Raw genomic sequence first — 144179 nt, forward strand, 5'->3', positions numbered from 1 at the left:
CAAGTTGTGAGCCATTTTTTTAATGAAGAGAGTTACTTTCAAGGTAATGTTTTGGTGCATGCAGTTGACACCAGTGGTCGAGCATATGAGGTGAAGGACGGTTGTCCAGTTGAAAAAGAAAAAATTGTGCCTAGAAATGCAGATGAGGTGTTAGCTGATGAAGTTTTAGGGAGACGTCTTAAGGCTCCGGTGTATACTTGGAATTGTAGTAGTATTTGTAGTGTGCGACAGGATTCTATTAATTTGTTTTGCAATTTCTTACGTACATATAGTAAGAAAAGTCTAAAACAAAAGTTTAAGATGTTGCAAGACTTAGATCCTTGCAGAGTGAGGGAAAAAACAGGTTTGCATGGTCATTCACTGGCTTGTCTTTCTAGAAAAGTAGGTCAGGGTACTTTTCACCATTTTAGGATGTTAGCAGTGCATCAAACTAAAGTGAGAAAAATAGTGAGAAGGTTGTATTATGCAAAAAGATTAGCACTTAAACTAAAACAGTTAAACAGTGCTCTTTTGCATGTATCTGAATTAGATGTGAAGAAGATTTGTGAAATAACTTTGGTGAAAAAGAGGACATTGCCGAAAATGATACAGTAATAGAAAGTAATGTGGAAGAGAATGTACAGATTGTAAGTACTCAAAATTTTGATCATGAAATTACAAAGTTTAAGGTCATTTCAAGTGAAAGGCCAAATTTTTCTTGTGTGTGTTGTCGACGAACTCATTATAAGAATAAGACTCGGTTAGTTGATTTATGTGTTAAAAGTGAAATGGAAAATAATAATGAATGGAAGGATTTTGCAACTTATTTGTTGGTTGAGAATTGTTTTGATTTGGGTTCTGATCTACGTATTTTTAAATATTGTTATAATAAATTAAATGAAAACAGAATGCCTGCTAGAGCTGTACATAATAATCTTGAGTTGGTAAAGATTTCGTCTGAATTGATGGGTTTAAATACCTATGAGTGTATTCTGATTCAATTAGTGCATCCTTTTCAGGCTATTGTTCGCATGGATCCTAAGACAGGGAAATTGCCTCCTTCAGATTTACCGAGAGGATTAAAGGGAAGAGTTGTTTATTTGCCTTTAGATTTAAAGAAAAATATTGACACCATTGGCGTAGAAAAAGTGGAAGAGGAACCTCTAGTTATTCTAGTTAATGGCGTTCCTACAAAGAGTAAGAAAATCTGGCAAGAATTAGTGGATGTTAGGAAAGTCAAAAAGGCAACATTGTATTTAGTAAAAACAATCAGTACTACAAAAATGTATATGTACGATAAGAGGAAGCAACTGTAGAAGAGGACAGTGATTCATCAGCTAGACAGATTGAAAAAGTAGATGTGTCTAGAAGTGAACAGATTTATGAGCATTATAGTATTCATCCTCTGCATTCCAAAGAAGTAATGGGGAATGCTATTGAGTTGTTCCAAATGAAAGAAGCCAAAGGAAGTCCCATAAGTGTATGGGAAGAAAGCTTGGAAGCTCGTTGTTTTCCTCAATTGTTTCCAACAGGTCAAGGTGGAAGATATGATGACCGACCTGTTCAAATTCCTGGGTCGGAATACCGGACTTTAAGATTATATGCAGAAGATCCAAGATTTTGTCAATGCATTCCATATTTGTTTCATCTTCTGTTTGAGAGTGACTTCTCTGGACTATCTTATGCTGTGAACCATATACTGAAATCTGGAGTACATCTTCATAATGTTTCGGCAAGAGACTTTATAGATAAAGTCCAAGTGGAAGACAGTATTTTGGAATTTCACCTAATCAATCTCATGGCATGTCAGCGTGGTACGAATGAGTATTGGTACCGTCGTCATGGGGAATTGAAATGTATGCTAAGAAACTTAGGAACTCCTACATGGTTCCTCACTCTTAGCTGTGCTGAGTATGTCTGGGAAGACTTACTTGTATTTCTTCGAGAGGCAAATGGAAACATAGAAAATATAGAATTCAAGACCCCTGGAGAACTGTGCTCTTTGGATCCAGTTTATTTTTGTAGGTATGTTAATCATTGATTTGAAACTATGATGTCTTTCATCACAAACAAAAAAAATCCTCCACTTGGAGAGGTTTGGGATTTCTTTTGGAGAAAGGAGTATCAAGCAAGAGGTGCTCCTCACATACATATGCTGCTATGGATCAAAGATGCTCCCAATTTTGGAACAGATTCGGATGACACAGTGATGAGTTTCATTGAACAATATTCCACATGTGTTGTTCAGAAAAGTACAGAAGAAGACAATTTACTACATCAAGTCTTATGCTTTCAAACCCATCGCTGTGGAAAGTACTGTCGTCGAAAGTTCAAATCCAAGGAGAAGTTCTACACAAAATGTCGTTTTGGATTTCCAAGACCAGTAATATCTAAAGGAAGAGTGAACAATTTTATATCTTCACTGCGACATACTGTGACAAGAAAATCACCGAAAAATACGTACAACTTGAAAAGAAATGAAGAGTCCAAATACATAAATGACTACAACCCAGTCATTTTGTCCATGTGGAATGCTAACATGGATATTCAATATGTTGCTGACAACTCTATTACTGTGGCTCGATATGTAACGTCTTACATCACAAAACCAGAAAAGACGGAACTGAAGGAAATGTGGGAGGATATTTCGCATGAAAAGAGCCTAAGTAAGAAATTATATAGTTACAGTCTGAAGATGTTGTCATCTTGAGAACGTTTGTCTCTATGAAGTACTGCAAAGCTATACTTTTAAGAGGAATATGACAGAAGATATCAATAAAGGAGGATATGCTATAATTGGATGTGAAGGTTGTCTGGTGAAACAAAGAAAAGGACATTTGATTAATCATCGTAAATTGAGTAGCGAATCTCCTGATAAAAGGGAATTTTACTATTTAGCTCTTTTGCAACTCTTTAAGCCATGGCGTTCAGAAGAGGAACTACTTGGAGATTTTCTCAGTTTTGAAGATTCTTTCAATGCAAATAAGGATACCATCGAATGTCCTGTTTTTTCAAATTATCTGCAAATGTTGAACGATGAAATACAGCAAGAAGCTATCATTGCAGCAGAGATTGCTAGAGTCAGTTCTCAAGACAGTCAGAGTTCTGCTTTGTTGAGTCAGGATCCACTAGGAGGACCAATTATCCAAAATGAAGCTGCCACTGCCATGGAAGAGGTGGAAAGAGCCATGGAACAAGCTCAGGAGGATGTAGTTAATTTAGAAGATTTGGAAAATCAACTAAACGTGGAGCAGAAAAAAAATATGATGAAGTCACAGAACAGATTGAGCATGGTTTTCGTCATGATAGAAAAGAGTGCTCATGTACGTCATTTGAACCTGTCCGACTGTATGTGAGTGGAGAAGCCGGAACTGGGAAAAGTTTTCTGATTAAATCAATTGCAACTTATCTGCAGAAAAGAACAGAGTCATCACTGTCTTGTGTTGTTACTGCTCCAACTGGGTTGGCAGCACATAACAGTAAAGTGATTACTTTACATCGTTTATTGATGCTGCCAGTAGAGCTTGATAATAAATTACAATACCACAAGCTATCTGGAGAAACTTGTTGTGAAGTTGGTAGAGTCCTGAAGAAAATGAAACTTCTTATCATTGATGAGATAAGCATGGTTTCAAATGTGATGCTTGCTTTTGTGCATTTAAGAATGCAACAAATTCTTAAAAGAGAGTATGATGTGTTATTTGGAGGTAAACACATCATTGTCTTTGGAGATCTACTGCAGCTAACTCCAGTGAAAGGACAACCAGTGTTTAAGATGCTTACGCATGAAGATACAAGAAAGTGCCTAGGAAGCATTGGAAATGTGAATATCTGGTTATATTTTAAATATGCAGAACTGCTTCAAAACATGCGACAGGCAAAGGATGAAGATTATAAAAATATTCTACAAGATGTAAGAATTGGAAAAGTAACTGAACATGGCAAAGAAGCTTTACAGTCACGATTAATTTCAAATTTGTTTCCAAAGGAAAATATTCTCCCAGAGATTATTTATCAGAAAATTGCTGAAAACAAAACTGTAATATGCTTGATGCCACCTCTTCGAGAATGTTCAGTCTTCAACAACAAAATGTTAGAGTTAGAACATCAAGAGATTGTGAAACTGGAACCTATTGATAAAATAGAGCACAAAGGAGTTACTATTGTTTTGTCAGAAAAGTTGAAATTAAAGTTGGATTCTTTAGAGAAGACAATTTCTAAAACTGCTGGTTTTGAAAAGACTCTATATGTATGTTTAAATTGTCGTATAATTTTACGACGGAATTTAAATGTGGAAAGAGGTTTAGTAAATGGAGCAATGGGTCATGTTGTTGATTTTGTGAATTACAGCAATAGAGATGGAATTGAAATTTTGAAAATTAAATTTGATGGAATTGAAGAAGTACAACAGTTTAGTCTTTGTTCTGTTCGATTTTTGCTTGTGAAAGATTTATATGTCCGCCGAAAACAGTTTCCTGTTTCTTTGTCATATGCAGTAACTATTCATAAATCTCAAGGTTTCAGTGTACATAGTGCTTTGATGAATATTGGAAGTTCTGTCTTCAATGAGGGTATGGCATATGTTGCTTTATCTCGAGTCAGAACTTTATCTGGATTGTACTTGATTGATTTTGATGAGACAAAGATGAGTGCAGATCTAAATTGTGTAAAGGAATATAATAGGTTAAGAAGAGAGTATGCTCCAAATTTACCTCAATATCCTCTATTTGAAAAGTGTGTGGTAGGCCGAAAAAGAAGAAATGAGAAAAATTGTAGCAAGGCTGTAGCAAAAAAAAGAAAAGTAGATGAACCAGTAATTGTAAGCAGAAACAAAGAGGATTCTGTTGAAGATATTGTTGGATTTCAGTTTGAGAACAGTTCTGGTGTCAACTGCTATGCTAATGTAGTGGTTAATGTTGTCTTTTTTCTTCAAAGTTTGCAAGAACAGATTGTTGAAAATCGGGATCAAAGTTTTTGTTGTTTGTTGAATACTGTTTTTGAGAAATGTAGCAGTGATAGAACAAATATAGAAAGTGTTTCTGATCTTCGAAATGATTTAGACATATGTTCTGGTATAACTCAATTTTCTCAGGATATTCAGCAAGATTGTCAGGAATTTTTCATGTATATGCTTGTTGTATTACAAGAGGAAGGTATAGATGTTGAAAATCTTTTTGGCCTTTCTTATAAATGGCAACATGTCTGCGATAATTGTTCCTTTTCAAGTAGTACAACAGTAGATACTGAAATATTTATATATTTGACTTTACCAGACTGCAAATCATTGTCTTTTAATAATCTAGTTAGAGCAGCTGATCAAAACATGGTTTGTACCCAATGTAACTCTGCAATGCTATCAACATTATTTATACAAAGTTATGGACAGTACATAATTTTAATGTTCCAACGATGTAGACCTGATGGAACTAAATTAACAACTTTAATTAAAAATGTTGTGGCTTCTCAATTATCAATTTCAGGAAGAACCTTTGTAACAGTAGCAATTATTTTCCATGATGGTCCTTCAACAACATCTGGACATTATACAGCTTCTTTAAAATGTCAAAACGGTTGGACTTATTGTAATGATACTGTTTTGACTTTCAAAAAACGTTTGCCTTTTGATTTAAAACAATCTTACCTAATGTTTTTACAACCTACATTTTAGGAAAAGTAATTGGCCTAGAAAGATTGGAGCAATTAATAAAAGTTAGTCATCAGGATACTATATGATGTTCAGATTCTGATAGTTTACTGGTTGTTTAAGGTTTTATGGACATGATACACATCCTTGGGTGGAGATATAAATATTGTTAGGTGTTACGAAAGACGTTGGAGCTTTTCATGCAGAAGGTCGGGAAATGGAATGTCAAGAGTATTATTAGGTATTTTCCAAACCAAGGAATTTTTACGTACTATTTGGCCATGTGGGATAGTACATCAATGAAAAATGAGTTTCTCGGGTAAATGTTGATAATATATGTTTTTACATAAGTTTGTAATGATACTCAATTGATTTTCAAACAACTTTGCCTTTTGACTTAACAAATTCTTACCTAGTGTTTTTAGAACCGAAATTTTTGTGAAAATAATTGGACAATGAAGATTGGAGCAGTTTATAAAAGTAAGTGTGTTGTTCAAAATTAGTTTGTGAGTGAAAGTGATCAAGATAATTAGTAACCTGGTAGTTGTCACAGAGGTATTATAAGTGTATCACATAGTGAGTGATATCAGTATTATAAGAAATGTTTATCAAGAATAAGTCAGAGATGCAAATATAATTATTGTTAGATGATGAAATAGATGTTGGACTTTTCATTCCGAAAGTCGGGTAAATGGAAGTTTAAAACTACTATTAAATAATTTCCAAAAAGAGGACTTTCTGTATACCATTTGGCCATGTGGAAAGGTATGTAAATGAAGAATACGTATTTCGGGTAAATGTGGTTAATATATGTTTCTATATCACTTTAGTTTGAGAGTATAATAATGAGATACTGTATCTTAGAAATTGCTGTTTGGAAGAAAACATTTAAGATATGTTTTTCTAAGTTTTATGGGTTTTTTAAACACAATAATTTTGATTGTGTTTTTTTTGCCCGCTGTGATATGATGAATAGTATTGAACTCACTGTTTTTAGTGAAAATCAATATATTCTGAGAACAGCAAAAATAAACCATATAACATGTTGTACAAGTTAATTTGCATTTTGTATTGTGAAATATATATTATAACTGATTTCTTTACTCTCTTCTACAGATATTACATTTATAAGGTAAGTACGACGAATAAAAAATACATTTTCATTACTTTTTTATTTCTGTTTCTCTCTATCCTTCCCTTACTGCCTCTCTCTTAACCTCACCGCTTTCATCCCTTCAGTTTCTCATTCCCTTTCTCTTATGTTCACTCCCTTTAACTCATCCACATTTTGTCACTGACTTTTTTTTGCTCCTTCACTCAGTCCCTTTCTCTCACTCTTTCCTTCACTTCCTCTATTTCCTCACTCTTTTACTCTTCTTGTCTCATGCTCACTCACCTTTATTCATCCTCTATCACCTCTGTTTCGTTAAACTTACTGTCATTCTTTAACCCTACGTCACCCCTGTCCCTTTATTTTGCTTCCCTTACTTATCCTTGTTCCCTATACTTCACTCCCCTTCTTCTTAGTCTTCTCACCCACTCATGTTAAGTCAGTCCCTCTGTTTCACTCCCCTTTACCTCTCTTTCCTTCCTTTGCTCACTCGCTAATTCCCCTTCTGTCACTCACCTAACTGCACTTCAAACACACCTTCATAACACTCCCTGTGTCCTCTTACTTTCTCTGTACTGTTCCATCACTCCCTCTCTCTTAGACTCACTGTTGTTAACGCACCTGCACTAATTCTCCCTTCCCTCTCCCTCATTTCCCTTCCCTAACTCCTCTTTCCTTTTTCTCCTGTTTTGCCTCTTGTATTGTGAATAATGTATTATAACTGATTTGTTTTTTCGTTTCCACAGATATTTCATTTATAAGGTAAGTACGACTGACCCCAAAAACTTTTTTATTTCTCTTTTTGTCTATCCTTCCATCGCTCCCTGTCTCTTAGCGTGACTCTCTCCATCACCTCATTCTGTCACTCCTTTTCCCTCACCTACACTACCTCATTTTCCGTTCTTTGATCCCTCACTGAGTGTCCTTCTATCACTCCTTCCTTCACTCCCTGTGTGTAGTCAATCACTCACTCCCATTGTCTCACAGTCACTCGACTTTATCCACCCTCTATCATTTGTCTTTCTTCAACTTCACTGTCCTTCTCTCACTCACCTCACCCTTGTTTCGTTAGGCTGCTTACGTCAGTACCCTTTATTCCTATCCTTCACTCCCCTTCTCCTTTCTTGTTTCCCTCACTTACCTTTTCTCAGTTCATCTGATTTACTCCCCTTCACCTCTCTTTCCTTCTTTTGCTCCCTTACTCATTAAACGTCCCTCACTCACCTTACTCCACTTCACTTGCTCCTTCTGTCACTCCCTTTGAACTTTGACATCCTCACTTCTCTTTCTTCACTGTCACTCTGTTAGCCTTACTTCCTCTGTCCCTTCACTGTCTCACTGCCCTTCCCTTACAGTCACTCTCTTTAACTCACCCACACTCCATCACTTGTCTTTCTTTGCTCCCTCACTCAGTCCCCTTCTCTCACTCTTTCCTTCACTCCCTCTGTGTTCTCACTCCCCTTGTCTCACGCTCATTCGCCATCTCTCTTTTGACTGTGCTATGTCTTCCTTTGCTTGTTCCATGTTTCTCTGTGTGTGTGCCATCTTACCCTCTGTCTGCACAATATATGCACGTGCAAGTGTCACCCTTTGCTTGCTCCATCTCACCCTTTACTTGTTCTGTTTCACTCTCTTCCTGCACCATCTTACTCTCCACCTGTGGCATGTGTCCCTCTGCATGTGCCATCTATCTTTCTTGACTCTTAATCTCCTTCCTTCTCTCTTGTATTGTGAAATATACATTGCATGCATTATAATTTATTTTTTATTTGTGTTTTACAGATATTATATTTAAAAAAAAAAAATCTTTAAGTTTTTTTATATCTTAGAAGGTAAGTATAAGAAATAAACAACTTTTATCTCATCTGTGTCTAAGTTTTCATTATTTATAAGGTAAGTATGAGATTTAAAAATAAGTTTGTTATCACTCTCTTATTGTGACATTATAACTGCCTCACTCTTTCTCAGTCCCTTGCTCCCTGTCTCTCTACATGTGTCTCCCTTACAGTTAATCTTCTTTGCTCTCTCTTTCTACCACTCCTCCTCTTTACCTCAGTCAGTAACCCTCTTTCTTTATTTTGTTAGGTTTGATTTTATTCTCCTTCCTTCACTCTGTTATCCATTTCTTACCTGGTAGTAAACCTTCATTTATTGGCACTGCACTTCCTCCAGTGCACTTCCTTCTCTCTGTTTCTCACACCTCTTCCCTTTTGTGTTCACTTTTGTTTACACTTCTTTGTTTTGAAAACAGTGCCACAGGCCCTTAAATATTCGTTAGTTACGACTGAATACTATACGGCCTCAAGGCCCATAGGAATCAATGGCAATTACCGAATTGGTAAATACAGATTCGGTAAAATGACTGTATTATACAGATTCGGTAATTTCAAAAGACAAATTACATACATGCCATTTACCTACTCTTAAATATTGAAGTGGTATGATTTGGGACGCGATGTAGGTAGGCATTTACCGGTCGGTAACGGCTGAATTTGGCCGTTACCGACCGGTAAATGCCTTTTCCTATGTAGGAGGCATTTATTTACAGATTTGGTATTTTTACCGATTCTGTATTTACCGAATCGGTAAAATTACCGAATCAGTAAATACAGACTCGGTAAAAATACCAAATCTGTAAATTCTAATGTAGGTAGCACTGTTGATAGTGCTAGAGGCATCCAAGAATTCATTATTTACCACTCAATACAATTGGGTGCTAAATAAGGAATTCCTGTGTCCATGCACATCTGTGCATGTACACCTGTGCTTTGTGGCACACATACATTCCCTAAGGGCATGTGTGTCACATTGCACACAAGCCAAAAACAGGGGTACTACAGGCTGTCAAAGTGACACCCTGTTCCCCCTGGCAGGATTCGGTATTTACCAATTCGGTAATTACCGAATCTGTATTTGCCATTGATTCCTATGGGCATCAAGGCCCATAGGAATCAATGGCAAATACAGATTCGATAATTATCGAATCGATAATTACCGAATTTTACCGAATCGGTAATTAATTCGGTAAAAATACCTACATTCCCATTGCCAGTTCTTAAATACCGAATCGGTATGATTCGGTATTTAAGAAGTGGTAATCTGGGATTACCTACATCGGGCCCTCGGTATTTATGAGTAGGTAAATCGAGATTATGTTCATCTGGCCCATTAAGTTGTAACATATTTATATACATATGTTACATTTCAGTGCTTTGGAAGTAGTACAGTATACTATAGGTAAACACCTTATAGGTTTATGCTGTACCACATTCTTATAGTTTTGCACTTTGACATTCACTATGACAAACTTTTACATACAAACACAGAAATGTAGTTCTTTCTTTAACCAGTAGAGGTAGTTCTAAAAAGAACTGTTTTTTTTACAAAATAATTGTTCAACAGGAACAAACTATGAAATTGAAAGAAAAAAATTATTTGCTGCATCTGTGGTTCCTGTACTTCTGTAAAATTACTTCAATGGACTGTTGTCCGAAGGCTACTAATTTACTGCAATCTATGCATTGCATCATTACATTTTTCAGTTCTGGCTGAATGTTCGCCACCATTGAAGATGGCAATAGTGGTACTCCGGTTCTTGCTGTAGATGTACTAGGAGAAGAGTCCTCCTCCTGAGATCTTTGCACCACAGCTCTACTCCAATTGTTGGGTTGTATATTTTTTACATGGCGTTCCATGGTGTGGGTTCCAAATGAATATTTTCTATTTGGATTTCCTCTTGATAACACTGTGTCACAGATCTTGCAGGTGACCAGTGGTGCATTTACCTTCTTCTGATGTTCTGGAAAGCTGAAAAATGTCCAGACTATGGACTCCTTCTTCTTACTTGGGCGAGGGTCCTCTTCAACAAAGTCTTCATCAGAAGAATGGTCAGCCATGATGTTCTGGATGTTCAGCCATTTGGAAGTATTTTTCTGTAGCTAGGAGCTGTAGAAAAAAGGTGTTGCTTCTCTGAAAGCCAAAGAAGAATGATGAACATGGGAGGGGTTTTTCAACAATTGGAGTAGGAAGTATTATAAACCAATTAAATCTTTTGGTTTAAGGTCACATGGTTGGACGTAAGCTTACAGAGCGCTTACGTTGCCTTTACGGGGCGCTTACTTAAGCTTACGTTGCGTTTACGCTCCATTTACGGAGCGCTAACGTCATCTTACAGTGCGTTTACGTAGTACGCACCCTCGCGAGATTTATAATTGCTTAAATAAAGTTATATATGGTCTTTAAAAGTTTAAATTAACATGTTCTTTATTATCCCAGATGATGTGTACCTTTACATTGTGCAATGAATACGTAGATATAACGATTTAAAGTTTCAAAAACTTTCGGGGGTAAGAGCTCGAAGCTTTCACGGTGCGCGGAGAGAGCTCTTAAGTTGCGTGCACGTGTGACCTACCCTCGCGAGATTTGTTACTACTTCAAAAAGTGATATACTGTTGTTATAAGTTTAAAAAACATTTTCTACATTAAAGCAGATATTGTCTACCTTTAAAATCTACGTTAAAAACGTAGTTATTATGTTTTAGAAACTTTAAAAAATTTGTCGGGGTAAGAGCTTAGAGCGCTCACGGTGTGCGGACCCTGTAATCATATAAAAAAAAACTTGAAAATAAAAATTATATATATATATTATATTAAATATATATATTCACTGAAAAAAAACATAGGTTTCAAGCCTTACATAGTTAGGTATTAGCATCTAAAAAACCTTGCAAATTTACTGAAAAAACCATAGGTTTCAGGTCATATATAGTTAGGTATTAGCATTTAAAAAAACCTTGTAAATTCACTGAATAAACCATAGGTTTCAGGTCATATATAGTTAGGAATTAATATTTAAAAAACCTTGCAAATTCACTGAAAAAAACATAGGTTTCAGGTCATATATAGTTAGGAATTAACATTAAAAAAACATTGAAATTGCTCATATATAGTTAGTTGTACTAACTATATTTCACGCACCCGCAATCCACTGCTGATGATGTCACATATTACATCATTCATAACATGGTCATTGACATCACTGATGACATCACTGATGACATCTCAAATGACATCACTGATGACATCACTGATGACATCATCCTGTGACTGTGTATTTCTGTAAAGTTTAAATATGTTTTACATATTGAAGAATGAGAGGATGTATAAGTGTGTGGATGAAAGATTTAGTAGGTACATGACTGAATGTATGAGTGAGTGATTAAATGTGTCTTACTGAATGCATGGGCTAGTGACTAAACTGTCTGAATGTGTGCATCAGTATGTCTGTTGTTGTGTAAGCTACTTCATGTGTTGATCAGTAGCTATATGATTGGCTATATGTGTTATTGATTGGTTGCCCGAGTATTTGTATGGGAGACCGAGTGTGTGTGTAGGTAGCTGGCATACATAAATGACTATACATAAGAGCCACTGATTGTGCGAGTGGCTGTATGGATCATTGTATACTTGTATCAGTAATTGTATAACAAAGTAAGTATGTGCTTGTATATGTTTGAATAAGTAAGGTGTTGTGTGCATATAACTGTATAGTTGAGGAAATGAAACTGTGATTGATTCTTTGCATGACTGACTAGATGTGTGAGTAGATCCATGGATGATGGTGGTATTGTTTGCTATGACACTGCTTACACTGTGGCCGTAGAGGTGCAAGGGGGGAGGAATTATTGAGTTTTGTTCTTAGTTTGAGTTTTGGGCTGCATTTCAAAGTACTACTTGTTAGGATACATGCCGTAATGATGGGTGCGCAGGGAAGCCTTGATTGTGATGGAAGACGCAAAATTGATGGGCACTGAAGCACATGTTAGCACCCCACTGATGACCCCGGTGTCTCCTATTACTTTACTTACTTGGAAGGTGCACGGGCTGGGGGATAAAATCAAACGGGGATTGGTACTGCAATATGTGCGCCGCACGGCCCCGGCTCTTGTATTGCTTCAGGAGACGCATCTGGAGGGGTCGACCTGTAAAGCTATGGATCGCTGGGGGTACACAATGGTAGTGCACTCAGAGTTTTCAACTGGTTCCAGGGGGGTGGGCATTCTGGTGCGCAAACGCTTCCCTCTAATTGTTCAACAGGTCTGGAAGGACAAGCAGAGTCAATTTGCTGCCGTCTCCTGTTTGTGGGAGGGGAGGAAATTTAATGTGGTATCAGTATATGTTCCGCCGGCCCTTCACGCTGTCGCGCTTCCCGCCCTTAGTGCTTTCTTACTGACACTGCCTGATAGAGAGCTCATAATAGGGGGCAATTTCAACGCAGTTTTAAGTGATGAGCTGGACTGGTACCCCTGTAGGACGCCCGGGGCGGGTAAGTCCCAGCTTGCTGGTTTCCTAGATGCACTAGGCCTCACGGATGGGTGGAGGTTAAAACATCCTGGGAGCCGCGGGTACACTTTTCACTCAGGGGTTCACAATAGTCTTTCCCGCATTGATTACTTTTTCCTTTCCGCCGACAGTCTACCCCATTTGACAGAGGCGCTGATAGGCCCGAGAGGTATTTCTGATCACTCCCTGGTTTCTATCACCTATACCTTCTACCTTAAAGCTCGGAGACGTATTTTTCCAATTCCCCCTGGCTATTTACAGAACCCGCAGCTTAGAAAAGAGTTGATTACGGTTACAAAGCACTACTTTCGCAAGAATACGAACTCGGTTCGCACACCGAAGGTTCTGTGGGAGGCGTATAAAACAGTGCTAAGGGGACAAGCGATTGCTTTGACAACGGGCACAGACGGGCAGCGAATGCCGACCTACAGGCGACTGACCTGGCCGAGCTGCAGTCGCAACACGAGGACGACCCTACTGAGGAGACTGCGCATCAACTGCGCCTCAAGCAGGCTGAGTTCACTGAATATCAGCGGGAACGGGTTAGACACCGGCTACAACGCACGCAGCACACCATTTATGAAAATGGGGATAAGGCGGGAAAGCTCTTGGCCTGGTTGTATAGGAAGGAAAGGGCCCAGAGGACGATAGCGCAACTCCGCACCCCAGAGGGTGTGGTGGTCACAACTCCAGCGGATATCGTAGATACCCTGGCTGACTATTGCATAAAAGTCTATACCCCACCTCCCACATGTCCACAGAAGAAGCGCAAACCTATATGAAGGATATAAAAATGCCTTCCTTGTCGGAAGATGAGGCCTCGCTCCTGGACTCCGACTTCACAAAGGAAGAGGCCTTTGCAGCGGTTTATTCTCTACAGTCGGGCAAAAGCCATAGGTCCAAATGGGATCCCTATAGAATTTTATAAGCGAGTATCTGACCTAACGGCTCAGCACCTTCTGAAGCTGTTTTTAGAAAGCTTAAGTAAGGGGGAATTGACGCGGGACCAGCGGACAGCTACAATCAGTGCTATTCCGAAGCCTGACAAGCCTCCGGAATCGTGCACATCTTATCATCCAATCTCCTTACTGAATGCGGGAGCAAAGATATTGGCTAAAATTTTCGCTAGTCGGCTGACCCAACATTTAGAGACGTTGATCCACCCAGACCAATCCGGGTTCATGCCGCACAGGAATACCGCTCTTAATTTGCGACGCGTCCACGCAGTGATGGCACAGATACCTATCTTATCGGAACCTGCGGTGATCCTTTCATTGGATGCCCGAATGACTTTCTATATGGTTGAATGGCCTTATATTTTTGCGGTTCTTCGGCCCTAAATTCTGTGCATGGGTGAAGATACTTTATACCAAACCCCTGGCGCATGTAGTGGCGAATGGCCATTACTCCAGAGATTTCCAACTTGTTCGGGGCACGCGTCAGGGGTGCCCTATATCGCCCCTGCTGTTTGCCCTGATCCTTGAGCCTCTGGCTGCATGGATACGGTCGGATCCCATGACTAGAGGTCTCAGCTGGACCGAGACGTGGGAGGACCGCATATCATTTTATGCTTATGATATCCTTCTCTACTTGACCCTGCCCAGAAGCTCGATTATAGTCCCCCTGAACATCTGTGAAATCTTTGGGCGGGCCTCAGGATACACTATTAACTGGTCCAAATCTGTTTTGCTCATCCTTAAGGGACCCCCACCGCGGCTTCCAACCGGCTGTCAATTAGTGATCCCTGACGGACCCTTTAAATATCTGGGGGTCTCGGTGACGCTTAACCAGGAGACCTTCTTCCAGCGTAATTTGGCGCCTCCTCTTGAGCGCTTTCGTAGTGATGTAAAACATTGGCACACCTTGCCACTGACCCTTCTGGGGAAAGCGGCGTTGTTCAAAGAGATGACTTTGCCCCGGCTGCTTTATATCCTTGAGAATACTCCATTCCTTGTGCCTCTTAAGTATTTCACGTCTATAAGTGCACTGGTTTTGGGTCTCCTGTGGGGGTACAAACCAGCGTGCATTTCCAGACAAAAACTGGTCAGGGGATGGTTTGATGGAGGCATAGCACTCCCTGATATTCAACTATATTATTGGGCGGCCCAGTTAAAGATCATAAATCAATGGCTGCACACTCCACAGACTAAAGAAAAACCAAAGGTGGTGATGGACGGAGCGTTGACAATAAAAACACTCACCCCCAGTCAACTGATCTGGGTTTAATCCATCACTGTTCTTTAGTTCACTCCGCCACCCCAGTTCAGACATGGCCATATGCAAATCAGTCTGACCCTGTGCCTCATGGGAACAGTCCAGCCCGAACTGTGAAGCCATGTCTTCCCTGGACCGGAATCAAGCTTCCCAGGACCGGTTTCTGGCATTACAGCTGTCTTCAGCCGGGCTTGCTTGACTCCAGTGGCAAAGTGAGCAAGGGACTCACGTCTGAGCATACCCTGCCAACTTAGGGTGATCAAAGAAAAACCAAAGGTGGTGATGGACGGAGCGTTGACAATACAAACACTCACCCCCAGTCAACTGATCTGGGTTTAATCCATCACTGTTCTTTAGCTCACTCCGCCACCCCAGTTCAGACATGGCCATATGCAAATCAGTCTGACCCTGTGCCTCATGGGAACAGTCCAGCCCGAACTGCCAAGCCATGTATGCTCAGACGTGAGTCCCTTGCTCACTTTGCCACTGGAGTCAAGCAAGCCCGGCTGAAGAAGGCTGTAATGCCAGAAACCGGTCCTGGGAAGCTTGATTCCTGTTCCCTCTTTCAAAAACCAAAGCAGAGTTTGCTAAGGCAGGGTGGGAGTCATGAGGCTCCAGCCCTGCCATAGCAAACTACAGTGTCACGGGTGTGGGTATCTTGGGACACTGCAGGAACCGGCCCTGGGGGTGGCGGTCCCTAGAGCCATCAAGGGCTCCAGGAGGGGGCTGTGCGGCCCCCCTCCCAACATTTACAGACCCCTGGGGGGTGGTCCCTGGGGCTTACCCCAAATTTAAATACTTGGTGCCCTGGGGATGTGGCGGTCTCCGGGGTATGTGGGGAGGCTCTAGCCCCCCACACAGGTATTAATGTTTTTTAAAAGCAAGACCCAGGGGGGGTGGCGGTCCCCGGGGCAGTGTGGGGGCCGTGTGCCCCCACAGAATAATTTCAGAAAGCCCTGGAGGAGGCGGTCCCCAGGGCTTGGGGGGCCTTTGAGGCTCCCCATACCCTTTTAAAAAGAAGCACTGGGGTGGCGGTCCCCGGGGCTGTAAGGGGGGCTCTGTGCCCCCCGCAAATATTTAAAAAATGCCCAGGGGTGGGGGTCCTAGAGGCTGTGGGGGTCCCCCTAAGCCCCTGCAAATATTTTTGGCTATGCCACCGGAACTTGGCCCACCCGGGGGCTAAATATTAACGAAGCACGGAAGCCTGCGCTTAATTTTTTTGTTATTTCGGCCGGATCATTTTTTTTGCCCTGGTGGTCCTTGTGGGAGCCCCTGAATAGGCATACGGGGTAAGGATGCTGCCCCCTTTTCATGTTTTCCTGATTTCTTGTGCCTCTGTTCTACTGAGGCACAAGATGGCTGCCAACACTTCCTGGTTTGGAGTGTTGACAGCCAATTAGCATGAAGCTCGTGATCGGGAGGGTGCGCGGATCCTCCTCAGCCATAGATATCACTATTTTTTTAATTTGATTTTCTCCGGAGCGCCCCACGAGTTTTGAAAATTTCACGAAGATTCATCGATCGGTGCCAAAGTTATTGGGGATAGAATGTTGCGTTTTTCCTAGGGTAACTAGGTCCTAACTATAACTACCTATATATATATATATATTAACATCAGGTGAAATAACAACACCAGTGGGAGGAGCGTGGCCCTCAGCAAATAAGAGGGCGACAAGATGGACACTCGCAATGCTGGAAGCTGGACAATTGCTTGGGCGCTGACGAGGCTCACCTATAGCCGAAATGCATCCGCCCTAATGGAGAATAAAAGCTGCTTCCTATATTTCCCCGTGTGGCTTCTGCTTCTTGCAAAGGAGGTTTTTGTGGCATACAATTTGCGTGTCAGCCAGAGACACGCTACAGAGGCCCCCGTTCCACAAGTGGTCCTGACGTTTCTGGTCTTTTGCCGCCTTCGGTGATTTTCGCATGTTTCCATGAAAATGGTCAGTCGGGACCCATCGAGGAGCTTTGGGGTGAAAAAGCGGTGGAGAGGTCATTAACCTCTTCCTGGGCGGTACGCACTGCCGTTACTGCCCCCGCGGGATTTATCCTTAAAGCCCCGAGATTGAAACGGTTTGGGGACTGGAGGAGGCGGCGTTTACCATCGAATCAAGCAAGTAATTGGAAAACTTTCAGTTTGCCCTGCCATCGCCCTAAGAACGTTCATTGAACAGCACCCCCCGCAAAAAAACTTACCGGACCTGACACCGTGCATCCTGGGTGTTGTGGTCCATGCATACTGAGTGCTTATTAACATCAGGTGAAATAACAACACCAGTGGGAGGAGCGTGGCCCTCAGCAAATAAGAGGGCGACAAGATGGACACTCGCAATGCTGGAAGCTGGACAATTGCTTGGGCGCTGACGAGGCTCACCTATAGCCGAAATGCATCCGCCCTAATGGAGAATAAAAGCTGCTTCCTATATTTCCCCGTGTGGCTTCTGCTTCTTGCAAAGGAGGTTTTTGTGGCATACAATTTGCGTGTCAGCCAGAGACACGCTACAGAGGCCCCCGTTCCACAAGTGGTCCTGACGTTTCTGGTCTTTTGCCGCCTTCGGTGATTTTCGCATGTTTCCATGAAAATGGTCAGTCGGGACCCATCGAGGAGCTTTGGGGTGAAAAAGCGGTGGAGAGGTTATTAACCTCTTCCTGGGCGGTACGCACTGCCGTTACTGCCCCCGCGGGATTTATCCTTAAAGCCCCGAGATTGAAACGGTTTGGGGACTGGAGGAGGCGGCGTTTACCATCGAATCAAGCAAGTAATTGGAAAACTTTCAGTTTGCCCTGCCATCGCCCTAAGAACGTTCATTGAACAGCACCCCCCGCAAAAAAACTTACCGGACCTGACACCGTGCATCCTGGGTGTTGTGGTCCATGCATACTGAGTGCTTATTAACATCAGGTGAAATAACAACACCAGTGGGAGGAGCGTGGCCCTCAGCAAATAAGAGGGCGACAAGATGGACACTCGCAATGCTGGAAGCTGGACAATTGCTTGGGCGCTGACGAGGCTCACCTATAGCCGAAATGCATCCGCCCTAATGGAGAATAAAAGCTGCTTCCTATATTTCCCCGTGTGGCTTCTGCTTCTTGCAAAGGAGGTTTTTGTGGCATATATATATATATATATATATATATATATATATATATATATATATATATATATATATAAAACCAAAAACGCCCAGAAGCTTGAGGCCGCACAGCACTGCATGCTTTGCCTATAACTTTAAATCCATTTCACTACGCAAAATTTTCAAAACGAATGGGTCAGTCACGTCAGCTGCTGTCTTGAAAATTTGGGGTGATCTGTCAAGCGGGGGTTGAGAAAAAGGGGGTCCCAAATGCTTTTTCTCCATGTTACTTTTCATAGGAAACTTTTGACGTGGCTACATCCCGAACTGCTGGACGGAATGACACTAAATTTGGCAAAACAGTAGCTCTTGGTAGGGACCCTCAGGGCCCAAAAAAAGCATTAAAAAAAGAGATGTTTGCGGCATTTACAAAGGATCGGCAAATCTGGATGGAATTTTTTTTTTTAAATGAAGCATGGGCTCCCGTGCTTTGTTTAATTAAGCCCTTGTGGGACTAGGTCCTGGGGGCGATTCCAAATAATCATGTTGACTCCTGCCTGGGCTGCTGCAACCCCGGGGACCGCCACCTACCCGGGGCTAATTGTTTGAAATATGAGGTACCATGCAACCCCCAAGCTACCCCAGGGACTGCCACCTCACCAGGGCAATATCTAAAATAATGAGTGGGGTCTCCAGACCCCCCATACAGTCCATGGGACTACCACCTCCCAGGGGCTCAACTATTTAATTGCTTGGGGGCCAAATTGGATCCCCACAGCCCTGGGGACAGCCACCTCCCCGTGGTTACATCTAAAATATTCTGTGTGGGCCAGCCCCACGGACCTCCACCTGTCCGGGGCTCAAATATTGAAATGCAGGGGGCCACATGGCCCCCCGCAGCCCCAGGGACCGCCACCTTCCCAGCTATATGTAAAAATAAAGAAAGGAGGGCTCCAGCCCGCCCACACTGCCTCGGGGACCGGCACCTCCACAGGGCACAAATGAAGTAATGATGGGGGTCCATTGTGGAACCCTGGCCCCGAGGACCACCACTTCCCTGGGGCTATGCAGATGATGGAAGGGGGCCACCCAGCCCCCCTACAGGAGATGTCCATGGCTCTGGGAACCACTATACCCCAGTGCCGGCTCCAGCAATGTCTTGGGTTGCCCACCCACAGGACATCGCAGATTGCTATGGCTTGGCAGGAGAATAATGAACCACAATGACCATGAGGCAATGGGGTAATCCGGCAGTGACATGTTCGCGGCTCTCCCTCCCCCCTTTTGAACTGTTTAAAATGGCTCCCTGAGCCAAATGCTGACGAGCACTGGGAGATGCCTGCACACCGGGAGTGGTAATTGTCCTGAGAAGATGACGGTGGCATGTCGAGCAACCTCGAAAAATATTTTCCCTACTGATGAAGGTATTAAACCAGAAACACGAGTCTAGGGATATGATTTAAGAAGAAATGGGCACTGGCCTTGAAATTTTTGAACTTTTGATGCTTTGAACCAAACGAAGAATAATGAACCACAATGACCATGAGGCAATGGGGTAATCCGGCAGTGACATGTTCGCGGCTCTCCCTCCCCCCTTTTGAACTGTTTAAAATGGCTCCCGTGAGCCAAATGCTGCCGAGCACTGGGAGATGCCTGCACACCGGGAGTGGTAATTGTCCTGAGAAGATGACGGTGGCATGTCGAGCAACCTCAAAAAATATTTTCCCTACTGATGAAGGTATAAAACCAGAAACACGTGTCTAGGGATATGATTTAAGAAGAAATGGGCACTGGCCTTGAAATTTTTGAACTTTTGATGCTTTGAACCAAACGAAGAATAATGAACCACAATGACCATGAGGCAATGGGGTAATCCGGCAGTGACATGTTCGCGGCTCTCCCTCCCCCCTTTTGAACTGTTTAAAATGGCTCCTGTGAGCCAAATGCTGACGAGCACACGGAGATGCCTGCACACCGGGAGTGGTAATTGTCCTGAGAAGATGACGGTGGCATGTCGAGCAACCTCGAAAAATATTTTCCCTACTGATGAAGGTATTAAACCAGAAACACGTGTCTAGGGATGTGATTTAAGTAGAAATGGGCACTGGCCTTGAAATCTTTGAACTTTTGATGCTTTGAACCAAACCAAGAATAATGACCCACAATGACCATGAGGCAATGGGGTAATCCGGCAGTGACATGTTCGCGACTCTCCCTCCCCCCTTTTGAACTGTTTAAAATGGCTCCCGTGAGCCAAATGCTGACGAGCACTGGGAGATGCCTGCACACCGGGAGTGGTAATTGTCCTGAGAAGATGACGGTGGCATGTCGAGCAACCTCGAAAAATATTTTCCCTACTGATGAGGGTATTAAAGCAGAAACACGTGTCTAGGGATATGATTTAAGAAGAAATGGGCACTGGCCTTGAAATTTTTGAACTTTTGATGCTTTGAACCAAACGAAGAATAGTGAACCACAATGACCATGAGGCAATGGGGTAATCCGGCAGTGACATGTTCGCGGCTCTCCCTCCCCCCTTTTGAACGGCTTGGCAGGAGCACTGCTCAGTCACAGTGAAATTGCTGAGAGATGATGTGAACAAACATTGGAATGTTAATGCTCGAACAAGCACGGACTGATTGGCAAGTATGGTTTGAACATGTGTCGCCAGTGTTTCAGGCAGTATGCAAAAGATATAGGCTTTGTAAAGTTGGACTAAACTAATAAAAATTACAGCTGCATGGACGTCGAAGGAAAGGGCGACAAAGAAAGGAAAGCTATGGATAGGCACAAAATGGACTATGCTCCCACTTTTTGCCTAGCATTTGCCATATCCTACTTAAATAGCAGTCCAGATAAGGCTGCACTGTGGAAGAGTGTTTTTGCTCTGTAAACAGCTTGGAAATAAATGGTTGCAGTCTTTCTGCACACTGGGCCCCTTTGTACTCTAATGGGGTGGCATTAGCTGCATAAGTAAATTTCTAATTAATTATCATGTAATTTAATTTATTTATTAAATCAGATTGAAATGAATGCTGATCAGCAACCCATCTACAGAACAATTTACATACTTTTTCTGAGTAAAATAGCACTGCTTATCCTTGCTGAAGGAAGTGTGATGTATTCCTATAGGTTCTGTATCGATCCCCCTATTCCTGACCCTATTCTGGTTAACAAGTTAACTAGCAGCCATCCCATGAGGCAGAAAACCCCCATGATGCAGGAACCGTTATCTGATAAAGCCACACTACGGCACAGGAACGTGTTATCTGATTAAGTCATAACGCTTGCCATCTAATTAGACAAGCGATATTCCTCCAGCCCCTGATAAGGCATACGGAGTTCTCAAAACAAATCAAACCTATGACAGACCTGGGAAAAACCCTGCGGCCATTGTTTTGATTTCACCGAGAACTTCAGCAAAAGAATGTGCTAACGACCAGGTCGTATGACATCCCTATTGACGTATCTATGTCCATCCTTACGTAAATCTCGGCACCTTAAAGGTATAAATATTACCGATATTGCCCTATGCAAACACACGCGGTGGTGACGAGATCGGAGCAGCCAGACTTGCCGAAGCCCAGAGCAGAGCAGACCCCGCTGGCGCAGCCCCGCCTTCCTGACGCGCTGAGAACGAGACGCTGCTTTCTCCTGCCGAGAAATCCAGCTCCGGCGCTTCCGGGTAGCCCTCGCAGGCAGCCTGGAATATCGAGACCAGAGACGAGAGATACCATCCCTCATTCAGGTACAGAACTGAATAACCCCTTGCAGAGAATTCTTTAGTCAGTCACTTGGCAAAACAAACTTAACTTAAACTGTAACTTTCTATTCCCGCCCACGTATTAGGCTTAGGTCAGGTACACGGGGTAGGCGTAGTTAGAAACACCAGTTGAGTACGATTAGTCAAATGTAAATGTGTATGTATTCATTTTATTCATTTTATTCATTTTATTCATTTTAAACCTTCATATGGCTTAGAAACCATATCAATGTTTTTACAGTATTATTTTATACTTCTGCTTTTATTGTATGCACTTTACTTAACCATAAGTATTGCAATAATATCGATCCATTTCTCTTGTATGAGAAAAGAGACTGATCAATAAATAACATCTTTTATTGAACACGCCCGTCTCTTCCTTGTCTCTACAATCTGGTGAGACTAAGAATGCACGTACTGACTGAGTAAAATAAGTCGTCTTTTGTTTTCACACGACTCTAGAGATACACTCTTGATTAGGGGAGAGCAAAGTTGTCATGTTCTATGGTTGTCAGAAACTAAATCCCTTCTTGTCTATCCAGGGAGGTTCAACTCCTCCTTGCCTATTCGAGAAAGTTTCTAGTGAACTCTGAGCTAGCTGGCAAAACCCAAAACTTTAAGTCTAATATCGACAGTAGTAGACCTAGTTAACGTCTGGTCTAGGCCTATACTATTGAAGGTATTATTCCAATGCGCAGAGCCTATTGGGATAATAGGAACTACACTACATGGCGCCCAACGCGTTTGGAAGGGCGATAAAACTAACGTAAGACATTTAGAGTAACTCAGTCGTGCTTTTTCACTCAGACCCCTTTTTTCCCATAATACTCCAAAGACGTCTGGAGTGGGTAAAAGGTAATATCCGCCAGACCTCGCAGGAGGAAACTCCTATGTATGGTCCTTGGTTTAGTCAACGTTGAAGGATACACTGTTCCAAAATATTGTGCATCTAATCTTTGTTTCCATAAGAAACCTGATCTGCAAACAAACTAAATAACCTTCTGGACAGTACAATGTCAGACACTGAAGAAGAAAGAGAGACAGTTAGGATAGCAACTGAACTCGCAGCAGCTGATAATGCACTGCAAGATGCTGACCCGGATATAATACTCATCCCGGTCATCAAGAGGAAATCTATAACTTTAAAACTTATAGAAAATGGACTGACACCTAGAGGTGGCACAGTCATATTCGTGATTGAGGCACACGAATATCGGCAGACAGAGGTATATTATTCATGGATACATTTTCCAGCAGCAAATGCTGTAACAAAGTACTTCCACTATTACAAAACAGAGGACCCTCCTAATGAGTACACTCCTTTCGAGGAGGTGGAAGTACCACTTAAATTTCAAGAGCATCTGCTCTTATTTAATGGCGCCCTAAAACATAATAATCACATCACCAGGCTCGGTCCATTAGGTAGACCAGGAGCAACGTGGCCGGTCCTAGCCGGATACACACCACATCCAGACATCAATGGGATGTCTCAAGCAGAGCTTTTAACACAGCTAAAACAATTAATAAAATTACATAGACAATTAGTCCAATATGTGATGCGGACTTCAACAATTCAACCAGCAATTAAAATTCCACAGCTGACCCCTCACCAGGGGAACACAAATAAAATTACACCACAGAACATACAATCCTGCCTAGGTAAAGTACCAGCTAAACGGGAACAAATACCATTCTGGTTAGCACAAAAAATCACCCAAATAGAGGCGGTGTTTCCAGACACCACCCCGTTAGAAAAACACAGGATTCTGACTATCTGTCTTCCAATGGGAATCGCACCACACGTGGAGGACTGTGACACTTGGGGTACAGTCTTTGCTTCCATCTACACAAAAACGCACGGTGTTCCATCCATTTCGGTAATACCAGATGTGCTAAAACAAATTCAAGACGAATACGGTCCAGAACCCGCTTTAACTCTTGGTATGAAATTACTGAAAGACTTCAAGCAGGTCTCGGCTATATTATTAGCCAACATAAAGGGAGAAGCAGCAAACGTGGCGATCCGCCAGAGGTTAAAGGAGACAGATATAGCAGACCAACCAGCTGAAATTGCCAGAATTATAGAAAAATCCTATGAGGAACTAGGTAGAGATAGTTTAGGTGGAATACCAGTAAAACCACAACTGATTGAAAGTCCTGAAAAAATATTTTTTAATAATAATTCAACATCACAAAAAAAGAACTGGGATTGAAACAAACAATCCAATCCTAAAGAAAAAGAAATTCCAGTCCAGAGGAAGGTCTCCTCGGCGGAGAGAAAAATCTCCGAACCAAAGACACAGGTCACCCCAAAGTGACCCCTCTAGGAAAAGATATAACCTTAGAAATAGGGATAATATAAAGAAGCCTGATAGATATCAAGACATTGATACACGTCCCTCTCAATCTTTTCAGACTTCCTCGCAGAAATCGGAAAGAAGAGGACGATCAGAACAAAGAGAAGAGCACGCCAAGTCCAAAGACAAGGAACCTGCTCATCTAAAAAAGAAATTACAATTTCCAAAAAAGAAGGTAGCCAGTATCAAGATAGTTAACAATGCCGAGAATACTGAGGACACAACTGAAAAACGGAGAATGGGCTCAGACAATGCTAGACAGCGCAACAGAAGTGAGCATAGCTCGCAAAGTCCTTATGAATCTTCTGGAGACAGTGGACACGAATGAATATCTTCAAGTGGAAACTGCAGAAACCAGAGTTAGCAAACCTCACAAAATATATGAAATAACTTTACGTATAGAAGGGGATAAGACTAGAAAAATAAGGGGACTATTTTGGGATAATCTCTCCAAGGGCTATGACATCCTTCTAGCTGAAAAAGACTGTCCACCAGAGTTTGTCAGGGAGTGCCCTCATGGGGAAGAAATAATTATGCCTGCCTTCTCAAATCATATCCCAATTCATAAAAAATATACACTTGCCAGAAAGTGGGCAGTAGCTCTAGCTCCTGCTTTATATAAAAATCATGTAGGATGGGATGAGGACTCTCCTCCTCACAAAATCCAGTTAAAATCACAACCTACTGCACAAAGACAGTACCCAATTAAGCAAGAAGCTAAAAAACAGGTAAAAGAAATCCTAGATCAATTAGAATACCAGGGGGTGATTGAAACTTGCACCTCACAAATGAACAACCCTTTGTTTCCGGTCTCCAAACCAGACAATTCATATCGTCTAGTTTTGGATTACCGACACCTTAACTCATGTTGCAAAACTTTTGCAGTGCAAAACTCGCATAGTGCTGCACTAATGAATAACATAGTGCGCAAAAAATACAAAACAACATTAGACATCTCTAATGGATTCTTTTGTCAAAACATAGCACCAGAGAGCAGATATTTGTCTGCATTCTCAATAAATGGCACTCAAAAACAATTCTGTCGGTTAGCCCAGGGGTACAAGAATAGTCCAGGGGTATTCTCAGCGAGAGTAACAGAATTACTACAAACATATGACGACGAAGCATTATCTTATGTCAACGACATATACTTAACAGATGATGACTTGGATACTCACTTGAAGAGAGTGAACACCATAATACTTGGGTTCGCAGAAGAGGGTTACAAATTCAACTTTAAAAAATCCAGAATTGCCCATCTAACAGTCCTGTTCTTAGGATACGAATTATCAAGTGAAGGCAAAAGCCTGGCTGACAATTTCCTAGAGAAATGTGCCGTACTCCAAGCACCTAGAACACTAAAAAACCTACAGTCAATTCTAGGCTTCCTAAATTTCGGAAGAACATACATCGCAAATTACGCAGAAAGGGTCAAACCCCTTTATGATCTAATAAAACCAGATTTTAAAAGAACCAATTGGACTCAAATACATACAGAAAATTTGAGATCATTACAAACAGACATGTTAATTAAAACAAAATTAGAAACACGTGATAACACACGCAATCTTGTGATTCGAGTCATCCCAGGAAGATGCGGATTCACATACCTGACCTCTAATGAGGGAGAAAAGGTACCAATTGCATTCAAATCACACTTGTACACTAAGGATGAAATGAAATTTAGCCCAACGGAAAAAATTCTTACTGCAACACAGACAGCTATAGCAAAAGAACGAGCCCTGGCACAAGGTAAACGAATAATAATCGTGACACCAATACCAGCCCTAGAGGCTGTAACAAAAGCAAGCATTCCAAATGCTAAAGCGCTCCATCCGAGATGGATACAATGGGGTAATTCTCTTGCTGCAACAGACGTGGCATACGAATTTCATCCTAACTTAAAAACACAAGAATTTCTCCAATATGAATTTGAATGTCCTCCGCCGACCGAAATTCTGCCTCTAGAACATTACGGCTGTATAATATATACAGACGGATCAGCACAACCCGCAGTAGGGGGTAAACAAGCTTACAGTGCTGCGTGCGCGATTGTTAAAGGTCGCTGGCACGAAGGAAAATTCAAACCGGCTATCACTAAGACACAATCTCTAGGAGATTGTACAGCTCAGCGAGCTGAACTACTGGCGTTTAAGATGGCGCTTGAAAATACCGATCGAGAATTCCCCACACTCATAGTGTGCGATTCGTATTACTGCGTTCAGTCTTACAATGAATACTTGCAGATCTGGCTTCAGAATGGCTTTAAGGATTCAAAAGGAGGCACAATCAAGCATAAGATGCTCTGGGAACAAGTAGTTCTTTTACAAAAAGAACTACCAAAGACTCACGTGATACATACGCTGAGTCATCAACGTGATGGCGTTCACGTTGCAGGGAATTCATTGGCTGATGAGGCCGCGAAGGCAGCTGTGCAAACGGCTTCCGTAGCTGCCATCACACGGTCAAAAACAAAAATAGACAGCGAAATATTACAGGCTGTCAGCGCTACAGAAAAGGATTCGATAGAAACACTCCCGAAAGGCTTTCCAGTAAAATACTCATACATAACTGATGCAAACAATGTTCCTTTTGCTCGAATCCCTGGAGTGGGGGATAGGGCAATTCCAAACATGGAACATAGGTTAGGACTGAGAATAGCGGCACACGAAGGGCTTGCTTCTATACATGCTGGCGTCTCAGCCACAGTATCATTATTAAAACAGAGATACTGGTGGCCACAAATGAGAAGACAAACAAGGAACTATGTTTTAGAATGTGAAATATGTCAAAGAATGAAAGTATCAACGGTGAGACGTCCAGCGCAGACGCCCCTTCTAATCTCGGATAAACCATTAGCCTGTGTTTACCTAGACCACTGTGGTCCCTTACAAAGGGATGGTAACTATAAATACATCTTGGTTGCAGTGGACTCATGCACGAGATTCATATGGATGTGGCCCCAGCGAACGGCTGACGCCAGAACTGTTATAAAAGATTTGCGAGTCTTTATCGGCACATACGCAATTGGCATGCTGCATTCGGACCATGGTCCTGCTTTTAGCTCTAGGGCTTATAAGGAGGCCATGGTCAGGATGGGCGTTACATTGCGGTACTCTTGTCCATTTCACCCTGAGGGGAACGGAATTGTTGAAAGAAAAAACCGTGACATAAAGCAATCTATAACGGCAAAGGTATTAGGTTCGGGAGCTGGGTGGGTCAAACATCTAATAAGTGTCCAACGTAGTCTAAATAACTTGCCAAGAAATTCTCTGAAGGGATGCAGTCCGTACGAATTATTATTTGGAACTAGGATGTTAGTCTTAGATCTCGACAGTCAGACTTCAGTGGTGAAGGAAAAATGCTTTGATATCAAAGATCGTTTGGCTATTTTGCAGGACTTAAACGAAACAAGAAAAGACCTGAGCAACATAAAGTTGAAACAGCAGCCAACAACCACTGAAGAACCACCACCTGTCCCAGCAAGACCTGTCTGGATTCCAAAAGTCGGGGATCTAGTCAGAGAAAAGATCGCGGTAAAGAAGGAATTTGGGCCTTCTTACAGGAAAGCAGTTCCTGTCATGTCTGTCAACGGGACAAGATCAGTTGTACTACCGCCGCTTGCTGGTAAAAAGGAGAACCGAGTTGTATCCATCGACCTGGTAAAACCACAACATGTGGCCGATAACAAATAGTAGGCCAAGTGGACTCCCGAGAAGTAGTAGAACACCAAGATTTGCTACTAACACAGAGGTTCAATCTAAGAGGCTAATCACAATCGAAACGCCTACAGAACTACAACAAGGACTATGCAACAATGCAATGGAACTTAGACCTCTGAAAACCCAAATAAAAACATTTAGCAGAGACACACCAATCTATAATGAAGTAACAAACGACTATGCAAGAAACAGTAATCCTGAAGCAATTGGAACAATTGACAGAACTGCATCCGGCTACTTCATAAACTTCGATGATTCCTCTGAAGGCATGACTGAATCAAAAACACAGCCATCAACAAAAACCTTTAAAGATAAAGTTAAAGTACTCTTGAAACAACTGAAAGAAACATATCTGATTTCTCCATGGATTGAATTTTGGGTGGGTTTTGGTGCATTTATCCTCATACTTTGGCTCATCATGATACTAACTTTGGGACGCTTCATTGAGGGAAAATATGCTAAAATGGACACAGCAAGTCAGAAAATCAACTTGATCCTCAAACCACACACATCTTCACACGTCGAGAAAAGAGAACTTTCTTCAGTCAACTTCACAGCCAATCCTATACCGGGTGGGGTAGCATGGGACAAAACTGACTACGAAATTTATGGTCCGGTTGAAATCCTGAAATATCCACACCAAATTAAGATCTCATTGAGTGACTTTGTAAAACCAAGCTCATTTGCTGATGATTGGGACTTTGAAAGTATAAATAATATGATGTCTGACTTAGTAATGTCTGCTAAATTTACCAAACATGATTATTTGCAGGGTTCGACAAATTATGATAGTATGTACTGTTATAACCACTATGGTAACCATTTTCTACATAGATCTGCACAACCTAGAAATGTTTTAAATTATAATCAATGGGAACATTGTGCAACCCCTCCAAAAGGAAGCTCAAGAACCGTTTATGACAAATATTCATACTTTTCAGGTTTTAACACAAGTGATGCTGAAACATTTTATTTCAAATTGTCAAATAAGACAGGGACAAAGACCATGATAACAAACACAAAATTGATATATTCAGACTCATTCTTTGAACAAATGAATACTTTTGGTTTTGATTATTGGGACAAAAATGTTGAAGTAAAAAGTGTTTGGGGTACAAAAGAATGGCAAGTACAGGGTATAGAACCCTTGTTTAGAGCCTGCATGATCCCAGAACAAATTATATTTTTAAATGACACTGTTCAACAAACTACCTGTCTTGGCTTAGCCAAAATCAAAGACTTAAATAAACCGTCTATTCCAAAACCAACAATGAACAGCAATAGCTCCACAGATGAAGAGATAGACGTAAATTATGTATTAAACCAAAACAGAACACATCCTGATTGGAAAAAGTGGTTGATCTGGCCCACAGATACTAATAACTGTCAAGACAGATTCCTGAACAAAACACAGGGGTTCAAAATGACCAGGCCAGACCCTAGATATTCCCAAAGACAACACCCAGGGATGATAACCACCTACAGTGTGGGCAAATTATGCCTTCAGTGGCTACAAACTTCCACACTGGCAGAAATTAAGCAACACCTAACTTTACTTACTGATGGTGCTGACTTGCGTGATTTCATTATGGGACCGCGCAAACAGCGTCAGAAACGTTTCATAGCAGCCTCTGTATATGCAGCATACAACGAGGCCTGGAAGGTGACTCAAATTGAGACAGCAGAAAGAATACGGGAAATTGACCGTATTAATTTGGAAAAATCACTTTCTGTAGTGGACAATGGGTTAATGACTCTGTCCTCCAGAATTTTTTCTCTGGACAGCATTGTGTCTTCAGCAATCGACATAATATCGCAAGACTTACTGTTGTTACAACACGGTCAGTCTCAATTGCGTTCTATTGTACAGCTTGGCTGGACATTACAAAATCTGCGTTCAGGCTATGTGCCTTGGCGTTTAATCAACACAACGTCACTATTCAATATCTTTAACCTTACTGATAAACAAATCAGTATGGCCCAGAAGGGTGCTGATTATACAATCCTGAGCATTGAGAAACTCGAGAGATTACCAGTGACAATGTCAGAACGACCTGTCAGTGAATGGATAATACATGGGATAATTAATATTCCAATATCAACCTTCAGGTTTCAATACTGCCAAAAATATATACAGGCTGGCATGTACGAAAAATTGGGAAAGGGGTACATTAAAACAACATGGAACTTGCCCTATTCACATGCATGTGTCAGTAATAAAGGCCAGAAAGTGTTTCTTAGTGGCAATAATTGTGCAATGTCACTGAGCGGTACACTTCTGTGTAATGGAATTAGTTTGCATGGAGCCTGTGAAGGGAACTCAAATAACCTTTCATGTCACCAGCTAGGTGCACCTGCAACAGAGATAGAACCATTCTTTCAAAGACTCTATAATGGGAGTTACATTCTAATTGTAGATCGCAGATGCTGTAGTCTTATGCCCGGGACTCCTTATCTCGTAACTACGACTGCGAAGGTCAAGTGCTGTGGACGCTTATTGTTCCCCAGCTCCCTTCCAGACAGGGAGGCAAGGGCATGGCCCAACTTGAAAATTACTTCTATTCGAATAGATACTTTAAGCAGAATGAAAACAGTGCTTCTTCAGACGCCGACCAGGCTCATGTCATCAAAAGAAACGTATGATCTCCTAGTCGCAAGGACGACTGCAGAGATTCACTCCTTATTATCAACTAATTCCCCCATACATTTCGCAGAAAGCCTGAATGAAATCTTAAATATTTCTGATACCAGTGGAGTCTCAAAAGTATTTAAGACAGTATTTTCGATGGCATTAATACCATTCAAAGCCATACTGGGTATTTTTCCAGATTTCGTCCATTCGATTTTTGGCGGACTTCCCCTCATTTTGGGACTAATTGCAGGAATCCTATTCTTAGTCCTCATATTTCGTTATGGCAAACCATGTCACAGACAAAACACCTGCGACAAGGGAAGAAACAATCCTAGCCATTGGATACCGGGACCGGATATCAAAAATCCTGGGACTATCCCGGCTTAGAGACCTGAACATGACTTGGTTTCTTTCATTTCGACCAATGTGGCATCGATGTGTTTTACCTGTATTAAGGTGCTTGCTATGCGGAGAAGAATGCGTGTTAGACACCTGTCTGACTCTACAATCAGATGCGCCAATGGATGCAGAAACATTGTTGAGTCCAATAAAGGCTCATACTTTGTGCTGCCCTCAACGGCTACCAATCCTGATGACGGCATTCGTGGAAGCTTCACCACTACGATTAAGGGGTAGTGAAGTTCAAGATGAAAGCAGCATTGATCAGGTACGACCTTCTGTCAGCAATACTAATCAAAACGTCAATGGAGACAATCATGCGCACGAATGCATGGTTACACCTTTTTCCGAGTTAGTGGAACTCTCCCAGGAAGCTGTTGACAACTTTTTCGAGAGTCTAAATGATATTGTCATGACTCTGAGTGAGTGTGTGTTTTTAAGGGTTGGATTTGATGGAACTACTACTCCCAGAATGCCTGGCGTTATGTGTGTCCTCTTTCTATTTCTCCCTTCACGCATTTAGGCTTTCCTTTTCCTGTGCTCCGGTGCTTGTCACCTGTTTTTCAGTGAGAGTCCTGGTCCTGGAAGGAACACTCGTGTTTTGGAGCCGAGAAGAGAAAACGCTGTTTTCCCCTGTTTGTGCGGTAGCGCATAACGCGCTGGATTGGAAACCGCGAAGATTATTATTCGTATTGCTGAGGCGCGGACTGTTTAGAGGCGCTGTGCAATTCTGGAAGCGTGAGGAAACGCTTGATTTTGTTGAAAGACTGTCGCGGGGACTTTTACAAGTCGTGCAGGATTTCAAGACGCTGTAGTTAGCTTTTTCGCGCATGCCGCGCTGGATTAGAGAGGTTCCGACTCGTGAGATTAACGAGTGTGTAGCATTTGCAACGGATACTGCTTTATGCGGACCAAGAACTACAAAGGACTCTCACTGGTCAGATAAGTAGCAAATGAAGGGTTTGAAAGCGCAGCAGGAATATTTTCTCTGTGTATAAGAGAGTGGCTATCTGCTGCCATTATTGTTTTTTCTTTATCTTTACTTTATTTTTCTCTTTTGTGCTGTTTTGAGTATTGCCATCTGCAGCAGTGATTACTGTAAGTTAGTCACACACATAGTTTTCATTGTATATTTACGTGTTGCGTGGTGTGTGGTGACGTGTGCTTTCTTCCTATGCAGGGTCCTTGATTTGGAAGAAGTGATTCTGCCATTCTGATCTATCAAGACCTGCTGATTTACACCGCTGCATTTTTATGTTTATTTATCCACTTTTCCCCTTCCCCGTGTGTGATGCCTGTGGTGGAGTTGTTTAACATCGCTCCAACGGGGTATTGCAGATAGGGGTAGTGGAATTAAGCATCACCATCGCTCCTGCTGTATCCTGCCTTGAGAGGTTAGTTCACTCATGTTTTGAAATCTGACAGAGTGACAAGCCCACGGATTGAATACGGCCTGAGCGATGGATTCTAATGTTGTGTTAACTTCAGTGTTGGAAACATTGTCTGCCCTAAGGATGGAGGTAGAGGCTTTGAGAGGAGAACACGCTGCTATGCGTTCTGAGATGGTTACAGTGCGCAGGGAAATTGCAGGTTTTTCACGGGGTGGTCCTGCTGGTGCACAGGGAGGTCATTATATTAAGGCAGGGACGTTGCCTCCTCCGGTTACGAAAGAAACATTACAAGGTCAAAGTGGGGGTGCTGGTCCCTCTACTATACAGGTCATACAGCCCCTTCAACTACCTCTTTCACCACCTGAACGATTCTTTGGGGATCCAAAGAAGTTTAACATCTTTTTGGGACAATGCCGCTTGCATTTTATGTGTAAGCCGGCTGTTTTTCCTGATGATCAGTCCAAGACAGCGTTTGTTATGTCGTATTTGGGTGGCAATGCGGCTACATGGTCTTTTCCGTTAATTGAAAGAAACGACCCTGTTCTTGTCGACTTTACTAAGTTTTGTGATGAAATGAGGAAGTTATTTGATAGGAAGGCTTATTCTCTGTCCCTGGATAGGGAACTAATCACATTAAAACAAGGCACACAGGATTTATTGCCCTATATAACCGATTTTAATAGATTAGTGGTAGAAACAGAGTGGCCTCAAGAAAAACGTATTTCATTATTCTATCAGGGGCTGCGTAGTGACTTGAAGGATGTCTTAGCCTCAGTAGTTCCCCTACCTATCACTTGTGAGGGTCTTATTGATTTAACAGTGCAGTTGGACCATCGGTTGCAGGAAAGAAAGGAGGATAGGCAACGTGGTGAATTCAAAATTCCATATATTAGGCCCAGAGTGCTGGCAGAAGGAAATTCATCAAATCTGAATGGAACTGAATCAAGACAAGTAGGGGGCCTTAGAGGGCCTATCAGTGCAGAAGAACGACAGAGGAGAAGACAGCTGAAGTTGTGTATGTACTGTGGGAAGGCGGGCCATTTCATACAAAACTGCTCCATGAGAAATAAGACCCCCTATAAAGAAAGGCAAGCTGTAAAAAAGGTACCTGTGGTGGAGTGGGCTGAAGAGCCGGCGGAAAACTGAATACCTCAAGCATGAAGGAGACGCCTTGTTTGAGGTCTGAGGAAAACGATGTCTCTTCTTTTCTGATCAATACAATCCAAAATACTGGTGCCCACATGAATGTGTGTGTCACGTTGGAGGTGGCTGTTGGAAAACAGGAATTGGTACATGCCCTGCTTGATTGTGGAGCTACAGGGAATTTTATAGATCAAACGTATGCTCATGAGTTGGGCATTCCTTGTATTCGAAAACTGAAGCCAGAACCTGTTAAGGCAGTGGATGGGACAGCATTGACTTCTGGGCCAGTGTGCTATCATACGCACCCTATTGTGATGCAAATGGGAACAACGCATTTTGAGAAAATTCAATTTGATCTTATTGACGCCCCAAATTTTAAGTTGATATTGGGAATGCCCTGGCTCACCACGCATGATCCACATGTTCAATGGGCTGCTAGAACGATCAATATGAATTCGATATTCTGCGCTGAGCATTGTACTAGAGCACATTATGCAACTGATACCTTCAAGGAGGAGAACCCGGCTGTGTTACTGGCCTCTGGGTGTGGTGTACAGTCAGTATGCCTTGTATCAACTTTACCCGAGGAATATGTGGCCTACCAGGATGTGTTCTGTGAGAAGGAAGCGAGTAGATTACCTCCCCATAGGGAGTATGATTGCGTAATAGAGTTAGAACCCGGCGCAAGCATACCGTGTAGTAGGATATATGCACTCACGGAGCCCGAAAATGCTTATTTGCAATCCTACCTGAAGAAAATGTTAGCATCTGGTTTTATTCGACCGTCTACCTCACCTGCCTCTTCGCCGCTTTTTTTTATTTCGAAAAAAGAAGGCGGTTTGCGGGCATGCATTGATTACAGGGCAATAAATCGGGTCACAAAAAAGAATAGGTATCCATTGCCTTTGATACCGGTGCTTATGGACCAGCTGAAAGGAGCCACAGTGTTCACTAAATTGGATCTCAGGGGTGCATACCATTTGGTGAGAGTGAAGCGGGGCGACGAGTGGAAGACTGCATTCCGAACGAAATACCGCCTATATGAATATTGTGTGATGCCTTTCGGCCTATGCAATGCCCCTGCCGCCTTCCAGTTTTTCATGGATGAGGTTTTAAGAGGTTTGTTGGACGTATCATGTATGGTCTATATTGACGATATTTTAATATATTCCAAGACAATCGACCTACATGTCCAGCATGTGGAGGCGGTGTTGCAACGATTGCACCAGAATACTTTATTTGTGAAACTGGAGAAATGCTTGTTCCATGCTAAAGAGGTGGAGTTTTTGGGTTATGTGATTGGCCCAGGGGGTATATTCATGGACAAAAAGAAGACTGATGCCATCATTCATTGGGAGTCCCCTACCAGTGTGAAGAGCTTGCAGAGTTTTCTGGGATTCTCTAACTTTTACAGAAGGTTTATACAAGGATTTTCTTCCATCATTCAACCAATGACATTGCTGTTGCGGAAAGGAGTTACTTTTTGTTGGACTGAGGCCGCGGAAGTTGCCTTTCAGACTTTGAAGAGATGCTTCACTAGTGCTCCTGTTTTACGACATCCAGACCCTGATCTACCATTCATGCTGGAAACAGATGCATCCTACTATGCTTTGGGGGGTGTCCTGTCTCAAAGACATCCTGAATCTGGGCAAATCCATCCAGTTGCTTTCTTTTCAAAAAAAGTTGACTCCTTCTGAAATAAATTACAGCATTACAGATAAAGAGCTGTTGGCGATAAAAAGAGCATGTGAAGAGTGGAGACACCATTTAATGGGGGCCAGGCATACGGTGGAAATATATACAGATCATCGTAATCTCCTCTTTTTGAAAAGTGCCAAGGCGTTGACACCTCGCCAACTCAGATGGTCTTTATTTTTTGCGGACTTCGATTTTATTATTAAGTATCGTCCAGGTCCACAGAATGGAAAGGCCGATGCTTTGTCTAGACCTGCAATTCCGGCAGATGTTTGTTGTCCTGATAAAAAGGAGGAGCCGCCATCCATTCTTCGTAACGCCATATATCAGGAGGGTTTGACAGCGGTTATTACATCTGCGAGTTTTCTGGACGATGTGAGGAGCCAATGTGATATACCAGATACACAGGCCTGGGTGGATTTGGATCCTGTTCATCGAGGCACGAAGGATGGGTTGCTGATGCAAGATAACAAGCTGTATGTTCCTGTGGGTCCTTTGCGTCAACAAGCTTTGCAATGGATTCATGATTCTTCTCTAGGGGGTCATTTAGGACAACAGAAAACCTTACTGAACATGTCTCGCTTTTTTTGGTGGAACTCGATCAGAAAAGACACTATAGATTATGTTTCCAGATGTTCTATCTGTGCCCAAGCTAAGTCAAGTCATCAATCTCCAAGTGGTCTGTTGCGTCCAATACCAGTGCCTCCTTCCCCGTGGCATACAGTTTCTATGGATTTTATTGTTGAAATGCCCCCTTCTCATGGAAACACTGCCATTTTGGTCATTGTCGATCATTTGTCTAAAATGGGACATTTTGTTGCCTTGCCTAAATTGCCTACATCAGGAGAATTGGCCATGACATTTTTGCAACATGTTGTGAGATTACACGGCCTTCCATCAGTCTTGATAACTGACCGGGGGACGCAATTTACATCACGATTTTGGAAGGAGTTGTGTACTAGTATGAATATCGATGCTCGTCTGTCTTCGAGTTACCATCCTCAGACAGATGGTAAAACTGAGAGGTTAAACCAAACCCTTGAACAATATCTTCGTTGTTTTACTCTCCAGCATTGTTCTGAATGGAGTACACTTCTATGGACTGCCGAATTTGCCTATAATAATGCCACTCACTCTTCATTAGGATGTTCACCTTTCTTTTGTTTGTTAGGTTGTCATCCCAATATGTTGCCTTTTACCCATCCTGTCACTTCCTCACATCCCTCAATACAACGCCATCATGCCAATTTACGATCAGTGTTGAAGGAGGCTAAGTTACATTTGGGGGAAGCGAGGGATAGGGATAAGCTTTATGCTGACAAAAAGAGACGAGAGGAGCCTTCCTATCAAATAGGGGATATGGTGTGGTTGAGCACTAGGCATTTGAAATTCAAAGGGAACACCAGATTGCAGCCAAAGTTTGTGGGGCCGTATGCTGTCCATAGTGTGATCAATCCTGTTGCTGTTAAGCTTGTCCTTCCTCTTAAGTGGCACATACATCCAGTGTTTCATGTTTCCCTTTTAAAGCCTTGTGCTCCTGGCGTTCGGCTACCCTTGAAGCCTTGTCCTTTGGATGTGGAGGGTGATTTGGAGTATGAAGTGAGGGCGATTCTTGACTCCAAGAGGGTTCGGGGCAGAGTGATGTACTTGATCGACTGGAAAGGGTATGGGCCTGAAGATCGCTCTTGGGTACCCCGGTCTAATTTGCATTGTCCAGCCCTTTTGCGGCGTTTCCATGTTCGCTTTCCTGGAAAGCCTGGTGGACCGCCGGGACGTCGGTCGTTGTGAGGGGGTTTTGTCATGACTCTGAGTGAGTGTGTGTTTTTAAGGGTTGGATTTGATGGAACTACTACTCCCAGAATGCCTGGCGTTATGTGTGTCCTCTTTCTATTTCTCCCTTCACGCATTTAGGCTTTCCTTTTCCTGTGCTCCGGTGCTTGTCACCTGTTTTTCAGTGAGAGTCCTGGTCCTGGAAGGAACACTCGTGTTTTGGAGCCGAGAAGAGAAAACGCTGTTTTCCCCTGTTTGTGCGGTAGCGCATAACGCGCTGGATTGGAAACCGCGAAGATTATTATTCGTATTGCTGAGGCGCGGACTGTTTAGAGGCGCTGTGCAATTCTGGAAGCGTGAGGAAACGCTTGATTTTGTTGAAAGACTGTCGCGGGGACTTTTACAAGTCGTGCAGGATTTCAAGACGCTGTAGTTAGCTTTTTCGCGCATGCCGCGCTGGATTAGAGAGGTTCCGACTCGTGAGATTAACGAGTGTGTAGCAGTTGCAACGGATACTGCTTTATGCGGACCAAGAACTACAAAGGACTCTCACTGGTCAGATAAGTAGCAAATGAAGGGTTTGAAAGCGCAGCAGGAATATTTTCTCTGTGTATAGGAGAGTGGCTATCTGCTGCCATTATTGTTTTTTCTTTATCTTTACTTTATTTTTCTCTTTTGTGCTGTTTTGAGTATTGCCATCTGCAGCAGTGATTACTGTAAGTTAGTCACACACATAGTTTTCATTGTATATTTACGTGTTGCGTGGTGTGTGGTGACGTGTGCTTTCTTCCTATGCAGGGTCCTTGATTTGGAAGAAGTGATTCTGCCATTCTGATCTATCAAGACCTGCTGATTTACACCGCTGCATTTTTATGTTTATTTATCCACTTTTCCCCTTCCCCGTGTGTGATGCCTGTGGTGGAGTTGTTTAACATCGCTCCAACGGGGTATTGCAGATAGGGGTAGTGGAATTAAGCATCACCATCGCTCCTGCTGTATCCTGCCTTGAGAGGTTAGTTCACTCATGTTTTGAAATCTGACAGATATGATGTTCTCACCAGAGCAGAAATAGAGACTTTTGAGCAAGCAGGCACACGGCGTTCCCTGAATTTGGCCTTCAACTAGAATAGCAAAATACCATGAACAATTTTCCCTCCAGTTCACGGACAGCAATTTTTTTCAGCAGCCCCAAAAATATTTTTTCGCATTTTTCGGGACACTTATTTTCTGCTTAAAGTAAGAACTATTCTTAGAGAACTAAGATTTCTATTTTTAGATGCTTTATAGACGTTAGCTGCCCGCTGGTATGTTCATAATTATTTTATTCTGTGATGGAATGGTCTCGAAACTTTTTTCTGTATTAAGAGCCATTTCATGTGTAAATTCTCATATACAAATTAGTGATAATGTATAGATATGCGCGATTACTTTAGCATTATTGTACAGTTTGAGTGCATATATTACATGTGACTATTTTTTCCGTATATTTGATAATTTCAAAATGCATTTATGTATTTTGGGGTGGTAAGGTATACACGATACTCTACAGTATGTTTTACTATGCATAGATTCTTAAATATGTCCATAGTTAGCGTGGAGTGGGTGTGATGTATTCCTATAGGTTCTGTATCGATCCCCCTATTCCTGACCCTATTCTGGTTAACAAGTTAACTAGCAGCCATCCCATGAGGCAGAAAACCCCCATGATGCAGGAACCGTTATCTGATAAAGCCACACTACGGCACAGGAACGTGTTATCTGATTAAGTCATAACGCTTGCCATCTAATTAGACAAGCGATATTCCTCCAGCCCCTGATAAGGCATACGGAGTTCTCAAAACAAATCAAACCTATGACAGACCTGGGAAAAACCCTGCGGCCATTGTTTTGATTTCACCGAGAACTTCAGCAAAAGAATGTGCTAACGACCAGGTCGTATGACATCCTTATTGACGTATCTATGTCCATCCTTACGTCAATCTCGGCACCTTAAAGGTATAAATATTACCGATATTGCCCTATGCAAACACACGCGGTGGTGACGAGATCGGAGCAGCCAGACTTGCCGAAGCCCAGAGCAGAGCAGACCCCGCTGGCGCAGCCCCGCCTTCCTGACGCGCTGAGAACGAGACGCTGCTTTCTCCTGCCGAGAAATCCAGCTCCGGCGCTTCTGGGTAGCCCTCGCAGGCAGCCTGGAATATCGAGACCAGAGACGAGAGATACCATCCCTCATTCATCCTAGATTCCAGGTACAGAACTGAATAACCCCTTGCAGAGAATTCTTTAGTCAGTCACTTGGCAAAACAAACTTAACTTAAACTGTAACTTTCTATTCCCGCCCACGTATTAGGCTTAGGTCAGGTACACGGGGTAGGCGTAGTTAGAAACACCAGTTGAGTACGATTAGTCAAATGTAAATGTGTATGTATTCATTTTATTCATTTTAAACCTTCATATGGCTTAGAAACCATATCAATGTTTTTACAGTATTATTTTATACTTCTGCTTTTATTGTATGCACTTTACTTAACCATAAGTATTGCAATAATATAGATCCATTTCTCTTGTATGAGAAAAGAGACTGATCAATAAATAACATCTTTTATTGAACACGCCCGTCTCTTCCTTTTCTCTACAATCTGGTGAGACTAAGAATGCACGTACTGACTGAGTAAAATAAGTCGTCTTTTGTTTTCACACGACTCTAGAGATACACTCTTGATTAGGGGAGAGCAAAGTTGTCATGTTCTATGGTTGTCAGAAACTAAATCCCTTCTTGTCTATCCAGGGAGGTTCAACTCCTCCTTGCCTATTCGAGAAAGTTTCTAGTGAACTCTGAGCTAGCTGGCAAAACCCAAAACTTTAAGTCTAATATCGACAGTAGTAGACCTAGTTAACGTCTGGTCTAGGCCTATACTATTGAAGGTATTATTCCAATGCGCAGAGCCTATTGGGATAATAGGAACTACACTACAGAAGTATGCTTAACAGGAATGTATTTGATGTGAATTATTAGAGTACGATCTTTTTCATTCAATTCATGGAGGATTTTACAGTCAATTTACATTATAATTCACAGACACTAGAAACAGTTTTCCTGCATTGCAAAATCATATTATCAGTCAGCAGGAGTCCCTATTCTGATTCAAATTTGACCATCATTTCTACAAATAGACTGCTGCAGAAATGTATTAGGCGATTTTGCACTTAAGCAGATATATTCTACACTATTTCAGTGTCAGATCTATTACCTAGAAATGTCCCATTTTCAAACCTATACCAAAGAGGTATTATTTCCATTTAGGAACAAAATATAGACACAGCATGAAACTTTACAGTACAATTAGAAAAAAAACATAACATGAATTAATATAAAAGCCGGATAAACACAATGTTATTGTGCATACAAATATGCTACAATTGCTAGTTTGTGCAGCAACTATTTTGTACAGTGTTTTTGAAAACGAATTCCTGATCTGGCAAATAATAAGATACATTGTATCTTCACTACGGGGCTTCAATAAAATAATAGAATGATAGCATTATATATCCATGACAACGGGGAGGCACTTCTGGCTGCTGTATCACTTTCACAGGAGCCAGTGCAAACTGACATACATGGGCATTGGGGAGCTATAGCAGTATTGAAACCAGATATGTTTTTAAAAAATGTGGGGGAAGTATAGGCTTTTAGTACCTTATGGTAGATTATATTTTAAAAGGCTGGTAATAGTTAAAGAGATTCCTACACGAGTCCAGCATCTCCTTTGTCCACGCGCTCTCTTGCCTAAAACCTATATAATTTTAGAAACAGTGACTTTTTAGTAGAGACAAGGCCTGATTCAGAGTTTTGCAGGTGTGTTATCCATCACAAATGCGATGGATATCCCGCTTGTCGTATTTCAAGTGTATTATATTCAGTAACACTTGTAATACGGCGGACAGGATGTCCATCACTTGTTTGATGGAGTAACCTATCCAATTATCTCTACATCAGACCCACAGTTTTTTAATCTTTCATTGAAAGTCTTTAGAGCACTTGTTGGAGGTGCAAGAAGCTGCTTGCAGGCAAATCTCATGCTCCAAAGAAATAGATTTGTGTTCCCGGGAGTAGCAAGCCCCTCCAAATGTGTTACCATTCGGGCATTTTGTCTTTCTTTTTACTTCTCTTTCATCCTTTTGCTAATAGTCGAATATCCCTTCATGACAGTCCAAGGTTTCAACAGTATTTTTATCGTGAATTAAATATAAGCAAATTATAAAAAACATTTTATAAATAGCTATTTAAAAATATTTCCTGGTCTACTTTACAAACGCCTTCATGCTAAGGCCATTAAATAAAATATATTTTAGCATAAGTGATTAAAAACAACTGCCTTCAGCTCAACAGAGAAAAAACTCAAGGCCTAATCTTCATCAAAAACCAATCCCCGTTGGATGCCTCTTGGTGGCCTCTGAGCGTGGCCCCCCACCCACCCCTGCAGACCATGAGACACTGTGAAGTCAGCAATACACTCCAAGACTGCATTCAGGCCCCAAACAAGCCCTGGAATAGCCAGCCAGCAGAGTGAGAAGGGAGCACAATGGGAAGATAACGTTTTCCAAAGGAGAACTGGAAATTCTTACTAATGGTTGCTGCAACAACCATGAACAGTTTTTTGGGTGGACCTCACAGTATTTTCCTGAGTCTGAAAAGTGTAAGTTCTTTAGGAAAATGCAGCAACAGATACATGCTATAGGAGTTGCAGATAGGTCCATAGAAGACCAAAAATAAAAGGTGGCACAACCTGCCCTCTTTTGTCAAGGAAAGGAATGTGGCATAGCTGGTGGAGTCCCAAGGGTCAGGAGCTGGATCATCTGATGCCACCTTCATCTATGGAACCACTGCAGGATCCGGGACAGGTGACAGAGGCAGCGTGTACCTCGCGCACCATCCACACCACACCTTTGCAGCCACTCCTAGGAAGTACAATATACCTTCTATTCCAATATACCTGCCAGAACCCTGCTGTCAACAGGTATGCAATACAGCTAAACCTAGACTATCCATTGTTATGCACCAAATGTCACAGCTGTTGCATTATGGGATATGTAGTCAGATACATAAACATTAGAGTAACTGTCTGACATGGGATGAATAACATGGCTCAACCACTGAGATAGTGTCTGACAAGTGCATTCATTTTGTTTTCTCATGTGCTACATAGATACACTGGTGGGAGGACAGGATACACAATGGAAAGCAGGGGAAATGCAGGACCTTGGCCTGATGGTGGAATAGCTGGATGTCCAGGCAGATTCTCAGCCAGGTTAATCTAACATTCAGGCTAACACATCCCAACAGACAGTCGCACAAACACCAACTTCTATCACCAGGGTCCAGCAGCTGTGTCCAACACAGTGCTTGCAGAGGTGGCAACAAGCAAGGCATTATGCCCACTTCCAGGCAGGCACAGGCAACCAGGATAACACCAGCTGCATTGAGCAGGCAATGTTGCAAATTCAGCTGCTGCAACAGAAACAGTTGAGAGGTATTAACACTTGTAGTGTAGTTCCTATATTCCCAATAGGCACTGCGCATTGGAATAATATAAACAGCAGTGTAGACGTAGGACTGAGGTCGACTAGGTCTCTACTGACTATATTAGACTTAATCAGTTTTGCCAGCTAGCTCAGAGGTAACTAGAAACTTTCTCGAGTAAACAAGGAGGAGTTTAACCTCCCTGGATAGACAAGAAGGGATTAGCTTCTGACAACCATAAAACATGACAACTCTGCTCCCTTAGAATAAGAGTGTATCTCTAGAGTCGTGTGAAAACAATAGACAGCTATTTTACTCAGTCAATCGTGCATACTTAGTTTCTCCAGAGTGCAGAGAATAGAGAGACGGGTGTTTTCAATAAAAGGTGTTATTTATTGAGCAGTCTTCTTACTCATGCAAGAGAAATGAATTTGCCACAATTGCAATACTTAGTATAAAGTAAAGTGCGTACAGTAAAAGGAGTTTTACAAAATAATACTGTAAAAGCATTGATATGGTTTCTTAGCCATGTGATACTTTAAAATAGATAAAATATATACATACATAAATACATTGACTAACGTACTCAACTGGTGCTTCTAAATACGCCTACCCCGGTGTACCTGACCTAAGCCTAATACGTGGGAAGGAGTGAGTAAGTAGCAGTTTAATTTAAGTTGGTTTTTGCCAAGGATCTGAATCAAGAATTCTCTGTAAGGGTTTAGTCGCCTGGGTAATAGAAAGCAGGAGGTCTGGTATCTCTTTGTCAGGACTCGATATCCCAGCAACCCGCAAAGGCAGCTGGAAACACTGGAGCTGAATTTCTCGGCTGGAGAAAAGACAGCGTCTCTCTCAGTGCGTCAAAAGGGAGGTTCGGCGTCCGTGGGCTCTCGCATCAGCTGGGCTCTCGGGCAAGTAGATAGCCGCTCTGCTACAAACCACCGTGTCTTTGCTTAAGGCAACGTTGGTATATTTATACCTGAAAGGTGCCGGGTTTGACGTAAGGTTGGACATAAGACGTCAATAAAGATGTCACTAAGAACTGGCCGTTCTTTCAGTGCTCACAGGAGTTCTAGGACATATCAAAACAGAAGCATGGGGATTTCCCAGGTTGCTGGAGGTTTGCTTTGTTTAAAGAACGCGTTGTACTCTCTAGGAGTCTGGGGAAGTAGCCTTGCTTAATTTGGACTGCATGGGCTACGACTAAATATGGATATAATTCTTATGCCTTTATAAGGATATTATTCATTATAGCCATATAAGGGCATAAATGAGGAATATTGAATTAGGGTCCTAGATAGAAATACAACACCCACTCCACGATCTAATGTCCCTCATTACTAAAACTAAGCAATAGTAATCATATAATGGTGCATGTGTTTTCTAACCCACCCCAAAATACATAATTTGCATTTGAAATGGTATATGGTAAATACACGAAAATGAGTATTGGTACTGTACGCTTTTCAAGCAGTGGTATCATTCAGTTAAAAAATGCATATATATATATCAGCTGAATGAATTGCGAAAATTACACATGAAATGGCTCTGAATACAGAAGAGAAGGTCGAGACCATTCCATCACATATTAATACAAATGCTGTACATGTGCTAGAGGCTGAGGTAAAATATTGTCTCTAGAGTTCCTAAAATAGAAGCTCTGTTCTCTAAGAACAGTTCTACTTTAAGTAGAGTACATGTGCCAAAAAAAAAAGGTAAATATTTTGGAAGTGAACAAAATAATTTTGCTTTCAGGGGAAAAATAGTTCCAAATGTTTTCAGTAACTTTTGTTTATCAAAGCTGAAGGCCGAATTCAGAGTTCAGGGAACGCTGTGTGCCTGTTGCTTAAAAAGTTATTCTTTCTGTTCAGGGGAGAACATCATTTCAGACAGACTCGCAAAAAATTGGTCTACGACATCAGGTGAAAGTTCGACCAAGTTTGAAAATGCTGTAACAGTGCATGTGTGAGAATGATTGCCATCATCGATGTCAGGATCAGCAATGCTCACTGAAGGTTGTACCTGTGTGATGCTGCTCTCATCTCGTACTCCACTGCCACATACTCGTAGCGGTGAAGTCTCAACGAATGCCGTCATCAGAATGGGTAGCCGCTGGGGACAACATGATGCATGAGCCGTTATAGGACCTAGCAAGGATCTGTATCCATTGGTACTGCTGATGGCAGTGTAAGACAGACGTCCAACATGCATTCTTCTCCGCATAGCATACATCGAAGCACAGGTAAGATGCAATTTTGCCAGATAGGTCTGAACGAAAGAAACCAGGTCATATTCAGATCTCTTAGCCGGGCTAATCGAGGACTTTAGTTATGCGGTCCCGATAGCGTAAAGCTAGTATCGTTTTTTCCATCGTTGCTGGAGTCTTGTCTGCGACTTGGCTTGCCATATAGGAGCAGAAGAATCAAAAATAAAATTCCTGCCACGAGTCCCAAAAGTAGAGGTAGGCCGCCAAAGACAGAATGGACAAAATTGGGAAAAATGCCCAGAACTGTTTCGAAAGGGTGTTAACAGTCCCTAAAAAATTGTCTTAAATACATGTGTGATGCCACTGGTATCTGACATGTTTAAAATTTGGCTTAGCATTTCTACGAAATGCACGGGGTAATTTGTTGATAAAAGGGAATGTATCTCTGCCGTTGTCCTTGCAACTTGCAGATCATACGTTTCTTTGGACGAGGTCAAAGGCACAGTTGTCTGTAAATAAATAGACGTCATTCTGCTTAAAGTATCAATTCGAATAGAAGAGATATTCAAATAAGGCCATAATGCCGCCTCCATGTCTGGAGTGCTGTTTGGATACAATACTTGCATACAGCAAATGACAATGGAACTAACGCTTAGGAGATAGGCTTTCCCTGGCACCATGCCACAACAGCTGTGGTCATTTATTAGAATATAGCTCCCGTTAGAAAGCTGTCTAAAGAATGGCTCTATTTGTGTTGCAGGAGTACCGTGCAGGTGACATGAAAGGCTATTCGAAGACCCTTCGCAGGCTCCATGCAAGTTAATACCTTGACACAGAAGTGTACCGCTTAGTGATCTTTTACAATTTTTACCACTAAGAAATACATTCTTTTTCTTTTCACTGTAACATGTGTGTGTATAAGGTAATTTCCATGTTGGCTTGATGTACCCTTTACCCAACCTTTCATGCTGGCCCGCTGGTATATACTCTTGGCAATATTTAAATTGGAAAGTTGTTATCGGGATTGTAATTATTCCGTGTATTATCCATTCAATGACCGGTCTTTCTGACATTGTCAATGGTAATCTCTCAAGTTTTTCAATGCTCAGAATCGCATAGTCTACTCCTTTTTGTGCCAAACTGATTTGTTTATCAGTAAGGTTAAAGATAAAGAATAATGACCTTGTGTTGATTAAACGCCATGGTCCGTAGCCTCAACGCAGATTTTGCAACGTCCAGCCAAGCTGAACAATAGAACGCAATTGGGACTGACCATGTTGTAACATTAGCAAGTCCTGTTCTATTATATCAATAGCAGATGATACAATACTGTCCAGTGAATATATTCTGGAGGAAAGAGTCATAAACCCATTGTCCACAACAGAAAGTGATTTTTCCAAATTAATACGATCAATTTCTCGTATTTTTTCTGCTGTTTCAATTTGCATTACTTTCCAAGCTTCGTTGTACGCAGCGTATATACCGGCTGCTATGAAACGTTTTTGACGCTGTTTGCGTGGTCCCAGAATGAAATCACGCAAGACTGCACCGTCTTTAAGTAAAGTCAAGTGTTGCTTAATTTCTGCCAGTGTGGATTTTTGTAGACATTCGAGGCATAGTTTCCCTACACTGTATGTTGTAACTATCCCTGGATGTTGTCTCTGGGAGTATCTTGGGCTGGCCTGGTCATTTTGAACCCCTGTATTTTGTTCAGGAATCTATCTTGACAGTTATTTGTGTCTGTGGGCCACATCAACCATTTTTTCCAATCAGGATGTGTTCTGTTTTGGTATAAAATATGGGATACGTCTATCTCCATATCAGTAGTGCTATTACTATCAGGTATGGGCTGTGGAATAGACGGTTTGTTTAAGTCTTTAATCTTGGCTAGGCCAAGACAGGTAGTCTGTTGAATGGTGTCATTCAAGAATATTAATTGTTCTGGGATCATGCAGGCTCTAAACAATGCTTCTAAACCTTGGACCTGCCATTCTTTTGTACCCCAGATGGTTTTTGTTTCAATGTTGTTTTTCCAGAATTCAAAACCAAATGTAATCATTTTTTCATAAAATGTTTCAGAATAGATCAATTTAGTATTTTGTCAACATTGTTTTCGTTCCTGTCTTATTTAACATTTTAAATTAAAACGTTTCTGCATCACTTGTGTTAAACCCTGAGAAGTATGGGAATTTCTCATAGAATGTTTTTGAGCTGCTTTTAGGTGGCGTTGCACAATGTTCCCATTGATTATAATTAAAAACATTTCTAGGTTGAGCAGATTTATGCAAATAGTGATGGCCAAAATAATTATAGCAGTACATTTCTTCATAATTTGATGAACCCTGTAAATAATCATGTTCTGTAAATTTTGCTGACATTACTAAATCTGACATCATATCATTAATACTTTCAAAGTCCCAATCATCAGAGAATGTACTTGGTTTTACAAAGTCACTTAATGAAACCTTAAACTGGTGTGGATATTTCAAGAGCTCAATCGGGCCAAAAATGTCATACTCAGTTCTGTCCCATGCTACCCCACCGGGTATTGGATTGGCTGTGACGTTCACTGATGATAGTTCTCTTTTCTCGATGTAAGATGACTTGTGAGGCTTTAGGACCAAGTTGATGTTCTGACTTGCTGTGTTCATTGTACTGTATTTTCCTTCAATGAATTTTCCCAAACAAAGAACCATGATGAGCCAAAGCAGGAGGAAAAGTACACCTAACACAATCCAAAATTCAATCCATGGAGAAATCAGACAGGTTTCTTTTAGTTGATGAAAGAGTTCAGTCACTTTGTCTTTGAAAGTTTTTGTTGCTGGCATTTCTTCATGTACACTTGGATCATCAGAAAAGTCATCGAAATTGATGAAGTAGCCAGATGCAGTTCTGTCAATTGTTGGAATTGCTTCCGAATTTTTTGGATTTTTCTTTGTTTCATTAGCATAGTCTGAGGCTACATCGTTGCAGAATGGTGTTTCTTGATGAACTGTTGCAATTGGGGTTCCATGGCTTTATTGCATAGTCCTTTTGTATTCACTGCAGGTTTATCGAATGTGATTAGTCTCTCAGTTTGAACCTCTTGGATTGTAGCAAATTTTGGTACTCTGCTATTTCTTGGAAGTCCACTGGGCCTACTACTTATTATTGGCCACATGATTGTGGTTTTACCAGGTCGATGGATACAACTCGGTTCTCCTTTTTACCAGCAAGGGGCGGTAGTACAGCTGATCTTGTTCCGCTGACAGCTAAGACAGGTACTGCTTTTCTGTAAGAAGGCCCAAATTCCTTCTTCACCGCGAGTTTCTCTCTGACCACATCCCCAATCTTTGGAATCCAGACAGGTCTTGCTGGGACAGGTGGTTTTCCTTCAGTGGCTGTTGGCTGTTGCTTTAACTTTATGTTGCTCAGGTTTCGTCTTGTTTCATTTAAGTCCTGTAAAACAGCCAAACGGTCTTTGATATCAAAACATTTTTCTTCTACCACTGAAGTGTGACTATTTTGTGAAATTACAGTTTCATTGGATGAAGGAATAAAGAGAAGAGTATCTGAAGAAAATTGCTTTATGATTATGGACTTTGATTGCACATTTGAGTGCTTGGTGGAACTTTGTGCATTGTAATTAGTCACCTGTTGGCTATATATTAGAGTTGTGGTAACAAACTCTTGCCCACCTCGAGCACCAGCTTTACTGACAATTGGACTTGCTTACACACGCTGTGCGCTCCTGTTTAAACTGTTACCATTTGGTTATTTGTTTCTAAAAGAAGGGTCCTGGCAATACCCCGGTCGGTTCACGACTGCGATCTCTGTTGCAGTTTGGACATCCCATTGCAAATTTGTTATGTTGCAGGCTCATTCCTGGCCACCAGTATTCTGATTGTAATTCTTTCAGAGATTCCTTGATCTCTCGGTGCCTTAGACCCAATCCCATGTGTGCGTCTGCTATTAAAAAGACTCTCCTATTCGTGTTTGGAATTACTCTATCCCCCACTCCAGGGATTCGAGCAAAAGGAACGGAGTTTGCATCAATTATGTATGTATAATTGAGTGGATAGTTCACAGGTAATGCTGCACAGTCGCCTTTCAAAGACGCTTTTACCGCCAGCATTGTTTCCCCGTCTATGTATTTTTCTGAACGCTTTTTTGTGGCTACGGAAGCCGGTTGAGCTGCTTCCGCTGTGGCTGTGTCAGCCAATGAATTCCTTGCAACGTGAACGCCATCACGTTAATGGCTCAGTGTATGTATCACGTGAGTCTTTTGTAGTTCTTTCTGCAAAAGAACTACTTGTTCCCAAAGCTTTTTATGCTTTATTGTGGCACCTGTGTCATCTTTGTAATCTTTTTGAACCCAGTTCTGCAAGTCATTATTCTAAGACCTGACGCAGTAATGTGAATCGCACACTATTAGTGTGGGGAATTCGCGATCGGCATTTTCAAGCGCCATCTTTAAAGATCTTATTTCAGCTCGCTGAGTTGAACAGTTTCTGAGTAATTCAGTTTTGGTAATTAATGGTCTGAATTTACCCAAGCGCCAGCGACCTTTAACAATCATGCACGCTGCGTTCTAGGATTTTTTCTCTACATCGTAGTGTTGTGCAAATCTGTCCATGTAGATTACACGTGTGTATTGTTCGAGAGGCAGAATTTCGATTGGCAGAGGATATTCTTCTTCATATTTTAGATCTTTTAGTTTTTTTATTTTCGGGTCAAAGTAGTACATCACCTCTTCTGCAGCAAGAGAATTTTCCCATTGTATCCATTTTGGATCTAATGCCACAGCAGTCAAATTGCATGGACTCGTTAATGCCTCAAGGGCTGATTCTGCTGTTAAAACAGTTATCCTTCTGCCTTGGGCTCTTTCTTTCGCTACAACCATTTCAACCGCTATTAGAATTTTTTCAGTAGAACTAAATTTCATTTCAGCTTGTTTGTACAAGTGTGATTTGTAAGCTATTGGTACCGTTTCTCCCTCATTAGAGGTCAGGTACGTGAATCGGCATCTTCCTGGGATGACTTGGATTACAAGGTTGCGTATGTTTTCGCGTGTTTGCAATTTTGTTTTAGCTAACATGTCTATTTGCAATGATCTTAAATTTTCTGTGTGTTTCTGAGTCCAATCGATTGGTTTGAAATCAGGTTTTATTAATTCATAGAGAGGTTTAACCCTCTCTGCATAATTTAGAATGTATGTTCTTCCAAAATTCAGAAAACCTAGTATTGATTGTAAGTTCTTCAGCATTTTTGGTACTTGGAGTACAGCGCACTTCTCTAAGAAGTTGTCTGCTAGGCTTTTGCCTTCACTTGATAATTCATATCCTAAAAACAGGACAGTTAGATGGGCAATTCATGACTTTTTAAAATTGAATTTGTAACCCTCAGCTGCGAACCCAAGTTTTATGGTGTTCACTCTTTTCAAGTGAGTATTCAGGTCATCATATGTGAGATAGATGTCATCGACATACGATAATGCTTCATCATCATATATTTGTAGTAACTCTGTTACTCTTGCAGAGAATAATCCTGGGCTATTCTTGAATCCCTGTGGGAGTCGACAGAAGTATTTTTGCGACCCCATTATTGAGAACGCGGTCAAATACCTGCTCTCGGGTGCAAAGTTTTGACAAAAGAATCCATTAGAGATGTGTAATGTCGTTTTGTATTTTTTGCGCACAATGGTATTCATTAGTGCTGCACTGTGTGAGTTTTGTACTGCAAATGTTTTGCAACATGAGTTAAGGTGTCTGTAGTCCAAAACTAGACGATATGAATCGTCTGGTTTGGAGACAGGAAACAAAGGATTGTTCATTTGTGAGGTGCATGTTTCAATCACCCCTTGGTATTCAAGTTGATGTAAGATCTCCCTGTCTTGCTTTTTAGCTTCTTGTTTAACTGGGTACTGCCTTTGTGCAGTGGGTTGACATTTCAACTGGATTTTGTGAGGAGGAGAGTCCTCATCCCATCCTACATGATTTTTATATAATGCAGGAGGTTGGGCTACTGCCCATTTTCTTGCATATGTATATTTTCTATGAATTGGAATATGATTTGAGAAGGCAGGCATAATCATTTCTTCGCCATGAGGCCACTCCCTGACAAACTCTGGTGGCCAGTCTTTCTCAGCTAAAAGGATGTCATAGCCTTTCAAAAGGTTATCCCAAAAGAGACCCCTTACTTTCCTAGTCTGATCTCCCTCTATACGTAATGTTATTTCATATATTTTATGAGGTTTGCTAACTCTGGTATCTGCAGTTTCCACCTGAATGTATTCATTCGTGTCCACTGTCTCCAGAAGATTCATCAAGATCTTGCAAGCTATTGTCACTTCTGCTGCGCTGTCTAGCATTGTCTGGGCCCACTCTCCGTTTTTCAGTTGTGTCCTCAGTATCCTCGGCATGTTTAATTATTTTAATACTGGCTACCTTCTTTTTTGGAAATTGTAACTTTTTACTTTGATGAGCAGGTTCCTTGTCTTTGTACTTGACGTGCTCTTCCCTGTGTTCTGACCGTCCTCTTCTTTCCGATTTCTGCAAGGAAGTCTGAAAAGATCGAGAGGGACGTGTATCAATATCTTGATATCTATCAGGTTTTCTCAATTTATCCCTATCTCTAAGGTTGTATCTTTTCTCAGAAGACTTGTTTCCTCGGTCTGGAGATCTTTCTCTCCGTTGAGGAGACCTTCCTCTGGACTGCAATCGTTTTTCTTTGGGAGTGGATCGTGTATTACCATCCCAACTCTTTTTTGGAGTATTTAGATTATTTTTAATGAATGTTTTTTCAGGATTTTCAAGTAGTTTGGGTTTTACTGGTTTCCCTCCCAAACTATCTTCACCTAGTTCTTCATAGGCTTTTTCTATGATTCTGGCAAGTTCAAATGGTTGTTCTGCTATATCTGTTTCTTTCAGTCTCTGGCGGATCGCCACAGATGCTGCTTCTCCTTTTATGTTGGCTAATAATACAGCCGAGACCTGCTTGAATTCTTTGAGTAGTTTCATACCCAGAGTTAAAGCAGGTTCTGGACGTATTCATTTTGAATCTGTCCTAGTACGTCTGGTATAACCGCCATGGACGGTACACCATGTGTCTTTGTGTAAATTGAAGCAAAGACTGTACCCCAAGTGTCACAGTCCTCCACATGTGGTGCGATCCCCATTGGAAGACAGATAGTCAGAATTCTGTGTTTCTCAGTAGGTGTGGTATCAGGAAATACTGCCTCTATTTGAGTGATTTTCTGAGCTAACCAGAATGGAATTTGTTCCCGTTTTTTAGGTACTTTGCCAATGGCTGATTGTATATTTTGTGTTGTGATTTTATTTGTGTTCCCCTGGTGAGGGGTGGTCTCTGGAATTTTTATTGCCGGTTGAACTGTTGAAGTCCTCATGACATATTGGACCAATTGTCTGTGTATTTTAATTAACAGTTTTAGTTGAGCTAAGAGCTCTCGGTCTGACATTTTATCAATGTCTGGATGTGGTGTGTAGCTGGCTAGAACTGGCCACGTCGCTCCTGGTCTACCTAGTGGACCGAGCCTGGTGATGTGATTTTGATGTTTTAGGGCGCCTTTAAACCAGAGCAGGTGCTCTTGGTAATTTAGTGGGATTTCAACGTCCTCGAAAGGAGTGTATTCATCCGGAGGTTCCTCTAGTTTGTAATAGAGGAATTCGTGTGTGACAGCGTTTGCTGCTGGAAAGTTTATCCATGAATAGAATACCTCTGTCTGCCGATATTCATGGGCCTCTACCACGAATATGACTGTACCACCTCGTGATGTCAGTCCATTTTCTATAAGTTTAATAGTTATAGTTCTTCTCATATTTGCCGGAATGAGTATAACATTCGGGTCATTTTCTTGGAGACTTGTGTCATCCGCTAGGAGTTGAGCTGCTATTCTAGCTGTCTCCCTTTCGTCTTCACTTTCCTTCATTTTTACTAACAGAAAGCTTTTTGTTGCAGATCAAGTTTCAAGGAAACAAAGATTAGGTGCACAATATTTTGGAACACTGTATCCTTCAACTTTGACTAAACCAAAAACTACACATAGGAATCTCTTCCTACAAAGTTCCGGCAGATTTTAACCTTTTACCCACTCCAGACGTCTTTTGGAGTTTTTACGGGAAAAAGGGTCTGTGTGAAAAAGCACAACTGAGTTACTCTAGTGTCTTGCGTTAGATTATCGCCTTACCAAACATTGGGCACCATGTAGTGTAGTTCCTATATTCCCAATAGGCTCCGCGCATTGGAATAATATAAACAGCAGTGTAGATGTAGGACTGAGGTCGACTAGGTCTCTACTGACTATATTAGACTTAATTAGTTTTGCCAGCTAGCTCAGAGGTCACTAGAAACTTTCTCGGGTAAACAAGGAGGAGTTTAACTTCCCTGGATAGACAAGAAGGGATTAGCTTCTGACAACCATAAAACATGACAACTTTGCTCCCTCAGAATAAGAGTGTATCTCTAGAGTTGTGTGAAAACAATAGACAGCAATTTTACTCAGTCAATCGTGCATACTTAGTTTCACCAGAGTGCAGAGAATAGAGAGACGGGTGTTTTCAATAAAAGGTGTTATTTATTGAGCAGTCTTCTTTCTCATGCAAGAAAAATGAATTGCCACAATTGCAATACTTAGTATAAAGTAAAGTGCGTACAGTAAAAGGAGTATTATAAAATAATACTGTAAAAGCATTGATATGGTTTCTTAGCCATATGATACTTTAAAATAGATAAAATATATACATACATAAATACATTGACTAACGTACTCAACTGGTGCTTCTAAATACGCCTACCCCGGTGTACCTGACCTAAGCCTAACTCGTGGGAAGGAGTGTGTAAGTAGCAGTTTAAGTTAAGTTGGTTTTTGCCAAGGATCTGAATCAAGAATTCTCTGTAAGGGTTTAGTCAGCTCCGTACGTGGGTAATAGAAAGCAGGAGGTCTGGTATCTCTTTCTCAGGACTCGATATCCCAGCAACCCGCAAGGGCAGCTGGAAACACCGGAGCTGGATTTCTCGGCTGGAGAAAAGACAGCATCTCTCTCAGTGCGTCAAAACGGAGGTTCGGCGTCCGTGGGCTCTCGCATCAGCTGGGCTCTCGGGCAAGTAGATAGCCGCTCTGCTACAAACCACCGTGTCTTTGCTTAAGGCAACGTTGGTATATTTATACCTGAAAGGTGCCGGGTTTGACGTAAGGTTGGACATAAGACGTCAATAAAGATGTGACTAAGAACTGTCCGTTTTCTTTCAGTGCTCACAGGAGTTCTAGGACAAATCAAAACAGAAGCATGGGGATTTCCCAGGTTGCTGGAGGTTTGCTTTGTTTAAAGAACGCGTTGTACTCTCTAGGAGTCTGGGGAAGTAGCCTTGCTTAATTTGGACTGCATGGGCTACGACTAAATATGAATATGATTCTTATGCCTTTATAAGGATATTATTTATTATAGCCATACAAGGGCATACATTAGGAATATTGAATTAGGGTCCTAGATAGAAATACAACACACTAAGCTGGCCGAGGGATTCAAAAACCTATCCCTCCTATTGGCAGACAACCAAGCCAGGCTGGATGTCATGTCTGATGCACTCACTGGGGTAATTAGGCAATTCTGCACTGAGCTGGTAGAAAAGAGAAGCCAGCAGATGTGCAACAAAAGGAGCAGGACAAGCAGGAAGGAGGCAATGAATTGGACAATTGGCAGCCTGACCCAGGCAACCACCCTCCACTCAAGATGCACACTGGCCTTGCAGGTGGAAATAGGCCTCTATATTGGAGATGTTAGCCCAGAATCACTGGACGCTGAGTGTCCCTGACGAGACTAAAACCCACTTCCCCGGCTTCAAAGTAGACTTTAGCCACAAGGCTACATCCTCTCCCCAAGAGTGAATTTACACCTATATTTGGAACCAAGGATCGTTTACTCATCTTTTCTCCACTGTCTACTGCAGAATTTGAACGCTCTTTCACCCCCCAATTCTGTTAGTGTTAAAGGGCACTTCTCTACCTTGCAGTACATCTGGAAACTAGAAACCTGTTGGGAGACGTTCTTCATTGTGGAGAATGTAAAATTTGAAGTTAGATATTTAGTTGCATATTCATGATAGTAAAGAGTGTGTCACAAATGTGAAGAAATAGCAATGATTTTGCAACACCATAATGACTCTAGCCAATAGCAGCTCCTCAAATATTGGGTGATAGGACATTTTTCCAGAACAATAATTACTTCCTTTATTTGTAAATTATGATTAATAGTCAGGTTGAAAATATTGGATTAACACAGTTTTTGTTTCTAACTAGTTAGCTGAAACCTTATTGAAATACGCATGCTTTTGTTATATTCACGCTGCTCAAAGCCCTATATTTTCTGCATCAAAGAACATGGCAGACTCTTTAAACAGGGGAACACTTTAGTCTATTTTCCACCGTTAGGGTTGTATAGAAATCCCGCATTCTCCTCACATTTCACTGGTTTAAGTGGTTTCTTTCATCTCAGTTCAACCCGCGGTGGGCCTATGAGGCATGGGGACATGAAATGCAATTTCACTTTGTTAGGGAAAACAAAGAATCAAGAGTTTTTTAAAAGAATTACAAATGCCTGAACTGAAAAGCTGCAGCAACAACGTGAAAGTAGCATCTGCGAGCGTTAGGAGACCTTTCAGTCGATCCCAATACCACTTAAAAACAATTATTTTTCTTTTGACGTCTTTCATTGAGTTTTTCCGAACACGTTTTCATCTACAGAACAGCCTTCCCTACAGGGCTCGACTGTAATTCTATCAACAGAAGCCATAGTTTCCCCTGCTACTCAAATACCTGTTTGCAAATATTGAGATCAGAAAGACATGTCCCTTCCAATAATGTCGACGTATAATTTTCCTCCTTTTTGGAAATCCGAATGCAGATTATGCAAGGCACAATAAATAAACTCATGATTTTCACTTAGAAAAAAAATACAATATTAATTTATGTCACTTGGCAGCTAGGATAGTTTACTTATGTTTTTTAAAGTATACCTCAAATCAGGATACTGGGACTTGTATTGAACTGTTTGGGAGATATTAGGCCTTTACTAGGTTGGAAAGTTGGTGAACAGGAAACATATGGCATCATAAAAAGGATACAGGAACATTTTGTATAGTAATTGTTTGACCTGACTGTCTTGGCATGGTATTCCCCCACACTGTTTGCCTTCGTACATCTGTTTTTGCTCAACTCATTTTTGTTGACATTAGGGCTCTATACACCTTACCCCTGCTAACTAGTGGTAAAATGCTTGTGCTCTCTCTCTTAAACAGGGTAAAATTGACTTACACCTGATTGGTACATTTAATTTACATAAAATGATAATAATAGTGATATTTGTAGACCACGAACAGCTACTTCCGAAGAGGTGTCCTGGCGCTATAGCAACAGGTGACGCACAAGACAAAAGCATGTGTGGGCACATGCATCAACCTATTTAGGAAATGCAAACGGTGCGAATCGGTTAATTCGGCCGTTTGCGCTTCCTAAATACGTTTTTGGGATGCATGAAGCAGAGTTTCAAAATTCGCTATTTTTTGCATTTCTTAAAAATGCGAATGCATTTAAGGAATCGCATTTGTGTGATTCCTTAAATGCAATGCATCAATTTTTTTTAAATTGCGAATTTTGAAATAGGAAGTGCAAATTAACACGAGGTTGACCCTCGTGTTAATTTGCGAAAATTTTTAAAAAGGCAAAAAAATGCATTTTTTAAACTTTCATGTTACAGACACACATGTCCTTAAAAAATACATTTCAGGGGTGCAGGTGATCCAGCAGCCTATAGGAAATATGTCATAAACTACACTAACCACCTTCACAATTATCACTATTAATCATAAATCAATCACAAGGCCCATAAACTAATCATGACATATTTTGACCAACTGAATCATGTGACCTAATTAATCTATTCACAAATTATATACATTTATATACAACCGCGGAAAATGAATTTATCATACTTTACAAAACCCTACGAATTAATTAAGCCACTGTGGCGATAAGATCTTGCTAATGGCAACCTAAACTCATGAAATAACAAGACCAGCTTGTTTTCCAAAGTAAGAATTTTATTAGCTATTTGTTTGAATTTGCATTAGAAATCTTTATTAAAGCCTTTTTATTAGAATCATTGCAAATAGTTATGACAGTTTTATGAAATTTAAAAATATTATTCAAATAGAAAATATCATTTTGGCAATATCAAGACCTAAGTCCCTAACTACACTTGCTATATTAAAGAATAAAAAGTCAAGTCTTTTGAAGGCTCTTACGTGCTCCAAGGAATGTTCATCTGCACGACACCCTTCATCAAAGGTCAGCAAGAAGCAACCTTCCTCTTCCACGGGGAAGAGTTTTTATACCTTTTACACTAAGCTAATCTAAGTAAAAGTATAACTTTCTGCTGAAATCGGAGTCCCATTGGCTGTCAAGTGACACCATCGTGTCATTCCATTTTTTTAGAACATCAGTTCCGTCGCTTTCTTAGAGTCCATTGTCTCTAATTTTCGAACAACGAGGCTTCCTCCAGTTTGCAACATTAACCGAAAGAAAATCATTGCTTCCTCGGATATGAAATTGTCGCACACTCCTCTGCCGGTTCCTGGCCTTGGCCTTGCTTGACTGAGGAACAGTTAGCTCATCACAACAAAGTGTTTCAGGCAGCAGGAATTTTTCCATCATGGACTCTCCTTTGCTCCGAGCAGAATTTAGCAAACACGAATGCACTAGGCCCAAAACCACTTTCCGAAAACTATTATATAAACAAATACAATAAAATAATTAATGTCAGAAATACAGTTTGTTCTGTTGCCACCCACCATAGCTAATGATTAACCCATTAGTCTAAATTACCTAGCTGAAGCACACAAATAAAGCAGCATTAATATCTACCATTCTTCATTTAATCCAACAGGATTCTTTATGCACCTGTAAAAAGTGACACTACATAGACAAGAAAGCAAAAATAAGCACATGCCATTATTTAAAAACAGCTGCTATTAGTCATGACATAACAATAGACAAGATTAATGTATTATTTTCCACATACATGAAAATGCAACATAATACACGTTTATGAGCACACATGTTAATAACCCTCGTGTCTTTCATGTATACAACTAATTAAAACTAGGTTGAATTAATACACACAGAACACAGATTGTTAGCATAATTAATTAAATTATGGAAGTGTGACTTCACGAGCTGAAATGAAAACATTTCTGAATCTCGCTCCATCACAGGGGGGTGTCCTCTGGACCCCCCTCTGCACCCTTGCAATGCATCAACAAATTGCGAGTGCAAAAAAAAAATGCTAAACGGCATTGATTCCTATGGGCCTCTAGGCCCATAGGAATCAATGTAATGACATTCCTTAATTGCGATTCGCAATTAAGGAATCGCAATTTCCGAAAATTAAGAAATCCTAAAAACTTTTAGGATTTCCTGATGCATAGGATTTTGCAATTCCTAAATTGCGATTCCTTAATTTTCGCAATTTAGGAAGTGCAAAATCCTACAATGATGCATGTGCCCAGTGGAGTTCAGAAAACTCCGGGAGATTAATCTTGAATAAAAAGCCATGTTTTAGCTTCTTTCCTGAATTGTGTTATAAGACCATAATAATATAAGATCATAGTAAATGGTACGATGTATACCCAGGGCCTGCAAATTAAATGCTGCTAGTGCACTGCAGCACTCATTGTGCCACCCCCTAAAGTAGCATAAATCAGGCTTGCCACATAGCCTGTAGTGCAGTTTAAAACTGCCATTTCAATCTGCCAAATAAACCTCATGCAAGCTCTAAACTTTCCTTTTCAATACTTATAAGTCACTCTTAAGTTAGGTGCTAAACACTCCTAAGTTTTACATGCTCAGACATTGAAAAAACGAATAAAGTAATTTTCACTGTTGTAAGACAATCTCTCCAACAAACTAACACTGGTTTACCTATTACACTTAATAACTTCATTTAGAGTTAGGGAATAGATAGAGAAATCCGTCTTCCACTCATTTGAACTATAATTTCCACTCATTTGAGCTGTAATTTAAAATCCTTGTTAATAGTAAAGTCAGATTTCAAGTTTCTATTCTGAAAATGCCACTTTTAGAAAGTTTAAAATAAACAAAAAAACATGATGAATGGAATTCTTGAATTCATCTCAGCCATTGGTAATTACTCGGATTGCATCCTAATTCATTGTTATTTTGCACAGCATGTCACCTCAGTTTGGACTAAACTATATGCAAATCATTCTTGACCCTGCTACAATCGGAACAGTCCGTCCCGAACTGCCAAGTCAGGTCCTCCCTGAACCTGAACACAAGCAACCCGGACTGGCCGCACCCTAGTTAATGGCTCATCAGCCGGGTACAGCTTTGTTCCAGTGACATCGTGTGCATGGGACTCATTCTGGGCATACCCATCCCACTTAGGGCAACACACTAAAGTATACAAAAAAGTGATGGTTGGAATGGTTGAATTACTCTCAGCCACTAATAGTTACTCAGGGCTGCATCTCAATCCATTGTTATTTTGCACACCATGGCACCTCAGTTTGACCCAGCTATATACTAACCAGTCTTGACCCTGCACAAACCAGAAAAGTCCAGCCTAAATTGCTAAGTCGGGTCGTCCCAGAACCAGAATACAAACAGCCCAGGACTGTTTTTTTCATAGTTATGGGTACCTTAGCCGGGTACATCCTAGGTCCATTGACACAGTGTGCATTGGACCCATGTCTGGGCATGCTTGTCCCATTTAGGGCTACATACTAAAATATACAAAAAAAGTGATGGATGGAATGCTTGAATTTTTTCTCTTCTTAGCCAGGTCCTCCCTGAACCAGAACACAAGTAAACTTGGCACGGTTTTGCCTTAGTTTGGTGTCTTCAGCCCGGACTAGCTTGGTTCCAGTAGCACACTGAGCCTTGGACCAATGTCTCAGGATACCTGACGCATTTAGGGCGTCAAATACAAAAACAACCGGGTGAAAGAAGGAATGCTTGAATTAATCTCAGCCACTAGTAACTACTTGGGGGTCGATTCCGATCCGGTAAAATGCGCTCCGAATCGTCGTACGGGGCGTTTTTTCCCCGTACGAATTGTACCTATAGACGTCCCGTACGTACGATGAAGTACGATCCGTACTAGGTGCCGAACTCCGTACGAGTCGTACAGGACTCCGTACGACTCAAATCTCTGTACGAGTCTCACTCGGAACCCGGTGTACGCGACATCACTACGGTTCGCGGTTGGTTTTTACGACCCAGCAAGTACGATTCGTATCGGGTACGCACCGTACGACCCTTTTCCTACGGGAGCTGAAAACAGTCGTAAACGCACAGTTCGCGCCGAAACAGGTACGGAACGCCCCCCCGGGTACGGCACGTACCCCCCATGATCGCAGGGGTACGCGCCGTACCCCTGCGATCATGGGGCGTACGTGCCATACACCCAGCGTACATTCGGTACGCACCGTACCCCATGTACGGTGGGTGTACGGCACGTACCCCATGTACGCTGGGTGTACGGCACGTACCACCCATGATCGCAGGGGTATGCGCCGTACCCCTGCGATCATGGGGGGTACGCGCCGTACGGTGTGTAGGTGATCGTGCGCTTTTCCGTACGAATCGACGTGGACCGTACGAATCGCGTCCGGGTCGCCCGATCAGGATCGGAATCGGCCGGTCGTACGGCGTCCGTACGAGTCGTACGGAAACGGCTCCGGATACGAATCGTACGGACCGGGATTTTACCGGATCGGAATCGACCCCTTGGTCTGCATCCTAATCGATCATTATTTTGCACACCATGTTACTGTCACGTCAGTTTGAAACCAGCTATATGCAAATCAGTCTTGACCCTGCTCCAATCGGAACAGTTCAGCCCGAATAGCCAAGCAAGGTCCACGCTGAACTGGAACACAAGAAGCCCTTGTGTTCTGGTTCAGGGAGGACCTGGTATGGCAGTCGGGCAGGACTGTTCACCTGAGCAGAAGGGTCAAAACTGATTTGCATATGGGTGGGTCCAAACTGAGGTGGCATTGTGGGCAAAAACCGATGGATTGTGATGCGGCCGTGGGATTGCCAATGGCTTCGAATAATTCAAGCATTCCATCTATCATTTTGTTGTTATTGCATTTGCTGCCCTAAGAGCACAGGGTATGCCCAGATGTGGGTCCCGGGCTGACTTGGAACTAAGCTATACCTGGCTGAAGAGCCCTAACTAGGGCAACATCAGTCCTAGATTGCTTGTGTTCCGTTTCAGGGAAGAAATGGCCTGGCAGTTTGGGTGGGAATTTTACAGGGTTAAGACTTATTGGTAGGGCAGGGTCACCCCCTTGGCTCTACGGCCAAGAAAATGCCAGAATACTAACATTTTAGCAGCTCACGTGGAGCTAGAGAGGGTCTCCCTGCCTGATTGAAATTCAATGTTCTAATTTTGCTGTGATTCATGTCTTAAATCTCCTCATGCTACCCAATCATACAATCTGTAACAAAGGGGGCCATAAGGCTGGAGGTTAATTTAGCATCTTCCATCTACTTATTGAACCAAGGGGGACTCTAATCTTGGGCAAAAGAAAGGGGGGCAATCACTTGCCTGGTGTTAGGAAGGAGCCGAAGTCTGCCAGAAGACGTGCTGAAAATTGCACCCTACAGGAAATTGACAATTTTATATTGACATTTGAGGGCATCCTCAATAAAGTGAGAAAGAAGCCTGCGGTGTAGGGACCTAAGTCTAAAATAACTAGATATTTCAAGGAGAAACTAAATGAAGATTGTCCCAGTATAAAAATTCCTCCTCATGCTGACTCACTAAACCGAGTAGGGAAAAGGGCCCCAAGTACTGTTACATCATATAGTGCACAGACATCTCCTACTTATGGTCAGCTTCATGTAGAGGTTACTGTGAATCATCAGCCGACTAATCTGTCCCTCCTAACTTACTCAAATCATTCTACTCCACTTCAAGCTGGATAGGGAAAGGAAACTTTATCTTACTTGTAAGTCTATGTCTGGGACCTCATGCTTAGATAATATAAGATGTATTGTTAGCAGTCTGAGAAATGACCTCAATGAAGTGTGAGAGAAGATGTTTCCACATTGAGTTCAAGGATAACAGACCTCTTGGAAGTTAACAATAGTTTAACCAAGAAACTCCTAACCTACCATGCCAGCAATCCCCCTGTTTGCAGAATGGAACCTCTTAGTAGTCATATGAGCACAGATGATCATGTTGGTTCATTTTCGGGAGGCCATGTTATTGGGAATAGAAACTGACAAAACTCCCTGCATTCCCTATACTCTGGAATATCACAATTTGTAATTGAACCAGGCTAGGAGGTGCCGTTGTTAAGAAGAAGATGATGTATGTTACTCTACAAGAAAGTAGCAAAGCTATTGCAGCCAATCCTTAAACCGTCAGAATAATTTCAAGTCCTTTATGTCATCATAAAGGCAGCATTATTGAACACAATAAGCAGTACACCAGTAGAGCTGGTTTGATTAAGTGGGGTAACTCATCTTTGGTGTGCTCTAATAATTTTGCTGTTCTAGCCCAAGCCACCAGGGAATCGTTAATATACATGTTTAACATCCCAAAATTAAGAGAGGGGCAAAGAGAATCCACTGCATCACCAATAAAGTCATTGCTGTTGTCTAATTCATTCAGACATTATCCATGCGCCACGCCTGACTAATCGTAACCATGACCATGATGTCATTTTGGGGACCCCCTTAAATGTAAGCCTAGTAGATAGGATACTGGCTTTGGATGCATGTACTATCCCACCTCCAGGTTCCAACATACAATTTAAATGCAGCTTAAGACCCATAACTTCTGCAACACCACCTTCTTTGAAATTATTTATGCTGGGCAATATTGATCCAGCTACAGTTTCAAATTCCCTTAGAGCTCTAGGCATGGCTGGAACAACTTCCCCATTAAAGCCATTGGATTTCATGAGGTCAGATCACAATCCTTTAGAAGAGGCTGACCGACTGCATGATAACAAAATAGGAAATACCTGCAATGGCGCTCTCAGTCACTCCACCTCACCCTTTCATTTTGTGACTCATTCCTCATCCATCACTATATTGAACTCTCCTATATTATCTCCATTGCTTTGTTTCTCTCATGACAATGGCATTAGTTTATTCACCCTTGAACATAAGCAAACCTGCACAGAAATGTCTTTGCATTCACCCCCAGAATCCTTCTCCAATTGGAAAAAGGTGCCAATCTCCAATTAAGATTTTATCTTGGAATGTAGCAGGCTTGCCAGGGAAAACCATAAATCCTGAGGTGTGAATGTTTGATGATCAATTTGACATTGTACTCATGCAGGGAACGTGGGCTTTGGAATTACCCATTTAGGACAGGTTTCTCAAACTATAGCATTTAGGTCACTCCATCTAGAAAGGGTCACCCATCCGGACGTCTAATTATATGGGTCAAAAGCTCTCTTCTAACTAACAACAAGAGAGGTGGGGGAGGGTCTAAGGGGCAATTTTTAAAGACCAGATTCACTCCATACCCCTGACTTTACCTTACTAACTACAGGAAGGGAACTGGTCTGTTTGGTGTGATAGAAAGACCACATATGTGAGAGCAGCTACAGTTCACCAATGATACATAACTCGCACAATCTCAGGCTTGAGCATGGTTTCCATCAGCCCACCCATTTGGCGGAACTTCGTCATCTGGAAAACCAGGAGAGCGGGGTCACCACTAGCCAAAGATGATACTTAGGCGTAGATACTGGGCCTCCTACTCTCAAAACAGTCACAGCCTCTTTGTTTGTTCAAGATATGTGAGGACTGATGGAGTGCAGTGCAAGTGATAAACGTGTGTGTAATAAAAATGACTAAAAGGACAAAAAATATGTTTATTAGGAATTGTCCTGAAGCCATACGTTAAAAACCGCCTGATAGTATAGAATAATTTGAACTATCTATTGGCTACAAGTGGAGTTGACATGTTTCAGCCATGAAGCTCATTGGCTCGGCTTTCTTCAGGACCTTGTATGTGAAAGTGCTACTGCAAAAACCTTAAATGCAAGAAGTATTATGTTAATACATTTTGAAAAAAGTGATGAAATCAGTGGTTTATTACCACCCTACCAGACATGTAACTCATGTGTAGGTAGTTTGAAAGCTACTTCTTCATCCTAAAAAAGGAAGGACTATTGCGAAAATAAAGCAGCTTGATGCAGTGGTGAACGGCGAAAACATGTGCTCAAAACAAATAGGTGAATCATATCACACAGTCGTTTCAACATTGTATTCGACTATCCCTTTGTCATAAAGTACTCATTTAAGGAAACAAACATAATAATAATTTGAAAAGTACTCACCCAGCTTTTTGTGGGAGTGAGCCTCACCTCACCCGGCAATTGCTCGGTGGTAGAGTCCCCGCTCTAGTAGTGAGAAAAGAACATAGGGGGGCAAAGGGTAATCACATTATCCTACTATTGTGCCCATAGTATGCTCACACTAAAAAACTTCTATCCAAAGACCTTTGGCTAGACCTTTGATCTAGCCATGTTGAAGCCCCTTCTCTTCTGGGTTAGATTGTGGACCACTACTGAGCTATAACACTATAGGGTTGCTTTATTTAAAAAAATGAAATTTGATATAGCACACACAATTCCTTGACTCCAGCAAATTACACTTTAACTATAGAGGCTTGGGAAAATGTTGAAGTAATCCTCATCAATCAATAAAAGCAGAACTAAAGCTAACGTAAAGAAGGCCTTTTTGAATTTTAAGATCTATTCCTATCAAAATAGACCCAAAATAGACAAACTCATGAATGTGTTCCTGTACAACAAATATGTCCCTTTCTTGGACCATTACATGTATGCAATGGTACCCTGCCAAACTCGAACACTGTACATCAAATTTAGCCTGGACACGTTGCTGGTCGACAAGTATGCTATCGATTGGAAGTCTAATCCTTCTAATTCTCCATATTGTATAGCTTGTAGCTACATGAGTGAGGACGATGAACAATTATTAATTTTCTGCCCAACACTTACCAGGCCAAGCAATGTATGGATTAAGCCACTTTCCATATCCATTTGTCGTGGTGAGCCTCAGCGAGGTCTACCAGTGCTAGGGGTTCACCCTTCTCTGCACACAGTCCTCAGACCAATAGAATAGAAACGGAAACTGAAATATAAAACAAAGTACTTTATTAACCTCAAAAGGTGGAACTACATTCATACAACACCCTTCGGTAGTGTTTGAGGTAGCACACTGAACAGAAGGAACACGGTCCTTTTATACCCACACAGGGGCTCAGAACAAGGTGGTACAAGTACAGAAGAGAAGGGTTTACATACATAAAAGGTCATACAGAAATGCACAGTCAACAGTAGGGCGGAGCTTATCAGTTTGCTAATTACGGTGAAAATACCCTGACAGTTACAGACTAAGACATATGTGAACAGTTACAGTGTCTTCTGCGCAAGTGCACAGTAGCAGTACCTAAATATAGTCTGTCCGTAAGCAGAGTACAAGAGTAAACGACAGCAAGGAAGGACAGAGCACATGGTGAGCACATGGCAGACAAGATGGCTGCCTAACAAAAGATGGCTTTAGCTAAATGCTAACATCGATCTCTGCCAAATTACAAACACCTTGGTGTGAGACAATATAAAATCGCCCTCTGAATTCTTTTGACAGCCCTTTCATTGTCTTTGCACTCAGCCTCTATTTATATGCAGTTGGACTTTATAGGAAGCGACTAGGCTTATTGTTCTAATCATGGTATTGATTGGGTTTATACATTTTAAACCGATTTTAACCTACCTGAAGTGATCACAGCATATATGTATATTTACATTTTATAAGCCAAATCACTACGAGCGAGTTACTATAGTACGCCTTTATCTAAAGTAGGCACTTTATTGATTTTTGATCTTTGTCACATGTTTCCAGAATCTCATGGAAATTTGCAAGCTAAAGTACTAGGACTGTAATACCACAGCTGCCAACACTCCAAACCAGAATGTGTTGGCAGCCATCTTGTGACTCTGTAACCGAGTCACAAGAAAACAGTAGAAAAAACATTAACCCCTTCAATGCTCACGATGGCCGGGAGCCATTGTACGCCACAGTGCTCGTATGCACAGGATGGCTCCCGGCCGTCCTGGCACATGGCACCAGAAATCCCTCTGGTGCAGGCACCAAAGGGATTTCTTTTTCTCCCCAAAAGCCTCGGGAGCTGGGGATGAGCTTCCCCAGCTCCCGAGGCCCTCCTGGTTTCTGTGAAATGACAATCAGCACGCACGTCGCGCTGTCATCATTTCCTTTAAGCTCTTTCAGTTTCACTTTCTATGTGCTCAGTGGGCTATCTCAGCTCCCCAAACATGTAGACAGTCGGGAGAGGTATCATTGGAAAGTGGAGAATTCCCCCTTTCCAATGGTAGCCATCCACAGTTATCTCAAGCAGATATCCACCCACCAGACACCAGGGAGGAGGAACGGACCCTTGGGCAAGGGCCTTTGCTCCCCACAAAACAATTGGCTACATTCAGTCTTTCTGCCCCCCACTCCCGCCGGAAGGGCAGAAAGCCCACTATAAACCATGGATTTTTTTGGCAAGTACAATTAGGGTTGGGGGCTTCCCAAAACGGGTATGCCAATGACCCCACCTCTACAAAAATGACAGTCTTTCTGCCCCCCCTGCGGGGCAGATGGGGGGAGTGGTCCCCAATCTGCCTCCATGGGGGGCAAAAAGCCAACTAGATGCCAGGGATTTTTTTGCCAGTTTAAATTAGGGGTTGGGGCTACCCAAAATGAGCACGCCAATGCCCCCACTCCCCACAAAAATTCCAGTCTTTCTGCCCCCCTAGGGGGCAGAAAGCACACAAGAAATCAGGGATCTTTGATGTATTCTTGAGGGGTGGGGGCTGCCCAAAATGGGCATGCTAATGCCCCCACCCACCAGAGAAATTCCAGATTTTCTGCCTCCCTGAGGGTCAGACAGAGGCAGTAGCCCCCGGTCTGACCCCGTGGGGGCGGAAAGCCCACTAGAAGCCAGGGATTTTTTCCCATTTGATTTAGGGGTGGGGGATACTCAAGATGGGGAGGCCAATGCCCCCTCCCCCCCAAAAAAATGCAACAGTTTTTCTGCCCCCAGGGGCATATGGGGGCAGTAGCCCCTGATATGCCCCCGGGTGGCAGAAAGCGCACTAGGCACCAGGATTTTTTTTTATGATGTAGGGGCAGAGGCTGCCAGGAATGGGCATGCCAATGCCCTCCAAAAGTCAATTACCACAGTCTTTCTGTCCTCCCAGGAAGCATATGGGAGCAATAGCCCTTTATGTGCGCCCTCGGGGAGGCAGAGAGCCCACTATGCATCAGTCAATATATATTTTTTCAATTCAGGGGTGAGGTCATCCCATAATGGGCATGCCAATGCCTTCACCCCCGCAAAAAAAAGCCACAGTCTTTCGGCCCCCCCAGGGAGGCAGATGGGGGCAGTGGCCGCTGATTTGCACCACCAGGGGCAGAAAACAATGGGCCTAATGCGCCATTGATTACCATGGCTTTTTGTATGTGTGGGGGCTGCCTAGAATGGGCATACCAATGCCCCACCCCCCAAAAAATAGCCACATTCTTTCTGCCCCCCCTTGGGGGCATATCGGGCAATACCCCCCCGATATCACGCCCAGGGCAGCGGAAAGCCGGCTACGCATGGACTTGTTTTTAGCAGAGGGCCTACCTGTGGATTTTGGGCCCTAGGGCAGCCGGCACAGAGGGAAGAGAGCAAACTTGTACATTTTGTAAAACTAGACACTTAGGGGAATCCAGGATGGGGTGACTGTGTGCCTCTCACCAGGTTATGTTACCCAGAATCCCTTGCAAACCTCAAACTTAGTTTTAAAAAAACACATTTTCCTCAGATTTCTGTGATGGAAAACTCTGGGATCTGCATGGATACACAATATTCCACCTACCACGCATTCCCCGAAGTCTTCAGAGAAAAATGCTACCTCACTTGTGTAGGTAGGCCTATTGCCTGTGATAGGAAACGGCCCAAAACACAATGTAGACACACCACATTTTTATAGCGAAAACTGACCCTTTTTTTGCAAAGTGCCTAGCAGTAGATTTTGAACCCTAGCTTTACTAGCACCTAGGGAAACCTAGCAAACCCATACATTTTCTAAAACTAGACACCCAGGGGACCCAGGATGGGGTGACTTGTCTGGCTCCCACCAGGTTCTGTTACCCAAAATCCCTTGCAAACCTCCAACTTTGTAAAAAAAACATTTTCCCCACATTTCTGTGATGGAAAGTTCTTAAATCTGCATAAATCTACAAAATGCCACCCAACCCGCATTCTCCAGAATCATCCAATAAAAATAGTACCTCACTTGTGTGGGTAGACCTAGTGCCCACAACAGGAAACGGCGGAAAACGCAACGTGGATACAACACATTTTTACATTGAAAACTGACCCTTTTTTAGAACAGTGTCTAGCTGTAAATGTTGAACCCTAGCGCTGCCTGCACATGGAAAACCTAGCAAATCATATACATTTTTTAAAACTAGAAACCCAGGGAAATCCAGAATGGGGTGACTTGTGTGGCTCTCACCAGTTTCTCTTATCGAGAATCCCTTGAAAACCTTTAACTTTGTCACAAAAACACATTTTCCCCACATTTCTGTGATGAAAAATTATGGAATCTGTGTGGATCCACAAAACTCAACCCACCCCGTATTCTCCAAAGTCTTCCAATAAAAATGGTACCTCACTTGTGTAGGTAGGCCTAGTGCCCGCAACAAGAAACAGCCCAGAATGTGACATGGACACACCATATTTTCACAGTGAAAACTGACCCTTTTTTTGCAAAGTGCCTAGCTGTAGATTATGAGCCCTGGCTCAGTAGGCACCTGGGGAAACCTAGCAAACCTATATATTTTTTAAAAACTAGACACCCTGGGGAATGCAGGATAGGTGACTTGTATGGCTTTCACCAGGTTCTGTTACCCAGAATCCCTTGCAAACCTAAACTTTTTTTTTTTTTAAACTAACATTTTCCTCACATTTCTGTGGTGGAAAGTTTTGGAATCTGTGTGGATCCACAAATTTCCTACCACCCAGCCTACCCCAGGTCTCTTGATAAAAAAAATACCTCACTCGTGTGGGTGGGTCAAGTATCTGTGCCAGGCAAGGGCCCAAAACTTATTGAGGAGACATCAAAATGACCTATCACAAAACAACCTGTTTTGCAAGGGGGGGTCACCTGGGTTTTTGGCCCTGGGCTTGTGGGCCATCTTGGGAAACCTACCAAACCCACACATTTCTGAAAACTAGACACCCTAGGTAGTTCAGCGAGGTATGGCTTGTGTGACCCCCCAACATTTTCCTACCCACAATCCCCTGCAAACCTCAAATTTAGCTGAAACAAAACACATTCTTCTCAAATTTCTGTGTGTGAAAGTTCTGGAATCTGAGTGGATCCACAAATTTCCTAACACCCAACATTCCCCCAGGTCTCCCGATAAAAATGGTTCCTTACTCGGGTGGATTGGTCAAGTTCTCGCGACAGGCAAGGGCCCAAAACGCACTGAGGAGACAGCAAAATGACCAATCACAAAACAACCTCAGTCATTCGTGCATGCTTCGTTTCGCCGGAGGTGCAGGGACATAGATAGACGGGCGTTTTCAATAAAAGGATTTTTTCTCAAGCATAAGAAATGAACTGCTACAATCGTGATACTGGTTGCAAAGTATAATGCGTACAGTAAAAAGAGTATTATAAAATAATACTGTAAAAGCATGGTATGGTTTCTAAGCCATAAATAAATACATACATAAATAACAGAGGCTAAAAAGTACTCAACTGGTGCTTCTAAAATACGCCTACCCCGATGTACCTAACTTAAGCTTAGTACGAGGGAAGAAGTAAGTGAGGTGTAGCATAAATGTAGTATTCTTTTTGCCAAGAATCTATCCAAGATTTCTCTTAGGGTCTAATCAGCTCCATACCTTGGTTTAGAATGAAGAAGTTCAATCTCAGAACTCGATTTCCCAACAACCCGCAAGGGTAGCTTGGAAACACCATGGAGGTCACCGTGTTTAATTACGCGGATGACCTCCAGCTAATCTTCAATCTATCCTACTCATCTTCATCTGCTTTGAACGTCCAGACAGTAATGACGTTCATTCACGATTGGATGAACTGCAACCACCTCAAGCTCAACCCAGACAAGACCGAGCTGGTTTTGACTGGAGGTGGTTGCAGTCCATGGTCCCCCTCCTTTTGGCCCCCTTCACTTGGTGTCCCCCCACTCCCCGTGCCCAAAGTGAAAACCCTGGGGATCTACCTCAACTCTCAACTCACTGTACATTCACAGGTTAGTTCCGTAGTTTCTTCTTGTTTCTTTTCCCTTAGAATCATTAGGAAAGTCTCCCGTTTCTTTTCTACCCCTGCTTTAAAAATCATCGTGCTGGCCATGGTTTTGTCCCGTATAGACTATGGTAACATAGTCTACAATGGTGCCCCGGCCTACGCAATCCACCGCCTGCAACTGGTGCAGAACCAGGCGGCTCGCCTGATCTATGGCCAGCCCACATACCATCGGGCTACCCCACTGCTTAAAACCCTGCACTGGCTTCCAATAAAAGAGCACGCCCTCTTTAAGCTTGGCTGCCTCACCTACCAGGCAAGATCAGGCACTGCCCCTGAATTCATCTGTTCGGCCATTAAGCCCTATCTTCCCGGCAGAGAACTCCGTTCCACCTATTCGGCCCTTCTTGCTATTCCCCGCTTTAAAAAACAGAAAGCGGGTGGATCTAGTTTTGCTGTCTTGGCTCCCACCTTCTGGAACTCCCTCCCTACTGCCTTGCGCACTTCTCCTTCCTACCTCCTGTTCCGGAAGAACCTTAAAACCTTCTTCTTCACACAAGCCTTCCTGACATAGACTCCTCCTGTCACCGCCGCCCACCGTCCGCCACTAGCGCCATGAAACCGCCTTGTAAACGAGCGCTGTACAAATGTTTTTAAATTCAAATTCAAATTCAAACACTGGAGCTGGATTTCTCGGCAGGAGAAAAGACAGCATCTCTCTCAGTGCTACTGCTGGAGGGTCGGCTTCCTTCGGCATTTGATGTAGCAGGATGCGTCGGGCAAGTAGATAGTCGAACTGCTCCAAACCACTGTGTGTTTGCTATGGCAAGTGTGGGCATATTTGTACCTTGAAGGTGCCGAGTTTGACGTAAAGGTGGACATAATAACATCATCAAAGAGTCTCAGTTCTTTGAGAACTCCGTGAGTTCTCGGACAACTCAGTATTCGAGCAAGGGGAAGTCCCTTGCTGCTGAAGCCGAGTTTTCCTAGAAATCGTTGGGGATTTTCGGAACTAGTGGAAGTAGCCCTGCCGTATTTGGACTGCATGAGCTATCTCTAAATATGGTTATGATTTCTATGCCTATATAAGGATATGGTGATTTATACCTATATAAGGGCATGAATCGGGAAAATTACAGTTGGGTCCTAAAATACTATACAACACCCACTCCACGTTATCATGTTCAACTAAGTTCAAGCACTAAAACATATAGCATGTGTTTACAATCCTACTCAAAAATACATATAAAATGCATTTGAAATGGCTGCACAATAAAAATGAACATTTGTACTGAACGTATTTTAAAGCAATGATTTCATTGTAAGCCTATAATATGATATTGGAAATGCTAACTGAATGAATCATGAAATTACATTCATGAAATGGCTCATAGTTACAGAAGAAAAGTCGAGACCATCCCATAGCAGAATATACAATTTTTTTTGGTTTGTGCATTAGGTCAATATTCTTTCTAGGATGTATTCAAAGAATTCTTGCTCTCTAAGAATAGTTCTACTTTAAGCAGATTACTTTGTGCCTAAGTTCATTGTGTTTGGAAAAAATTCAAATCAAATCGTAGAAAAATATCATTCCAAAGTTAGAAGCTTTTGTTTTGAAAAAAGTGAAGGTCGAATTTCGGAGTTGAAAAGAACGCTGTGGTTAACTTTAAAAGTTATTCTCGGTGTGAGGAGAAAACATTAAGTCGTCTAGGCTGGCAAAGAAAAATCGTCTACCACAGTAGATGAAAGTTGAACCACTTCATTAGGTAGAGTCAGTCACATTAGCAATGTTCGTACTAGATGGTACCTGTGTGCCTGTTGGTCCGCGTATCACACCTTCAGCTGGAGCTGTCGGTGAGATCTCAATGAATGCCGTCATCAGGATCAGTAGCCGTTGGGGGCAACACAATACATGAGCCGTTACCGGACCCAGTAAAGCGTCAACATCTGTTGGCATTGCTGATGGAAGTGTTAGACAGATATCAAACACGCATTCCTCTTCACAAAGCAGGCATCGTAGAACAGGTAAGATGCAATCTTGCCAGATTGGTCTGAATGACTGGAACCATGTGGTATTCAGATCTCTCAAACGAGCCAACCCAAATATCTGTGTTATACGGTCACAATACTGCATTGCCAGAAGAGCGTTCTCCATGGTAATCTGGGTATCGCTGGTGACCGGACTTGCCATAACGGAGCAGGAGGAATAAAAATAGTATCCCTGCTACCAGTCCCAAGACGAGAGGCAGGCCACCGAACACAGAGTGCACGAAGTTAGGAAAAATGCCTAGGACTGCTTCAAAGGGTGCTAACAGTCCCGAAAAAAATCGTCTAAAATACATGTTCAATACCACTGGTATCAGACATGTTTAAGATACAACCTAACATTTCTGCGAAATGTATGGGGCAGTTTTTTGATAATAATGCATGTATCTCTGCAGTGGCCCTTCTACTTGCAGATCATACGTTTCTCTGGACGAGGTCAGTGGCACCGTTTTTTGTAAAAGAATGGCTTTCATTCTGCTTACCAGTACCAATTCGTATAGAAGAGATGTTCAGTGTAGGCCATAGTGGCGACTCCTCGTCTGGCTTAGTTTTTGGAAACAATACTTGCATACCACAAGTGACCCTGGCTGACACACTAATGAGATAGGCTGTCCCTTGCATCATTCCACAACAGCTGTGATCATTCAGCATTATGTAGCTCCCATTGGAAAGCTGCCTAAAAATTGGATCTATCACTGCTGCCGGGGAACCCTGCAGGTGGCATGATAAGTTGTTTCAAGAACCATCGCAGGCTCCATGCAAATTTGTGTGTGTATGGTAAATCCCAGGTCGACTTTATGTATTCTTTACCCAACCTTTCATACAGGCCTGCTGGTATGTGTTTTAAGCAATATTGAAACTGGAAAATCGTCATTGGTATCGTGATGGTGCCATGTATTATCCATTCTACAGATGGTTTCTCAGAACCGGTTAATGGTAATCTCTCCAGTTTTACTATGCTCAGCAGCGTATAGTCTGCTCCCCTCTGTGCCAAAGAGATTTGATTATCTGTAATGTTAAATACAGTAAACAATGATGTGATGTAAATTAGATGCCAATGCACATAGCGGGAACGAAGGTTTTGTAACGTTCAGCCTAGCAGCATTATAGAACGCAATTGAGACTGGCCATGTTGTAACATTAGCAAGTCCTGTTCCATTATGTCTATGGCAGAGGATACAATGCTTTCCAAAGAATACATTCTTGACGACAGAGTTGTTAACCCATTGTCAACTACAGAGAGAGCTTTCTCTAAATAAATACCATCAATTTCTCGTATTTGTTCTGCAGTTTCCATTTGCGTGACTTTCCATGCTTAATTATTAGCAGCGTATATACCAGCGTACATGAAACGTTTATGAGGTCCAAGTAAAAATTCTCTCAAATCAATGTAATTTTTAAGTAAAGTTAAGTGCTGTTTTATTTCTGGGAGTATGGATTTTTGTAGCCACTCAAGGCACAGTTTTCCTACACTCTAAGTTGTTATTATCCCTGAATGTTGTCTCTGGACATATCTTGGATCTGGCCGAGTTACTGTAAACCCTTGTGTCTTGTTCAGGAATCTATTTTGACAGTACTTCACGTAGGCCAGATTAACCATTGTTTCTATTCAGGATTAGTTCTGTTTTGATGTAAAATACAATTTACGTCTACCTCCTCATCTGTAGTTCTATTACTATCAGGTGTGGGCTTAGGTATGGACTGTTTGTTTAAATCTTTTATCTTAGCCTGGCCAAGACAAGATGTCTGTTGAACAGTTTCATTTAAGTACATTATTTGTTCTGGGATGATGCAGGCACTGAATAATGCTTCTAAACCTTGTACCTGCCAGGCTTTTGTGCCCCAAACTGTTTTTGTCTCAATGTTGTCTTTCCAAAAGTCAAAGCCTAATGTGGACAATTGGGCATAAAAGGCTTCAGAATAAATTTGTTTAGTATTTGTTAACATACTTTTCATCCCTGTCTTATTAACATTTTTAAAGTAACAGGTTTCTGGATTTGTGACATTAAAACCTGTAAAGTATTGACATTTTCTATAGAATGTTTTAGAGCTACCTTTTGGAGGTATTGGACAATGTTCCCATTTATTATAAGGTAAAACATTTCTAGGGTTTGCCGATTTGTGCAAATAATGATAACCAAAATGATTAAAATGATACATTTCTTCATAATTTGATGAACCTTCTAAGAATTCATGTTTTGCAAATTATGCCAACATTTCTCAGTCTGCCATAATGTTATTAACAGTCTCAAGCTCCCAATCATCAGAAAATGTACTCGCTGAAACAAAATCACTCAAGGAAACCTTAAATTGGTGAGGAATCTTCAGCAGCTCGACAGGACCATAAATGTCATAATCAGTTCTGTCCCATGCTATATCACCAGGTAGAGGAATGGCTGTGATGTTTACTGATGACAGGTCTCTTTGTTCACGGTGAGATGATTTGTGTGGCTTCAGGAGCAAGTTGATGTTCTTACTTGCTGTGTCCATTTTACTGTATTTTCCATCTGTCAGCTTTCCAAAACTTAAAACAAGAATGAGCCATAGTTGGAGAAAAAGTACACCGAACACAATCCAAAATTCAACCCATGGTGAAACCAGATATGTATTTGCAAGCTGGTGAAATAGTTCTACTACATGTTCCTTGAAAGTCTTGTTTGTTGGCGTAGTTTCAGGTTCACTGGGATCCTCAGAAAAGGTATCAAAGTTGATGAAATTGCCAGAGGCAGTTCTGTCAATAGTTGGTATCGCATCCGGATTATTTGAAATCGCTGGAGCTGCTTGTTCCCTTGACATGTTAGTATAGTCAGATGCTACCTCATGGTAGACTTTCTTTTCTTGACGAGCTGTTATTTGGGTTTCAAGAGGCACAAGTTCCATGGCTTTGTTGCATAGTCCTTCTTTTCTCACTGCAGTTTCTTCAAAGGTGATGAGTCTTTCAGTTTGAACCTCTTGGATAGTAGCAAGATTTAGTCGTCTGCTACATCTTTGGATTCCACTGGGCCTACTACTTATTATCGGCCACATGATGTGGTTTTACCAGGTCAATTGATACAGACCGGTTTTCCTTTCTTCGGGCTGCAGTAACACTGTTCTTGATCCGTGGACTGCTAGTACAGGTCCTGGTTTTCTGTAAGAAGGCCCAAATTCCTTCTTATCCACTATTTTCTCTCTGACCAGATCCCCAATCTTTGGAATCCTGACAGGTCTTGCTGGGACAGGTGGTTTTTCTTCAGTGGTCGTTGGTTTTTGTATGGTGTTGCTTAGACTTCTTCTTGTTTCATTTAAGTCCTGTAAAACAGCCAAACGATCTTTGATATCAAAGGGTTTTTGTTCCACCTCTGAAGTATGACGATTGAGGTCTTCAACCATCATTCTAGTACCAAGAAGTATTTCATATGGAGTGATTCCACCCAGAGAATTTCTTGGCAGGTTATTAAGACTATGTTGGACACTCATTAGATGTTTTACCCACCTGTAACCTAATAACCTAGCTGTTATAGATTGCTTTATGTCACGTTTTTTTTCTTTCCACAACCGAATTTCCCTCAGGATGCAATGGACTTGAGTACCGCAATGCAACGCCCAAGCTGGCCATGGCCTCGTTGTAAGCCCGAGAGCTGAAAGCAGGACCCTGGTCAGAATGTAGCGTGCCAATTGCGAATGTGCCGATAAGGACTCCCAAATCTTTTATAACAGTTCGGTCGTCAGTCGATCGCTAAGGCCACATCCAAATGAATCTTGAACATGAATCCACTGCGACCATGATGTATTTATAGTTACCATCCCTCTGCAAGGGACTGCTGTGGTCCAGATTAACACATGCTAATGGTTTATATGAACTTAAAAGGGGCGTCTGTAGTGGGCGTTTCACTGTTGAAACTTTCATTTTCTGGTAGATTTCACATTCCAAAACATAGTTTCTGGTTTGTTTCCTCATCGTGGCACCAGTATCTCTGCTTTAATAATGACACTGGAGCAGAAACAATTGCGTGTGCAGAGGCTAGCTCTTTATGTGCTGCTAAGATTAGTCCTAACCTGTGTTCCATGTTTGGGATTACTCTATCTCCCACTCCAGGGATTCGAGCAAATGGAACATTATTTGCATCAGTTATATATGAGTAGTTGAGTGGAAAGCCTTTTGGTAATGTTTTACCACTATCTTTTATTGAAGCAGTGACACCTTGCATTATTTCGCTGTCTATTTTTGTTTTTGAACGAGTGATTGCAGCTACGAAAGCCGGTTGCATAGCTGCCTTTGCGGCTTCATCAGCCAATGAATTCCCTTCAACGTGAACGCCAGCACGCTGATGACTCAGTGTATGGATTATGTGAGTCTTTTGTAGTTCTTTCTGCAAAATAACTACTTGTTCCCAAAGCATTTTATGCTTGTTTGTGCCACCTTTTGCGTCTTTAAAACCATTTTGAACCCAGTTCTGCAGATATTCATTATAAGACTGGATGCAGTAATACCAATCGCACACTATGAGTGCGGGGAATTCGCGATCGGTATTTTCAAGAGCCATCTTGAAAGCTTGGAGTTCAGCTCGCTGAGCTGTACAGTCTCCAAGAGATTGAGTTTTTGTGACCATAGGTCGGAATTTACCATCGCGCCAGCGACCTTTAACAATCGCGCACACAGCACTATAAGCTTGTTTTCCCCCAATTGCGGGCTGTGCTGATCCGTCTGTATATATTATACATCGGTAATGTTCTAGAGGCAGAATTTCAGTGGGCAGAGGACATTCTTGTTCGTATTGGAGAAATTCTAGTGTCTTCAAGTAGGGGTCAAAAACGTATTCAACGTCTGTTGCAGCAAAGAGAATGAACCCATTGTTTCCATCTTGGATGTAAAGCTTTTGCATATGGAATGCTGGCCTTTGTCACTGCCTCTAAGGCAGGTACTGGCGTAACCACTTTTATGCCTGTTTTCCTGCGCGAGGACTCCCTCTTTTGCTACTGCAGTTTGAACCGCTGTCAGAATTTTTTCTTTTGAAGTGAATTTCATTTCAGCTTGTGTGTACAAGTGTGATTTGTAAGCTACTGGTACCTTTTCACCTTCATTAAAGGTTAGGTATGTGAATCAGCATCTCCCTGGGATGATTTGGATTACAAGGTTGCGTTCATTTATGCGTGTCTTTAAATGTGTTGTTGCTAACATGTCTGTTTGCACTGAACGCAAAATTTCTGTCTGTTTTTCAGTCCAATTAGTAGGTTTGAAATCAGGTTTGATTAGTTCGTAGAGAGGTTTAACCCTTTCTGCTTAGTTCAGAATGTAAGTTCTTCTGAAATTCAGGAATCCTAGAACTGATTGCAAGTTTTTCAGTGTTTTTGGAGGTTGGAGCAGCGCACATTTTTCTAAAAAGTTTGCTGCCAGGCTTTTGACTTCACTTGAAAGTTTGTATCCTAAGAATAGGACGTTAAGGTGGGCAATCCTTGATTTTTAAAAATTTAATTTGTACCCTTCAGAGGCGAAACCACGTATTATGGTGTTCACCCTGTTCAAGTGCCTGTCCAAGTCATCAGATGTAAGATATATGTCATTTGACAAAAGATAATGCCTCACCATCGTACGTTTGTAGTAACTCTGTTACTCTGGCTGAAAATAATCCAGGACTGTTCTTGAATCCCTGGGGGAGATGACAAAAGTGTAGTTGTGTCCCCACGATAGAGAAAGCGGTCAAATACCTGCTTTCAGGTGCAATGTTTTGACAGAAGAAACCGTTTGAAATATCAAATGTTTATTTTTATTTTTTCCACACGATGTTATTCATCAGTGCTGCACTGTGTGGATTTTGTACTTCAAAGGTTTTGCAACAGGAATTTAAATGTCTGTTGTCCAAACTAGATGATATGTATTGTCTGGTTTGGAGACAGGAAACAAAGGATTGTTCATGGACGAGGTGCATGTTTCAATCACCCGTTGGTATTCAAGTTGATCTTGAATCTCCCTGACCTGCTTTTTAGATTCTTGTTTAACTGGATACTGCTTCTGCATTCCACATGATTTTTATATAATGTTGGTGCCTGGGCCACAGCCCATTTTCTGGCATAGGTGAATTTTTTATGAATAGGACTATGATTTGAGAATGCTGGCATAATGATCTCTTCACCATGTGGGCACTCACTGACAAATTCAAGTGGGCAGTCTTTTTCAGCCAGAAGAATGTCATAACCCTTAGATAGTTTTTTCCCAAAAGAGTGCTTTTATTTTCCCAGTTATGTCCCCCTCTATTCGGAGTGTTAATTAATATAACTTATGTGGTACACTAGCCCTGGTATCTGCAGTTTCAATCTGAAAGCATTCATTCAGGCCCACTGTCTCCAGATGATCCTTCAGAATCTTTCGAGCTATGGTAACCTCTGCTGCGCTGTCCAGCATTGTCTGGGCCCACTCCCCGTTCTTGAGTTGTGTCCTCAAGATCCTCGGCATGTCTGATTTTTAGACTTGCTGCCTTCTTTTTTTGTAAATTGAGTTTTCTTATTTTTCAGAACGTGTTGATCGTCTTTAGACTTCACGCATTCTTCCTTGTGTTCTGATTGTCCTCTTCTTTCGGATTTCTGAGATGCAGTCTGAAAGGTACGAGATGAACGTGTATCAGTATCTTGATATCTATCAGGTTTTCTCAAATTATCCCTGTTTCTGAGGTTATACCTCTTTTCAGAGGGCTCCTTTTGAGGAGACCTACCTCTTGATTGAGAACGCTTCTCTTTAGGAAGTGTCTGTCTAGTATTTTCCCACTTCTTTTTAGGAGTAGTGAGAGTGTTTTTAATAAAAAACCTTTTCTGTATTTTCTGTTAGTTCGGGCTTTACTGGTTTCCCTCCCAAACTATCTCTTCCTAGTTCTTCATAGGATTTTTCTATTATTCTGGTAAGTTCATATGTTGCTCAGTTACATCAAGTTCTTTTAGTTTTTGGCGGATTGCCACTGATGCTACTTCACCTTTAATATTCGCTAATATTATAGCTGAGACTTGTTTGAAATCCTTCAGTAACTTCATACCAAGATTTAAAGCGGTTTGCTAACTCTGGTATCTGCAGTTTCCACCTGAATGTATTCATTCGTGTCCACTGTCTCCAGAAGATTCATCAAGATCTTGCGAGCAATTGTCACTTCTGCTGCGCTGTCTAGCATTGTCCGGGCCCACTCTCCGTTTTTCAGTTGTGTCCTCAGTATCCTCGGCATGTTTAATTATTTTAATACTGGCTACCTTCTTTTTTGGAAATTGTAACTTTTTACTTTGATGAGCAGGTTCCTTGTCTTTGTACTTGACGTGCTCTTCCATGTGTTCTGACCGTCCTCTTCTTTCCGATTTCTGCAATGAAGTCTGAAAAGATCGAGAGGGACGTGTATCAATATCTTGATATCTATCAGGTTTTCTCAATTTATCCCTATCTCTAAGGTTGTATCTTTTCTCAGAAGACTTGTTTCCTCGGTCTGGAGATCTTTCTCTCCGTTGAGGAGACCTTCCTCTGGACTGCAATCGTTTTTCTTTGGGAGTGGATCGTGTATTACCATCCCAACTCTTTTTTGGAGTATTTAGATTATTTTTAATGAATGTTTTTTCAGGATTTTCAAGTAGTTTGGGTTTTACTGGTTTCCCTCCCAAACTAACTTCACCTAGTTCTTCATAGGCTTTTTCTATGATTCTGGCAAGTTCAAATGGTTGTTCTGCTATATCTGTTTCTTTCAGTCTCTGGCGGATCGCCACAGATGCTGCTTCTCCTTTTATGTTGGCTAATAATATAGCCGAGACCTGCTTGAATTCTTTGAGTAGTTTCATACCCAGATTTAAAGCAGGCTCTGCCCGGTATTCATTTTCAATCTGTTTCAGGACGTCTGGTATTACCGCAATAGATGGAACACCATGTGTTTTTGTGTAGATTGCAGCAAAGACTGTACCCCAAGTGTCACAGTCCGCCAGGTTTGGTGCGATCCCCATTGGTAAACAGATTGTAAGAATCCTGTGATTCTCATGAGGTGTACTATCGGGAAATACTGCCTCAATCTGAGTAATTTTTTTAGATAACCAGAATGGAATTTGTTCCTTTTTTGTGGGTAATTTACCGATGACTGATTGAATAGTCTGCGGTGTGATTTTGTTTGTGTTCCCTTGATGAAGGGTTTGCTGTGGAATTCTTGTAGCAGGTTGGACTGTTAGAGTCCACTTGACATATTGTACCAATTGTCTATATATTTTAATTAATTGTTTCAGCTGAGTTAACAGTTCTGGACCTGTCAATTGTTCAATGGCAGGATGTAGTGTATAGCTGGCTAGTACCGGCCATGTTGCTCCTGGTCTACCTAGTGGACCGAGCCTGGTAATATGATTTTGATGTTGTAGGGCGCCTTTAAACCAGAGCTGATGCTCTTGGTAAGTTAGTGGAATTTCAATGTCTCTCGAAATATATTAGACTTAATTGTGAGTGCCAGCTAGCTCAGAGGTCACTAGAAACTTTCTCAAGTTCACAAGAAGGGATTTAGTTTCTGACAACCGCATAAACATGACAACTTTGTTTCCCCAAGATAAAACTGATCTTCAGAGTAGTGGAAACACTATACAGATATTTTACTCCGTCATTCGTGCATGCTTCGTTTCACCAGAGGTGCAGAGACATAGATAGACGGGCGTTTTTAATAAAAGGATTTATTGAACAGTCTTCTTTCTCAAGCATAAGAAATGAACTTCTACAATCGTGATACTGGTTGCAAAGTATAATGCGTACAGTAAAAAGAGTATTTTGAAATAATACTGTAAAAGCACGGTATGGTTTTTAAGCCATAAATAAAAACAAACATAAAAAACAGAGGCTAAAAAGTACTCAACTGGTGGTTCTAAATTACACCTACCCTGATGTACGTAACCTAAGCTTAGTACGAGGGAAGAAGTAAGTGAGGTGTAGCATAAATTTTGTATTTTTTTTTGCCAATAATCTATCCAAGATTTCTCTTAGGGTCTAATCAGCTCCGTACCTTGGTTTAGAATGAAGAAGGTCCATCTCAGGACTCGATTTCCCAACAACCCGCAAGGGTAGCTTGGAAACACTGGAGCTGGATTTCTCGGCAGGAGAAAGGCCAGAGTCTCTCTCAGTGCGTCTTCTGGAGGGTCGGCTTCCTTCGGCACTTGCTGTAGCAGGATGCGTTGGGTAATTAAATAGTCGAACTGCTCCAAACCACCATGTGTTTGCTATGGCAGGTGTGGGCATATTTATACATTGAAGGTGCCGAGTTTGACATAAAGGTGGACATAATAACGTCATAAAAGAGTCTCAGTTCTTTGAAAACTCTTTGAGTTCTTGGACAAGTCAGTATTCGAGCAAGGGGAAGTCCCTAGCTGCTGAAGCCGAGTTTTCCAAGAAATCCTTGTGGATTTTCGGAAGTAGTGGAAGTAGCCCTGCCGTATATGGACTGCATGAGCTATGTCTAAATATGGTTATGATTTCTATGCCTATATAAGGATATGGTGATTTATACCTATATAAGGGCATGAATCGGGAAAATTACAGTAGGGTTCTAAAATACTATACAACACCATGGTACCCAACACTAAGGCCAGGCCCCAGGGGATGGGGTCCCCAGGGCCAGAAATAGCCCTGGAGGGTGGCTACACGGCCTCCCTTCCCTGCATTTTATTTTTTTTACACGGAATGCCGGCCTTGGAGAATGGGGTTTCTGGGGCCATAAATTGGCCTCGGGAGGGGGGGCACGCGTCCCCATTCCTAAATAAAAAACAAAAAGTAAAGCATGCCCAGTCCCTGGGGTATGGGGTCCCCGGGGCCAGAAGAGGCCCAGGGAAGGGGGACCATGCGGCTCCCCTCATGAATATATATACATATATATAGTTTTGGAGCGAATATTTAGCGTGAGTTCCACCCTCACGAAACGTGGCACCCGCCTGGAGTTCAGAGAAGCCTGCATTGGTGGAGCACTGGAGCGAAAAACAGAACAGGCGTGAACCGTCCCTAAAAGATGCACCCGCCGCACCAGAGGTCGTGGATTATACAAATCCAGGGTACGCGGTAATTCTACTGACTCCTGCGGATGCATCCCGAAGAGACTTGGCGAAGGGGTAAAATTGCACGGCGGCTATGGAGGCAGTTATGAAGGTGAAAATCACAAGCACTACCATAAGAACAATGAAGGCATAACATCGCTACAATATGGCAGCCTGAAAAGGTGTATCTTCACCGGAGTCCTTCTTCGCCTACCTGCATCCAAGCACCAATGAGGAAAGACCATCCCCCTTTTGAAACTGACACGCCGCGCATTTGAGAACTTTCCCCACACTTTCTTGCACTGAAGAAAGCTACGGCTGAAACGCGTCTGCTAAATAAAGGTGTGCTACCAATATTACCCCCGTGAGTGCCTGTGCCTTCTTTGACTCTGCGAGTTTTGGAGCGAATATATATATATACACACTACATTATTTAGAAGCCGACCGCAGGCAATACCACCTTGCATGCCTCTAGTCTACACCCACAACACACCATCCAGAGCATCCCATACAGAGAAATTCTCCGACTGAAAAGGATTTGTAGCTCTAAGGTTGATTTTATGCAATGTGTAGGGGAATTAGAAGTACGACTGAGGGGACGGGGGTACTCAAAGAAAACTTTTGATCGAGCTTTGGCTAAAGCTGATCTAAGGACCCGTGAGAGCCTTTTACCTGTCACTGATGGAGAGGTAGATCTGACCCCTTCATCAGAGCACACGTCTGAACTTTGTCCTAGATTCATTACCTCTTTCAGTGACCAGGAGTGCAAAATCAGAAAGATCATCAATAGGAACTGGCCCATTGTTTTATCTGACAGCATCCTAGGGTCCTTTTTACCGCAGAAACCAACAGTAACTTTTCGCAGAGCACGCAACATGGGTGTGGTCTTGGACCAATCATGTCCAGAATTAAAAGTAAAAGCGAACTGGCTGCAATCTGCAGGTGGTTTCCGAAAATGTGCCAGTTGCCGTGCCTGTAAATTTGGGGTAAATAAAACTCACTACAACACCCCTTTCAGCGACACGGCAACTGGAATTGTTGGTCAACACACCTGCAAGACTGAATTTGCGGTATATGTCCTGACGTGCACCTGCGGCCTTAATTACATTGGCAGCACTAAGCAGCAGGTGCACGTCAGGATCCTGCAACATCTGCGTGCAATTCTGTACAGTGACCCTAGTTACCCAGTGGCACGCCACTTCGAAATCAAACACAATAAAGATATTAATTGTTTGACATATTTTGTTGTAGGGGCAGTGCCTAAACTACGAAGAGGTGGCAACAGAGAGTTGAGGCTCAGACAGATCGAATCGAACATGATTCTGGAATTCAACAGTAAGTGGCCGAATGGCCTCAACAACACTGAGGACTTACACACTTTTTTGTAGGCTGGCCCTTGAGTGGCATTTCCTGATCTTGATCTCCTGTAAATTTATATGATTTATAACACCCTTGGTAGTCAGGTTCCCTGTTACCAGGGGATTTGCTATATCAATGATCAAGGTCTTTCTTTTCGGTATATGTTTGCTGTACTAGCCCTGGCTAGTCAGGGTCCCTGTTAGTCAGGGATCATAATCTGTGCAATTATTAACCCCTCTGTGTAAATATATTTAATATTAAAAGAAAACATTTTTTTGATATAGCTAATTTTAACACTAATTTTAGACACAGGGTGTTTATATTATCACCTTTTATCACTTTTTTATGATGAACCCTGTTAATAATATGAAATGTTTCTTATCAAACTTTTATCATACAAAATGTGACTATTGTCCGTTTGTGTAGTTAGCATGGAGTAATCATTTATAAATGCAGGTAGTTTTATCAGGCATTATGCACTTTTTTCCTTCTCTTGTAAATATATTGTAGCACTTATGTGAATTTTTGCACTTTAGGACATGCACTGTTTGGCACTAATATTAAGCACTTTACACTTTATCCACTGGACTATGCCCACCCCCAAATAAGATAATGACAAACAAATAGAAATAGTCTCCGCATCCCTTATGGAATCAAGGGTGTCTGTATGTGGTAAAATTGAAATAACATGTGCAACTAACGGATTTATCCCGTAATAGTTTTAATTGCTTCCAAAATATATGACAATGATTTTATGTCTAATATAAGTATTTATACTATATTTACAGCTTGTTTGCACATGTTGCGGTAAAAAGTATTTTTACTATGTCTATGACCACATGATGTGTGGGAGGGGCGTGTACCAGTGATCACTTGGCATTATAAATGTAAAAATGTAACAAACAGTCTTGTGCATGTGAACAAGGGCTTGCAGCCCGAAACGCGTTATGCATTTCCTGAAACGAACGTTAAACCTGGATTAAAAGAATTGTTACCTAATCTGGTGGTCCGTCTCCTGCTTAACGCTTCGCTAATCTATGAGGTTGGAAGTGGCGTTTGGAGTTTTCTGTGAATTTAATTACGAAAGTAGGCTTGCTTTCGTCCACGGACCCCCTCCCCTGAAGTTGGTGTTCGTCTTCAAGCTACTACGTTACAGGATCCGTGTGGATATTAACGAACACCCCCTCGAGCAGCCGAATAGATTTTCCTAGCGTACGATAGCAGCCGGCAGTCTGCAGCGGGGTCGGAGGACTCTGTGTATGGTTGAAAGGTGCAGCGATGCGGTGAGTCCCAAAGCGGCAAGCGGCAGTGCTGAGGTGGGGAGGTCACACACCTGTGTGGGATTGATGCAAACAAACGCCACAAGAGACGGCTGAAGAGCGTTTGAGTGCTTGTGATTACAGAGTTAAAGAGTTCGGAAAACAGGGAAGCATGTCCGCCGAAGAATTCCGTGTGAGAGAGGAGGAGGCAGAGGGGTTGTTTGAGCAAATCTCTGCGTCTGGAGACGTTGCTAACAAACAGGCCCCAGTTAATACGGCAGTACGGGAGGAGACTAACATTAAAGTCCTGTACAAGAATTTGGAAAAACAAAAGGCATCTGGAAATCACCAAGTGGTGGGAGTATTACTCCCTCTCAAAGTATGTGGCTGCTGGACGTGTGCCGAGAGGTCTGCGAATTCTGCTCGCTCCGAGCTTTGAAAAACCGAACCCGCAGATGCTCAAGGAATGGGGGCAGAGCAACCTTGAGGCATCGATGAATCTGGTCCGGAGTCTGACTAAATATGCAGCAATTGATCGCGCAGAGATCCTCAAAAGCATAGACACTATCCAAGATGAAATCAGTAAAATTACCGAAACAGAAGACATAAAGAAATTGAAAGAGGATATGTTGGAAAGATTGAAAAAACATGGAGACAAAATTAAGGCAAGGAAAATAGGCAAGTTTGCACGTGATCAGGCTGACTATGCAAACGGCCAGATTTTCACCTTCTAGCGCAAGTACAACAAAGTAAAGCATCAGCAGTACAGCGCAAAGGAAAATAAAAAACAGACCCCGGATAATCCCATCAATAGAGGGGCAAGTGGCAGCAACGACGCTGATGACGCGGGAAGTGTGACTTCTGAAGAGTCTGATACCTTTTCAAGCGCTTCAAGTGGAGATTCGCTGATGAATGAGCAACCGTTAACCATCTTCAATTTGGAGGAAGAGCTGGATTTTTTAGTGGTGGAAAGACTGTCAACCTTACGCCCTCGGCAAAAGAATGCAGTAAGAAACTAAGGAACAGAAGGAGGCACGAAAGAAGAAAAAAACAAAAACAAAAACAAAAATGTGCAGAAAAAGAAACAACAAGGATGGCGGAACAAGAAGCAATAAGAAATAATGCTGTCATCAACTTCACTGATGTCACCCTCACTAAGGCGGAGGAACAGTTACTTTCGCTGGGATTGAATTTTTGCCCTGCACAATCATTTAAATATGCTCCGACAAGAGTTGATGTATTCCAGTTCATACGGAAGCTCAAATTGAAAAAGTTCTTCACTTTACAAACCTTGAAAACGGGAACCATTGCCCGCCCCACGAATGAAACTTCAGTGGTCCTGAAATCTCAGCAGTAGATGTCCCCGTACTGTTAGATATGCTAGATCTTAACGCAGCAACGGACTCACAACGGATGGGAACTGATGCAGACTTGTCCACTCAAAGAAGGCTGAGTAAAATACATATGATACCAAAAGGAGCAGGACTAACTCTGTTTAAAGGCAAGTCTGACTTTGTCCCTTTGATGGCAAAAGATGCGATTGATACTTTCCATGACTGCATCACCATGGAAATTAAAGCTCTTTACAAATCGACCAACAGCAACAAGAGGCAAATATTCCACCAACAACGTGCCAATTACTATGCCCTTATGAAGAAACTCAGCACTAACCCTAACGTTGTCATCAAGACTGCGGATAAAGGTGGGAACTTGGTGTTATGGCCTAAAGTGGAATATATCACGGAGGCGCATAGACAATTACATGACATTAAATGTTATGTTAAATCTAGCAATAAGGATTATGGCAAAGCTTGTGGAAGCTTATATAAGTTATTATCACAATGGCGCAGGGAAGGACTCATCTCAGGGGATGAGTTCAAGTTTATGCATAATGAGTTCCCGACCCTCCCTGCATTTTACTTGATACCAAAAGTGCACAAAGGTATTAGACCTATGCCTGGCAGACCTATTATATCTGCATTGAATAGTGTGGGTGAAAGGGTAGGCCAATATATAGATTTCTTCCTTCAAGACCCTGTCAAAAAGCTACCTAGCTATGTCCGTGACACTACAGACTTTTTGAAGAAAAAAGGAGACAATTGAATGGCAGGAGGACATGTTATTAATAACACTCGATGTTGAATCTTTATACACGAGTATAGCACATGAAGATGGCCTCAATGCTGTAAAATATTTCTTGAGCCAGAGGCCAGCACATTATTATCAACATAATAAGGCAATTTTAAGTCTCATAGAGTGGTGCTTGAATAACAATTACTTTTCTTTTGATAAGGCGATTTGGCGACAGGTGAGAGGCGAGAGGCGTGGCAATGGGGGCCTGCTTCTCCCCCAGCTATGCGTGCCTTCACGTTGGCTGGTGGGAGGAGTGGGTCCTCAATGAGACACATAAGGTGTGGGTCAATGAAAAGATAATCAAGTATCTGCGGTACATCGATGATGTTTTTATCGTGTGGCAAGGCGCAAAGGAGGAAGCTGTCTCCTTCATCGAGGAAATCAATAATAACTCCCTGAATTTAAAGTTTACATCGCATATTAGCGCGTGTCAGGTTGAGTTTTTAGACGTTAAAGTCTATATTGATGACGCGATGAAACTCCACACTACATTATTTAGAAAGCCGACCGCAGGCAATACCACCTTGCATGCCTCTAGTCTACACCCACAACACACCATCCAGAGCATCCCATACAGAGAAATTCTCCGACTGAAAAGGATTTGTAGCTCTGAGGTTGATTTTATGCAATGTGTAGGGGAATTAGAAGTATGACTGAGGGGACGGGGGTACTCAAAGAAAACTTTTGATCGAGCTTTGGCTAAAGCTGATCTAAGGACCCGTGAGAGCCTTTTACCTGTCACTGATGGAGAGGTAGATCTGACCCCTTCATCAGAGCACACGTCTGAACTTTGTCCTAGATTCATTACCTCTTTCAGTGACCAGGAGTGCAAAATCAGAAAGATCATCAATAGGAACTGGCCCATTGTTTTATCTGACAGCATCCTAGGGTCCTTTTTACCGCAGAAACCAACAGTAACTTTTCGCGGAGCACGCAATATGGGCGCGGTCTTGGACCAATCATGTCCAGAATTAAAAGTAAAAGTGAACTGGCTGCAGTCTGCAGGTGGTTTCCGAAAATGTGCCAGTTGCCGTGCCTGTAAATTTGGGGTAAATAAAACTCACTACAACACCCCTTTCAGCGACACGGCAACTGGAATTGTTGGTCAACACACCTGCAAGACAAAATTTGCGGTATATGTCCTGACGTGCCCCTGCGGCCTTAATTACATTGGCAGCACTAAGCAGCAGGTGCACGTCAGGATCCTGCAACATCTGCGTGCAGTTCTGCACAGTGACCCTAGTTACCCAGTGGCACGCCACTTCAAAATCAAACACAATAAAGATATTAATTGTTGGACATATTTTGTTGTAGGGGCAGTGCCTAAACTACGAAGAGGTGGCAACAGAGAGTTGAGGCTTAGACAGCTCGAATCGAACATGATTCTGGCAGTAAGTGGCCGAATGGCTTCAACAACCCTGAGGACTTACACAATTTTTTGTAGGCTGGCCCTTGAGTGGCATTTCCTGATCTTGATCTCCTGTAAATTTATATGATTTATAACACCCTTGGTAGTCAGGTTCCCTGTTACCAGGGGATTTGCAATATCAATGATCAAGGTCTTTCTTTTCGGTATATGTTTGCTGTACTAGCCCTGGCTAGTCAGGGTACCTGTTAGCCAGGGATCATAATCTGTGCAATTATCAATCCCTCTGTGTAAATATATTTAATATTAAAAGAAAACATTTTTTTGATTTATCTAATTTTAACACTAATTTTAGACACAGGGTGTTTATATTATCACCTTTTATCACTTTTTTTATGATGAACCCTGTTAATAATATGAAATGTTTCTTATCAAGCTTTTATCATACAAAATGTGACTATTGTCCGTTTGTGTAGTTAGCATGGAGTAATCATTTCTAAATGCAGGTAGTTTTATCAGGCATTATGCACTTTTTTCCTTCTCTTGTAAATATATTGTAGCACAATGTGAATTTTTGCACTTTAGGACATGCACTGTTTGGCACTAATATTAAACACTTTACACTTTATCCACTGGACTATGCCCACCCCCAAATAAGATAATGACAAACAAATAGAAATAGTCTCCGCATCCCTTATGGAATCAAGGGTGTCTGTATGTGGTAAAATTGAAATAACATGTGCAACTAACGGATTTATCCCGTAATAGTTTTAATTGCTTCCAAAATATATGACAATGATTTTATGTCTAATATAAGTATTTATACTATATTTACAGCTTGTTTGCACATGTTGCGGTAAAAAGTATGTTTACTATGTCTATGACCACATGATGCGTGGGAGGGGCGTGTACCAGTGATCACTTGGCATTATAAATGTAAAAATGTAACAAACAGTCTTGTGCATGTGAACAAGGGCTTGCAGCCCGAAACGCGTTATGCATTTCCTGAAACGAACGTTAAACCTGGATTAAAAGAATTGTTACCTAATCTGGTGGTCGCCAGTAGGTATATATAGTTAGGATTTTTTCTCTATGGGATTTTTGAAAATTCTATGTCTAATAACTTTGGCGTTTGTCGACGGAATTGGCTGAAATTTTCAGGAAAATGGCACATTTTGTTTCTGAGCAGCCCCTGAAAATTGGGGGGGGTTCGTCCGGGGGGGTCGAGAAAAAAGGGGGGTCCCAAAACGTGTTTTTAACATTGAGTTTTCCATAGGGCGGTTGGCCTCACTTTTAGCCCGAACGGCTGAATGGATTTGCACGAAACTTGGCAAAATTGTAGGGACTGGAAGCCCGATGTGCCTTTTGTAGGTCTCAATATATGTGCTACAGTGGATTTTGAGAAATTAACGTTTAAAAAAAGATATATATCTGTAACAGCGGACCGGGCAGCGCTCCAGTACGCGTACTTTTCGCGCAACGGAGCTTTGTGAAGCGAAGCTGATTGGTTCTCCGGCGTCTGTAAACATTCCAAACAGTCCGTAGCGGCCGCCATCTTGTCTCTCGGTAGGATCAAGAGGAGGCCAAAGCGAAGGGGCAAATGACCATAAGGGGGCATAGTAGATCCTCGCTGACCCCCTAGGTTTGATGTGGAGGTTTTAAAAGGGCCCCGCGGGGCAAAAAAAAAAATAATAATAATAATCGAACGGCTGAATGGATTTGCACGAAACTTGGTAAAATATTAGGGACTGGTAGCCTGATGTGCCTTTGCTAGGTCTCAATATATGTGCTCCAGTGGATTTTGAGAAATTAACGTTCAAAAAAGATATATATCTGTAACAGCGCTCCGCTTCGCGTAACGGAGGTTTGCGAAGCTGATTGGTCATTCTGTCACTGGGCTATAGTTGGGCTACATCTGGCTGATATTTGGGCTACATTTGTTTTTTTTTGTCTCTGGCGGCCATCTTTGGGCTACATTGGGCTACATTGGGCTTCATTGGGCTTCATTGGGCTTCATTGGGCTACATTTGGGCTCCAACATATATATAGGCCAATGTAGCCCAATATATATTTTTCAAAGTTAATTTTCGTAAAAACCACTGGAGCATATATCTTGAGACATAGCAAAGGCACATCGGGCTACCAGTCCCTACAATTTTGCCAAGTTTCGTGGAAATCCATTCAGCCGTTCGAGCTAAAAGTGAGTCCAACCGCCCTATGGAAATGAAGGAAATGAATGGGTAATTTGTAATTAGCAGATAGCTCATCGCAAACTAGGAATGGTAAAGAATCGCTATTTATTCCTTAAAGTTCGCTATTTAGGAAATGCAAAAAACTTTGATGATACATATGGCGGTTCATCTCTAAAAAGATAAGAAGCATAGGGATAGATTTATGATGACTGGCGCATCACCAGGGATCACCATGTCATGAATGATGTAATATGTGACATCATCAGCAGTGGATTGCGGGTGCGCGATATATAGTTAGTGCAACTAACTATATATGGAATTTCAATGGTTTTGTGTGAGTAAAATAAGGTTTTCTAAATGCTAATTCCTAACTATATATGGTCTATAACCTATGGTTTTTTCAGTGAATTTTCAAGGTTTTGTAAATGCTAATTCCTAACTATATATGGTCTATAACCTATGGTTTTTCAGTGAATATATATATATATATATATATATATATATATATTACCTACTGGCGGTCGCCAGTAGGTATATATAGTTAGGATTTTTTCTCTATGGGACTTTTGAAAATTCTATGTCTAATAACTTTGGCGTTTGTGGACGGAATTGGCTGAAATTTTCAGGAAAATGGCACATTTTGTTTCTGAGCAGGCCTTGAAAATTTGGGGGGGGTTCGTCAAGGGGGGGCCGAGAAAAAAGGGGGGTCCCAAAACGTGTTTTTAACATTGAGTTTTCCATAGGGCGGTTGGCCTCACTTTTAGCCCGAATGGCTGAATGGATTTGCACGAAACTTGGCAAAATTGTAGGGACTGGTAGCCCGATGTGCCTTTGCTAGGTCTCAATATATGTGCTCCAGTGGATTTTGAGAAATTAACGTTCAAAAAAAGATATATATCTGTAACAGCGGACCGGGCAGCGCTCCGGTTCGCGGACTTTTCGCGGTACGGAGCTTTGTGAAGCGAAGCTGATTGGTTCTCCGGCGTCTGTGAACATTCCAAACAGTCCGTAGCGGCCGCCATCTTGTCTCTCGGTAGGATCGAGAGACAAGAGGAGGCCAAAGCGAAGGGGCAAATGACCATAAGGGGGCATAGTAGATCCTCGCTGACCCCCTAGGTTTGATGTGGAGGTTTTAAAAGGGCCCCGCGGGGCAAAAAAAAAAAATAATAATAATAATCGAACGGCTGAATGGATTTGCACGAAACTTGGTAAAATATTAGGGACTGGTAGCCCGATGTGCCTTTGCTAGGTCTCAATATATGTGCTCCAGTGGATTTAGAGAAATTAACGTTCAAAAAAAAGATATATATCTGTAACAGCGCTCCGCTTCGCGTAACGGAGGTTTGCGAAGCTGATTGGTTCTCCGGCGTCTGTAAACATTGCAAACAGTCCGTAGCGGCCGCCATCTTGTCTCTCGGTAGGATCGAGAGACAAGAGGAGGCCAAAGCGAAGGGGCAAATGACCATAAGGGGGCATAGTAGATCCTCCTTGACCTCTTAGGTTTGATGTGGAGGTTTTAAAAGGGCCCCGCGGGGCAAAAAAAAAAATAATAATAATAATCGAACGGCTGAATGGATTTGCACGAAACTTGGCAAAATTTTAGGGACTGGTAGCTCGATGTGCCTTTGCTAGGTCTCAATATAAGTGCTTCAGTGGATTTTGAGAAATTAACGTTGAAAAACAAGATATATATCTGTAACAGCGTTCCGCTTCGCGGAGATAAAATTATATCTGTATTACCTAGCTGTTGCTAACACCAGTTAGCGACGGCTAGTAGGAGATAGCGACCATCTTGGGCCCCACTTTGCATGTGAGTGATATTTATCACTAATGACATGCAAAGTGGGCATGCCAAGATGTTAGCGACTGGAAACAGTCGCTAACATCGCTATCTCCTATTATCAACTTTTGGAAATATTCGCGATAAGCGCGAATATCTCCAAAAGCTAGCACCTGCCCTGAGCAGTTCTTAGCCATGTTATCCAATGGGAGGTGGATAACATGGCTAAGAGCATTAGCTCGGTAATGCATGAATATCGCTGAGTTTTCAGCGATATTCATTCATTGCGGTTGTTTTTTATCGTATTTGCGATAAACCTTGATAATAGCAAGGTTTATCTGCGATAATTTCTGACGATGCTTAGCGGTAAAAAAATCGTTGCTAAGCATCGTTAGGGATAAATATCGCTTAACTTTGGTAATATGCCCCAACGTCTGTTAACGTTCGATTCGAAGGAAATCAGGAAGTGTTGAAAAACATTGTCTGCGCCATCTTGCCTTTTTTCAAATGCCACACTTTTGTCGTGCACGGTAGTCATTTTAGATGCCTTGACCAGACCCACTCTGTGCACGCTGTCGATCCTTCGCATGGCTCCCCACCCTCGCAAGCATCTCCCCCAGGCAGTGGTCACCCCCGCTCTCTGTCTTATGCATGGGTAATAAACCACCCCCCATCTGGGCTGCTCTTCCCTGAGAATCACACCCTGTGCCCTCCCGACACCTCCCTTTCGCCCTATTCACTACCGCACCCTCTGACACTCCTTTTCCTCTGTGTCCGATTGTCCAGGCCGGTCCCAGGGTATCAGCTAGCCCTGCAGATGTAGTTTATGGCCCCAGCTGTAAAGAATCACCCCTCTTCAAAGGAGTTATAGTAGATCAAGGCCCACACTCGATGAGATCCGTCACAGCAGACGCGTTCCTATTATCTGAAAACCATCCTGTATTGTGATTGGGGAGGGGACCGAGCCTGAAGCGGAAGATTCCAGGGATGACTCTTTGTACATCAAAGTTTTTACAATCATGTGTCACATTAAAAATATATAGCACTCCAACAAAGTAGTAAGATTATAAAACTTTAATAACTTATGAATATATACAAGAAAACAAAAACAGTAATAACATATAAACATTTTTAGGGAAAAACAACAAAGTAGCGGTCGGCTGTGCGAATAGTCCCAACGCAGCACAACGTCCAGATTTCTGGCGTGGGGCGTCGCGGGGGGTGGGTCATCAGTAGCAAACTGTTGTGCGAATAGTTCCAAGGCAGCAGAACGATGGCACCAAGGTGATGTCCAGTAAGTTGCCGCACTGGTTTTGGTATCCTACAATGCTGCTCCGAATAACGGCGTGGGGCGCCCCGGGGGAGGCGGCGTGAACGGGCCTCTCCAGGTGGAGTCTTGTCTGTTGTAGTGGGGCGCCCCTTTACCGTTTCAGTTGCCATTCCGTCCGCTTTTGGTCCACTGTGTCAAAAGCCGCAATTCAGCTGAGTTGCGCCCACTCTTGCGGTGCAGCGATAGGCGGCTGTCACAGGACTCTCAAAATGGCGGCAGGCTGTTTCCTTTTTGGGCCTGGTCCACTGAAATGGCCCTGGGACACCTTGGAACTCGGACGCTTGTCTGCTAGAGATTGGGCTCCATTCTCGAAAGCGTCCCCTCCGCCTTGAGGATTCATCAAAAGTTTTGGGGGCCCCCGACTCCTGTAGGCTTCTGGTGGGGAGCGGCTGCCATGATTGCTCGCGGAATGACCACGACGGAGCTACGAGATGGTGGTGCTCTCATGCTGACGCCAGCTTCAGTCTGAAACATCCAGAAACAAGGTGGGGCTTTCATCGTTTGGGAAAAAAAAAAGTTTTCATCCAATGAAAAGTGTGGTTTTTAGGTCATATGATCAAGCCTTCCATCATTAGGAAACCAAAAGTAAAATGAACCAATGAAAAGTTTTATAAACAAGTCACATGACCTGTTATGCGGCATAGGGTATAAAATGCGGAGAAAATACGTTGGCACGTGAGGCGGCGTCAGTAGCGGACCGATGTGCGAATAGGCCGAAGGCAACACAACGCGCCAAGATCCGGATGGCACCGAGGTGGTGTCCAGCAAGTTGCAGCACTGGTGTGGCCATCCTACAATGCTGAAAGTCGGCGTGGGGCGCCCCGTTGGCCTGTGAGTTTGCGTCAGTAGCGGACCGATGTGCGAATAGGCCGAAGGCAGCACAACGCGCCAAGATCCGGATGGCACCGAGGTGGTGTCTAGTAAGTTGCCGCACTGGTGTGGCCATCCTACAATGTTGAAAGTCGGCGTGGGGCGCCCCGTTGGCCTGTGAGATGGCGTCAGTAGCGGACCGATGTGCGAATGGGGCCAAAGGCAGCGCAACAATACTTTCGGAATAGAAGACACCACAAGGCGCTGAGATGCCAAGATCCGGATGGCACCGAGGTGGTGTCTAGCAAGTTGTGGCACTGGTGTGGCCATCCTACAATGGTAAAAGTCGGTGTGGGGCGCCCTGTTGGCCTGTGAGATGGTGTCAGTAGCGGACTGATGTGCGAATGGGGCCAAAGGCAGCGCAACAATATTTTCTGACTGACACCACAAGGCGCTGAGATGCCAAGATCCGGATGGCACCGAGGTGATGTCTAGCAAGTTTCTGTACTGGTGTGGCCATCCTACAATGGTAAAAGTCGGCGTGGGGCGCCCTGTTGGCCTGTGAGATGGTGTCAGTTGTGGACCGATGTGCGAATGGGGCCAAAGGCAGCGCAACAATATTTTCTGTATGGAAGATACCACTAGGCGTTGAGATGCCAAGATCCGGATGGCACCGAGGTGATGTCTAGCAAGTTGCTGTACTGGTGTGGTCATCCTACAATGCTGAAACTCGGCGTGGGGCGCCCCATTAGCCTGTGAGATGGCGTCAGTAGCGGACCGATGTGTGAATAGGCCGGAACCAGCACAAGGCGCCAAGATCCGGATGTCACCGTGGTGGTTTCATAGTTGAGAGGCACTTCATCTGCAGTGGGGCGCCGAGATCCGGATGGCACCGAGGTGATGTCTAGCAAGTTGCTGTACTGGTGTGGTCATCCTAAAATGCTGAAAATCGGCGTGGGGTGCCCCATTAGCCTGTGAGATGGCGTCAGTAGCGGACCGATGTGTGAATGGGGCAAAGGTAGCGCAAGAATATTTTCTGAATAGAAGACACCACAAGGCGCTGAGATGCCAAGATCCGGATGGCACCGAGGTGGTGTCTAGCAAGTTGTGGCACTGGTGTGGCCATCCTACAATGGTAAAAGTCGGCGTGGGGCGCCCTGTTGGCCTGTGAGATGGTGTCAGTAGCGGACCGATGTGCGAATGGGGCCAAAGGCAGCGCAACAATATTTTCTGACTAGAAGACACCACAAGGCGCTGAGATGCCAAGATCCGGATGGCACCGAGGTGATGTCTAGCAAGTTGCTGTACTGGTGTGGCCATCCTACAATGCTGAAACTCGGCGTGGGGCGCTCCATTAGCCTGTGAGATGGCGTCAGTAGCGGACCGATGTGCGAATGGGGCCAAAGGCAGCGCAACAATATTTTCTGAATAGAAGACACCACAAGGTGCTGAGATTCCAAGATCCGGATGGCACCGAGGTGGTGTCTAGTAAGGTGCACTGGTGTGGCCATCCTACAATGCTGAAAGTCGGCGTGGGGCGCCCCGTTGGCCTGTGAGATGGCGGCAGTAGCGGACCGATGTGCGAATGGGGCCAAAGGCAGCGCAACAATATTTTTGGAATAGAAGAGACCACAAGGCGCTGAGATTAGGTTAGCACCGAGGTGGTGTCTAGCAAGCTATGCAGCTGAGTTGCGTGCGCACTTGCGGCGAATAGGTCGAAGGCAGCATAACAATGTTTTCTGAATAGAAGACACCACAAGGCGCTGAGATTCGGTTACCACCGAGGTGATGTCTAGCAAGTTGCCGCACTGGTGTGGCCATCCTACAATACTGCTCCGAATAACGGCGTAGGGTGCCCGAAAGGGGGGGGGGGAGGTGGCGTGAACGGGCCTTCCTAGGTGGAGGCTCGTCTGCTGTAGTGGGGCGTCCCTTTACCGTTTCAGTTGCCATTCAGCTGAGTTTCGGCTGCTCTTGATGCTACAGCGACAGGCGGCTGCAACAGGACTCTCAAAATGGCGGCCTGTTCTTTGGATTTGGGCCTGGTCCACTAAAATGGCCCTGGGACACCTTAGAACTCGGACGCTCGATTTTTTTTTCCTTTCCTGTACATGCAAAAAAAGGTAAATGCCCGGTACGTTACACGCTTCATCTGCCACGATGAACTCTCCAGAGGAACCGAAAAAAAATATAGTTATGGTAACTATACCATGCATCGTCATATGGAGAGGTGGCACCAATTAATTATAGTGCTGCATAAAAGAGAGATTTGGAGGAGAACCCCTGACCTGCTAGTACATTCATCAAAGAAGTGGCACTGACAGCATCAGAGGCAAGGGAAACGGTCCCAAATATTTAGAAGAACTTTGGAAAGATTAAAATGACATGTTTAGATTGTGGCAAATTAATTTCATGTGGACAGATGAGTGTTACTCTAATAAATACAGCATATGAACATCATCATAGTCGATGGTTGGTAGAGACATTTTGACTATATCCTGGACCTGCCCGTCCTCGCCCAAAATGGCGCCGGAATAAATGGGACTCGTAACTCCTTGTTGTGTACTGGTTGCAGAACCTTGAAATCACGAGATACGTATGCAGTTTTGAAGCACATGGCGGGCGGGGACGAGAATTGATTGAATATTTCGACATCCCTATTGATATTAAGTTCTGATGTGTTATTGATTACTGTACTATTGAAAGTTCGAATTAACGTCACCCATGGTACTTGCCCGCAAATGTATATCTAGATAATTTTATTGTAACTGGCCCTGTCGTATTTTAATTATAAAATGTACGTCCACCGATTCCGTAACTGTTAGACACCTTAGTTCTTGCAACCTAATGGCCCGCCCGTTACGTTCCTCTACAGTGTAAATGTCTACTCATCATATACGATTACAGTTTGCTCCGTGGCCGGCCCACGTGGTTATAGGCTCGTATTTGTATAATGAAATTTTCACAATAAAGGTTTTTAAAAGAAAACATGGTAGTAGTATATACATTGGTAAAGTTTTTAATAATAGTCACTGTTTTAGAATCATTAAAAGGCAAGTGAAATAAAGCAGACCAATTACATGAAGGGTAAAAGGTATAATACGAAGGAACGCAGTAAAGATAAATGGTCAAGGGCTGTTGTGTTTTCTACTCCTGCAACATAAAGTGATCGATAAGAATCTCATATTCAGGCGTATCGGCGACTAAGACAGCAGGTCGACCCTCTTTTGCTCAACGGCTCCGTCATGGGACGAAGAAACGCTCTTTTTCTCGAAAAAAGAATATATTTTACTTGCAGGACAGTTGTAAATTTTCCGGGAAAGTACGTTAGCCTGGAACATTATAACATATATTTAAGAAAAAATAATGTTCGGAAGTAATAAAAAGCGTAATTTTTAGGTCATATGACCAAGCCTTTCATCATTAGAATAAGAAAAGTAAAATGAACCAATGAAAAGTTTTATTAACAAGTCACATGACTTGTTATGCTTACGTTACGCGCTGCGCGCCCCGGATGACTTCCGGATGCGCTAACGCGGCGCGTCATATGACGCATTACGCGACAACGCAGGTCCAGAATATAGTCAAAATGTCTCCACCAACCAGCGGTCGGAACACAACCCCTTTCAGCAGGCTAAATAGTTCTGTTAAATGACAACAGAAGGGACAGGCAACAAGAACCATCAGTCAAAGAGGGGAGGGCTAGTTCTTCTCTACCGGGTTACATTGGGGCGCTACCGGAACTGATCGAATTGGTAGTCTACAGTGTTTCTGGATGTTTCAGACTGAAGCTGGGGTTAGCATGAGAGCAGCACCATTTCGTAGCTCCGTCGTGGCCATTCCGCAACCAATCATGGCAGCCGCTCTTTATCGTTATTTTGGGCGGGGTGGGTGGCGGAGCCGAGCTGTTTTGCAGCCATCATTGTGTGGAGTTCAGTTCATCTCACTAGTTTTGTATTTGTCATGAGGGGTTGTTCCTAATGTTTCTATTTTAGCGAGGTCAAAAAGAGATCCCATTAGTGGCCTACTGATTTTGCTCGATTCCTTTTCTTTTTTTTTTACACGATTTTTCGTTATCTGCAAAGACTAAACAGAGTATTGCGACTCTGTGTTTGTTTGTAAATAGAGAATGAACCAAAGAGAACCAATTCTAAAACAGTAAATACTTGGATAACAATCAATCAAATGGAGAGAGAAGCAGGCACGACGTATTACAACGGGGGCAAAGGCCTGCGTTAACTACCCTTCACTATGTGCAAAGAGAGAGTACTCCTAATAGAAATGAGGGGGGGGGGCACCATTCAAAGCAGATCAGTGTGCATAAACACGAAAATGTTTTCACTTACCACGTACTTGACATTCGACAGCTTATGATATTTGCTATTAAAAAACCATTGAAATTCACTGAAAAAACCATAGGTTATAGACCATATATAGTTAGGAATTAGCATTTACAAAACCTTGAAAATTCACTGAAAAAACCATAGGTTATAGACCATATATAGTTAGGAATTAGCATTTAAAAAACCTTATTTTACTCACACAAAACCATTGAAATTCCATATATAGTTAGTTGCACTAACTATATATCGCGCACCCGCAATCCACTGCTGATGATGTCACATATTACATCATTCATGACATGGTCAGTGACATCACTGATGACATCACTAATGACATCTCAAATGACATCACTGATGACATCACTGATGACATCTCAAATGACATCACTGATAACATCTCAAATGACATCACTGATGACATCTCAAATGACATCACTGATGACATCACTGATGACATCACTGATGACATCTAATTTGACATCAATGACCACATCACTGATGATATCATTCATGTGACAATACAATGCATCTCCTCACACTTTAATATAACCTCTGTTACACCCAGTGTTAAATACAGAGTATAATTTTTGAAACCATTGACACACCAATACTAGTTACTACATACGCACTCAGTGATTCCTATGTTTACACACACATTCACTCATTTACCCATACAATCATTCATACATACAATCACTCATCTTTACAACACTATCATATGCACTCATACACCTATACAGACTCTCACACTCTGTCACTCATCCATGGAGTTACTCACACACCTAGTCAGTCCTGTAAATAATCAATCACACTTCCATTTTCTAATCTATACAGTTAAACATAGAGCACCTTACATTTTGAAACATATACTAACACATACTTACTCTCTTATACAATCATTGATACAAGTACACATTGATCTGCACAGAGTCACACACCTCCCAGCCAGCCACACACACACTCAGTCTCCCATACAAATACTTGGGCAATCAATCAATAACCCATATAGTTACTCATATAGCTACTGACCAACACATGCAGCAGTTTACAGAACAACAGACATAATGATGCACAAATTAAGACAGTTTAGTCACTAACCCATGCACTCAGTGAGACACATTTAATCACTCACTCATACAGTCAGTCACGCACCTACTAAATCCTTCATCCAGACACTTCTACATCTACTCATTCTTCAATATGTAAAACATATTTAAACTTTACAGAAACACACAGTCACTGGATGATGTCATCAGTGATGTCATTTGAGATGTCATCAGTGATGTCACTGACCATGTCATGAATGATGTAATATGTGACATCATCAGCAGTGGATTGCGGGTGCGCGATATATAGTTAGTGCAACTAACTATATATGGAATTTCAATGGTTTTGTGTGAGTAAAATAAGGTTTTTTAAATGCTAATTCCTAACTATATATGGTCTATAACCTATGTTTTTTTCAGTGAATATATATATATATACATATATATATCAATTCTTATTTCTCCTCCCATCAAGAAGATATACATATATATATATATATATATAATATATATATATATATATATATTCACTGAAAAAACCATAGGTTATAGACCATATATAGTTAGGAATTAGCATTTACAAAACCTTGAAAATTCACTGAAAAAACCATAGGTTATACACCATATATAGTTAGGAATTAGCATTTAAAAAACCTTATTTTACTCACACAAAACCAATGAAATTCCATATATAGTTAGTTGTACTAACTATATATCGCGCACCCGCAATCCACTGCTGATCATGTCACATATTACATCATTCATGACATGGTCAGTGACATCACTGATGACATCACTGATGACATCTCAAATGACATCACTGATGACATCACTGATGACATCTCATTTGACATTACTGATGACATCACTGATGACATCATTCATGTGATAATACGATGAACCTCTTCAGACTCTAATATAACCTTAGATACACTTAGTGTAAACAGACACTCACAGACTGTCACTCATCCATGGAGTTACTTACACACCTAGTCAGTCATGCAAAGAATCAATCACACCTCCATTTCCTCAACTATACAGTTATACACACCTTACTTATTCAAACATATACTAACACATATTTACTCTCTTTTACAATCCCTGATACAAGTTCACAATCATCCATACAGCCACTCACACATTCACTGGCTCTTATGCAAAGTTATTTATATATGCCAACTCTCACATGTACTGTGTTTTACATATGTACTTACTTTGACATGTAGCACTGAGATATCCATTCACTCACCAATACACTGATGCACACAGTCAACCACCCATACAGCTGTTTCCACATGCACTTTTGAACCCATACATCTATGCAGAGAGTCATACACCTCCCAGCCACCCATACACACTCTCAGTCTCCCATACAAATACTTGGGCAACCAATCAATAACCCATATAGTTAATCATATAGCTACTGATCAACACATGCAGCAGTTTACAGAACAACAGACATAATGATGCACAAATTAAGACAGTTTAGTCACTAACTCATGCACTCAGTGAGACACATTTAATCACTCACTCATACAGTCAGTCATGCACCTACTAAATCCTTTGTTCAGACACTTCTACATCCACTCATTCTTCAATATGTAAGACATATTTTAACTTTACAGAAACATACAGTCACTGGATGATGTCATCAGTGATGTGATCAGTAATGTCAAATGAGATGTCATCAGTGATGTCATCAGTGATGTCATTTGAGATGTCATCAGTGATGTCATCAGTGATGTCACTGACCATGTCATGAATGATGTAATATGTGACATGATCAGCAGTGGATTGCGGGTGCGCGATATATAGTTAGTACAACTAACTATATATGGAATTTCATTGGTTTTGTGTGAGTAAAATAAGGTTTTTTAAATGCTAATTCCTAACTATATATGGTGTATAACCTATGGTTTTTTCAGTGAATTTTCAAGGTTTTGTAAATGCTAATTCCTAACTATATATGGTCTATAACCTATGGTTTTTTCAGTGAATTTCATTGGTTTTTTAAAAGCTAATATCTATAGCTGTAAAATGTATTCTTCTTTAAATCCAAAAATATATTTTATATATTTATTAATAATTTTTTTTAAATATTTTTTTTGTTTCGCTCCCGGTCCGCGAACCGGGAAGCTTTCCGTTAGCTCAAATTGATGCCGCGACCCGGTCCGCGAACCGGTAAGATATCAACATAGTGACGGTATCGCGTTGCCGCGTAATGCGTCTTATGACGTACTGCGTTAGCGCACCCGGAAGTGCCCCGGGCCGCGGACTGATGCGCGAATCGCAGCTCCCCGGAAGCGATCCACGGCGCGTCGCAAAAGCGCGACGTATCGCGTTGCCGCGTAATGCGTCTTGTGACGTACCGCGTTAGCGCACCCGGAAGTGTCCCGGGGCGCGGACCGAGGCGCGAAGCGCAGCGACCCGGAAGCTAACCGGGGCGCGTTCCGCAGCGCGTAACATGAGCGTGAGAGGTCATGTGACTTGTTAATAAAACTTTTCATTGGTTCATTTCACTTTTGGTTTCATAATGATGTAAGGCTAGGTCAGGTGACCTAAAAATAACACTTTTCATTGGTTGAGAAGTATTGTTTTTCCCAAATGATGAAAACCCCTCCTTCTTTCCTCACTCTGACTTTCATCATTGTGAGAGGAAGACCTTTACTACTATATGAGAAATGGCTTCATTGGTAGCTTCAGCTGGTGCACCCCCACCACCACCTCCACCTCCTCATGGGAAGAGAGGACCACCTCCCAGGTCATGACCAATACTGAGGAGGAAGAAGAAGAAATGGATGAGGAGGGAGAAGAACCACAGTTCTTAGAAGAGGTGCCCCGGGTTTCCAGAAAGAAAGCCAGTTTCATCTGGCAGTTTTATTCGATCCCTCGTGGCCAAAAAAAAGTCAATGCGAGGTATGTCACCTGCCTCACATGCAAAGAACAATTATCCAGAGGGACGGACAAGAAATATAGTTACGGAAATCACACAATGCACAGGCACATGACAAGGAAGCATCCACTCAATTACAGCCGGGCGGAAATAAGGGATTTGCAGGACAATCCAAGATCAACTCCTGTGGCCAGACCAAGAATACCAATTTCATTAACACCAGAAGAGGCACGGGAAACTGTGCCAAATATACAAGAAAATTTTGGCCACATGATACACTCTTGTATGCACTGTCGTGCGTTGTTAGCATGTGGCAACATGAGCATAAATGCTATAAACCTGGCGTATGAACACCATAATTGCCCTAACCGCCCCCAGTAATTTTTTTTTTGCTCCTGTTGAGCCCTTTTCAACGCCTGTTTTTTGTTGTTTCCCCCCCCAAAAAAACCCAAAAAAAATATAAAATCGTTCAAAAAATACAAAAAAAACAAAAAATAAAAAAAAAATAAAAAAAAAATATAAAACAACAAAAATATTTAAAAAAAAGTTCTTTTCAGAACTACCTTCCCTTTCAAAAAAAATTGCTAGAATGTTTAGCACTCTGGCAAGCTCTATTTCTTTTGGTTCGCTCCCCGGTTAGCTTCCCGGTATGCGGACCGGGAGCTAACCAAAAAAAAAAAAAAAAGAGTAAGTATAAGGAAAGTAAACAGAGAGTGATGTTAAAAGAAAGACAGCTATAGGGAGTAAAGAAGACATACTGTTTAATAGATCTATTTACCGAAGAAAAGACGGAAGAGGGTATAATTGTGAAAAACAAAATAGATAACGAAGTGAAAGAAAAAAAAAGATAGTATAACATTAACAAAGAAGAGTTTCTTGGAGAATGTGAGTGAAGGTTCAAAATAAGATTAAAACATGAGGAATAACAGAGAGAAAAAAGAGAAAACAGAAAACAAAAAATAACAGAAAAAGATTAATTGAAACAGCAAAGAAATGTAAGTAACATAGAGCCATATCATCAACATAGGCAATAAAAGTTTTGCAGCTTTTATTGGCAGAAATGTGTCGCTAAAGCTGCTTTTGCGGCAGAAAACTGCCGCTAAAACCACTTTTGCACCAGTTTTCTGCCAATAAAAAGAGCAATAATTTTATTGGCTGTGTTCATAATATGCCCCTTAGTGTGCTTCAACTACACAGAGAAAGCATTATGAACAAGTAGTGATAGAGTGATCAGTCAAAGACACTAAGAGTAATAGAGACGGAGTGAGTGAACAAGAGTGAGGAACTATGAGAAGAGAGGGACTGAGAAAAAGAGTGGAAGGAGTTGAGTAAGTAGGTAATAGAGAAAGGAATGAGGGAAGTAGCAAAGGCAGGAAACTGAGGGTTAAAGAAATGAAGCAGTGGAACTAATAGTAGGTGAATGTGATAGAAATGTAACAAAAAGAGTACAAAGCATTTACCTTATAATTGTCGTTAAATTACTCACTTTTTGTTTTTATACTTTCAATCTGTGAAAGAGAGAACAAACATTTCAAAAATATTAAAACATGTATTTAAAAATTACAAAAGACAAGGGAAAAGATTGAAGGACAAACAGTTTTTCAACAACTTTGACACTTACAGAAGCTTCTGCTTCTCCAGGCCCCCTACACAGTCCTAAAGATATACATTTTAAACTAACAGTATCTTGATGCAGATGAAGTGAGGCCTATCTTAAAACATGGTGCATCTTTTGCATTGCTGTTGTCTCAGAAAAGTGTCGCAAGACACTAACATTTTAAATAATTGCTTCAGGATGCCAATAAGATGTGTCCTATCCAGAGGTTTGTTTGAGGTGAGGCCTACTCAGGGTTGCAGATGAAATTTCGAGTTGTTGAAGAGAATAGAGGACATAATACATGTGAAGGTCTACCAATGAAGTGAGTCATGTCCACTGCACTCTTGAACAAAGTCCAAACCTCCTATGTTTCCCTGGACAGACCTAAACTTGATCTGCACAATGTGATTCGTAATGATAGGAAACACAGGTGATGTAATTGAAATACGTGCAATTTATTTTGCTCATTTCACAATCACATCACTTGTGTTTCCTTTGCTTAGGTATCTCATTGTGCAGATGTAGTCTAGCATATGAAAGAATACGCAGAAGTGCAGCACTGCATGCAACAACTTTGACACTTACAGAAGCCTCACCTTCTCCATGCCTCCTACACAGTTCTACATATACATCATAAATGCAAACAGTACAGAATTAATTATACATGTTAAATGGTTTATTTTTTCTGTTCTCAGAATGTATCAAAATTCACTAAAAACAGTGACTTGAAGGTATTCATCATATAACAGCGGGGAAAAAAAAACACAATCAAAATGATTGTGTTTAAAAAACCCATACAACATAAGAAATCAGAATTCAGAACTCCTTAAAGTTAACTTACTTTCCATGACGTCAAAGGATGTCCTATGAACAGCTTACACTCTTTTGTGCTGTTATTACTTTCAGCCCGCCACTTTCTGAAAGAAAATCTCCATCGTTTTTAAAAACATGTTACATGCAATAAATGACTTCTTGCTCTCTACCACAAGTTTCCACAAGGCCAAATCTTGTCAGACCCATTTATAACTCTTGGATTTCTTGTAAGCCAATCCCGTCATTTGGCATTTCCGCAACTTTCAGAATTAAAATGTTGAAGATCATTTTCACAATCCTGGAATAGTAATATCTTCCCCTTCTTGCTCAGTCATGTTCTACATTTCCTATGACACTGATACTGCTTACTATGAAGCAGACTTACACTAACTCTATGACTACTACAATTATTTAATTCTCTACATCACTTTCAATCACAAAGCAATGTAAAACAGTAGACAGCGTTGCAGACTTACATTCCCTCTACTCTATGTTTTGATTGGCTGCTTCAATTAGCTTATAAAAAGAAATAGTTTTTCTGAACTCATTCAAAGTGCACTTATTTCTCCATGACGTCCAGTCTTATGGTTAGAAGTTATGTCTCTGAACTACACTTATCCTCAAGGCCAAATTGTGTAGGAGCCATTAGAACTTCTTGAAATTCCACAGAGCACATCCCGAGATTATTTCCCTAAAATTTTGGTTTTAAAAACACCAGGTAAGAGTTTTTAAGGTCATACGGCAATTTTTTTGGGAAAATTAAAACAGAATCGTTGCAGAATGACCAGCCATTTCTAGACTTTAAATAAGCTGTGTAATGTCCTGATGTTATTGAAGGGCCGTCATGATATATAATTGCTGCAGTTACAAAAGTCCTTCCTGATATTGACAACTGCGAAGCTACAAAATTTTTAATTAAAGTTGTCAATTTTGTTCCATCAGGCCTACATCGTTGGAACATTAAAATGACATACTGGCCATATGTTCGTATAAATAATGTGGACATCATTTCAGATTTACATTGGCTACACTCCATGTTGTGATCAGCTGCTTTTACTAGCTTATTAAAGGAGACTGATTTACTGTCTGGCAAAGTTAAATATATAAATCTTTCTGAGTCTACACTAGTAGTACTTGATACCATACAGTTCTCGCAGTCATGCTGCCATTGATAAGAAAGCCCAAACAGCTGATCTACATCTACACCTTCAGCATGCAATACATCAAGCATATACATTAAAAACTCCTGACAATCTTGCTGAATATTTTGAGAGAATTGTGTTTGGCCTGAACATCTGTCTAACAGATTTCGAATTTCAGACACACTTTCTATGTTTCTTCTATCAGTGCTACATTTCTCTAACACAGAATTTAACAAACTGCAAAATCTTTGATCAGAATTGACCACAATCTCTTCTTTTACATTTTCTAGAGAAAACAAAACATTAACCACTACATTAGCATAGCAGTTGACACCAGAACTGTTTTCAAATTGAAAACCGACAACATCTTCAACAGAATCCTTTTTGTTTCTGCTTGTAATTTTAGGTTCATCGACTTTTCGTCTTTTTGCTACAACCTCCCCAGTATTGGTCACATTTCTTCGTTTCCGGCCTACCACACGTTTCTCAAACAAAGGATACTGAAGCAAATGTGGCGCATACTCTCTTCTTAACCTATTGTATTCCTTAACACAATCTAGATCCGCACAAATGTTTGTGACATCACACTCAATCAAGTACAATTCCGATAAAGTTCTAACTCGTGACAATGCCACATATGCCATACCCTCCTTGAACACAGAACTGCCAATATTCACCAATGCACAGTCTACACTTAAACCTTGCGATTTATGGATTGTCACCGCATATGCCAAGCAAACAGGAAACTGCTTACGGCGAACATATAAGTCTTTTACAAGCAAAAATCTAGCAGAACAACGACCAATTAGCTGTACTTCCTCAATGCCATCAAATTTAATTTTTAAAAATTCAATTCCATCTCTATTTCTGTATTTCACAAAATCAACAACATTACCCATTGATCCATTTACCAGACCTCTTTCAACATGTAAATTCCTTCTTAAAATTATACGGCAGTTCAAGCACACATTCAGAGTCTTTTCAAAACCTGCAGTTTTAGATATACTGTTCTCTAATGAATCCAATTTTGTTTTCAGATTCTCAGACAAAATAATTGTTGATCCCATATGCTCTACTCTGTCAATAGCTTCCAGTTTCACAATCTCTTGCTTTTCTAAATGCAACATTTTGTTGTTAAATTTGGCACATTCTGCAAGAGTTGGCATCAAACATATTCCAGATTTCTTCTCAGTAATTTTCTGAAAAATATTCTCAGGCACAACATCTTGTTCTGGATATAAATTTGACAGTAATCGTGCATGTAAAGCTTCTTTCCCATGCTCGGTCACTTTTCCAATTCTAACATCTTGTAGAATAGTCTTGTAAACTTCATCCTTCGCCTGACGCATATTTTCATGCAGTTCAGCATAATTGAAGTTTAACCATATATTGACGTTGCCAATGCTGCCTAGGCACTTCCTGGTATCTTCATGCGTGAGCATTTTGAACACAGGTTGCCCTTTCACTGGTGTCAGCTGCAGAAGATCTCCGAAAACAATGATGTGTTTGCCACCAAATAACACATCATACTCTGTTTTGAGAACTTCTTGCATTCTCAAATGCACAAAGGCAAGCATGACATTGGAAACCATGCTTACTTCGTCAATGATAAGAAGTTTCATTTTCCTCAAGATTCTTGAAACTTCAAAACAAGCATCTCCAGATAGCTTGTGATATTGTAATTTGTTGTCATGCTCCACTGGCAGCATCAGTAAACGATGTAAAGTAATCCCTTTAATGATATGTGCTGCCAGTCCAGTTGGAGCGGTGACAACACAAGACAGCGATGACTCTGTCCTTTCCTGCAAATAGCATGAAATTGCTTTAATGAGGAAACTTTTTCCAGTTCCCGCTTCTACACTCACGTACAGTCGGACAGGCTTCAACGATGTACATGAGCACTCTTTCTTGTCATGACTTAATCCATGATCAATTTGCATGGTAACTTCGTCATATATTTTCCTCTGCTCAACGTTGAGTTGTCTTTCCAACTCTTCTAAGTTAACCGCATCCTCCTGAGCATGTGCCATGGCTCTTTCCACTTCATTTATAGCAGTGGCAGCTTCATTTTCGATAAGAGGTCCTCCTAGTGGATCCTGACTCAATGAAGCAGAACTCTGACGGTCCTGAGAACTGTCTCTGGCAATCTCGGCTGCAATCGTTGCTTCCTGCTCAATTTCCGCATTCAACATTTCTACATATTTGGGAAAAGCAGGACATTCTATGGTCTCCTTGGCGGCATTGAAAGAGTCTTCGTAACAGAGGAAATCTCCAAGCAGTTCCTCTTCTGCACGCCAAAGGCTTGAAAAGTAGCAAAAGTGCTAAATAGAAAAACTCCTTTTTTTCAGGAGATTCGCCACTCAATTTTCGATGGTTTACCAAGTGGCATTTTCTTTGCTTGACCAGACATCCCTCACTTCCTATTACAGCATACACTCCTTTCTCAGTATCTTCTTTGATGTTCCTCTTGAATATGTAATTTTGAAGAACCTCATACAGACAAACATTGTCGAGGTGAATGCTTCGATTTGGATAATATGTATCCAACATGTTGGTCTTCAAAATGTCGGTACTGTTTGGCTCCTTTTCCGCCAAATACTCAATTTCCTGGACAGGTTTGAGAACTCGATTACGCGTTACAGCAAGACCAAGACTCGCCCAAACGATACTCCTGGACTTGGCATAGAGACTTGCTGAAGACAACCGGTCAGAACATTCGTACGCTCCGATTTCTCGATGCGACAACATCTTCAGACTGAAACTGTACAACTTCTTGCTGAGGCTCTTTTCATGGGAAATGTCCTCCCACATATCCTTCAATTCTGTCTTCTCTTTTTTGGTGATGTAAGACGTCACATACCGAGCCACAGCCATACAGTTATCAGCCACAAACTGTATATCCATGTTAGCATTCCACATGGACAAAATCACCGGGTTGTAGTCATTGATGTACTTGGACTCTTCGTTCCTCTTCAAATTGTATGTGTTTTTAGGTGATTTCTTCATGACATTGTGTCGCAGCGAAGACATCAAACTGTTTACTCTTCCTTTAGAAATCACCGGTCGTGGAAAGCCGAAACGACATTTGGTGTAGAACTTGTCCTTGTTTCGGAATTTACGACGGCAGTACTTTCCACATCGATGGCTTTGGAAACGCAGAACTTTTTCTCTTAGGCTTTTCTTCTCCTTTGCGTTTGGAACAACACACGTAGAATACTGTTGGATGAAACTCATCACTGAGTCTTCTGGATCCGTTCCAAATTTAGGTGCATCCTTGATCCACAGCAACATATGTATATGAGGAGCACCTCTTGCTTGGTACTCCTTTCTCCAGAAGAAATCCAACACCTCTCCAAGAGGTGGATTCTTCTTATTCATGATGAAAAACATCATAGCTTCAAATCTATGATTGAAGTACCTACATACATTGACTGGATCCAAAGAGCACAGTTCTCCGGGTGTCTTGAATTCGATGTTATCTACGTTAGCATTTGCCTCTCGTAGAAATTCAAGTAAGTCTTCCCAGCCATACTCGGCACAGCTCAGAGTGAGGAACCATGTGGGAGTACCTAAGTTCCTCAGCATACATTTTAAATCACCATGACGACGGTACCAGTACTCATTAGTACCACGCTGACACGCCATGAGATTAATCAGGTGAGAATCCAAAATACTGTCTTGGACATTGACTTTATCCATAAAGTCACTTGCCGAGATGTTTTGCATGTGTATACCACTTTTCAAGATGTGGTTCACTGCATATGACAGTCCAGACAGATCGCTTTCAAACAGGAGATGAAACAAATAAGGAATGCATTGTCGAAACCTAGCATCTCCTGCATACAATCGCAAAGTCCGGTATTCAGAAGCAGGAATTTGATGAGGTCGCTCATCATATCTTCCTCCCTGACCTGTTGGAAAAAGCTGTGGGAAACACCGATCTTCCAAACTTTCCTCCCAAACACTAATGGGACTCCCTTTGGCTTGTTTCATTTGAAACAACTCAATAGCATTCCCCATGACTTCCTTGGAATGCAAAGGATGAACACTATAATGTTCATATATTTCTTCACTAGTAGAGGGTTCTACTTTCTCAATTTGACCAGCACACAAATCGCTATCCTCTTCCTCACTTACTTCCTCTTCTGCAACATATACATTTTTATAGTATTTATTATATTTTTTCAAATACAATGTTGCCCTTTTGACTTTCCTAACATCTACTAAATCTTGCCATATTTTCTTATTCTTTGTCGGAACCCCATTAACTAAGATAACAAGAGGTTCCTCTTCCACTTTTTCTACTCCAATTGTGTTAATGTTTTTCTTCAAATCTAGAGGCAAATAAACAACTCTTCCCTTTAATCCTCTCTGTAAATCTGATGGAGGCAATTTCCCTGTCTTTGGCTCCATTCTTACAATAGCCTGAAAGGGATGGATACTTTGAATCAAAATAGATTCATAAGTATTTAAATCCTTCAATTCAGAAGGAATCTCAACCAATTCCAGATTATTATGAACTGCTCTAGCAGGCATCTGGTTTTGATTTAATTTGCAACAACAATAAGTACACACACATTGATCCAATCCCAAATCAAAACAATTTTCTACCATCAAGTATGTTGCGAAATCCTTCCATTCACTATTATTTTCCCTTTCACTTTTTGCATATAAATCCACTAACTTAGTCTGATTCTTATAATAAGTGCGTCGACAACACACACAAGTGAAATTAGGCCTCTCACTTGATTTCACCTGAAACGTCGCAATTTCCCTCTGGAAATTATCTGTACTGGAAACCTGTACACTATCTTCCACATTACCCTCTTCTTCTGGGTCAATTTCAACATTCTCCTCTTTACTTCCAAAGTAACAAAACTCAATTTCTTCACATATGTTCTTCACATCTATTTCAGAACCATGCAAAAGAGCAGCGCATAATTGTTTAAGCATAATTGCTGGACTCTTAGCATAATACAACATTCTAACTAATTTCCTCACTTTATTATGATGCACTGCTAGCATCCTGAAATGATGAAAAACACTCTGGCATACTCTCCTGGAAAGACAAGCCAGTGAATGACCATGCAAACCTGTCACTTCTCTCACTCTGCAAGGATCTAATTCTTGCAACAACCTTATTTTCTGCTTCAAACTTTTCTTATTAAATGACCGTACAAAATCACAAAGCAAATTGATGGAATCCTGTCGCACACTACAAATACTACTACACTTCCAGGTGTAGACAGGACCCTTAGCACTTCTTCCTAAAACCTCATTACCTAACACCTCTTCTGTCTCTGTTGTCACAAGTTTTTCTTTTTCAACTGGACAACCATCTTTCACTTCATAAGCACGACCACTGGTGTCAACTGCATGCACCAAATCATTATCCTGGAAATAACTCTCCTCATTAAAAAATGCCTGACAGCTTGAACTATGCATCCATTCTCCAGAAAAAACTTCACAAAAATGACTACGATTAACTATTCTCTTCCATCTACTATTTCTTTTGAAATCATAAATTGCCTTGTTTAGCTTCCTAATTCTATTGATTATCAAAATAAATAACTTACGTTTAATTTCAAATGCCTGATCAATAACTTTCTCAACTTTTTTTTTTCTCTTATAAAAAACCAGTTTCTGTTGACCTTTCTTAATATTTTTTAACAAATTGCCAATTATCCTGTTGCGGAACATTCGTTTACGAATGTCCCTAAACTGTTGTTTCCTTCTACTATCATGCACAGAGTTATCTCTTGCTCTAGCAGTAACATTTTTGATTGGCCTTTCCTTTCCATTTGAATTGCTTCTCTTTTTATGGACTGAAACATTTTCTGTAGTAATATTTTTTTTACTACACATATTTCTTATGAAATATTTTGTGCTCTTACCCGGTGCTTTCTTCGTGACTTGACAAATCTTTTTGTTAGAGGACTGCTGCTTATTTTGTTTCACCTGCTGTCTTTGACGTTTTGCAGCCTTTCTCTGTCTTTCTATTGTTGGCATGGTGAAATCTTGAAATGATCTGCAGTTGAATCTGTGGTAAAATATAATAAAAAATGTTATTAACCATTATTACCAAACAGTAAATCAATAACAGTGATCAAAAACTTAACACACTACTTGACATTTTAAATAGAAGATTTTTTAGTCCTTGGCAAATTTACAATACAGAAATAGCAGAAAAGAAATTACATTTATATTTATGTTACCTGTGCTATTTTATATGTGAATCTGATCTAATTTTATGAGCATATTTTAATATTTTATTGAAGACACTACACATAACCTGTTTTTGAAGGTGTCTTTATTTTTAAATTAAACGGTTTACATTTTTACTTTTTATTAATTATAAATTTTAAAAATAAATGTTTATATTTCCATAGGCTCAAGCAGGTCAGCTTCCCACCCTATGTCATATAATTCGGACAAATCTGCATCCTCATCACGCTCTTCTTCATCCTCAGGATTTAAATCATCCAATGGATCAACATCCACTGATGTTTCAATTACAAGTTCAATGATGAGGTCAAAATCAACTGATTGCAGATTGTCGCTCATGTTGATGTTGTCTTTATCTTTAAAGAAAGATAACAACAATGAGATGTTGCAGAGTAAGAGACAAATCTCAGAGATTATAATAGTAAAATTGTTTAACAAGAGTAATATTTTGCAGCTATTATTTAGCCATGTCCAGCAATGCTGATCAGGTGAAGACTATGTCTAATTTTTCAGTGAACAGGACTCATCTCTTCTTAACCTTGGATAAGCCTCACCGACTCTGTGTGTCCTGCACATACTTAAATGTAAAGGGGCAGATTTATGTTAAATGGCACATCCCCAGGCATGCACCAGTTAACGTGCACCGCTGCTCTGCCACCCATGGTGTGCCGTATTTACAATCAGATAGGAGAAAGCTGCGTCAAAACCCTGCGCCTGCTTTAAGCAGGCATAGGTCTTGACGCAACATTGTGGAGATGGGGCACCCCTGAGCCTTGCTTGAGCTGCATCGCACTTGCGATACAACTCCAGCAATCACTACCTTTACAGCACAGATACATCACGCATCTGTGCCATTTTTGCCCCATGATGCCCCGCATTGTAAATGCAGCACACCATGGGTGGCGGAACAGCGGCGCAGGATGACTGACACATCCCTGGTGATGCACCAGTCATCATAAATCTATCCCTAAGCTTCTTATCTTGTTACAGATGAACCGCCATATGTACCATCAAACTATTTTGCATTTCCTAAATAGCGAATTTTAAGGAATAAATAGCAATTCTTTACCATTCCTAATTTGCAATGAGCAAATTGCTAATTGCAAGTTACCCATTCATTTCCATGGGCTAGGAGGCTCATAGGAATGAAGGTTTAATTTGCGATTAGCAATTTGCTCATCACAAATTAGGAATTTTTCCAAGGGTGCAGGGGTGTCTCAAGAACACCCTGCTGCACCCCTGAAAAAGAAATTTGGGGGCATATGGCACACATACATGCCCTAAGGGCATGTGTTGGCGTCATATGGGACCTTTTGTTTTTTTGAAAAAAAGCTTTTTGAAAAGAATTCACAAATTACCACCAACTAGAAGTTGGTGGTAGTTTCCAAATCCTTAATGTCATTTTTTACATATTTTTTGTTTGATACATTGCATTTAAGTAATCGCAAAATTTGCAAATCCTTCAGTGCATTCGCAAAATAAGGAATAGCAAATTTTGCTACTCCTTATTTTGCATCAAACTTGTTTGATACATACCATTTGTCTAATTAACATTCGCAAAGGCCGAAATTCGCAGAATTTTGATCTTTGCGAATGCTAATTAGCTTGATACATATGGCCCCAAGTGAGGCCTGTCTTGCAACATGGTGCATCTTTTGCATCACTGCTGCATCGGTTTCATGTGGTACGTTTTTTTTACACCATGACATATCTGCCTAAATGCATCAATTTGTAATTTTGTCGCCTCATAGCAAATCTTTTGCACCGCCGCTGCATCATAAAATTGACGCACAGTGGCGCAAAAGAGGCATACACCTATCATAAATCTGTCCCTAGCATTTTAAATGATTAATCCAGGATGACGATAAGGTGTGGCCTATCCAAAGGTTTGTTTAAGGTGAGGCCTACTCAGGATTGCAGATTAAAGTTACGCTTGATGAAGAATACAGAGGAGATAATACATGTAAAGGCCTACCAATGAAGTAAGTAATGTGCACTTTATTTCGCCAGTCATCATAAATGTATCCCTAAGCTTCTTATCTTGTTACAGATGAACCACCATATGTACCATCAAACTATTTTGCATTTCCTAAATAGCGAATTTTAAGGAATAAATAGCAATTCTTTACCATTCCTAATTTGCAATGAGCAAATTGCTAATTGCAAATTACCCATTCATTTCCATGGGCTAGGAGGCTCATAGGAATGAAGGTGCAATTTGCGATTAGCAATTAGCTCATCACAAAATAGGAATTTTTTCAAGGGTGCAGGGGTATCTCAAGAACACCCTGCTGCACCCCTGAAAAAGAAATTTGGGGGCATATGGCGCACATACATGCCCTAAGGACATGTATTGGCGTCATATGGCACCTTTTGTTTTTTGGAAAAAATGCTTTTTGAAAAGAATTCGCAAATTACCACAAACTAGAAGCTGGTGGTAGTTTCCAAATCCTTAATGTCATTTTTTACATATTTTTTGTTCGATACATTGCATTTAAGGAATCGCAAAATTTGCAAATCCTTCAGTGCAATCGCAAAATAAAGAATAGCAAATTTTGAATTAAGGACATTTTAAGTAATTTCCACATGTGCAGTGTTTTCAAATTATGATTTGAAAATCGTTTTTGGGGAAAAGGAATGGTTTGCAAATTTATGACAAGGACATAATGGTGTATGCTTCTCTATAAGGCATTTCAGTGTCTCTGATGTCATTTTTCCCATATTACATTATAAGACCTTTCCCCATGGAGCACATTCCTTGTAAATATGCTCCCACCTGTGCATGGTGAATTTAGATTTTGACTGTTTGAGTCACATAGCCATGTTAATAGTGACCCAAAAAAATTGGAAACGCTTTAAAAAAACACATTCATGTGTCTTAAGGACATTTTAAGTCATTTCCCCGTGGACAGTGTTTTGTAAGAGGCGCAAAAGAGTCATACACCTATCATAAATCTGTCCCTAGCATTTTAAATGATTAATTCATGATGACGATAAGGTGTGGCCTATCCAGAGGTTTGTTTAAGGTGAGGCCTACTCAGGATTGCAGATTAAAGTTACGCTTGATGAAGAATACAGAAGAGATAATACATGTAAAGGCCTACCAATGAAGTAAGTGATTTGCACTTTATTTCGCCAGTCATCATAAATGTATCCCTAAGCTTCTTATCTTGTTACAGATGAACCACCATATGTACCATCAAACTATTTTGCATTTCCTAAATAGCGAATTTTAAGGAATAAATAGCAATTCTTTACCATTCCTAATTTGCAATGAGCAAATTGCTAATTGCAAAGTACCCATTCATTTCCATGGGCTAGGAGGCTCATAGGAATGAAGGTGCAATTTGCGATTAGCAATTAGCTCATCACAAAATAGGAATTTTTTCAAGGGTGCAGGGGTATCTCAAGAACACCCTTCTGCACCCCTGAAAAAGAAATTTGGGGGCATATGGCGCACATACATGCCCTAAGGACATGTATTGGCGTCATATGGCACCTTTTGTTTTTTGGAAAAAAATGCTTTTTGAAAAGAATTCGCAAATTACCACAAACTAGAAGTTGGTGGTAGTTTCCAAATCCTTAATGTCATTTTTTACATATTTTTTGTTTGATACATTACATTTAAGGAATCGCAAAATTTGCAAATCCTTCAGTGCAATCGCAAAATAAGGAATAGCAAATTTTGAATTAAGGACATTTTAAGTCATTTCCACATGTGCAGTGTTTTCAAATTATGATTTCAAAATCGTTTTTGGGGAAAAGTAATGGTTTGCAAATTTATAACAAGGACATAATGGTGTATGCTTCTCTATAAGGCATTTCAGTGTCTCTGATGTCATTTTTCCCATATTACATTATAAGACCTTTCCCCATGGAGCACATTCCTTGTAAATATGCTCCCACCTGTGCATGGTGAATTTAGATTTTGACTGTTTGAGTCACATAGCCATGTTAAAAGTGACCCAAAAAAATTGCAAACGCTTTAAAAAAACACATTCATGTGTCTTAAGGACATTTTAAGTCATTTCCCCGTGGACAGTGTTTTGTAAGTGGCGCAAAAGAGGCATACACCTATCATAAATCTGTCCCTAGCATTTTAAATGATTAATTCATGATGACGATAAGGTGTGGCCTATCCAGAGGTTTGTTTAAGGTGAGGCCTACTCAGGATTGCAGATTAAAGTTACGCTTGATGAAGAATACAGAGGACATAATACATGTAAAGCTCTACCAATGAAGTAAGTGATGTCCACTTCATTGCGCCAGTCATCATAAATGTATCCCTAAGCTTCTTATCTTGTTAGACATCAACCGCCATATGTATCATATAACTATTTTGCATTTCCAAAATAGCGAATTTTAAGGAATAAATAGCGATTCTTTACCATTCCAAATTTGCGATGAGCAAATTGCTAATTGCAAATTACCCATTCATTTCCATGGGCCAGGATGCCCATATGAATGAAGGTGCAATTTGCGATTAGCAATTAGCTCATCGCAAATTAGGAATTTTTCCAAAGGTGCAGGGGTGTCTCAAGAACACCCTGCTGCACCCCTGAAAAATAAATTTGGGGGCATATGGCGCACATAAATTTTAACAACATTCCATTACCTCAAAAACGATTTTCAATTCATAATTTGAAAACACTGCCCACAGGGAAATTACTTAAAATGTCCTTAAGACACATGAAAGTTTTTTTTAAAAGCCTTTGCAAGTTTTTGGGTCACTTTTAACATGGCTATGTAACTCAAACAGTCAAAATCTAAATTTACCAAGCACAGGTGGGAGCATATTTACAAGGAATGTGCTCCACAGGGAAAGGTCTTTTAATGTAATATGTGAAAAATGACATCAGAGACCCTGAAATGCCTTATAAAGAATCATACACCATTATGTCCTTGTCATAAATTTACAAACCATTCCTTTTCCCCAAAAACGATTTTCAAATCATAATTTGAAAACACTGCACATGAGGAAATGACTTAAAATGTCCTTAAGACACATGAAAGTGTTTTTTGATTGCCTTTCCAGCATGGTTGGGTCACTTTTAACATGGCTATGTAACACAAACATTTAAAATCTAAATTTGCCATGCACAGGTGGGACCATATTTACAAGCAATTTGCGCCACAGAGAAAGGTCTTACATTAAAATGGGAAAAATAACATCAGGGACAGTCAATTGCCTTATAAAGAAGCATACACCATTATGTCCTTGTCATAAATTTAAAAACAATTCCTTTTCCCCAAAAACGATTTTCAAATCATAATTTCAAAACACTGCACATGTGAAAATTACTTAAAATGTCCTTAAGACACATAAAAGCGTTTTTTGATTGCCTTTGCAGCATGTTTGTATCACTTTTAACATGGCTATGTAACACAAACATTCAAAATCTAAATTTTCTATGCACAGGTGGGAGCATATTTACAAGCATTTTGCGCCACATAATTCATAATTTTCTCCTTAAAGCACACTATTCTCTATCTAAATTAAAGAAATATTTTCTCACCTTAGCAAATACTTTGAGTTTGAAAACAGTCTCAGAAACACACCAATTTGTCTTCAGCAGAGCAAAAGGTATGCACTCCAGAGTCTGCAGCTATCAAAAGCACAGAAATGCTGTAATTCTTCACACATATCTCTTATGTCACCCAATCAAAACTCTTCCCTCACTTTTTTTCAAATGAACACCCTTCCCCCCTCTGCCATTTCATGCCTTTTCTGCATGGCAACCACCTCTTGGAAGACTTCTGGTGTTTGCAAGTTCACACAACAATGTTGCAATTGAACTCTGAACTCTCAGTGCACCTGCATATCCACTGCAATCTTTCATTTAATGATTATTTATTGACCACTCAAAATACATCTTTCAAAGAACTCACCCATGCACCCTAACTTTCTGTTTTCAGCAATCAAAATCCACCAATCACTGTTACTGCTTCATGAACACAGAAACTCCACAGTTTTTTTCATTTTAAACTCTCATTTTTTCAACTGCCATTTCATTGCCACACTTCATCTGACTGCAGGAGAACCTCCTCTCACCATGTTTTCTGTCTGGATTGTTGGACATAGTTATATTCACTGGGCTCACAGGTATGCTGAGAACAGAAAATTACCTAACCTCAATTTACAAGATGTGGAAATTAAGTGGTTTGGCCACAGAGGATTAAAATGTCACCAATTGATACCATTGGTGAAAACCTTTATGCATTTGCCCAAACCTGACCTGTTAATTGTGCACTGTGGAGGTAATGATTTGGGCACTTTGACTGGGGTAGGTCTGGAAATGCTTTTAAAGGACACCTTTGAGCAATTGATGGCACTTTTTCCTCAGACTGCCTTGGTATATTCAAATATATGCCAAAGACAGAAATGGAGGTGGTCAAACCAATTTTGTCCACAAATTGAGAAGTCGAGGAAGCATGTAAACAAATCTGTTTCAGCTTACATGAGAGACCATGGAATGGGCTCCCTGTACAACAATAACTTGCGTTACTACATGCAAGATATCTACAGAGGAGATGGAGTTCACTTCTCAGATGAGGGCAACAGAATTTTCACTCTGAATTTAAGAATGTGCATTGGTACCTACTTATAAGTACCTAAATGTACCATAAACCCAAAAGCTCTTCTCAGAGCTACCCTACATCTGATCACTCACAATTGTTATTTTTCCTCTAACTTTTTTCACTAATTTTCAACAAAGTACGCTCCCTGGGACGCTACCCGGTACGCGAACCGGGAGCTAACCTTGCGAAATTTAAAAAAAAAATGTTTTTTTTTCGCACATATAAGCCTCCTCAGCCACCGTCACAAAACCTAGGGGGTCAAGATAAGTCTACCGTGCCCCCTTCTACCCATTCTGAACATTATTTGCCCTCCATTTTGTATCTTAATTCGACCGAAACACAAAATGGTGGACTCCCGTAACGCTTAAGGTTCGCGAACCGGGGCGCTCAACGGTTCGCGTACCGGGTCGCTCCCTGGGAAGCGCACCATCAAAAAAGGTGGGAAAGTAGTTCACAGAAAAGCCACTGGAGACAATTTCACCAAATATAGATTAGCTCATACTACATACCAATCCCTACCATTTTCACAAATTTGATTGGAATTCCATTTAGCCATTTAGCCTGTAGACCTCTCTAAATACCCTGAGGTAAATTACTTCACAAAACACATCTGAAGTGTTGGAATTGACAACCAATTAATATGTTACTTTCATTTTCTACTTTTTTTACCTGACATTTCATTGGTTATATACCTGAATATATATAAAGGAAGAGAAGAAAACACAGCCATTTTGACTACTACTTCTTGGTGTACATTTCAATAGTATTTTCACTAATTCCTTCAACTTCTTTCTAAAGGTAAGTTTTTATTTTTAAAACTGAAGTATATTGTGCACTATAAGTTAATATGGTAAACTTTTTCTGATAGTTATATACTATCCCTCTGTAGTAGTTATAGATTTAGATAGACTTCTCTGTTATAGATATGGATGGAGTTAGGCTTCTCTTGTATAATTATGAATTTACTTACGTTAAATCACATACACTTTTTTATATTCCTACTTCCACTCTGATACTATACACTGCCCAAAGATAAATTCACTGATAAAAACTGCCTATCTAAAATTAATCCCAACAGTGCCCTATCTCTACTAATATATATTTTTTTAATCTAAATTTCAGGCAAAATGGAAGGCGAACAGAAAGTTGAATTTCAAATTGTCCTGCAAGAGAGCAGCCAAGAAATCATTGATGAAAATGATATTGAATTTTTCGATGAAACTTGGGACAAAGAACTGCTGCAATGTGTACAAGCAGTAGATAACCTCCTTGAAAATGAGGACATTTTACACCCTCAGAGACTACAATGTATATTCAATGATAATTATGAAATTTCTGACAATGAAATGTTAGAAAGTTTAATAAATTATGAAACACAATCACAATAAAAAAAAATGCTTAAAAAATTAAAGAAAATAAAAAATAATCAACAAAACCAACAATCAATTAACATACAGCATTTAAAAAGTCTATCATTAATTTTTCATTGCAGTACGCTGCCCAGAACGCTTCCCGGTTCGCGGACCGGGCGCTACCCACGCAAAAAAACAAAAAAAAAATTTTTTTTTTTTTGCCCCGCGGGGCCCTTTTAAAGCCTCCACATTAAACCTAGGGGGTCAGGGAGGATCTACTATGCCCCCTTATGGTTATTTCCCCCTTTGTTTTGGCCTCCTCTTGTCTCTCAATCCTACCGAGAGACAAGATGGCGGCCGCTCCGGACTGTTTAGAATGTTGACAGACACCGGAGAACCAATCAGCTTCGCTACGCGAAGTTCCGGTACGCTTAAGGTCCGCGGACCGGAGCGCTGCCCAGAGTGCGCTTACAGATATATATCTTTTTTTAAACGTTAATTTCTCAAAATCCACTGGAGCACATATATTGAGACCTACAAAAGGCACATCGGGCTACCAGTCCCTACAATTTTGCCAAGTTTCATGCAAATCCATTCAGCCGTTCAGGCTAAAAGTGAGGCCAACCGCCCTATGGAAAACTCAATGTTAAAAACACGTTTTGGGACCCCCCTTTTTTCTCGACCCCCCCTGGACGAACCCCCCCCAAATTTCCAGGGGCTGCTCAGAAACAAAATGTTCCATTTTCCAGAAAATTTCAGCCAATTCCGTCCACAAACGCCAAAGTTATTAGACATAGAATTTTCAAAAATCCCATAGAGAAAAAATCCTAACTATATATACCTACTGGCGACCGCCAGTAGGTAATATATATGGCGGTCGCCAGTAGGTATATATAGTTAGGATTTTTTCCCTATGGGATTTTTGAAAATTCTATGTCTAATAACTTTGGTGTTTGTGGACGGAATTGGCTGAAATTTTCTGGAAAATGAAACATTTTGTTTCTGAGCAGCCCTTGAAAATTTGGGGGGGGTTCGTCAAGGGGGGGCCGAGAAAAAAGGGGGGTCCCAAAACGTGTTTTTAACATTGAGTTTTCCATAGGGCGGTTGGCCTCACTTTTAGCCCGAACGGCTGAATGGATTTGCACGAAACTTGGCAAAATTGTAGGGACTGGTAGCCCGATGTGCCTTTTGTAGGTCTCAATATATGTGCTCCAGTGGATTTTGAGAAATTAACGTTTAAAAAAAGATATATATCTGTAAGCGCGCTCCGGTCCGCGCCCCGGTTCGCGGACCGGGGCGCGTACCGGAACTTCGCGTAGCGAAGCTGATTGGCTCTCCGGTGTCTGTCAACATTCTAAACAGTCCGGAGCGGCCGCCATCTTGTCTCTCGGTAGGATTGAGAGACAAGAGGAGGCCAAAACAAAGGGGGAAATGACCATAAGGGGGCATAGTAGATCCTCCCTGACCCCCTAGGTTTAATGTGGAGGCTTTAAAAGGGCCCCGCGGGGCAAAAAAAATATTTTTTTTGTTTTTTTTTTTTGCGTGGGTAGCGCCCGGTACGCGAACCGGGAAGCGTTCTGGGCAGCGTACTACAATGAAAAAAGAATGAGATATTTTTGAAATGCAGTATGTTAATTGATTGTTGGTTTTGTTGATTATTTTTTATTTTCTTTATTTTTTAAGCATTTTTTTTATTGTGATTGTGTTTCATAATTTATTAAACTTTCTAACATTTCATTGTCAGAAATTTCATAATTATCATGGAATATACATTGTAGTCTCTGAGGGTGTAAAATGTCCTCATTTGCAAGGAGGTTATCTACTGCTTGTACACATTGCAGTAGTTCATTGTCCCAAGATTCATCGAAAAATTCAATGTCAATTTGATCAATTGTATCAATCAATTCTTGGCTGCTCTCTTGCAGGTCCATTTCAAAAGAAACTTGGTTTTCGTCTTCCATTTTGCCTGAAATTTGGATTAAAAAAAAATATATTAGTAGAGATAGGGCAATGTTGGGAATAATTTTAGATAGGCATTTTTTATCAGTGAATTTATCTTTGGGCAGTGTATAGTATCAGAGTGGAAGTAGGAATTTAAAAAAGTGTATGTGATTTAACGTAAGTAAATTCATAATTATACAAGAGAAGCCTAACTCCATCCATAACTATAACAGAGAAGTCTCTCTAAATCTATAACTACTACAGAGGGATAGTATATATCTATCAGAAAAAGTTTACCATATTAACTTATAGTGCACAATATACTTCAGTTTTAAAAATAAAAACTTACCTTTAGAAAGAAGTTGAAGGAATTAGTGAAAATACTATTGAAATGTACAGCAAGAAGTAGTAGTCAAAATGGCTGTGTTTTCTTCTCTTCCTTTATATATATTCAGGTATATAACCAATGAAATGTCAGGTAAAAAAAGTAGAAAATGAAAGTAACATTTTCATTGGTTGTCAATTCCAACACTTCAGATGTGTTTTGTGAAGTAATTTACCTCAGGGTATTTAGAGAGGTCTACAGGCTAAATGACTAAATGGAATTCCAATCAAATTTGTGAAAATGGTAGGGATTGGTATGTAGTATGAGCTAATCTATATTTGGTGAAATTGTCTCCAGTGGCTTTTCTGTGAACTACTTTCCCACCTTTTTTGATGGTGCGCTTCCCAGGGAGCGACCCGGTACGCGAACCGGTGAGCGCCCCGGTACGCGAACCTTAAGCGTTACGGGAGTCCACCATTTTGTGTTTCGGTCGAATTAAGATACAAAATGGAGGGCAAATAATGTTCAGAATGGGTAGAAGGGGGCACGGTAGACTTATCTTGACACCCTAGGTTTTGTGAGGGTGGCTGAGGAGGCGGAAAAAACCCATTTTTTTTTTAAATTTCGCGAGGTTAGCTCCCGGTTCGCGTACCGGGTAGCGCCCCGGGGAGCGTACTTTGTTGAAAATTAGTGAAAAATGTTAGAGTAAAATAATAATTGTGAGTGATTAGATGTAGGGTAGCTCTGAGAAGAGCTTTTGGGTTTATGGTACATTTAGGTACTTATAAGTAGGTACCAATGCACATTCTTAAATTCAGAGTGAAAACTCTGTTGCCCTCATCTGAGAAGTGAACTCCATCTCCTCTGTAGATATCTTGCATGTAGTAACGCAAGTTATTGTTGTACAGGGAGCCCATTCCATGGTCTCTCATGTAAGCTGAAACAGATTTGTTTACATGCTTCCTCGACTTCTCAATTTGTGGACAAAATTGGTTTGACCACCTCCATTTCTGTCTTTGGCATATATTTGAATATACCAAGGCAGTCTGAGGAAAAAGTGCCATCAATTGCTCAAAGGTGTCCTTTAAAAGCATTTCCAGACCTACCCCAGTCAAAGTGCCCAAGTCATTACCTCCACAGTGCACAATTAACAGGTCAGGTTTGGGCAAATGCATAAAGGTTTTCACCAATGGTATCAATTGGTGACATTTTAATCCTCTGTGGCCAAACCACTTAATTTCCACATCTTGTAAATTGAGGTTAGGTAAATTCCTGTTTTCAACGTACCTTTGAGCCCAGTGAATATAACTATGTCCAACAATCCAGACAGAAAACATGGTGAGAGAAGGTTCTCCTGCAGTCATATGAAGTGTGGCAATGAAATGGCAGTTGAAAAAATGAGAGTTTAAAATGAAAAAAACTGTGGAGTTTCTGTGTTCATGAAGCAGTAACAGTGATTGGTGGATTTTGATTGCTGAAAACAGAAAGTTAGGGTGCACGGATGTGTTCTTTGAAAGATGTATTTTGAATGGTCAATAAAAAATCATTAAATGAAAGAATGCACTGGATATGCAGGTGCACTGAGAGTTCAGAGTTCAATTGCAACAAAGTTGTGTGAACTTGCAAACACCAGAAGTCTTCCAATGAGATGGTTGCCATGCAGAAAAGGCATGAAATGGCAGAGGGGGGAAGGGTTTTCATTTGAAAAAAAGTGAGGGAAGAGTTTTGATTGGGTGACATGAGAGATATGTGTGAAGATTTACAGCATTTCTCTGCTTTTGATAGCTGCAGACTCTGGAGTGCATACCTTTTGCTCTGCTGAAGACAAATTGGTGTGTTTCTGAGACTGTTTTCAAACTCAAAGTATTTGCTAAGGTGAGAAAATATTTCTTTAATTTAGATAGAGAATAGTGTGCTTTAAGGAGAAAATTATGAATTATGTGGCGCAAATTGCTTGTAAATATGATCCCACATGTGCATGGAAAATTTAGATTTTGAATGTTTGTGTTACATAGCCATGTTAAAAGTGATACAAACATGCTGCAAAGGCAATCAAAAAACGCTTTTATGTGTCTTAAGGAGATTTTAAGTAATTTTCCCATGTGCAGTGTTTTGAAATTATGATTTGAAAATCGTTTTTGGGGAAAAGGAATTGTTTTTAAATTTATGACAAGGACATAATGGTGTATGCTTCTTTATACGGCAATTGACTGTTCCTGATGTTATTTTTCCCATTTTAATGTAAGACCTTTCTCTGTGGCGCAAGTTGCTTGTAAATATGCTCCGACCTGTGCATGGGAAATTTAGATTTTAAATGTTTGTGTTACATAGCCATGTTAAAAGTGACCCAACCATGCTGGAAAGGCAATAAAAAAACACTTTCATGTGTCTTAAGGACATTTTAAGTAATTTCCCTGTGGGCAGTGTTTTCAAATTATGAATTGAAAATCGTTTTTGAGGTAAAGGAATGTTGTTAAAATTTATGTGCGCCATATGCCCACAAATTTCGTTTTCAGGGGTGCAGCAGGGTGTTCTTGAGACACCCCTGCACCTTTGGAAAAATTCCTAATTTGCGATGAGCTAATTGCTAATCGCAAATTGCACCTTCATTCCTATGGGCCTCCTGCTCCATGGAAATGAATGGGTAATTTGCAATTAGCAATTTGCTCATCGCAAATTAGGAATGGTAAAGAATCGCTATTTATTCCTTAAAATTCGCTATTTTGGAAATGCAAAATAGTTATATGATACATATGGCGGTTAATGTCTAACAAGATAAGAAGCTTAGGGATACATTTATGATGACTGGCGCAATGAAGTGGACATCACTTACTTCATTGGTAGAGCTTTACATGTATTATGTCCTCTGTATTCTTCATCAAGTGTAACTTTAATCTGCAATCCTGAGTAGGCCTCACCTTAAACAAACCTCTGGATAGGCCACACCTTATCGTCATCCTGAATTAATCATTTAAAATGCTAGGGACAGATTTATGATAGGTGTATGCCTCTTTTGTGCCACTTACAAAACACTGTCCACGGGGAAATGACTTAAAATGTCCTTAAGACACATGAATGTGTTTTTTTAAAGCGTTTGCAATTTTTTGGGGTGACTTTTAACATGGCTATGTGACTCAAACAGTCAAAATCTAAATTCACCATGCACAGGTGGGAGCATATTTACAAGGAATGTGCTCTATGGGGAAAGGTCTTATAATGTAATATGGGAAAAATGACATCAGAGACACTGAAATGCCTTATAGAGAAGCATACACCATTATGTCCTTGTCATAAATTTTTAACCATTACTTTTCCCCAAAAACGATTTTCAAATCATAATTTGAAAACACTGCACATGTGGAAATTACTTAAAATGTCCTTAATTCAAAATTTGCTATTCCTTATTTTGCGATTGCACTGAAGGATTTGCAAATTTTGCGATTCCTTAAATGCAATGTATCAAACAAAAAATATGTAAAAAATGATATTAAGGATTTGGAAACTACCACCAACTTCTAGTTTGTGGTAATTTGCGAATTCTTTTCAAAAAGCATTTTTTTCCAAAAAACAAAAGGTGCCATATGACGCCTATACATGTCCTTAGGGCATGTATGTGTGCCATATGCCCCCAAATTTCTTTTTCAGGGGTGTAGCAGGGTGTTCTTGAGATACCCCTGCACGCTTGAAAAATTTTCTATTTTGTGATGAGCTAATTGCTAATCGCAAATTGCAACCTTCATTCCTATGAGCCTCCTAGCCCATGGAAATGAATGGGTAACTTGCAATTAGCAATTTGCTCATTGCAAATTAGGAATGGTAAAGAATTGCTATTTATTCCTTAAAATTTGCTATTTAGGAAATGCAAAATAGTTTGATGGTACATATGGTGGTTCATCTGTAACAAGATAAGAAGCTTAGGGATACATTTATGATGACTGGCGCAATAAAGTGGACATTACTTACTTCATTGGTAGGCCTTTACATGTATTATCTCCTCTGTATTCTTCATCAAGCGTAACTTTAATCTGCAATCCTGAGTAGGCCTCACCTTAAACAAACCTCTGGATAGGCCACACCTTATCGTCATCCTGGATTAATCATTTAAAATGCTAGGGACAGATTTATGATAGGTGTATGCCTCTTTTGTGCCACTGTGCGTCACTTTTATGATGCAGCGGTGGTGCTAATTTGCAATTAGCAATTTGCTCATTGCAAATTAGGAATGGTAAAGAATTGCTATTTATTCCTTAAAATTTGCTATTTAGGAAATGCAAAATAGTTTGATGGTACATATGGTGGTTCATCTGTAACAAGATAAGAAGCTTAGGGATACATTTATGATGACTGGCGCAATGAAGTGGACATCACTTACTTCATTGGTAGAGCTTTACATGTATTATGTCCTCTGTATTCTTCATCAAGCGTAACTTTAATCTGCAATACTGAGTAGGCCTCACCTTAAACAAACCTCTGGATAGGCCACACCTTATCGTCATCCTGAATTAATCATTTAAAATGGTAGAGACAGATTTATGATAGGTGTATGCCTCTTTTGCGCCACTGTGCGTCACTTTTATGATGCAGCGGCGGTGCAAAAGATTTGCTATGAGGCGACAACATTACAAATTGATGCATTTAGGCAGATATGTCATGGTGTAAAAAAAACGTACCACATGAAACCGATGCAGCAGTGATGCAAAAGATGCACCATGTCGCAAGACAGGCCTCACTTGGGGCCATATGTATCAAGCTAATTAGCATTCGCAAAGATCAAAATTCTACGAATTTCGGCCTTTGCGAATGTTAATTAGACAAATGGTATGTATCAAACAAGTTTGATGCAAAATAAGGAGTAGCAAAATTTGCTATTCCTTATTTTGCAATTGCACTGAAGGATTTGCAAATTTTGTGACTACTTAAATGCAATGTATCAAACAAAAAATATGTAAAAAATGACATTAAGGATTTGGAAACTATTGTGGTAAATTGGTGGTAATTTGTGAATTCTTTTCAAAAAGCTTTTTTTCAAAAAAACAAAAGGTGCCATATGACGCCAACACATGCCCTTAGGGCATGTATGTGTGCCATATGCCCCCAAATTTCTTTTTCAGGGGTGCAGCAGGGTGTTCTTGAGACACCCCTGCACCTTTGGAAAAATTCCTAATTTGCGATGAGCTAATTGCTAATCGCAAATTGCACCTTCATTCCTATGGGCCTCCTGCTCCATGGAAATGAATGGGTAATTTGCAATTAGCAATTTGCTCATCGCAAATTAGGAATGGTAAAGAATCGCTATTTATTCCTTAAAATTCGCTATTTTGGAAATGCAAAATAGTTATATGATACATATGGCGGTTAATGTCTAACAAGATAAGAAGCTTAGGGATACATTTATGATGACTGGCGCAATGAAGTGGACATCACTTACTTCATTGGTAGAGCTTTACATGTATTATGTCCTCTGTATTCTTCATCAAGTGTAACTTTAATCTGCAATCCTGAGTAGGCCTCACCTTAAACAAACCTCTGGATAGGCCACACCTTATCGTCATCCTGAATTAATCATTTAAAATGCTAGGCACAGATTTATGATAGGTGTATGCCTCTTTTGTGCCACTTACAAAACACTGTCCACGGGGAAATGACTTAAAATGTCCTTAAGACACATGAATGTGTTTTTTTAAAGCGTTTGCAATTTTTTGGGGTGACTTTTAACATGGCTATGTGACTCAAACAGTCAAAATCTAAATTCACCATGCACAGGTGGGAGCATATTTACAAGGAATGTCCTCTATGGGGAAAGGTCTTATAATGTAATATGGGAAAAATGACATCAGAGACACTGAAATGCCTTATAGAGAAGCATACACCATTATGTCCTTGTCATAAATTTTTAACCATTACTTTTCCCCAAAAACGATTTTCAAATCATAATTTGAAAACACTGCACATGTGGAAATTACTTAAAATGTCCTTAATTCAAAATTTGCTATTCCTTATTTTGCGATTGCACTGAAGGATTTGCAAATTTTGTGACTACTTAAATGCAATGTATCAAACAAAAAATATGTAAAAAATGACATTAAGGATTTGGAAACTATTGTGGTAAATTGGTGGTAATTTGTGAATTCTTTTCAAAAAGCTTTTTTTCAAAAAAACAAAAGGTGCCATATGACGCCAACACATGCCCTTAGGGCATGTATGTGTGCCATATGCCCCCAAATTTCTTTTTCAGGGGTGCAGCAGGGTGTTCTTGAGACACCCCTGCACCCTTGGAAAAATTCCTAATTTGTGATGAGCAAATTGCTAATCGCAAATTAAACCTTCATTCCTATGAGCCTCCTAGCCCATGGAAATGAATGGGTAACTTGCAATTAGCAATTTGCTCATTGCAAATTAGGAATGGTAAAGAATTGCTATTTATTCCTTAAAATTCACTATTTAGGAAATGCAAAATAGTTTCATGCTACATATGGCGGTTCATCTGTAACAAGATAAGAAGCTTAGGGATAGATTTATGATGACTGGTGCATCACCAGGGATGTGTCAGTCATCCTGCGCCGCTGTTCCGCCACCCATGGTGTGCTGCATTTAGAATGCGGGGCATCATGGGGCAAAAATGGCACAGATGCGTGACGTATCTGTGCTGTAAAGGTAGTGATTGCTGGAGTTGTATCGCAAGTGCGATGCAGCTCAAGCAAGGCTCAGGGGTGCCCCATCTCCACAATGTTGCGTCAAGACCTATGCCTGCTTAAAGCAGGCGCAGGGTTTTGACGAAGCTTTCTCCTATCTGATTGTAAATACGGCACACCATGGGTGGCAGAGTAGTGGTGCACGTTAACTGGTGCATGCCTGGGGATGTGCCATTTAACATAAATCTGCCCCTTTACATTTAAGTATGTGCAGGACACACAGAGTCGGTGAGGCTTATCCAAGGTTAAGAAGAGATGAGTCCTGTTCACTGAAAATTTAGACATAGTCTTCACCTGCTCAGCATTGATGGACATGGCTAAATAATAGCTGCAAAATATTACTCTTGTTAAACAATTTTACTATTATACTCTCTGAGATTTGTCTCTTACTCTGCAACATCTCATTGTTGTTATCTTTCTTTAAAGATAAAGACAACCTCAACATGAGCGACAATCTGCAATCAGTTGATTTTGACCTCATCATTGAACTTGTAATTGAAACATCAGTGGATGTTGATCCCTTGGATGATTTAAATCCTGAGGATGAAGAAGAGCGTGATGAGGATGCAGATTTGTCCGAATTATATGACATAGGATGGGAAGCTGACCTGCTTGAGCCTATGGAAATATAAACATTTATTTTTAAAATTTATAATTAATAAAAAGTAAAAAGGTAAACCGTTTAATTTAAAAATAAAGACACCTTCAAAAGCAGGTTATGTGTAGTGTCTTCAATAAAATAATAAAATATGCTCATAAAATTAGATCAGATTCACATATAAAATAGCACAGGTAACATAAATATAAATGTCATTTCTTTTCTGCTATTTCTGTATTGTAAATTTGCAAGGACTAAAAAATCTTCTATTTAAAATGTCAAGTAGTGTGTTAAGTTTTTGATCACTGTTATTGTTTTACTGTTTGGTAATAATGGTTAATAACATTTTTTATTATATTTTACCACAGATTCAACTGCAGATCATTTCAAGATTTCACCATGCCAACAATAGAAAGACAGAGAAAGGCTGCAAAACGTCAAAGACAGCAGGTGAAAGAAAATAAGCAGCAGTCCTCTAACAAAAAGATTTGTCAAGTCACGAAGAAAGCACCGGGTAAGAGCACAAAATATTTCATAAGAAATATGTGTAGTAAAAAAAATATTACTACAGAAAATGTTTCAGTCCATAAAACGAGAAGGAATTCAAATGGAAAGGAAAGGCCAATGAAAAATGTTACTGCTAGAGCAAGAGATAACTCTGTGCATGATAGTAGAAGGAAACAACAGTTTAGGGAGATTCGTAAACGAATGTTCCGCAACAGGATAATTGGCAATTTGTTAAAAAATATTAAGAAAGGTCAACAGAAACTGGTTTTTTATAAGAGAAAAAAAAAAGTTGAGAAAGTTATTGATCAGGCATTTGAAATTAAACGTAAGTTATTTATTTTGATAATCAATAGAATTAGGAAGCTAAACAAGGCAATTTATGATTTCAAAAGAAATAGTATATGGAAGAGAATAGTTAATCGTAGTAATTTTTGTGAAGTTTTTTCTGGAGAATGGATGCATAGTTCAAGCTGTGAGGCATTTTTTAATGAGGAGAGTTATTTCCAGGATAATGATTTGGTGCATGCAGTTGACACCAGTGGTCGTGCTTATGAAGTGAAAGATGGTTGTCCAGTTGAAAAAGAAAAACTTGTGACAACAGAGGCAGAAGAGGTGTTAGGTAATGAGGTTTTAGGAAGACGTGCTAAGGGTCCTGTGTACACCTGGAAGTGTAGTAGTATTTGCAGTGTGCGACAGGATTCCATCAATTTGCTTTGTGATTTTGTACGGTCATTTAATAAGAAAAGTTTGAAGCAGAAAATAAGGTTGTTGCAAGAATTAGATCCTTGCAGAGTGAGAGAAGTGACAGGTTTGCATGGTCATTCACTGGCTTGTCTTTCCAGGAGAGTATGCCAGAGTGTTTTTCATCATTTCAGGATGCTAGCAGTGCATCATAATAAAGTGAGGAAATTAGTTAGAATGTTGTATTATGCTAAGAGTCCAGCAATTATGCTTAAACAATTATGCGCTGCTCTTTTGCATGGTTCTGAAATAGATGTGAAGAATATATGTGAAGAAATTGAGTTTTGTTACTTTGGAAGTAAAGAGGAGAATGTTGAAATTGAGCAAGAAGAAGAGGGTCATGTGGAAGATAGTATACAGGTTTCCAGTACAGATAATTTCCAGAGGGAAATTGCGACGTTTGAGGTGAAATCAAGTGAGAGGCCTAATTTCACTTGTGTGTGTTGTCGACGCACTTATTATAAGAATCAGACTAAGTTAGTGGATTTATATGCAAAAAGTGAAAGGGAAAATAATAGTGAATGGAAGGATTTCGCAACATACTTGATGGTAGAAAATTGTTTTGATTTGGGATTGGATCAACGTGTGTGTAGTTATTGTTGTTGCAAATTAAATCAAAACCAGATGCCTGCTAGAGCAGTTCATAATAATCTGGAATTGGTTGAGATTCCTTCTGAATTGAAGGATTTAAATACTTATGAATCTATTTTGATTCAAAGTATCCATCCCTTTCAGGCTATTGTAAGAATGGAGCCAAAGACAGGGAAATTGCCTCCATCAGATTTACAGAGAGGATTAAAGGGAAGAGTTGTTTATTTGCCTCTAGATTTGAAGAAAAACATTAACACAATTGGAGTAGAAAAAGTGGAAGAGGAACCTCTGGTTATCTTAGTTAATGGGGTTCCGACAAAGAATAAGAAAATATGGCAAGATTTAGTAGATGTTAGGAAAGTTAAAAAGGCAACATTGTATTTGAAAAAAAATAATAAATACTATAAGAATGTATATGTTGCAGAAGAGGAAGTAAGTGAGGAAGAGGATAGCGATTTGTGTGCTGGTCAAATTGAGAAAGTAGAACCCTCTACTAGTGAAGAAATATATGAACATTATAGTGTTCATCCTTTGCATTCCAAGGAAGTCATGGGGAATGCTATTGAGTTGTTTCAAATGAAACAAGCCAAAGGGAGTCCCATTAGTGTTTGGGAGGAAAGTTTGGAAGCTCGGTGTTTCCCACAGCTTTTTCCAACAGGTCAGGGAGGAAGATATGATGAGCGACCTCATCAAATTCCTGCTTCTGAATACCGGACTTTGCGATTGTATGCAGGAGATGCTAGGTTTCGACAATGCATTCCTTATTTGTTTCATCTCCTGTTTGAAAGCGATCTGTCTGGACTGTCATATGCAGTGAACCACATCTTGAAAAGTGGTATACACATGCAAAACATCTCGGCAAGTGACTTTATGGATAAAGTCAATGTCCAAGACAGTATTTTGGATTCTCACCTGATTAATCTCATGGCGTGTCAGCGTGGTACTAATGAGTACTGGTACCGTCGTCATGGTGATTTAAGATGTATGTTGAGGAACTTAGGTACTCCCACATGGTTCCTCACTCTGAGCTGTGCCGAGTATGGCTGGGAAGACTTACTTGAATTTCTACGAGAGGCAAATGCTAACGTAGATAACATCGAATTCAAGACACCCGGAGAACTGTGCTCTTTGGATCCAGTCAATGTATGTAGGTACTTCAATCATAGATTTGAAGCTATGATGTCTTTCATCATGAATAAGAAGAATCCACCTCTTGGAGAGGTGTTGGATTTCTTCTGGAGAAAGGAGTACCAAGCAAGAGGTGCTCCTCATATACATATGTTGCTGTGGATCAAGGATGCACCTAAATTTGGAACGGATCCAGAAGACTCAGTGATGAGTTTCATCCAACAGTATTCTACGTGTGCTGTTCCAAACGCAATGGAGAAGAAAAGCCTAAGAGAAAAAGTTCTGCGTTTCCAAAGCCATCGATGTGGAAAGTACTGCCGTCGTAAATTCCGAAACAAGGACAAGTTCTACACTAAATGTCGTTTCGGCTTTCCACGACCGGTGATTTCTAAAGGAAGAGTAAACAATTTGATGTCTTCGCTGCGACACAATGTCATGAAGAAATCACCTAAAAACACTTACAATTTGAAGAGGAACGAAGAGTCCAAGTACATCAACGACTACAACCCGGTGATTTTGTCCATGTGGAATGCTAACATGGATATACAGTTTGTGGCTGATAACTGTATGGCTGTGGCTCGGTATGTGACGTCTTACATCACCAAAAAAGAGAAGACAGAATTGAAGGATATGTGGGAGGACATTTCCCATGAAAAAAGCCTCAGCAAGAAGTTGTACAGTTTCAGTCTGAAGATGTTGTCACATCGAGAAATCGGAGCGTACGAATGTTCTGACCGGTTGTCTTCAGCAAGTCTCTATGCCAAGTCCAGGAGTATCGTTTGGGCGAGTCTTGGTCTTGCAGCAACGCGTAATCGAGTTCTCAAACCTGTGCGGGAAATTGAGTATTTGGCGGAAAAGGAGCCAAACAGTACCGACATTTTGAAGACAAACATGTTGGATACATATTATCCAAATCGAAGCAGTCACCTCGAGAATGTTTGTCTGTATGAGGTTCTGCAAAATTACATATTCAAGAGGAACATCAAAGAAGATACTGAGAAAGGAGTGTATGCTGTAATAGGAAGTGAGGGATGTCTGGTCAAGCAAAGAAAATGCCACTTGGTAAACCATCGAAAATTGAGTGGCGAATCTCCTGAAAAAAAGGAGTTTTTCTATTTAGCACTTTTGCAACTTTTCAAGCCTTGGCGTGCAGAAGAGGAACTGCTTGGAGATTTCCTCTGTTACGAAGACTCTTTCAATGCCGCCAAGGAGACCATAGAATGTCCTGCTTTTCCCAAATATGTAGAAATGTTGAATGCGGAAATTGAGCAGGAAGCAACGATTGCAGCCGAGATTGCCAGAGACAGTTCTCAGGACAGTCAGAGTTCTGCTTCATTGAGTCAGGATCCACTAGGAGGACCTGTTATTGAAAATGAAGCTGCCACTGCTATGAATGAAGTGGAAAGAGCCATGGCACATGCTCAAGAGGATGCGGTTAACTTAGAAGAGTTGGAAAGACAACTCAACGTTGAGCAGAGCAAAATATATGACGAAGTTACCATGCAAATTGATCATGGATTAAGTCATGATAAGAAAGAGTGCTCATGTACGTCGTTGAAGCCTGTCCGACTGTACGTGAGTGGAGAAGCGGGAACTGGAAAAAGTTTCCTCATTAAAGCAATTTCATGCTATTTGCAGGAAAGGACAGAGTCATCGCTGTCTTGTGTTGTCACTGCTCCAACTGGACTGGCAGCACATAATATTAAAGGGATTACTTTACATCGTTTACTGATGCTGCCAGTGGAGCATGACAACAAATTACAATATCACAAGCTATCTGGAGATGCTTGTTTTGAAGTTTCAAGAATCTTGAGGAAAATGAAACTTCTTATCATTGACGAAGTAAGCATGGTTTCCAATGTCATGCTTGCCTTTGTGCATTTGAGGATGCAAGAAGTTCTCAAAACAGAGTATGATGTGTTATTTGGTGGCAAACACATCATTGTTTTCGGAGATCTTCTGCAGCTGACACCAGTGAAAGGGCAACCTGTGTTCAAAATGCTCACGCATGAAGATACCAGGAAGTGCCTAGGCAGCATTGGCAACGTCAATATATGGTTAAACTTCAATTATGCTGAACTGCATGAAAATATGCGTCAGGCGAAGGATGAAGTTTACAAGACTATTCTACAAGATGTTAGAATTGGAAAAGTGACCGATCATGGGAAAGAAGCTTTACATGTGTGCTTGAACTGCCGTATAATTTTAAGAAGGAATTTACATGTTGAAAGAGGTCTGGTAAATGGATCAATGGGTAATGTTGTTGATTTTGTGAAATACAGAAATAGAGATGGAATTGAATTTTTAAAAATTAAATTTGATGGCATTGAGGAAGTACAGCTAATTGCTCGTTGTTCTGCTAGATTTTTGCTTGTAAAAGACTTATATGTTCGCCGTAAGCAGTTTCCTGTTTGCTTGGCATATGCGGTGACAATTCATAAATCGCAAGGTTTAAGTGTAGACAGTGCATTGGTGAATATTGGCAGTTCTGTGTTCAAGGAGGGTATGGCATATGTGGCATTGTCACGAGTTAGAACTTTATCGGGATTGTACTTGATTGAGTGTGATGTCACAAACATTTGTGCGGATCTAGATTGTGTTAAGGAATACAATAGGTTAAGAAGAGAGTATGCGCCACATTTGCCTCAGTATCCTTTGTTTGAGAAACGTGTGGTAGGCCGGAAACGAAGAAATGAGAACAATACTGGGGAGGTTGTAGCAAAAAGACAAAAAGTCAATGAACCTAAAATTACAAGCAGAAACAAAAAGGATTCTGTTGAAGATGTTGTTGGTTTTCAGTTTGAAAACTGTTCTGGTGTCAACTGCTATGCTAATGTAGTGGTTAATGTTTTGTTTTCTCTAAAAAATTGTACAAGAAGAGATTGTGGTCAATTCTGATCAAAGATTTTGCAGTTTGTTAAATTCTGTGTTAGAGAAATGTAGCACTGATAGAAGAAACATAGAAAGTGTGTCTGAAATTCGAAATCTGTTAGACAGATGTTCAGGCCAAACACAATTCTCTCAAAATATTCAGCAAGATTGTCAGGAGTTTTTAATGTATATGCTTGATGTATTACATGCTGAAGGTGTAGATGTAGATCAGCTGTTTGGGCTTTCTTATCAATGGCAGCATGACTGCGAGAACTGTATGGTATCAAGTACTACTAGTGTAGACTCAGAAAGATTTATATATTTAACTTTGCCAGACAGTAAATCAGTCTCCTTTAATAAGCTAGTAAAAGCAGCTGATCACAACATGGAGTGTAGCCAATGTAAATCTGAAATGATGTCCACATTATTTATACGAACATATGGCCAGTATGTCATTTTAATGTTCCAACGATGTAGGCCTGATGGAACAAAATTGACAACTTTAATTAAAAATTTTGTAGCTTCGCAGTTGTCAATATAAGGAAGGACTTTTGTAACTGCAGCAATTATATATCATGACGGCCCTTCAATTCAATAACATCAGGACATTACACAGCTTATTTAAAGTCTAGAAATGGCTGGTCATTCTGCAATGATTCTGTTTTAATTTTCAAAAAAAAATTGCCGTATGACCTTAAAAACTCTTACCTGGTGTTTTTAAAACCAAAATTTTAGGGAAATAATCTCGGGATGTGCTCTGTGGAATTTCAAGAAGTTCTAATGGCTCCTACACAATTTGGCCTTGAGGATAAGTGTAGTTCAGAGACATAACTTCTAACCATAGGACTGGACGTCATGGAGAAATACGTGCACTTTCAATGAGTTCAGAAAAACCGTTTCTTTTTATAAGCTAATTGAAGCAGCCAATCAAAACATAGAGTAGAGGGAATGTAAGTCTGCAATGCTGTCTACTGTTTTACATTGCTTTGTGATTAAAAGTGATGTAGAGAATTAAATAATTGTAGTAGTCATAGAGGTAGTGTAAGTCTGCTTCATAGTAAGCAGTATCAGTGTCATAGGAAATGTAGAACATGACTGAGCAAGAAGGGGAAGATATTACTATTCCAGGATTGTGAAAATGATCTTCAACATTTTAATTCTGAAAGTTGCGGAAATGCCAAATGACGGGATTGGCTTACAAGAAATCCAAGAGTTATAAATGGCTCTGACCAGATTTGGCCTTGTGGAAAATTGTGGTAGAGAGCAAGAAGTCATTTATTGCATGTAACGTGTTTTTAAAAACGATGGAGATTTTCTTTCAGAAAGTGGCGGGCTGAAAGTAATAACAGCACAAAAGAGTGTAAGCTGTTCATAGGACATCCTTGGACGTCATGGAAAGTAAGTTAACTTTAAGGAGTTCTGAATGTTGATTTCTGATGTTGTATGGGTTTTTTAAACACAATCATTTTGATTGTGTTTTTTTTTCCCCGCTGTTACATGATGAATACCTTCAAGTCACTGTTTTTAGTGAAATTTGATACATTCTGAGAACAGCAAAAATAAACCATTTAACATGTATAATTAATTCTGTACTGTTTGCATTTATGATGTATATGTAGAACTGTGTAGGAGGCATGGAGAAGGTGAGGCTTCTGTAAGTGTCAAAGTTGTTGCATGCAGTGCTGCACTTCTGCGTATTCTTTCATATGCTAGACTACATCTGCACAATGAGATACCTAAGCAAATGAAACACAAGTGATGTGATTGTGAAATGAGCAAAATAAATTGCACATATTTCAATTACATCACCTGTGTTTCCTATCATTACGAATCACATTGTGCAGATCAAGTTTAGGTCTGTCCAGGGAAACATAGGAGATTTGGACTTTGTTGAAGAGTGCAGTGGACATGACTCACTTCATTGGTAGACCTTCACATGTATTATCTCCTCTGTACTCTTCAACAAGTGTAAATCTCATCTGCAACCCTGAGTAGGCCTCACCTGAAACAAACCTCTGGATAGTAGACATCTTATTGGCATCCTGAAGCAATTATTTAAAATTTTAGTGTCTTGCGACACTTTTCTGAAACAACAGCAATGCAAAAGATGCACCATGTTTTAAGATAGGCCTCACTTCATCTGCATCAAGATACTGTTAGTTTAAAATGTATATCTTTAGGACTGTGTAGGGGGCCTGGAGAAGCAGAAGCTTCTGTAAGTGTCAAAGTTGTTGAAAAACTGTTTGTCCTTCAATCTTTTCCCTTGTCTTTTCTAATTTTTAAATACATTTTTTAATATTTTTCAAATGTTTGTTCTCTCTTTCACAGATTGAAAGTATAAAAACAAAAAGTGAGTAATTTAACGACATTTATAAGGTAAATATTTTGTACTGTTTTCGTTACATTTCTATCACATTTAACTACTATTAGTTCCACTGCTTCATTTCTTTAACCCTCAGTTTCCTGCCTTTGCTACTTCCCTCATTCCTTTCTCTATTACCTACTTACTCAACTCCTTCCACTCTTTTTCTCAGTCCCTCTCTTCTCATAGTTCCTCACTCTTGTTCACTCACTGCGTCTCTATTACTCTTAGTGTCTTTGACTGATCACTCTATCACTACTTGTTCATAATGCTTTCTCTGTGTAGTTGAAGCACACTAAGGGGAATATTATGAACACAGCCAATAAAATTATTGCTCTTTTTATTGGCAGAAAACTGGTGCAAAAGTGGTTTTAGTGGCAGTTTTCTGCCACAAAAGCAGCTTTAGCGACACATTTCTGCCAATAAAAGCTGCAAAACTTTTATTGCCTATGTTGATGATATGGCTCTATGTTAATTACATTTCTTTGCTGTTTCAATTAATCTTTTTCTGTTATTTTTTGTTTTCTGTTTTCTATTTTTTCTCTCTGTTATTCCTCATGTTTTAATCTTATTTTGAACATTCACTCACATTCTCCAAGAAACTCTTCTTTGTTAATGTTATACTCTCTTTTTTTTTCTTTCACTTCGTTATCTATTTTGTTTTTCACAATTATACCCTCTTCTGTCTTTTCTTCGGTAAATAGATCTATTAAACAGTATCTCTTCTTTACTCCCTATAGCTGTCTTTCTTTTAACATCACTCTCTGTTTCCTTTCCTTATACTTACACTTTTTTTATTTTTTTTATTTTTTTGGTTAGCTCCCGGTCCGCGTACCGGGAAGCTAACCCGGAAGCGAACCAAAAGAAATAGAGCTTGCCAGAGTGCTAAACATTCTAGCAATTTTTTTGGAAAGGGAAGGTAGTTCTGAAAAGAACTTTTTTTTTAATATTTTTGTTGTTTTATATTTTTTTTTTATTTTTTGAACATTTTTTGTTTTTTTTGTATTTTTTGACCGATTTTATATTTTTTTTGGTTTTTTTTGGAGGGGGGAAACAACAAAAAACAGGCGTTGAAAAGGGCTCAACAGGAGCAAAAAAAAATTACTGGGGGCGGTTAGGGCAATCATGGTGTTCATACGCCAGGTTGAGTGCATTGATGCTCATGTTGCCACAAGCTAATAATGCACGACAGTGCATACATAAGTGAATCATGTGCCCAAAATTTTCTTGAATATTTGGCACAGTTTCCCGTGCCTCTTCTGGTGTTAGAGAAACCGGTATTGTTGGTCTGGCCACAGGAGTTGGTCTTGGATTGTCGTGCATATCCCTTAATTCCGCCCGGCTGTAATTTAGGGGATGTTTCCTCGTCATGTGCCTGTGCATTGTGTGATTTCCAAAGCTATATTTTTTGTCCGTCCCTCTGGACAATTGTTCCTTGCATATCAGGCAGGTGACATACCTCGCGTTGACTTTTTTTTGGCCACGAGGTATTGAAAAAAACTGCCAGATGAAACTGGCTTTCTTTCTGGAAACCCGGGGCAACTCTTCTAAAAATTGTGGTTCTTCTCCCTCCTCATCCATTTCTTCCTCTTCCTCCTCAGTGTTGGTAAGGACCTGGGGAGGTGGTCCTCTCTTCCCATGAGGAGGTGGTGGTGGTGGTGGGGGTCCACCAGCTGAAGCTACCAATGAAGCCATTTTCCAACAAGCAAAATAGGTCTTCCTCTCACAATGATGAAAGTCAGAGTGAGGAAAGAAGGAGGGGTTTTCATCATTTGGGAAAAAACAATACTTCTCAACCAATGAAAAGTGTTATTTTTAAGTCACCTGACCTAGCCTTCCATCATTATGAAACCAAAAGTGAAATGAACCAATGAAAAGTTTTATTAACAAGTCACATGACCTCTCACGCTCATGTTACGCGCTGCGGAACGCGCCCCGGTTAGCTTCCGGGTCGCTAAGCTTCGCGCCCCGGTCCGCGCCCCGGGACACTTCCGGGTGCGCTAACGCGGTACGTCACAAGACGCATTACGCGGCAACGCGATACGTCGCGCTTTCACGACGCGCCCCGGTTAGCTTCCGGGTCGCTGAGCTTCGCGCCTCGGTCCGCGCCCCGGGGCACTTCCGGGTGTGCTAACGCAGTACGTCATAAGACGCATTACGCGGCAACGCGATACCGTCACTAAGTTGATTTTTTACCGGTTCGCGGACCGGGTCGCGGCATCAAATTGAGCTAACGGGAAGCTTCCCGGTTCGCGGACCGGGAGCGAAACAAAAAAAATATTTAAAAAAAATTATTAATAAACATATAAAATATATTTTTGGATTTAAATAAGAATACATTTTATAGCTATAGATATTTGCTATTAAAAAACCATTGAAATTCACTGAAAAAACCATAGGTTATAAACCATATATAGTTAGGAATTAGCATTTAAAAAACCTTGAAAATTCACTGAAAAAACCATAGGTTATAGACCATATATAGTTAGGAATTAGCATTTAAAAAACCTTATTTTACTCACACAAAACCAATGAAATTCCATATATAGTTAGTTGTACTAACTATATATCACGCACCCGCAATCCACTGCTGATGATGTCACATATTACATCATTCATGACATGGTCAGTGACATCACTGATGACATCTCAAATGACATCACTGATGACATCACTGATGACATCTCAAATGACATCACTGATGACATCACTGATGACATCTCAAATGACATCACTGATGACATCACTGATGACATCTCAAATGACATCACTGATGACATCACTGATGACATCTCAAATGACATCACTGATGACATCACTGATGACATCTCATTTGACATTACTGATCACATCACTGATGACATCACTCATGTGATAATACGATGAACCTCTTCAGACTCTAATATAACCTTAGATACACTCAGTGTAAACAGACACTCACAGACTGTCACTCATCCATGGAGTTACTTACACACCTAGTCAGTCATGCAAAGAATCAATCACACCTCCATTTTCACAACTATACAGTTATACACATCTTACTTATTCAAACATATACTAAAACATATTTACTCACTTATACAATCCTGGATACAAGAGCACAATGATCCATACAGCCACTCACACATTCACTGGCTCTTATGCACAGTTATTTATATATGTCAACTCTCACATGTACTGTATTTTACATATGTACTTACTTTGACATGTAGCACTGAGATATCCATTCACTCACCAATACAGTCATGCACACAGTCAACCGCCCATACAGCTGTTTCCACATGCACTTTTGAACCCATACATCTATGCACAGAGTCATACACCTCCCAGCCACCCACACACACACTCAGTCTCCCATACAAATGCTTGGGCAACCAATCAATAACCCATATAGTTACTCATATAGCTACTGATCAACACATGCAGCAGTTTAAAGAACAACAGACATAATGATGCACAAATTAAGACAGTTTAGTCACTAACCCATGCACTCAGTGAGACACATTTAACCACTCACTCATACAGTCAGTCATGCACCTACTAAATCCTTCATCCAGACACTTATACATCCACTCATTCTTAAATATGTAAGACATATTTTAACTTTACAGAAAAATACAGTCACTGTATGATGTCATCAATGATGTCATCAGTGATGTCATTTGAGATGTCATCAGTGATGTCATCAGTGATGTCATTTGAGATGTCATCAGTGATGTCATCAGTGATGTCACTGACCATGTCATGAATGATGTAATATGTGACATCATCAGCAGTGGATTGCGGGTGCGTGATATATAGTTAGTACAACTAACTATATATGGAATTTCATTGGTTTTGTGTGAGTAAAATAAGGTTTTTTAAATGCTAATTCCTAACTATATATGGTCTATAACCTATGGTTTTTTCAGTGAATATATATATATATATATATATATATATATATATATATAATATTTGTTTTTACATGAAGCAGTGTCCTGGGGGATGGGGTCCCCGGGCCGATAAAGGCCTCAGGAGGGGGCCCCTCCAAAATAAAAAAGGAAAAGGCTGGCCAGGCCAGGCCCTGGGGGATGGGGTCCGCAGGGTCACAAACCATTGTAAAAGAAGGGGGGCCGGACAGCCCCCCTTCTAACTAATCCAAAAAAAAAAGAAAGCCATCATCCAGCACCACTCTGCAAACACACCTCCTGGCATGTTCTAAATTGGGGTATTAAGTCCCCTTCAATTCTGAGGGTCCCTAGGGGCCAACTAGCCCACCAGGTACCTCCTGTAAGCCCCCCAAAGGTGGTCCGAGGCCATGTCCCTTTTTACACCACTCTGCAAACACGCCCCTTGGTGCACTGCTTGAGTGGCAATGAGGTCCTCTTGTGTCCTGAGGACAGTGTACCAGGAGGCACATTTGCAGTGTGGTGTAAAGAGGGGCCGTGACCTCGGACCACTCTCAGCAATCTAGCTCTGTGGGGCTTATTAGAGATAACAGGAGGGCTAGTTGGCCCTCAGGGACCCTCAGGAGGAAAGGGGACTTAATCCCCTGACAAAGAGCAGGTCAGGAGGCACACTTGCAGAGTGGTGGAGAAAGGGGGCGTGACCTGTGTCCACCTCTCAGCAATCCCAATATCTGGGGCTTACTGGAGGTATCGGGTAGGCTAGTTGGCCCCTAAGGACCTCCAGCAGCATGGGGACTTTAATACCCATTGAAGAGTGCGCCAGGGAGCTTTTTCTGCAGACTGGTTGTCAAAGGGGGTGTGGCCTGCTATGAGCACTTACTGGAGGTAATAGACGGGGTAGTTGGCCCCCAAGTTTGTACTTGGGGGGGCCAACTAACCCTCCTGTTACCAACAGTAAGTCCCACACAGTGCGATTGCTAAAAGTTCTTCGGAGGCCAGGCCCTCACTTTCTCCATGACGCTACAAATACACCTACTAGCACACTATGGGTTGGGAGTTGAAGTCCACTTTCCTCCTGATGGATTATGGGGGCCAAGAAGCCCTCATGGTACCTTCTGTAAGTCCTATGCAGTGGAATTCCTGAGTGCTAGTTGGAAGCCCAGCCCCCTTTCTCCACCACTCCGCAAACGCGTCTACCAGTTGAAGAAGAATTTGCAATGTAATAGGTTTCACATTTGCGAGACTTAGATCTATTGGCGTTGGAAATGCAAAAGTGTTTTATTAATGTTTCTTGGAGTGGAATGGATGTAGGTTGTGTGTAGTGGAATTAATTGATATGTTGTGCAGTGAAATTATGTGGATAGAAAGTATGTGGTATTTGGTATAAAGGAATTATGTAGAGCGGGATTATGTGTTATGGAGAGTAATTTTGTGGAATGATAGTCTGTGTGGGGAGTGGTTACCTCAGGTTTAGTCTTCCTCGTTTACATAGAAGCTAAACAATAAATTCAATTAGACAAAAAAAAGAAGGGACCACTGAGGAGCACTTCTGGACTTAGTCAGAGGTATGAGCACGGCCACTGGAACTATGCAACTGTTTGGCTGCACCAACTTTTTCACAATTATACATTTTCCGCATTTACCACATTATCCATCATCTGCTGCATAATCTGCATATTTGAACAAAAAAAAACTTCTTTCTAGCTCAAACGGCTCAAACGTTACCAAAAATGCAGCGACAAGTGTTACAGCATGGTGGAAGGTCGTTTGAAAACCTAGAATGGTGACCTGTTACGTATTGCTAAATGTGGGTATTAAATGGTACTAATGATGTGTAAACTACTCTTGCTTCTTTTTGTGCCTCTCTTGCCTCTTTCTGCATTTCTGTCACTTCATATTGCATCTTTCTTTCTTTTT

This window comes from Lissotriton helveticus, chromosome 4_1 (genome assembly GCF_964261635.1).
Source record: "Lissotriton helveticus chromosome 4_1, aLisHel1.1, whole genome shotgun sequence".
Lineage (NCBI taxonomy): Eukaryota > Metazoa > Chordata > Amphibia > Caudata > Salamandridae > Lissotriton > Lissotriton helveticus.